We start from the raw sequence: 144,179 nt of genomic DNA, 5'->3' as shown, positions 1-144,179 counted from the left end.
CCTGGTGACCTTAGTTCCATAGGGTTGGTGGAGGATAGGAAGTTTTAAATAAGTGTTAACTAAATAAAATGTGTGATTGGTAATAAAAATTAAGATAATAAAATGTGTGTGTGGGGCCCTCCATTGAGGAGTTGAAACACACGATCCAAGCTTGGGCTTTTTGATGCCAAGCGACTCTCCATGATGTCAGTCCCTACTTAGTAGCCTTTTGAGTGTCTGACCAAGACTTGTACTCCTTGCATTGTCTTAGGTTCTTGGTTGTAGCCATCATACTATCTGGCGTGAGTGTTAGCCTTGGATGTTGTGCTTTATGTGTGTTTGTGGTTGGATATTTATCTCCATCAGCATGAGAGGTGTGGACCTATGAGTTCCACATGGTTGGGAGGTGTAGCTACCTTCACCACTGCTAGGGATCGATGTAAAGAGACAATCTTTGTCCTAGTGCAACTGTTGCTGGATGTTGTTCACTTGGTACTTCGGGTTTTAGAGTATGCTTCCTTGTGATTTATGCTTTCATTGGAATGCTTGGATATCATGTTTAGATGATGTTAGTTTATTTTATGCATTCCCTTATCATGATGTTTAGCATATGATTAGATGATGTGATTTGATTTAGTAGTATATCTGTTGCTTATTGCTGTTTAGCATGTGATAGGTGATGTTATCTACTATAGGATTATCTTATACATTATCACTAGCATGTTAGATTTTCTTATGCTGATATTTTGCATGTTTTAGTAGTGACGTCCCTATTACAACAGTACTGATGATCTGGTCAGTGGCTTGGGATGTTACGCATGGGGGATGGCTAGGACCCACAATGGTCTTATGATGCTATTGACGGTTGGAAGGAATCACCTACTTAGTTAGGTTGTTTTGTTGTTGTGAGGTATTTCTATTTACTGCAATGTTTATTTCAGTATGTTCCTTACTGTTGTGGTTTAGTTGGATAGATGTTCCTCTCTCCTTGCTATTAGTGCTTTTGAGTGTTCATTCCTCAATTTACATAGATCCAGTACTCCCCAGTGTGGAGGTTCTTTGATCTATTTTGGTCTTTTGTGCTTTTGGGAGTGTTTCATGTTCTTTGGGTGATATTTGTTCAGCATGATGCGACATTAAAAATGTATTGCATGCCCTTGCGAACTATCATACGATACTGTAAAAGTATCACACACCTTCTTGAGAAATGTTGTATGACACTAGAAGAGTGTCACATGCCTGCTTGAGAAATGTCATATGAGACTCTAAAGTGTTGGACACCTTCTTGAGAAATGTCGTACAACACTAAAAGAGTGTCGCATACCTTAAGGAGAAGTGTTGCCCTCCCTTAGTAAGAAGTGTCACATGGTTTTTTGTAAAATCTTGCGCAAATGGACAATGGGAACTTTTTGTCATGATCTAAACTTTCTAAGAGTTGTTTTGGATACCCTTTTGGGCATTCTTTGACCCTATGTTGTTGCATTTTGAATTCTATCAATTTCTCTCGAAATCCAATTTTCATGTTTCTATTTTAGTCTCTTAGGGTTTAAAATATATCATTTAAATATAAGTTGACGTATATTTAATTTCTTATAATTAAGATATATTTTAATATATGTGACGAATCTTTTGAGATAGGTTTCAGACCTCTCGAAGATAAGTTATGGATTTTAGGAAATTTTAGGGCTTCAAAAATCCAAACTTAGCCAATTTTCAGGGCTTCAGGATTTCAGGCTTAGCCAAATTTTAGGTTTTTGCATTTTAACCCAGCTTGGTGTTCCATTGATGAGTGGTTATTTCTTATGCCCTCATCATGTGCGTTGTCATTATTGTCTTTGTTTGTGTGTGTCAGTTTGGTATTGGTGTTTGGAGATTTATTGGTTACTGGGATTATGGTGAAGTCCTCCGTTGCAATCTTTGTGATCCCTATATGATGTTGTCATGTGCATTCATACTTGTAAAAAAAAATTATTGGCTTGTTTTTCATCCTTATTTCCAAGGATCTCTAGGTGAGGCATTATAGGCCCACTATGGAAGTAGATGCATATCATTTTGTGAAGAGATGTGTTCCTTTTCAGTAGCATGGTGATTTGATATACACTCCCGCCCAAGACCTCCAACCCACCATCACTCCATGGCCTTTTTCCCACTAGGGATTTGATCTTGTTGATCAAGTATACCCAAATTCCTCAAATGGCCACAAGTATATTATTTTTTCCATTGAGTACTTCATAAAGTGGTTCGAGGCTATTCCATTAACTTACATCACCAGAAAATAGATTTTGAAGTTCATTTTGAACTAAATTATTTATCATTTCGGCATACCTTAAGATATCATGACTGATAATGGAACCCCTTTCAAAAATCAAGAAGTTGCCACATTATGTAAGAGATTTAGAATCACCCAGCATTTTTCCACCAGATACTACCCTCAAGGCAATGGCCAAGCTGAAGCTACCAATAAAACTATTTTGAAAATCCTAAAAAAAATTGTTGATGCAGCTGGCCGTGATTGGCACCTCCATCTTGCTCTTGCCTTTTGGGCCTATTGCACCTCCATCCATACACCCATAGGATCCACCCCATTTTCCCTTGTTTATGGTTTTGAGGTTGTCTTACCCATCAAAATTGAGCTCCCTTCCCTCAGAATGTCTCTCAAGAATTTGATGTCCAAAGAAGAATATAGAGTTGCTCGCTTGCAAGAGCTGCAACTCCTTGATGAGAGATGCCTTAATTCTCTAAACCACCTCCATGTGTATCAAAATTTCCTTCAACTTTAGTATCATAAGAAAGTCAAGCCATGAGAGTTTGAAGTGGGTGACTTAGTTTTGTAGCATAATATGAGAAACCTCTAGAACCGTGAAAAGAAAGGAATTTTTGAGGTAAATTGGCTAGGTCTGTTTATCCTTACAGCCAAATATGGTTTTGGGGCATATTAGATTGCTATTCTAGTGGAAGATTTGCTCCCTGAGCTTATAAATATCTAGCATCTCAAGAGGTTCTATGCTTGAGCCTTTGTAGTTCCTATATAGTGTTTATTGTCCTACAAAAAAAAAAAAAAAAAAAAAAAAAAAGAAAAATCCAAAAAAAATAATTCATAAAATGTTCCTAGAAAAAGCCTAAAAAGAAAAAAATGTTCCTTAAAAAAGTATAGTTGATCCATTGTCTATAAGGCTCATTTTTCTTCGCTCCATCCCACCATTTCATTTCCCTTGTGCAAAGTCTTATCTAGCTTTTTGTTTTCAAGCATCTAATAAAAGACCTCTTATTTGCGAGGCTTCACTTCACCTCCATCCTTTGAAAGACCTATAGTCTGTGAGTCATTTTCCATCGAGTGATTGTCCAATCCCATCACACTGAGCTTTTTCACAACAATGACCACACTTAGACTTTTACAAAATCAGCATTCGAGACTTAATGATTTAAGAAACTTGTTCACTTCACAACCCTTGCCAGAAACACACAATTTTATGATCATTGACATCTGATTTGACACATTTTTATAGGATGAATCCTTCCTATAGGTGACATTGGAACATTCACTTCTAGACCTAAGGTTCTTGGCAGGAACTATGGACTGAATGACTACTTGGTCATGCAGTCTCTTTTTGGTTGATTTCATTTTGTGTGTTAATGGAAGCCTTTTAGGATGCACCTTGATCTTCCATATTATGGTCATACCTAAATGGATCTCATTGACTACACATGTTTTTTGTGGTATGATCTCTTTTTTGAGGCTTTATTTCATATGTGTTAGTTTTAGGTTATGTTCATGCATTGCACAATGGGGGTGATGGGTTAGCACACTTTCCACCAAAGATCCCTAAGAAGACTTTGGGTGTGCCTAGACCTCTCCATGGCATATATGAAATTTGATCCATCATGACTATGAAAATTACATCTATCATCCTAAAGTCTCTATGGTTTTGCATGTCTAGTCCATGCAAAAGAGTCATGTCATTTACGCTTCTATAGCATATAATGCATAAACTCATTTGCAAAATCAAGTTAAGATGTGCTCTCTATATAAACACAATAGAATATCTTGATATCATGTAGTTAGGTTTCATGTAGCTAGGGTTTTCATTCGAGTCCTACTTGAGACAAGGTCCTATTTATTTCCCCCCTCCTATGCTATGCTGCTGGGTTTCTATGAGAGACAGTTTGGATAGATATTCATTTTAGGTTGCACTTTCATTAGGTTGCATTCATCTTAGTTTATGTTTATTAGTGTTTCTTTTTCATTTTATTAGATTTCATTGTGCATCATTCCATTAATTACATACATCCATTTTCGTCATCACATCTAGGGGCATATACATCATAATCACATCTCACATATATATAGTGCATCCATACATGTAAAATAAAACAAGGCATATATCTCATAATCACTAGAAAACTTGCATCATCCACATGTTAGGCATCATATACATATACATTATAGGAAACATCACATAGCATCACATCCTGCACCACAAATGTTAGTATCCACATCATAGATATCATATTCATTACATAAGTCCATACACATATAGAGCCATCGAATCATGTCATGTATATATCAAAAAAATAGTGTCTGTACAATCCATATACAAATCATGTAGAATCATATAGTACAAATGCATCATCGAAAACTCACTGCATCTACACATATCTATCAAAAATTTGATCACTATACAAAATCAAGCCGCTAGCTATGAGGGCCTAGCCACCCCATATCCCCCCCTCGAGGAGGTCTCTACTATCCTACTAACTACTCTAATTTGGCTCTGCCCCTTAAGATCCATGAGCTGGCCCCCATTTCAAAATTTGGCTATCATTGATCAACAAGCATGATCTCAATATAAATTGATCTATAATAGGCTGCCTCTTGTATGGCCCATGCCTTTGCTCAGCTAGCTACGATGGCCTCCTACATGACTATGATGGCTACCCCAAGCTGTAGCATCTATCTTGCTATGTCTCTCTGCCTATAGTATCCATCTAGTTGTGCCTGATGGGTGGCTTTCTTGGCCCATAACAAGGCTACCTCCCCTTAGAGTCTCTCTAGCTCTACCTGCTCCTTTGCCTCTGTATGGATCTCCATCCCTACAAACTCCCCAACATGCACCCATGCCTGTATGACTTGTAAGGACTCTTGTACACTATCTCCTTTGGCCCTCTACACATATAGCTCTGCCTGTATGGCTGCCATGGCCTGCTCTATGCTGTCTGCTTGTGCCTATAACACCCTTGCTACTCCCTATAACTGGGCTACCTCTGCACAGAGGCTATCCCGCTTAGCCCTCATCATATCTAGGTCCTCTGCTGGCCCCTATCTTTTTCCCCCTACTGGCACCTGTACCTATACCTTTGGAACTTGTCCTAGTGCCTGTGCTAGTGCTTGTACTAGTGCTAGCCCTGGCCCTCTCCTCGCTCAGGCTTTGCACCCTCACGGTCCCTCCTGTGCCCCCTATGTCGATGGTGGCATCATAGCTTCCTACCCACCATCTCCTACTCTAACCTGCTCCCCCTATGCCTACTCCATCGGTGGTGGTGCCCCAAGCACTATCAATCTCATGGGTTGATGAGTGGCCCACCACTGTGCATATGCTAGTGTCACACCTACATCCCCCTATCCTATCCATGTACCCATGACACTGCTAGCATAGATACCCATGATATGTGGGCCAACTGAAGGTTGGTCCCATGCCCCCATAGCTGACCATACTCCTAAGAGACAACAGGGTATAGGAATTTTTATGGTACTGCATCTTGTGTCCTCCCAAATTGCCCTCGTACTCAAGAAGGCATGTAATGCATGATCACATGCATGGACTGCCCAATGATCCAGTAATCAGTCTATGTGTATGAGAGGTACATCTGATCCTCTATTTCATCCTCTCCACCTTCTACTAGTGTCCTACTACACTGCTCTACCCCATCATATTGAGTCCACTCGAACATAATGATCTCATCAATACAACAATGCCAAAATCCCACTGACTCTATGGCTATATACTAGATTTGCGGCTAGTATCTACAAGAAAATGGCTTGACAAGCTACCTGTTCTTTTGCTAGGTGATGGATCATGTGACTCCAGTATGCTCTCATCACCACACCATCAGTAGCATCAGTCTCAGTCCCATAGATTGTAGTGTATGATAGGAACACATGTGCAAATTGTGGTATAACTCTGCTAGGATTGTCTGTCCCCAGCAGTAGACCTCTCCGTCCTCCTGTAGAAGGGTGCTCAACACCCACACCTAGCCAATAGGCCAACCATGTCCTGTGTGTTTAGGTAGCATCTACCATATGAGGGAGGCTAGATATACTGCTAGCCATGGTAATCTTTTCTATAGAGCTCCCCTCTAAGATAGCCATGATCGCTAAATCGACAGTCTCTATTGCTGTCTACCAAAGCACTCTCTTAGAAATGGGTCTAACCCCTCTAGTATGTACTTTGGGTATGCCCCTCGAATGGGCACTCATAGGATCTGCTACATGTCCACAAGTATGATTATAGCCTCCCCTGTCGACAGATGGAAGCTCCCCGTGGGCGTGTGCCATTACTCTATCAATGTTGATAGCTGCACTGAGTGCGCCCTTAGATTTGACCACTCATGCACGTGCTCTAGTCTACATAGCTACATGTGTCCCCAATCCATGTTAGTCAATCACTCTTGGATCACCATGGTCAAAGGATAGTGCTCCCTTGACCTGAAAACTATAGTGTTCTCCTGTAGCATAGACATGTAGGGAGTCAATCTTTCTAGCCTATGCCATCCTAAGAATGGTGCATTTTTCCTTATCTTTTGCTAATTTGTCCCAATTGCCAGAGCTGCTAATTGACATAGACATTGATAAGTGAAGATGCTGATCAGTAGAAACATTGATCTGCACAGATGCCAATCAGTGTAGATGACAAACCTTTTGTCATCTGAGAAGATGATGACCTATTCTCTATCATCTCCACTCACCCTATCCCTCCATTTCTATCTACGAAGATGATAGGATGAGACCTGTCATCCCTTTTTCAACATTTGCACAGATGATAGGATTGATCCTATCATCTCTATGGATGCCGTGGCCATTGCTTTGTCATCTGCACAAATGACAGGGTGTAGACTGTCATCTCCACTTTGATAGCATTTTGCCTCATTTATTGTGTAATAAATGACCCTAACCTAGCCTTGTCTACCAAAAATACAAAGAGGATTAGATGACTTACTAGTGGGCCAATCTTGGCTACTCACTGGTACTCTTGAATGTGCTTACCAAGCTACAATCAAAAACTTGGGTTCAAATTTTCTCTGGATGCTCTACTCTCGAGGTGTGACAATGACGCTTTTTGGGCCCCTCAGAGGCTTATATAGGCCTCCCGCAGACCTCGTTTGAGCCCATGTCTTTGCTGAGCCATGTTCATCCCCTGTTGACTCGCAAGTCATGTAAATGTTGTCATTTATTCCCTTTTTTCTCCTTTTCCTTCTTTTCCTAAGACCTTTTCGTGAAAATTGCCCAAAATTTATTTTTTGTACAATTTTTGCGAGGGGGCACCCTCCTCCTCTGTTGTCACCTATAGGATCCTACCTTTTCTGGGGCAAACTATATATTTTTTTCTTTGATATGATGCTGTCTGACATCACATCAAAGAGGGGAAAAATGTAGACCCTTAAAATCATCTCTAAAGACTATATTAATTTATTTAATATTTCCCATGACATTGTAATTAATTATTAATTAATTAATTATATTGGTCACATTCTTCTACTTATTTAATTAAATTAATTAATTAAATAAGTTCATTCTCCTAAATGTTTAAATTTAATTTAAATACTCCTAGTCCTAATGTATTAAATTAATTTAACACATGATCCTCCATGTTTTTCTTTTTTAAATAAATTTTATTTATTTAAATCCCCACATCCCATTAATTCTTCTAAAACTATGATTAAATTAAATTCTATTAAATTTAATCCTAAGAGTAGCCTAAAACCTAGCTTATACCCATCATTTTCATCCTCTTAAGCCTACTTCTTCTTTAATCCCACTTAATCATCCTAATCACTTTCCTAATCCCCCTCATTAGCCTAAGTGTGTGCTCAAACATGTGTGAGAATGCATGCCTACACACTCCCCTTTGCACTCTTGTTTCCCACTCTTCTTCTCATGTTTGCTCACACATGTGTGAGAAAACTTTGAATTTTTGACCACTTGCATGGCTTGCATGTCACCTTATTTGGCACCTACATGGATGCCACCTCACAAAGCCCTCCCTCAAGCCTATAAATAGAGGCCTTGCCTAAAGAATTTGCATCTCTCTTTATTGCATTGTTATCATGTTGGTTTGAGATTTGAGCTTTCATTATAGTTGAGCTTGCATGCTAGTTTGAGATTTCATAGTAGCTTTCATGGTAGTTTTTAAAGTGATTTATAGATGAATACTAACCATTTGGTAGCTAGTTTAGCTTTTCATTTGCATCATTAGTCTAGTTTACTTATGCATTCACATTGCCTTTGCATTTACATGTTAGTGTAGCTTGCATATTTAGTTAGTTTTCTTGGTTGTATTTCATTTTCATCCTTGAATGCCTTCAAGTATGGATTTAACCATAGCCATTTCTTGAGGTGTTCTTCATCTCATGTAGCTTAGGTTCATATTTCATCATCACTCATGTTTGCACATCCACATTCAAGAGATTCACTACATTATTGTGTTTGAGAGAGCACACCAAACATACCTCATATCCTAACACACCAACAAGGCCTCTTATGGGTGCCTTTGTTGAGTTATAGATGTGGCTTGAGAGCTTGATTTGTTGGCTTCTTTGAGTTGGAACACTCAAGCAAGTATTAGTTAAGGTTTCTTTCATTTTGATGAGTACTTGTTGCATGTTTTGATTTGAACTAATGTTTGCTTGTTTATTCATGCTCTCATTTCTTCTAGCACACACAAGTTAATAAGGAACCAAACTTAAATGGGTTATTATTAGAGGTTCTTATTCTTTCCATATTTTTGTTGAACTATTTCAACAATAGCTCGATAAGGTCGAATGACAAGTTGTTCTTTACCACCTTGTATGCCAAGTCTATGGCTTCATATGACACATAGTTTAACCTGTTAGAGCTATAAATCTTATGTGCAATAACATGAATACCAAACTTCAATTCTATATAAAAAAAACTACAGATTTTCCTTCCTCTACCATCCCATTTTGCCAGGGTTTTCTTTTCCAACTCTACCTGACCTAAGGTTTTTGTCATTTTCACCTTGGCTAGCATTGGGAGGCCAGTGATTTGATGAATCATCTTCTTTGTTATCAACACTAGTTGTTCTAACCACAACTAACCATTATGCACCTAGCTTAGGATAAACCTAATCCATTTGACTTGCATGTGAGGGATATGTGTTAATCTTTTGGTTTCTAGGTGTTGGTGCTCGGGTTTCAAAACTTCATTTACACACAGTTGACCTAGGACATCATCCATTTCCAATGTACCAATTTCTTGAATAACAAACTTGAAATGAGTGTGAATATATTTAACTAGAAGTACCTTTGTAGGGATTTGTGATTGAGCTCCACTCGGATCTAGGGTTTTGACAATCATAGGAGTGAGTTTGAAATTAGGTGCTTTCCATTCCACTCCATGAACCAACATGTTATATCCTCACTTAACCTTGCTACTACTAGATGCCATCTTCACTTAGTAGGATTTGATGGAATTCAAAAAATTTTGTTGGAAATTCATTCAAATCATTTGGAAGCTTTGAAGATCGTATTTTCACAGTAGCACTCAAAATTTCATGATAAGAAATGATTTTGATTTCATGTTTTTTGTTAAAATTTTGCAATAAATGCTTAGCATGAAGGTAGATTGATTGAAATCACATTGATAGACTATCATCCACTACGTTTGTATTGAACACTAGATGAAGTCTTCGTGACTTGATAACCATAACCATCTTTAACACTCTCGACCTTGCTCGGTAGAGTCTATCACCCATCCTTACTCGGTAAAGAAGATAACTCAGTAGACACTTGTAATCAGTGATCCCTTAATATCCTAAATACTTATTTGGATCATTTTCCTTTTTCAATCTAGAACTATTCTGGATGTCTTCTTTAATAGCATAGTTCTAGTTTCTCTTATGAGAACTTAAGCATAAATGATAGAGTCACCCAATTCTTGAGTGACTTAATCATCATTACTTGGAATTGTGTCCTTGGTAGACTAAGGAACCCATTGCTATCTCATCTACTTTCGAATGTCATCAATTTTTTCCTTTTCTCATCTTCAATTCTACAAGTATTCATGCAGTTCTTGGCAAGATGACCAAGTTCTATACAATAATGACATCTACACCAGATGTTGTAGTTCCAATCAAATATTACTTTCACAATTTTCTCTGCTAGATTTAATACCTTGGTTTTGCATTCTAATGACTTGTGTCCATATTTCTTACATTTGTGACATTTGCCTTTAAATCTTGGTTTCTCTTTGCCTTCATTAGCCTTATGACCATGTTGATTGTAATTTTAGCACTTTCCATTGAATTTTTCTTTTCCATTGCTCCAACATTTGTTTGATGTATGACCTATCTTACCATAGTGATTGCAAGTAGGTCTTTGATTCTTTTGAGATCCTTACTTGGATGATTCACCTTCTTCTATATATCCAATTCCTACTTTTCCTTTTTTCGTATAGAGATTTTTATCATTCAATTGATTCATGTCTTGTTGTGATTTCATCATTCTTTCATTGATTTTATTCTCAAAGTTTAGATCATTCTATAATCTTTTATTGAATTTCCTTTTAGAATTCAGATCATTCCTCATTCTTTCATTGATTTTCTTTTTAGAATTTAGATCATTCCTCATTCTTTCATTTTTAAATCTTAGACTCATGATTTCCTCATTTGCATTGGAGAGCTGATCAATAAGGTCTGCTTATTGATAAATTTCATTGTTCCTTCCATCTATCTTTTCTTTTATCTTGTTTTTTTGTTCCATAACTTCACATAACCTTACTACCTAAATTTATTGCTCTCTTTTAAGTTTTCTTACTTCTTCTTGTAGGGATCTATTATTTTATGGGAGTTCTTGGATTGCTTCATTGGCTTCTTCTAAATTTCTTGAATGAAGGTCTCCAATTCTTTCTTCAATGTAGAGATGATCATTCATTTGAATTGCAAGTTCTTTTCTTCTTTTTAGGGATTCAAAGAGTTGCTCCTTTGCTTTCTTGAGTTGGGCAATGGCAATTTCTAAATCTAGCTTCTCATTATCAATAGCTTTTTCAAGTCTGAATATCTCCATAGCCTCGATCTTTGCTCAAGCTATTAAGCTTTCTCTTGAGAACCACAATGCTTTGATACCAATTGTTAGAAATATTCAAGACTATGCTAAGTTACTAAGAAGGGGAGGGATGAATCAATAAATTCTAAACTTCAACAGTTTCAACTCTTAATTGGACAATCCAATTAGTATTTAATTCATCACATATAATCTGATCTAATTGCATGCATAAGAAACTAAAAAAAATGAAAGCATTGATAACACTGTGGCACAAAGATTTGGTGACCCAAAAACCTTGCAAATAGAAAGTAAAACTTGGGTGAGGATGATACACACAACTTTAATGTTGTAGTATAAAGTTAGCCTATTAAAGCTTATATTCATCACTTCTAATGATCTTCCCTTTTAGGAGCAATGAAGACTGCTAGGTTCACCTTGTGAAAGGATTTACAAACATATAATTAAGTATGCACTCGGTAAAGAGATTTACAAAAGACTGTTAGGTCTACCTTGTGAAAGGATTTGACTGATCCACCTATTAGGATGAAACAGTAGATGATCTCTAATCTGTAACTTGGTTTTCTGAATGAGATTCTTTTAAGTACTGATCACCTTGCTATAATAGATATGTCTTTGCTATTCCTTATACTACTGTGACCTTTTTCAATTTGCACTTTCTACTCTTCTATGATGATTACATTGATTTCATGGTCATTCTTATGCATTTTGGATATTACACAATACATTACATAAATACCAATCCAATTATACAAATTACAAAGTTGGCAATAATACAAGTTACCACAAATATTACAAAGTCAGCCCACATGAAGATATTCTAGTTTTGAAGACTGACTTAGTGAGGTTCTAATACTCAGCATCCACTGTTAATGCTTGACATTATCATGAAATTGGTAGAAATAGAAGCTCAGTCTATAATGATCATGTCCAAGTAGTCTTGAACTCAGTCTACACTGATGACTCAATAGATACTATGAAACTCATCATATATACTGAGTCTTTTGATTTACATTGCATGACTTGGTAAACATTGTCACTTTGAGCTTAGTATAAACTAAGTCTCTTGGTTAACACTGGACTTGCATGACATACACTATGAACTTGATGAACACTACATAGGTTGGCATGCACTGATAAATTTACATACACTAAGATGCATGATTTACATTGTTGATCTTCACTGTAACTATGACTGCTTGGTAACCATTGAGATTTTTCCAAAGGACTTGGTAGCAACTGTAAAACTCAGTGACAACTAAAATACTTGGTAAACATTGATAGCTATACAATAACCTTGGTAGTTATATACAATCTAAATAAGTGTGTTTCACTAAAAATAGACTTGATTGATATGCCAACAGGTTGAAGTGTAAGATTTGGAAACAATGAACCATGTTCCATAAAAGGAAAAGCTTGTATTTCTCTAACCAATCAACTAGGATGTGATAATGCTTATTGGATTGAAGGACTAAAACATAATCTACTAAGTGTGGCATAGTTGAATAATATTAGATTCAAGGTAGAATTCATGAATGTGAAGGCCAAGCTACTAGATAGAAAAGGAAATCTAGTTGTGTTCAGTAATTAAACAAAAGATAACTCATTCTACCTAGATCTTAGTGAAAGATCTTGTTTCATTACTCAAGTAGAAGAAAGTTGGTTATGGAATAAAATATTATATCATGTGAAATTTGATAACCTGATCAAGATAAGAAAAAAAATGAGTAAGAGGCATTCCTAGTCTGAGGAAACCTGACATGGGCATGTGCAAAAATTGTCAAAGTGGTAAGATGGGAAAGACAAGTTTCAAGAGAAAGAACTATCATTCTAAAGATGTCTTGAAGCTGGTTCATACAGACCTTTGTGGAACTATTGGAATAGAGAGGTATAATGGAGATAAATATTTTATTTTATTTGTCGATGATAATTCTAGGATGATGATAGTGTTGATCTCAGATTGGTTCTGACAATTGAGTGTTAGCACACTTAAGACATTTACTTAGTTTATGCTAAACTAGTAATGCATGTTGGATATAATATGTAAATACAAGACCATGTTGAGCTACAATAAGTGCTGAGTAGATAGACCATGCCATGTGATTCAAGTGTCGAGTGAACAGTAGATGCTAAAGTAGTTTACGTGCCGAGTTAGAAACATAATTACAGTATGTGTTGAGCATCAGTAACTTCAAGTGCCGAGTAACATAGATTGGACATATTTGTTTGTTATGGCACAAACAACTAGGTAAACCATTTTTCAGCTGACATAAGGTTAGATTTTGATTCTTTGGAGGTACAGATGAATGTATTTGTAGAATCCCTATGTATTTGCAATTAGCCAATCAGAAAATAGGAAGGATTAAGCAAAAAAAAGGATGAATCTTAGTTATAGATTCATACCTAACCCTAAGCCACCTAAGTCTTTATAAGGAAGATGAACCCCCAAAGATTTTAGTGTGAGTGTGAGAGAGATCAAGTTATAGGAAGGTAACAAGGGATGAATAATTAAATTTGTTTACAGAGCATTCAAGGTGACTTAGCAATGCGAGTGAATTACAAAATCAGTTAGAGGAGAACAAATGATAGATAAAGATATAACATTGATACTGTAGATGCTTAAAATCATCCCAAAAAGACTATATTAATTTATTTAATATTTCCCTTGAAATTATAATTAATTAATTATTAATTAATTAAATGTGTCACATTCTTCTACCTATTTAATTAAATACCTCCAGCCTTAATGTGTTAAATTTATTTAATACATAATCCTCCATAAACCCCCCTTTTAAATAAATTTTATTTATTTAAATCCCTCCATCTCATTATTCCTCTAAACCTATGATTAAATTAAATCTTGTTTAATTTAATCTTAAACCTAGTCTAAGACCTAGTTTACAACCATCACTTTCATCCTCCTATGCCTACCCATCATTTAATCCCACTTAATTACCTTAATCATCTTGCTAAACCCTTCTTAAGCCTAAGTGTGTACTCACACATGTGAGACCACTCCCACTTCTCACTCCTCTTGCAAGGTTTGTCCCCCACTCCTCTCTCCAAGTTTTCTCACACATGTGTGAGCATGTGAGCAAACTTTGAATGTTGACCACTTGCATGGCTCTCCTACATGTCTCCTTGTGGCACTATGTGGATGCCACATAGATGCCACCTCACCTAGGGTCTCTCTAGAGCCTATAAATAGAGCCCTTGTCTCATGCATTTTTATCTCCTCCACATGCATTGTTATCATGTTAGTTTGAGTTTTGAGCTTTTGTAGAAATTTCATGCAAGTTTGAGTTTAGAGCTTTCATAGTGATTTTCATGTTGAATACTAACCCTTGGTAGCTGATTTTAGATTGCATTTCCATTGTTATATTTAGCTTATTTAGACATTTAGATCTTCATTTCACTTGCATACTAGCTTAGTTTTCACATTAGCTTAGTTTTCTTTATTGCATTCCATCTCCACATCCTTGAATGCTTTCAAACATGGCTTCCTCCATAGCCTTTGTTTGAGGTGTTCTTCATCTAATATAGTATAGTTTAATAGTTTCATCAATCAAACTTACACCTTCCCATCAAGAATAAAATATAGTTTTGTTTGGGAGAGAATACCAAACATCACTCCAATATAAACACACCAACAAGGCCTCTCATGGGTGCCTTTGTTGAGCTATTTGAGGTTGCTTGAGGACTTGAGTTGTTGGTTGCTTTGAGTTGCAAAACTTAAGAAAATGTCAGTTAGTTTTCTTTCATTGTTGAATATTTAATGCATCCACATCAACTAATGTTTGTTTGTTAACTCTTGCTTTCAACAGGTCTAGTTTTCTAACATATAGATACATCTGATCATAAAGGATCAAGAACGATATTGTGCAGATTTGATCTTTAATCAGGCAATCTAGAGCCAATCAAAAGATCTATGCTGAGACATTTTGATAGATGATTTTAGTTAAATCTCCTAAGCAGAGTGGTCCTAACAGGTCTTATCAAATCCTTTAACAAGGTGACATTCCAAGTGAGTGATCAAAAGTCCTTTAACTAGGCACAATTCTAATATGGTGTTGAAATCCTCTAACAAGGTGGGACTTACTAGTCTTTGTAAGCCTTTAATAGGGTAGATCATGATTTATGATCAAACCATTGTAACCTTAATTGGCTACACTTTATTGCTGTAGTAGTGAATATTTATGGGTGTCATCCCCACCCCAGTTTTACCTTCTCATTTGGAAGGTTTTTGGGTAATCATATTTGGTGTCAAAGCATGTGTGTTTAATTGATTACATGTTTTAGATGCATTTTCTTTACTTTTTATTTCAGTATGTTAATGCATGTGATGTATGAATGTTGGAAATTTTTATGGGTGCAAGTTTAAACTTCTCACTTGTAATTCCAATAGATAGTAATGTATCTAAAAGATAAGTCTGAAGCTTTTCAAAAATTCAAGTGGTATATGGTTAGAGCTAAGAAGGAAACAAGAAAGAAGTTGAAATTTTTGAGCTCAGATAGAGGAGGAGAATTCATTTCTATTGAATTAGATGAATTCTACACTGAAGGAGGAATCAAAAGACAAGTGTTAGCCCTTGGTACACCTCAACATAATGGTATAGAAGAAAGAAAAAACACATCAATAATGGATTGTGCAACAACCCTAATGACAAAAAAGAATGTTGTAATCAAATAATGGAAGTAATTAGTACACCAATTCATACTTTAAATAGAGTTCAACTAAAGGAGACTCAAATCAGACTCTTTATAAACTATGGTATGAGTACAAACCTATTGTAAGTTACTTGAAAGTATTTGGTAACAAATGTTATATTTTGAAGGAGACTAGGAAAGGTAGATTTGATGTCAAAAGTGATGAAGAAATATTCCTTGTATGCTCTAATAGAAGTAAAGCATATAAATGTTCAAATCTAACTACTCATAAGATCATAGAAAGTGCACATGTGAAGATTGATGAGTTTGCAGAAAAGAGTGAAGAAGAGAGAAAGAAGAACCTGAAGATTACATAAAGTTTATTTACTTTGAACCTGATACATTGCCTAATCTAATTAGAAGTCACTAAAATTCACCTCTTGAGTCCCCAAAATCTCCAAAAGCACCCAAGTTTTAGCCTATGCAACCCAAGTCACAGATTGAAGGACCCAAGTCGTAGTCAAAAGCTACCGAGTTGTAGCCAATGCAACTTGAGTTTGAGTTTAAAGGACCGAAGTCATAGATAGTAGGACTCGAGCATGATGCAAAAGATCATGGTAAGGAAAGTAGAAAAAGATTTAAATCCAAAGTACATCTACCTTCGATATATGTCAGAAGGCACCATTCACTTGAGAAAATTATTGGAGACAAATCAAATGGTACAATGACAAGGAACAAATTTAAAGGTACATGTTTACTTACTAAAATTGAACCTAGAATAGTTATTGATGCTTTGGATAATGAAAGTTGGATTGAAGCAATGAATGAAGAGATATAACAGATAGAAAGGAATAAGACCTAGAATCTTGTTCCTACACCCAATGATAAGAATGTAATTGGCTCTAAGTGGGTGTTTAGACATAAGCTGAATGAAGATGGAAAAGTTTTAAGAAACAAAGCAAGGTTAGTATGCAAAGGTTATTCTCAAGAGGAATGTATTGATTATGGTGAATTTTCTTCTCCTATTGTAATATTAGGTGTTAGGACTTTACTTGCTTATCCTGCACATAAAGGTTTTAAAGTGTATCAGATGGATGTGAAATTTGCATTCTTGAAGAAAAAATCTACAAAGAATTACATGAAGGTTTTGTAGATCCTAGCAAAAATGATATGGTTTTTAAACTACAAAAAGTATTATATGGTCTCAAACAAGCTCTTAGAGCTTGGTATGAAAGACTTCATAATTATTTGATGAAGATTGGTTTTCAAAGGAAAAATGATAACAACCTTTGCATCAAAGAAGGACTAGATAAGAAGATTGTGTTGGCATAAATCTTTGTGAATGATACATTGTTTACTGGAAATAATAACTTGTGCAAATATTTTTCAGAGAAAATGATCAAAGAATTTGAGATGTCAATGTTTGGAGAAATCAAATTCTTTGTTGGCATGCCAATTCAAAGAAAGATGGTATCTACATTACTCAATCTAAGTATATCAAGGAGATATTGGAGAAGTTTGGAATGGAGGATTCAAGACCAGTTGGAACACCTATGTCTACTAGACATAAGATTTTCAAAAATTATGATTCCAAGGAGGTAGATCGGATCACATATAGATCAATGATTGACAAATTTCAGTTTTTAGTATATATTAGGTCTAATATTGCTCTTGTAGTTGGTATGGTGGAAAGATTCTTAGCTAATCATAAAGAAAATCATATGATGACAATAAAAAGAATCATGAGGTATCTAAAGGTTACTAAAGATTATGGATTATGGTACAAGAAATCAGGAAACTTAGATTTGAAATCCTTCATTGATGCAAATTGAGTAGGGAGTGTCGATGATAGGAAGAGCACCAGTGGTGGGGCATTCTTTATTGGTAAGAGACTAGTGTTATTATAGGGATCTAGTATCAAATAACTCACTAGAATAGTGTTATTATAGGGATCTAGTAACAAACAATATTATAGTGAGTGATTCATACCTCCCCTTTTAGTTAGTTTTCTTATATTTCCAAGAAGGCTATACTTTATTCAATCTTCTTATCTTCATTAGATCTAGTTCTACTATTGCTAGCAAAATCTCCATGTGTGCTCGCATTTCTAGATAAATTTGGCCAAATACTTAAGGCATTGAAAACTATTTCAACTCTTTTCAATTGTCCAAACTATCTTAGTCCTACTTCTGCTACTTTTTCTACTTCCAATCTTCTAATCAAAGTTTCCCTGGTGAATTTCTTAGTACAGGGTATTAAAAGTTTAATCATTTGTGCTACTTGCTTGAATGGTGATGTCAATATTTTCAAGATCTTCCACACAACCTCATCTTCTTCCTTGGTTCCACAATATGACTTTATTCTTGCAAAAATATCAAATATCCTACCAATATAGCTTCTTATAGATTCATCTTCCACCATTTTAGCATCTTGAAATGCACATATCCAATTCTGCAATCTTATTCTTTTTTTATGTGTGTCTCCAAAAATAGATTCTAATGCTTTCTAAATTAGATTAGATATTTTAATTGGCTTTACTTGATTGTATTCATTCTTAGGAAGAGCTTCTAATAGTGGTTCTCTATCTCTCATATTGCACATGAATAGATCTCTTTCTGCTTCACTGCATTCTTCAATTTTTTCTTCCTCCATAATTTCTTTGTTATCTTTTATCAAAATCCTTATCCTCGACCCATACATAGTAGATGAGTCTTTATATTATCTTTCTAGCTATCATAGTTTACTCCATCAAACATAGAATTATTGTTTCTAAAATGACTTTCCATTGATCTCCCAAAGCTATTAAGCTTTCTCTTCAAGGACCTAATGCTCTAATACCAATTGTTAGAATATATAGTCTACCAATATAGATGATAGGGGTGGGGGTGAATCAATTATCCAACTATTATCAAAATTATCAACCTTATTAAATCTTAACCATATGACCAATATTACTATTGGGTTTTCATTTTGCATGAGGCCAATGATAAGAATCCGTTGCGTGATATCCTCTTTTGGAAAGCTAATCCTTTTAGGGATCAACTCCAAGGTTCTGTATTTGTCTTGCCACACACTAGAATTTTCTTAGTTGAAGATGAATTTGATTATTCACAAGGAGGCCTTTGCTGGTACTAATCACTTTCTTTTGTTCTGGAATTTAAGTAGATCTACTTGCTGTCTCAGAATCACATAGAAAAGAACAATATTTTGTATTTTTTTTTTTCGAATGAATGAAAACTAGTAATGTAACTAAAATTCATTCCTATTCTAACAAAGGGGGTTAGTAAAGAAAATAACAAAACTGAAAGTAAATAACTTGAAATTGAAAATCCTAATTGGACATAAGATATAGAACACAACACATTGCGAGTTAAGCTTTTGAATAAATTGATGGAAAACCAATGAAAATAGGAGAAGTGCTTCCTAGAATCCACTAATGCAATTATCAATGAGAAACTTTAATGACTGAATGATGGTTCACCTTCCATGAAATTGCAAGGCCACATGAAGTGCACTCATGCAAGATGAAAAGCTATGTAGACACAATTTTGTTGATCTCTTCCCAAGCTCATTACGTCAGTAGAATTCGTATACTTGTAGCAAACAATAGAACTATAGAATCACACAACCAAAAATAATGCAACAAATTTTTGGCTCAATAACAATTTCATGAATAAAATCCACAAAACAATAACACATTCAGGCAAGAATGACTACACTCCAAATGCGAGCACAAAAAGCATAATTTTATTGCATAATAAAAATGACCCTTGTTACATTTTACAATGGAATATTTATAAGAAATCATCTCCTCAATTTTTGTTGAGAGTGAGAGATATCTTCATGCAATAAAATGCTTTTAAAACATTAAAACAAACTAAATATATACAAACTAACAATCTAACTGGTGCTTAGAGGGAGTCCATCCATATTTTATTCATTAATTAGATGCATGAACCCTTTACATGTCCAAAACAATGAAAGCATGAGAGAGAAAGTAAGAGGAAGCCATCAGTCAAAGTGGAGGTGCATGGAGACACCAAAAATAGAAGCTAGTCCTTCACTAGGTGTGTGCCGAAGTTAAACTGTCATCAGAATGTGCTCTTGATGCATGGAAAGTGCTATTTTTAGAACTAGCAGTCAATTTTTGGTGCACCTCTAAATGAGGAGCTATGGACCTACATACCTATAGAGCTGCACACTTGCAGAGCTGTGTGTCAATGTGGAGTTGTGGACCTGTGCACCTCAGAAGCTCAATTTGCCAAAAAATCAAAATTCTCAATTTTGAAAACAGTTTTTGGGTTTTGCTCAAATGGGGTTTTAGATCATTGTTTGTGTACATTCTTTACCTCCTTTTGATGATTTATACCCTCTTAATAGCCAATCACTTTCATAAACCTGAACTCTCGCTTCTTCAATCTAAAATCCCAAGGCACCTGCATTGAATCTTGTCATTAATAGCTGCATAAGATGAGGAACCTATTCCACTTCATGTGTCCAACCTTTGTATATTCGACCTTTGTCTTTTCTCCAACTACCCTATCCTTCTCAATAAGAAACCCAGTGATCTAGATGATCAAATATTTGAAACATTTTCATATTTTTTCACAAATTTTTCTAAGAATTTTTAAAAGGCTTTTTCGAAGGTCTTCTGCTCAAAATTTCAATTCAAAACCTTCGTTGGTCCCTAAAATTGGGCAACTAAAGACTCACTATTTTAGGGACTAAAATTAGATCTTTAGTTCTTCTTTCTAACAGTGTAAACGGTTTTGAATTCTGAGCTTTGAGTCAAAAGTTATGATCATGACAAGTTAAAGACCTTTTTTACCTACACAAAGAAGCACAGATTAGTTCGAAGAGATAAAAATGCTTAATTTAGACACACCCTAATGACACCAGAAAAAATATCCAAAAAACTAGTTACTCAAATAAAACTACAGGTGAATGGGAGGCGTGGCACTCGTGCGGAGTGAGCTTGGTGGTGTGCATGCGATAAAGTGCGCCATGATAAGGTGCGTGACATGTGCCCGCAAGGAGCAGTGGAGGTTGTGCAAGCGACATGTATGGTGGCGCACACATGCAATGCCAATGGTGGCTCACACATGACACAAATTCACATGCATGACGCAAATTGGTGTACATGACACAAATTGGCATGCATGGCACCCATGATCATGTGGGCTGCAGTGCAAATTGGCACGCGTGCGGCGGTGCCAATTGGTGTGCACACGATGCAAAGTGGCGTGCATAGTGCTAATGATGGCATGCATGGTGCCAATAGTGGCACGTGCATGATGCCAATGGTGGCATGCACACAACACCAATGGTGGTGTGTGCACGTGGCGCACATTTTTTTTAATTTAATTTATTTTTTTAAATATATATATAATTTTTTTGAGGTTTTTTTTTTTTTTTTGAAACTTGCATTTCAAAATTTTTGACTTTTCTAATATTTTTGTGATTTTGACTTTTCTATTTTTTGTGATTTTTTAATTTTTAAATTTTTTTTTTGACTCTATGACTCAAACTTTCAAACGAATTTTCTTCTCCTAACTCTTGAACTTGTGAGTCTGGGAGTTGAAAAAAGTAGGGGGTCCCCATTCCTAGTAAGGAATGGGGTGTGTTTTTTGGACACCACAACAATAACAAGAAACCACAACAAGATACTCATGCACAAGAATACTAGATATGTTAACTAGGGGAACCCTTGATTAGAGGAAAAACCCTAGTGGAGATGATACACACAAGATGATGTACTAATATAAATATTTCTTATTAGAGGATGGAATCTGTTAGAAGTCTATAAAAAAATTTAGTACATATTAGTCCCTATTAGGAGATTCTATTAGGAGTTGTGGAAGGTAGATAGACCCATTGTCTAAACAACTATAGGGGCAAGACTAATGAACCCATTGTCTAAATGATATTTGTATTATTCCTTGTAGAATAATAAAATTGTACTAGACTACTCCTTCCTCTTCCTCTATCTTGTCAACCAGATCTCTTCTCCTTCTAATATTGTTACCATATCAAAAGCCTTGCATCTAATAGTCACTTGGATCACTTACTTACATTCACTAAATACTCTGCTCCTTTTCACACTTCCTTGATTACTTCACATTTAATACTTTATCACACACTCTTACAAACAAGGAAACATATTTCCTTTATACTATATCTTCAAAATAATTATTTGAGTTGGCTTTGAGGCTTTCCTAATTAATTACATCTTATAAACACTTGTTTGAGATGACCAAAATGCTCTACTACATCTTTTGAATATACTATGATATCATCAAGGTAGACTAGCACAAACCTTTCAATTATTATTTTTGAAGGCAATCTCTATAGCCTTTTGAAATGTGACACCTACATTTGTTAGCCCAAAAGCCATTTTTCTATAGGCATAGGTGCCCCATTTAATGGTGAAAGTAGTCTTATATATGTCAGCCTCTTTGACTAACACCTCATTATAACCTGAGAATCCATCCAAGAAAGAGAATCTCTTAGAACCATTAACTTTGGAGAATATATGTACTAACACTAAGTCAAATTTTATTATTAGGGACAACACTTATTTAGATTATGTATGGTTACCAAGCTCATTGAATAGTCTATAGTGTTTTCCATGTAATTCAGTAGCCACCAAGCTTTATAGTTCCTACTGAGCATTCTAGTGGTTACTAAGTGAAATTAGGCAGTGTGAAGTTCTACAGTTCCTACTAAGCAGTTCAATGGTTACCAAGCTTCGCATTTTATATCAAGCCATCACTTCATGTGAAGTGAAGTTAGTGTTAACTAAGCAATGTGATGATTAGTGTTTATTGAGTACAGTCATGGTAAATGAGTAAATGAGTAATTCAATTTCTACCAAGTTACATAGTATCTACTGAGTCACTAGTGCAGACTGAGTTTGAGACTACTCTGAGATGCTTAGTATGGATCAAGCTTCTACTTCTACTAAATACATGATGATGCCAAGTAATGACAGTAGATGCTATGTATCAAAACTTCACCAAGTCAATCTTCAGAACCTGAGTGTCTTCATTTGAGCCGACTTTGTAATATTGGTGTTAACTTGTATATTGGCTAATTTTGTAATTTTGTAAATTGGATTGATATATATATATATATATATATATATATATATATATATATATATATATATATATATATATATATATATATATATATATATATATATATATATATATATATATATATATATATATATATATATATATATATATAATGTATTGTATCATATCCATATAGATGTATGTATACATGAATAAAAAGTGAGAGTGAAGAATATGTAAGAAGTATGGAAATGTGAATCAGCAACAAAGTGTATTGTAAGGCCATATCAGCAAAGAAGCAATAGAGTCATATCTATCATGTATAAAGGTGATCAATACTTCAAAGAATCTCTATCAAAAAATTAGTTTTAAGTCATAGATCTACTATTTCATTTTAACATGTGAACCAATCCAAAATCCTCTAACAAGGTAGTTAACAGTCTTTTGTCAAATCTCTTTACTAAGTACATACTTCATTGTATGTTTGTAAAACCTCTAACTGTAATACCCCAAAATTGGCTCATTGCCATTATACCAATTCTGGTCTATTTCTGATCAATCCTAAAGACCTATTCTAATAGGCAATTCTCATTTTTGCTATTCGCTATTTGACTTAATTGTTAGATGCAAAAAACCCTAATCCGCATTCATTATATTTCTTATTTAATTCCTATAGTATGTACTCATATTAGTCGCATTAAACCTACTTGATTTAATTATAATTTAATTATTAAGTATTTATACTTTAATTAAATTAAATTATATCCTAATGCTAATGTACTATGGAATTAAATTTATTTAATTTAATAAATATGCCTATCTTGATTAATTAAATGTAATTATTTAATTAAATAGGAAAGGTATTTCTAATTAATTAAACAAAATTATTTAATTAAATGAAGTACTTACTTCTAATTAATTAAGCAAAGTTATTTAATTAAATGGGAAGCCATTCCTAATTAATTAAATGAAGTTATTTAATTAAATAAGAAAAGTAACTCTAATTAATTAAAGATTATTTAATTAAATAGAAAAAGTAATTATGAGAGCATATCTCATTTTATTAAATTAAATATCTCAACAAAATCTCTTTTCAGTTTAAAAAGGGAAATTTCCAGTTCACTATTGATCAAAAATGAGTTAAATCAGTTAACTCCTTTTTCTACTCAAATTAAAATAGTTAACTCCTTATTTTACTCAGATTAAATCTATTAGCTCCCTTTAATTTGGGAATCTCCCTTTATGACTGAACCTCATCTTCAATCCTGACCGTTGATGGATTCCAGGAAGGTCTATTTAAGAGACCCTCATCTCTTCATTTTGGAGGATGAATTTAGAGAATTTGCATCGAATCGCTGCTGAAATTCATGCTCACATTTACTTACATTTCTTACATACATTCTCATTCTTAGTTTAATCTCATTTTAGTTTAATCATGCATATGTTTAATCTAGCTTGCTTTATTTGTTCTTAGATTACATTGCATCTTTCATTGTAGATTAATTTTCATACTCATTCTTAGCTTAATTTCATTGTCAAATCCTTCATTCTTAGAGGGTCTGGTTGCCTACACCTTGATTCAGAAGATATTAATAGGCAAAATCCCTTTAGTTAGAAGGCAATAGGTCACTTTGCAGGTTGATTTTCAGATGAACAATCCAATGTTCATTCTGAGATGAATCCGCACACAATGACTATGTTGAATTGTGTGTGGTAGCAGAGGCCGCATTTTCACGCATACATTTCTGGCGCCCACCGTGGGGCCTGAAAATTAGTTTTTTTGGCCTCTTTCTGTATTTTTTAAATCATTTTTTTGTTCTTTTTCTGTACTATTCCATACAAATTCGAGAATCTTCGTGCGAGACTGTTCATTTTCTTGTGAAGATCCAAATCTTCACACGAGAAAGTTTTTGGCACACGAAACTTCACGCGAAACCTATTATTTCGTGCGAGCTGAATTTGATTTTGTGTGGGCCATAAAACTTCTTCCCACGGACTATCAGATTTCACGCAAAACTCTGCTGACAGAGACAATTTTTTTGCATTGATTTTTGTGTTTTCTGATTTTTCTGCTGACTGTTCGTAGTTTCTAGTGTTTTGATGTTTTTTGATTTTTTTGGAACAACATAGCAGCAATTTGTGGGACAATGGGAAAAGCATGCTAAAGTTGCCATAAATGGGTAAACATCTACTAAGTGCATTGCGAGGACTACCAGGTAATTCTTTTTGACTGATAACACTTCGTTTGGAGATAAAACGAACATCTCTTGTGTCAAGATTGTGTGTGTATTTTTTTTCATGTTCTCATTTTACAACACATGCGTAATTTGATACTAGGTTGTGATCTCTATTAGTTTCATTTAGCAGGCTTAGTCTTTAGTGATAGATCTAATTAGCTATCTTGGGTTATTGGAATCGCTAATCCACTAGCCCCTCGTTCCACCCTGTGGTTGCAAGCTCAACACCACGTTAAATAAGGGAGGGGTCTACAAGACATAAGCATTAAAGGCTCCATAAGGCAACCCTTTTGTGCTTTCTAGAACTCACTAATTTTTGAGTTGTGGACTCATTTTGGCTTGTGTGAGAGGTTAAATGTTCCACATCTTTGGACTCACCTCACATTAGTTAAAGTGTTAAGTGTACCACCTTGTGCTTTTTGATTACTTTTAGATAGATTTGTTTTTAGGAATTAACATCTGTACAGACATAGTAATTAAGCCCCCATGAACACTATTCGTGGATCTTGAGGGAGTGGGTTCCTAGTGAAACTCCTCTCTAAGACAGATTCCTTATAGGTGGGGAGGATACTTTGAGCATCTCATAGATAGATGATTTTTTGACTTGTTGATTAAGGCATGCTTTCTCTGGAGAGGTTGATAGATCACGGGGAGATGATATCATAGATCTTTAAGAGATAATCTTAGTTTAGCATGTCAGATTAATCTATCTATTTTGATTGGGCTAAAGGTGAAAAGGTGTCAAAACCTTGAATCTGGAAGCTAAGTCCCCTCGTGGTATACTATTGTGAGTCTATCACCTTTAAAGAGGGTTAACCATAGTAGACAATCCCTCTATAGGGAAAACTGCGTTGACAGAACCTCAAGCGATAATAGCCATTTTTTCCATGGTAGTGACAACCGCTATATAAATGTCCTTGTGGAAGAAATCTCCATGGGTGCGGTTCATTGTGGGTTTTCAGATCTCCCTAGCAGCTCTTTAAGATTAAGTTCTCAGACTGTGTCAAAACCTCGGTGCGTCGAGATTGGAGGTTACCCCTGTGAGTCATAAAAGTTGCAGAGTCAAACCATTACTAAATACCTTAGAGAAGCCAACTTTTATTTTCTAAGAATGTGTGCAATGATTGCAAAAATCTTTGAAAATGTACACAAATAGCTCTCTTAGGGATTAGCACAAACTAAGTCACTTGATTGTTCATGTGCAAGGTTTCTTTTACCCTTGCTCATTGTTTTTAGACATGCTTGAAATCACTTGCTGTTCTACGTGCCTATTTATCTACCTGGTTATTGGAACGATCAAATTTTTTGTCAAAATCAGTCGCTATTATGAAATTGTTCTGTCCTTTTGCACGAAACCATTTGGGTCCCGCGCATAATCATTTTTCTCTTGTGCGAAGCCATTTTGTCCTCACACAAAATTAAATTTTTGTTGTGCATCTTCGCGCGGTCTAGTAAACATTCTCGCACGAAATTAAACCACTGTTATTGATCTTCACTTGAGACATAAACATCTTCGCACAACCCATAAAACTTCTTCGTGCGACCCGTAAAGGTTTTTTGTGCGAGACTTTGTATCAGCATTAACAATCTGGGTCTGTTCTAGCTATCTACAACTTGAACGCTATCCTTTTCTGTGTTTGTTTATCGCTCTTTGTTTGCAAACAGTCCTGAAACAGTGACACTTCGCTTAGCTGAAGACTTGTGTCTTATACCTTGACTATTCTTATCTCATAAGTAATTTTGGTCCTCATCTTAATGCTTGTTATAATTTGTGTTATAGTGGTCATAATCTCTGGCTGTTCTAGCCTTTAAATCAAACCATTTGTGCCTTAGTGAACAATATTCTTGCTATTATCTTGTCCTTTTTGAGACTCAGTCTTAGTGTAGTCCTTGTCTAGGTTCTAGCTTCTTGTCCTTGCCTATGACTGTCACAACCAGAAGCAACAATGTGTTTTATCCTGATAACATTAGACATGGTCATGCTAGGGGTCGTAATCACGGTAGAGGTAGCTTACCTTTCACTATGCAATCTGTATCCAGTTTGGCTAGCGAGGCATCTTCACGATCTCCCTCACCTGCAAGGTCATCTCAAGTTCAATGAACATTCCAATTTGCAACAAATTAGGAATTATTTTTACCAAGAGGATACTGAAACAGGTAGAAGTCCTGCATTCTCAAACACAATGTATGATCCTTTCTCCACAGACCCTTTTGAAACATAACATACAAAAATTGAACAAGTTCCTATAATGACTAATTGTGAACTTGAATGGGGTAGTCATAGTCGATATCAAGAACAACCTAGGGATGATAAGGAGAAAGAGAAAGAAGATGACACTGAGGAAGAACAAGAAGAGGTGGAAATCCTTCCTGAACACATAGCAAAATGTCGAAGAGACAAAAAATTTCAGAAGGTCATGGGAATCCTACTCAATGAAGAGAAAGAAAAGTACTTTCTCAAACTTGCCCAAGAGGAAGCTAAACTGCCCACACATTTCAATGTGGAGACCATTATTACATGTGAAGAAGAAATTGAGACCACTAAACTCCAAAAACAACTAAAAATTATGCAAGACCAATTGGCTCAGATGATGCATGAGAAAGAGAAACCCAAAAAGACATACACATTGGACGCTCTTTGTTCATTTCCATTTGACAAAAGTATAAACATGTCACCTTTCCCAAGAGGTGTAGAACTACCCAAATATGATAAGTACTTTGGTACTACTAATCCCCAAGATCACTTGTGAGAATTTGGTGCTTTGTCTATGGAGTTTATACACAATCAAACATACCTCATGCGTTTATTCCCTAGAAGCCTAGGTGGTCAAGCTTCGGAGTGGTTCTCACATTTACCTCCTGGTATCAAGACATTTGATGAAATTGCTAATTCATTTGTTCAACAATATTCTCATAATGTTCAACATCCTGTAAATATTTGAGATCTATGAAACCTTAAACAGAAGGTTGGTGAGCCTTTTCTCACTTTCCTCCAATGATGGAGACAACTTTACACTAAGTATTCTTGTAAAATCCCAGAAATGGAGAAGCTCGACATTTTCACTGATAACCTCTTACCTGATTTCAAGTATAGAGTCCAACTACAAGGTCCACATACCTTTAAAGACATGATTACACAGGCTATCTGTATCGAAGAATTTATGGTCAAAAAAGGTGAGCTCACTCTTCAAAGAGACACAAAACAAGGTTCCACTTCCAACAGGGATAAAACCAAACATGTCAACAAGAACCGAGAAATTGTACATGATGGGGTTGTTGACAATGTCACACCAAAACTTGCTAAAGCAACATTTAATCTCACAGACTGCTTCAAAGCAGCCAAAAGTGCTAAGAAGCCTCCTCCTGACAATAAGGCTTCTGGGAACAAACTGAGAAACTCATGGGCAACACAACCCAAGTGAGAGTATACTCCTTTGGGAGAACCTTTGGATGTGGTTTACAAAACATTGCTACAACACAAGCTTATCTCACCAATGGATAACCCTCGTCCCTATGATCCACAACCACGTCCACCATGGTGGAATGAGACCTCATTTTGTGAGTATCACCAAAACAAGGGACACAAAACCAACAACTGTATAAACTTACGTCATAAAGTCCAGGACATGATTGATGCTGGTGAACTTGTGGTAGATGGACATAACAAAAACTCAGACCACAAGGCATTCAAAGAGCCTTTCCCAGCTTATGAAAAAGGAGAGACTTCGAAACCAGAACCCTACAATAAGGTCAACTATATGTATTCCAATGATGACAATGTATTTCACATGGTTGAACCTGTAGATTCTGAATACTATGACATTATTACCATAAAAGGCAAGCAAGATAATGATAAACCCAAGACACCATTTGTCTTAAGAGGCCCTACTTCCAATAACATGGATAATGCGTCTTTGCAACATTGTGCTAACGCTGTTACTCGCTCTCATGCAAAGTTGGTGCTCAAAGGCCCTACACCTCCTATTTCAAATACCCAACAACACAAGGAAAAAGCCCTTGTTGTTCCATCCAATAAAGGTGCAAAACACATAACGAACTTGACTGCAACTAGTTATAGTGTTCTAGATCAGTTGAAATGAACCAATGCTCACATTTCCATATTTGAGCTGCTTAAAATCTCGCCTACTCACAGGCAAATTCTGGACAAAGCCCTCACTAAGGAAAACATTCCTCAAGATCTTGATCTTGAGCAATTTCAATCCATGGTAGGTCACTTAACCTCACCTCATCTTATGACCTTCTCTGAGGAGGATGACAACTCACTGAATCACCCACACAATTAGCCTCTACACATTGAGGTTATGATCCACTAGACACGTGTTCGTCGGTTACTCATTGACAATGGCACTGGCCTAAATATTGTTTCTGCTGCTCTGCTTAGACAATTGAATTATTTTGAGGACTTTGTTGATCCTCGATGAAAGATCACTATTAAAGCGTATGATGAAGTAGAACAAAAGTTTCTAGGTCTTGTGAATTTACCAATTCACATCGGTCCTGTCGAAAGGGATGTCACTTGTTAGGTACTTGACATTCCCTTAGCCTACAACATTCTATTGGGACAGCCATGGATACATGAGATGCGCACTGTGCCATCCACATACTACCAATGCATTAAATTCCCATTTCATGGCTCCAAAGTTACTATTCTTGCTACTACTAGCTACACTTGCAATATGCTCAAAGCTGCTGATTCTTTCATCCTTGCTAACCATGAGTCTACTGATTATCACAACAATAAGTTGAAACAAATTGAGTAGTCATTTAAATTGAAAGAAACTGGTATGGGAGAGTACCACATGGAACCAATGCTATCATTAACATCTATTCCAGAGTCCCCTTGACATTTTGGGAGACCCTCAGTAGCAAAGAAGCCATTCGTGTTGACACCTCAGACCAAGTTTAATGGCTCTTTTGTCAAAGCTATAGTTCCCTTAGAAGATGAAAGCAAAAATAGAGCCATTGCTGCATGGATTTACAAAGAAGAGTCTCCAGTAGACCTAATAGAACAAGCTCGAGAAATCACTCCTAAGAAGTATGGACCTAGTCTTAAGCTTATGAAGCATTTTGGCTACAAGAGAACTGGCCCTATTGGGTGCAATAACAATGGTTTAATAGATCCTACCAAAGCAACAGTGACACAACTGGCCTAGGGTTCAAGAAGGCCCCTTTCCATTTAGGATCTAATAAATTCATACCCGTACCTAAGAGTTCATCTAAAAATGAGTTACAATTTGAGTCAGGTACTCGAGAGGAAGAATCTAATGATGAGGATTCTTACCCTCATCCCATTCCTTATAATCTTGCTAAATTCTTTGCTAAGCCAGATGAATTTGTGCCACGTGTTAGCACTGTGGATGATACTAGTGATTCTTCTGAGGACAATGCCGAGCAACTCAAATATCATTCAGAAAAGGGAGAATTTAGTCAGTCATGCCATATTGAGTATTTGTGTAAGAATCCAGAGGCTGAAGGAGAGTATGTCCCTATCACTGTTGGGGAGTTCTATAGTCTCTCACCATGTAGCACCGATTCTCATGAATATGAATTTGACAATCTTTCAGAAGTGACTACTGATAAAGACATTGACCAAGTGCATGTCTATGAAAATCAAATCGAAGTGAATGAAACATCTAGGGATAGGTCACAGGGGTCTGATCCAACTAGTGTCCTAGAGTTATCAATTACTAACATTCGTACTCTGAGGTGTTTGAATACACCTGTGGGTGAGGTCGTCGTAGGTCTCAAATTGCTGGTCCACGCATTTAATGACTATACTATGAACGCAATTGAACCAACCACTACTCTCTCACTCGCGCATCCCGAGCTTATAGAATGGAACCCCAATGCATCTAACGAAGTCCCCACGTTCTAGAATGACTATGCTCTTGCCTGTTACCTAAACGCTATCGAACCTATAACATCTTCCACCAATGAGTAGAGCATCAACATGACTAAGGCTGACATCAAATATCTCAGTCACATAATTAAAAAGAAAAAATGCAAGAGGTCCGATGGTGAAAACCACATTGTAGTAGTGTCAGATCCCAAAAAAGTAAAAACATAAGACATATCCAAGGGTGAAAACCTCTCTGAGGTGCCCGTGGATGAGATATTTGATGTCCTTCCTAGTCACTTTCAGGAGAGATCATCAATGTTAATAGAGCCGACACAGCCAATTAACCTAGGCATAGAAGAACATCCTCATGTGATACATCTGGCATAGTCATTGTCACTTGAAGAGAAGGAACAATTCATTGCCTTTTTCAAGGGAAAGAAAATAAATTTTGCTTGGACATATTCTGACATGCTAGGATTGGATCCTAATCTTATTATACATCTCTTGTCCATAGCACCAGGCATCAAACTAGTTAAATAGAAGCTTTGGAAAATGCATCCTCATGTTGCATTGTTAGTCAAAGTCGAATTAGAGAAACTTCTGAAGGCTAGTTTCATTCGTGCAATTGATTATGCTGAATGGATATCCAATATTGTCCCTGTGTCCAAGCACGATAAGTCTATCAGAGTTTGTACAGATTTCCATGATCTTAACTTGGCATGTCCTAAAGATGACTTTTCGCTCCCTAATATTGATATGATTGTGGACATGACGACTAGCTATGAGATGTACTCAGTTATGGATGGTTTTTCTGGATACAATCAGATAAAAATTGTGCCAAAAGATCAAGAGAAAATAGCTTTCACATGTGCATGGGGAACCTTTTGTTGGAATGTGATGCCATTTGGTTTAAAGAATGCTGGAGCTACATATCAGCGGGCTGTTACTACAATTTTCCATGACATGATGCATAGAACCATGGAGGACTATGTTGATGATACCTTGGTCAAAAGAACTAAACGCAATACTCATTTGCACGATTTGGGTCCCATCCTAGATCGTATGGAAAAGTTTAGTCTTTGGCTCAATCCTAAGAAATGCACATTTGGTGTCACATTAGGAAAACTGTTAGGGTATATTATTTCTGCAAAGGGAATTGAAGTAGATCCAAAAAAAGTACAAGTAATAATGAACATGCCACCACCTTGAAACATCAGTCAGATGAGAGGACTATAGGGAAGGCTTCAATCTATTCGCAGGTTCATTTCACAATTGGCAGATAAATCACAACCCTTCACAAAGACCTTACATAAGGGTGTGAAATTCAATTGGAGCCAGGATTGTGAGTAAATCTTAACACAAATTAAATAATATCTTGTCAATCCACCAATCTTGATGCCTCCTATGCATGGGAAGCCTTTGCTTTTATACATTTTAGCCACTGAAACATCTTTGGGAATCTTGTTGGCTCAGGAAGACAATGATAACAAAGAAAGAGCTATTTATTACTTGAGCCGAACATTGGTCTCTTATGAGAAAAACTACAACATTATTGACAAAGCTTGCTTGGCAGTTGTCTTTGCTTCCCAAAAGTTGAGACACTACATGCTTGCCCACAATACATGACTTGTGGCTAAAATAGATCCATTAAAGTACTTGCTCAGTAAGGCAGCTCTCATAGGAAGATTGGCTAAATGGGTCATGATACTAAGTGAGTTTGACATCCAATATGTTGAACACAAAGCTATAAAGGGACAAACAATTATAGACCATTTGGCTGAGGCACCCATATAGAGTCTTCTACCAATAAACATTGATTTTTCAGATGAGTCAATTCTAACACTCACTCACCATACATAGGTTATGTTCTTCGATGGATCCTTCACACAACAAGGATCAGGTGTTGGATTACTTTTCATCACACCACAGAGATACTCATTGCCCAAAGTGTACAAGATTTTGTTTCCTTGTACAAATAACATTGTTGAATATGAAGCTTTGATCAATGGTATGAAAATTGTAGCTGAATGGAGAGTAGATCAGTTGGATATCTTCGATGACTCTTAGCTTGTCATCAACCAAGTAAATGATGTGTATCAAACAAAGGATAAAAAACTAATTCCTTACAAACGCATGGTTGATGACTTGATGAAATATTTTGCACACATCACCTTCCAACAAGTTCCACGTGTAGATAATAAAGTGGCTAACGACATGGCCACTCTGGCCTCCCTTCTACAAATGCCAGAAAATGATCTACGACACGAGTTTTTGGTGGAAGTGTTACACTACCCAGCCTATGAAACACTTGATTCCAGGATGATCTTTTCTATTATAGGACAAGAATCATCCCACTACCATCACATCTATTCCTACCTTCATAATCAAACCATTCCAGAAGGTCTGACCCGTAATGAGAAATGTTACCTAATCTGTAACGCTTCACATTATGTCATTATTGCTGACGATCTGTATAGGAGAGGTCTCGATGGAACACTCCTTAGGTGTTTAGAACCTAACGAGTCCAAACATGCACTAATTGACGTTCACTAAGGCATTTGTGAATCTCATTCCAATGGCCTAACACTAGCTCGCAAACTCCTTTGTGCTTGTTACTACTAGCCTAAAATGGAGCAAGAAGCTGTTAAATATGCTAGATCCTGCAAACGATGTCAGCTACACGAGAATCTCATTCACTCTCTAGCTAGAGAGTTGATTCCCTCTACTAAAACATGGCTATTTCAACAATGGGCCTTTGACTTGGTGGGGCAAATTCACCCAACCTCTTCTAATGGACATAAGTTCATTATCACCACTATAGATTATTTCACGAAATGGGTAGAGGCAGTCCCTCTCATAATTGCTGATGGCAAAACTGTAGCACTTTTTATCACAAACTACATCATCTGTAGATATGGTATACCATCCTCAATCATTACTGATAATGGAGGAAAGTTCAAAAATAAGGACCTCAAGGAACTGTGCAAGAAATTCAATATTACACAACATTGGTCTTCCATTTATTACCCTCAGAGTAATGGCCAAGCTGAGGCATCCAATAAGGTGATCCTCAAAATTCTTCATCGCACAGTCAGTAAGTCAGGGAGAGACTGGCATCTCCAGATCAATCCAGCCCTGTGGGCATATAGAACAAGCATTAGAACTCCAACGGGCATGATTCCTTTTGCATTGGTATATGGGGCGGATGCTGTGCTTCTAATAGAGGTCGAGATTCCTACCTTGAGAATCTCTATGAAAGGTCTTATCACTGATGATGACTATAGGATAGCTCAGCTTCAAGAGCTTGTGTTGCTGGATGAACGATGACAAGTGGCCTGTGATCATCTACGAGCATATCAACAAAGAATGACATGAACCTACAATAGGAGAATTAGGCCACGTGACTTCCAGCTAGGTGATCTCATCCTGAGAGAGAACCCTAAGAATCAACAACAACGAATGCAAAAGGGAAAGTTTGAACCAAACTAGCTAGGTCCTTACATCATTACTGCAGTATATGGATCTGGCGCCTACCAGCTTTCCACAACCGAAGGAGAAGTGCTTAAAGAGCCCATGAACACTCTCCACCTGAAGCATTTTTACAGTTGACTCAATCTCAGCAAGCTCTCTTTACATATCTAAATGTCCTGAAAAAAAATCTAAAAATTAGAAAAAGTCCTGAAAAAGAAAAAAAAAAAAACAGAGAGAATCCTGCCAAGAAGGTGAAAACCTAGTAAATAGGCGCCTCTTGTTCCAAATGCTCCATCTTGCAGCGCATCTTCTGGCTACTCTGTATAGTCACTTTCATGCTTTCACTTTCCTGCTTTTCCTACTCATGTATCCATGGATTGAGTCTTGTCATAGCTCGGGGGCATCCTCCCCTTAGTGTCACTATTTTTGAGATTCTCCTCATAGAATCTCCTTCGTCACAGTCACCAGTGGTTCTCACTATGTCTGCCTACTGTCACAAGTGTCACTCTTTTCAAGATTCTCCTCATAGAATCTCCTTTGTGATGGTCACTAGTTGTTTTAGCTGTGTCTACCTACCGTTGCTCGGGTCATGTCTCAAGATTCCTTTATGGAAGATCTCTTTTGCATCAGTCACTAGTCATCCTAGCTGTGTCTGTCTACTGTTGCTTAGTCCTTCTTAGGTTCTTCATTGTGAAGATTCCTCTTTGACCTCAATCACTAGTCGTTCTGACTACGTCTGCCTACTATTGTCACCCTATTGAAGAGATTTCTTTAGAACATGTTCTGTACATTAGCACTTGACATCAATCCCAAAAACATTGAACTCAAAAAAAATGATATACTTGTTTGGATATGCTGAGCATTTTCTTTGTTTGCTTTTTTTTTCTTTATCATATCTCCTCAAGCAACTTGATGATGTCATCTTTGACTAGAGAAGTAATGACTGGGGGTATGATATTTTTCTTTGCTTTTTGTTTGTGGTTTAGTTCCAATAAGTTGATCTATTCCTATAAGAGGGGTGTCCACTATAAGAGCCTCCATCTCATATTGGATGGCCGTGTGTACCTCAACTCCTTTTATACAGATACCTCAATGACATTGGTTCTTCTCCTTGTTTGTTGGAGTGAACTCTTCATGCTATAGTATATACTGATACTCGTCCTATTAAGTGAACGTACAGGTCACTGTGAGTATATCTAGCACACTTCTGTCTCAAGTTACGAATGCAAGGGTCGTTTCCACTGAAAACTTAGCATAAGAGGAATCTCCTGTGTGTTTGGTGTGCCTGTTATGCAAACAACACTCAGGTCATCCTAGCGTCTATGCTTTGATGCTTATGTTAACTTGTTACATTAAAAGGGACAAATGTTCTGGTCATTCTGGCTTCTTGTGCCTTGAATGATTACATTTAATCTTGACATCCCAATAACATATGTTATATTCATATTTTCATGATTGAAATGTCAGTGGGAGTTGTATAACATACAAGCTTTATTTTATATCTAGTGATGATAAATCGTCGAGGCTTGGTAACCAGACCTAGGGTTGCATTTAACATAGTCTTACATTACATCATTTGCATTAGCATGCAATTCGATGGTAATTCTATTCATACTCCACATACATCAGATTCCTCCATGGCTGCACAAGCATTTGGTTTGTCAATTCTCGCTCCTCAATGAAATACCTGTGACTGTTAAACAAAAACACTCAACACTACATAAGATGTTAGTTCATACATATGCATTCTATCTAAGTACAACATACATCTCATGTACATCCAAAAAAAAAAAAATAGACAATGACATGTACACAGGAATACTCGGCTCAAAATCTCATATATATATATATATATATATATATATATATATCAAAGAATGGGTCAGTAAAAAAATGGGCGCTACTTGAGCGCAATCGATCAAAAATGATACATGTAGTGCTAACACACCAATCAATACATAGCCAGAGATCAAAATAAAAAATCAGGCACAGAGCATCTAACTCTAGCCCAAACTCTCACCTCTAGGAGGAGCAAGAGGTATAGGGGTAGCAGGTGGCAGAGGCAGTGGTGGTATATCCGGCCTGACAGGAGGTCATGTGCCTCCAAACTCTCGCATGTACTAAGAAAATTGCTACACCTACAATGTCTCATCTGGCACAACACTGGTGTATGTAGCATAATAATATGCAGCCCAAGCAAACTGGAAGTGGATCTCATCCTATGCTAGCTCCAGCTTCCGCTCTGCAGTCTTTGTGTGCTCTCTCTGATGATCTGTTTCTCGCTGTTGCTCTACCAGCTGTGCATCCTTGACTGCCAATGCAATCTGCAACTCTCCCAACTATCGAGAGGCTACATGAACCCACTCTCGGTACCGCCGTATTGCATCCTGTACCCCACCTACCGGCTGATCCAAAATATCCTCATCAACCATCTTAGGTGTCTGCTGTGGTGGAGCTACCTATGGCTAAGGCACTTATTGCTGTGGGACCTCCTATTGAGGGGCCTGCTCCTCTGTCCTTTGCCTCCTCTGCCGACTGTGTCCTCCCCCACTACCCCCAACACCTAGGTTTGATCCCATCTAATGTGGGGGAATAGGTATTTTTTGTACCCAGTGTTGGACTTGTGGTGGCATCTATGGCTGTGCCTGCTGCTGCTGAGGCACCTGTCCCTATCCTTGTACCTGCCCTGCCATCCCTAGTGGATCTGTGAAGTATGGGAATGGATGGTTCATCAAAAAGGCTTGATATGCAAGCGTCATCCCTGCATCTACTACCTCTGGAAGGTAGTCCCACTGAACTGTAGCTAGGCTGCGGATGTCTATCATGGATCGTCTTGGATCAATCTGTGGAGGCCATCCCCACTCAATATCCCTCTGCACCCTGGCATAGGCATAGTACTCAGCTGAAATGTCCTATGGTCGGCCATACTGCCACCACACTCGTGAGATCACAAATCTCTCTATGACTGATGTTGTCTTGCTTGCCAATGGTTGAGAACTAAATATCCAAGGTAGCTCTCTCAGGGCATCATCCCAGTCCTCTGTCTCTCTCCAAGGTCACCATATAATAGACACCAGGTCATCGAGATGTGTCTGCCAATGCTCAGTCTTACCTATGTGGGCCTGGGTAATATGCCCTCGATATCTATAGATGTAGGGCTCCGTGGGCTCCCAAGAATCCTTAAAAATTGGCCTACATATAGGGAGATGCTCCCAGGCCCAGATCTGTAGAACATAAACACCCGCTGCCATGGTCTTCTTCTCGTGGAAGGCAACCTCATGCATCTCGTAAAAAAGATGGGCCAGCATGCACTGACCCCACCCAAAGATCTCGGGTGCCTCAACCATCCTACGAAGCATGACACCCCATCCACACTCCAACCCATGCTGTCCCCTGTCAGGACATAAGAAGCAGCTCAAGAAAATACCCAGCATGGATGCCAACCTGTGTGTGGGTCCATAGGTATGCATCAACTCATCCCAGCTGATGGCTCTACCTCTCGGTAGCTCTCTCCCGAATACAATAGAAAGTGCCTCTGTCCCTAATCGAGGCATTGTATCATAAACGACCTGGGTGCCATGAAATGGAATCCTCAGTATCCTCCATATATCCTCTGAGGTAATCATCATCTCACCCATCAGCAAATGAAATGTGTTCATCTCTGAATGGAAACACTCTACCAAAGCAGTCAGTAAGCTGTGATTCACCATCATGGCTGGAATCTAGCATAGTGAAGACAAACCCAATTGGGCAATGTGTGCCCAATCTACATCATCCAAACTTCACAATAAATCTCCATATGGTGGATAATGAGATCTAAATGAAATGTCTCCGAAGACCTCCTGCACGCACAAAAAAAAAAATGACAAACAAACGATCAGTATCAAGTTAAATCGAAGCGTCAAAATGAAATAAAATGCAATTTCTAAGTGCGAAATCACAAAATTGTCATGAGATTTCGTGCGAGATTCATGAAATCTTGCATGAAGATGTACAATTTTGCACGAAATAATTATTTCTTCTTGCAAAGAATCTCACCCTCGTGTAAAAAAAGATCTCCTCGCACGAAGATAGAGCTATCCACCTGAGAAAAGAGATTCTCACGCGAAACACGAATCACCTCGTGCAAAGAATCTCCATCCTCATGCGAAACTAAATTTGCCTTGCACAAAGATTCTTCAGCCGCGCGCGAAGAAATAGTGCATCTTATTTCTTTGTGCGAAGAAAGAAGATCTTCGAGCGAGAAGAGATCGGTCTCGTGCGAAGAATGACAATCCTAAAACATGCTAAAATGTGTAATAAATGACTTAGAAATGCGTGAAAACAAAAGTACAAAGATGGGAAATTGATGACTCACTAGTGGTCTGTAGTCTGCTGGTTGATTGTGTTGTCTAGAGTGCTCAAAATGATGATATCTCACATTCACTACCATGTCTCTATCAGAGCTCAAAATCACTACAAGACAAAAGCACAAATGAATTGAAAATGACCCTTCAAGCCCTTATATAGGTGTTGACCAAATTTTTCAAAGTGCTTAGATTTGCGCAAAAATTGCACCCATGGCTAATTGGACCATTCTGGAACCATTTTCAAATCAAATTCAAAATTTGACACACCTGAGAGCCTTAAAAATGCATTTTAAAATTTTGTGGACCGACGTGATCGAACGCTTGTGCAGCCCAAATCTTTCTGATACTTTATGATTCTTGGAATTCTTTCAACTTTACATTCTCCATATTTTCAAAATTCATTTTGAAAATAGTCAACTTAAGTCAACTATGGCTGAATCTGGTCAACTTTTAGTCAAACTTGGTTTTTTGCGACTTCTTAATCATTTCAAATCAACCCAATCTTTAGATCGTTCTGATCTCTTCTAGATTCTACTGACATGATATACTCCTTCAAATCATCTATTTCTAGTGTTTCACCTTTTGATTTTGCTCCCGAGGGGGCAGGATGATTACATCATTAAATACCTATTTCTTGGGGCATCTGGTTCCCATCTTATGTACTTATCACTTGGGGCATCTCATCACTTGGGGCATCTTGTTTCCTTCTATCTGGCATCTTTGCTATCTATCTTATCTTTTCATCAATTGATCAACCTTATAACAACTCTTCTCAGAGTTCGATAGATAGGTATTGGGATAGTCTAAACCCCACTCCTGATGATTAAGCCTCATTCTGGGGATGATTCTATGACTCATGATTGACCCTTGTTATCTTTTATCAATCTCAGGTATCTAGGTGTTCTATCTAGATCCTTGAAGGTTAAGCTCCATTTTGGAGATAGTCTTCTAAATGCTATTATTCTCGGGTATCTAGGTGTTCTATTTGGATCCTTGAAGGTTAAGCTCCATTTTGGAGATAGTCTTCTAAATGCTATTATTTTTGGGTATCTAGGTTTTCTATCTGGATCCTTGAAGGTTAAGCTCTGTTCTGGAGATAATCTTCTAAATGCTATCAATTTCAGGTATCTAGATGTTCTGTCTGGATCCTTAAAGATTACGCTTCATTCTGGAGATAGTCTTTTAAATGCTATCAATCTTAGGTATCTAGGTGCTCCACTTGGATTCCTTGGGATTAAGCTCCGTTCTAGAGATAATCCTTAAAAGCTTATCAATTGGTCTCCGTGTCATCAACTTCGGAACCAATCTCATCTTTGCATCATGCTTTCTGATTTTCTTTGAATTGAACGTGCTACTCACACATTCATTCAAAGAGGGCAAAATGTAATACCCCAAAATTGGCTCATTGCCATTATACCAATTCTGGTCTATTTTTGATCAATCCTAAAGACCTATTCTAATAGGCAATTCTCATTTTTGCTATTCGCTATTTGACTTAATTATCAGATGCAAAAAACCCTAATTTGCATTCATTATATTTCTTATTTAATTCCTATAGTACATACTCATATTAGTCACATTAAACCTACTTGATTTAATTATAATTTAATTATTAAGTATTTATACTTTAATTAAATTAAATTATATCCTAAGGCTAATGTACTATGGAATTAAATTTATTTAATTTAATAAATATGCCTGTCTTGATTAATTAAATGTAATTATTTAATTAAATAGGAAAGTTATTTCTAATTAATTAAACAAAATTATTTAATTAAATGGAGTACTTACTTCTAATAAATTAAACAAAGTTATTTAATTAAATGGGAAGCCATTCCTAATTAATTAAATGAAGTTATTTAATTAAATAAGAAAAGTATCTCTAATTAATTAAAGATTATTTGGTTAAATAGAAAAAGTAATTATGAGAGCATATCTCATTTTATTAAATTAAATATCTCAACAAAATCTCTCTTCAGTTCAAAAAGGGAATTTCCAGTTCACTATTGATCAAAAATGAGTCAAATGAGTTAACTCCTTTTTCTACTCAAATTAAAATAGTTAACTCCTTATTTTACTCAGATTAAATCTGTTAACTCCCTTTAATTTGGGAATCTCCCTTTATGACTAAACCTCATCTTCAATCCTGACCATTGATCCGAATCACTCTCAACCATTGATGGATTCCAGGAAGGTCTATTTAAGAGACCCTCATCTCTTCATTTTGGAGGATAAATTTGGAGATTTTGCATCGAATCACTGCTGAAATTCATGCTCACATTTACTTACATTTCTTGCATACATTCTCATTCTTAGTTTAATCATGCATATGTTTAATCTAGCTTGCTTTATTTGTTATTAGATTAAATTGTATCTTTCATTCTAGATTAATCTACATACTCATTCTTAGCTTAATTTCATTGTCAAATCCTTCGTTCTTAGAGGGTCTGGTTGCCTGCACCTTGATTCTGAGGATATTAACAAGCAAAATTCCTTTAGATAGAAGGCAATAGGTCACTTTGCAGGTTGATTTTTGGATGAACAATCCAATGTTCATTCCAAGATGAATCCGCATGCAATGACCGTGTTGAAGTGTCTGTGGTAGCAGAGGCCACATTTTCATGCATACACTAACAAGGTGGATCTAGCAGTCCTAATTGTTCCTAGTAGGGAAAATCATCAAAAGTGATTATTATAAACCTTAACAGGCCAACTTTATGCTACAGTATTGAAGTTTTGTGGGTATCATCCCCACCCCAGTTTTACTTTCTATTTGGAAGGTTTCTAGGTCACCAAATTATTGTGTTCATGTGCCATGAATGTTTATGTTTTCAGTTTCTCATGCATGTAGTTAGATCTGATTTAATAAATTAAATGATTATTAGATTATTCCAATTAAGATCTAAATTTGATAAAATTTTAAGGTTACTAGTTTACCCCTCCCCTCTTAGTAACCTAGCACAGTCTTGAATATTTCCAATAATTGGTATCAGAGCTTTGTGGTTCTCAAGGTAAAGCTTGACAACTTGAGCAAAGATCAAGGAAAATGGAGATATTCAAACTTGATAAAGCAATTGACAATGAAAAGCACTTATGGAAAACACTTAGGGCAAGCACTTATGGAAAACACAAGTTCTTCTTTGGAATGGATACTTGACTCAAGTGCCTTTCTTGTTGACAACATAGGAATTCACACCTCATTTATGCACATGGTGTCTACAATACAAGAGTTAGCACACTAATTAAGCACATGTTGTCTACAACATCTCTACTTGAGATACACCTTGTCATCCTTATCCTCTCATCTAGAATGTTGAGTAAGGCATGTCCTTAGTTGTCATGATGCTTATCTTATCTCTTGGTTCTTTCTAGAGACATTCTAGGTGCTTCCTAAAAGGCCTTTATATATAGGCACTCCTAGTGTGTGCATTCATCACATACTATATAGAGCAATGTATTAGGACATACTCTGATTAATTGATCATATCCATTTTTAGTCTATAGTTGTGCTTGTGTTTGAGTTCTATGATCTTGGGTGAATCTTGCCCTAAGAAAAATTCTTACATGGTATTAGAGCTATACCAAATTCTTACATGGTATTGGAGCTCTTGGAGATTTTCTCTTCACATAGTCATTCGAGACCATTGTTGCTTTAGCACCTCAACCCGAATCTAGAGTACTACAAAAATTAGGAGTGTCTAGAGCTAGATCTAACCTCACCATTGCATCTAGAACATTGATTCGGTGAAAATTAGCTATAAAGTTGCCTACCTTAGGCCAAAGTCTGTTGGAAAATGAAGATGGGGTAATTGAGAGGGGAGGGGTGAATCAATTACCACAAAAAAAAATTCAACAGTCCCAAAGATGCCTTAAACTTAGTTGCTGCTGCTACTCGGTAAACACATAAATTACTGCTTAAAACTTGATAGATGTTTAGTTAATTTATTAAGCATTTACTGAAATAAGCGACCATGCAAAAGAAAGTAATCATGAACACAGTAGACACCAGATTTACGTGGAAACCCAATATGGGAAAAACCACCAGCAACTAGTCACCAATTTTCACTCTTCTGAAGTGAGCCCTGTTAGGAGCCAACCTTGTTAAAGGTTACAAAACACACTGTTAGGTGTGACCCTATTAGAGGATTTAATCACCCTGTTAGGAGTGGCCTTGTAAGAGGTCTTTAGAACAATTCAACTGAATTGCCACCTTGTTAAAGGATTTATGGAATGGCTGTTAAACCAACTCTGTTAGGAGATTTTGGAATCACTATTACAATGGTTAGAAAGCAACAATGAATGATCTAAAAATACATGCAACTTATCTTGCTGAATACAGATCTCAGTTTAGCTCCACAAGATCCTTACTGATTAAATATATCTTTGCAGCTCCAAGATTTCCCTCTGCTCAACTCTGCTTAGGCACACATAAGTCTCTTCCTTGCACTTCCTTGCACTATCCATATACACTCTCTATTCCACACTTTTTCGCATCTTGAGCACCTCTTTATATACTATACATAATACCAGGTCGGCCCAACCAACTTGACAAAACATATTCCAAAGTCGGCTTGAACTAATAATCAAAACAAAATTCTTCACTGGCCGACGCTGCTCGGTCAATACAGAACAAAAAAATTGCTTCCTGTGTTAACCGGCAGAACTCGATAAAAACTACAATTACCGGGGAATTTGGTAAACCTGCCACTTCCTTTGAAAATAGACTAGACTCGATAAAAGTTGTCTTCGACTACCGAGTGAGCTCGGTGAAAACTAAGCTTTCCTTAGCTTACTGTGCGAACTCGGTTAACACTAACCGTCCGCTACAAAATCCTTTGATACCCGAGTGATCTTGGTAAGAACTAAACTTTCCTTAGCTTACCGTGTGACATACAGGAACGCTCGGTATACACTGCAAAAGGCTTTACTGACCGACTGAGCTCGGTAGACTCTGTAAACTGTTTTCTTGACTGACAGAACTCGGTAGACTCTGTCTGATAACTGATATGGCATTTGTGTAACATCAAAGACAATACACAATTACTTAATTGTATCCAACAATCTCCCTGTTTGGCATTGATGGCAATACAACATGTCATAGCAGAAATGAAATTTGAAAGCAAGTCTACAACAACACAACACAATTAACAATTCTCCCTCTAAGATAGAGAACTCTTCCTCTTATAGTAATCTCCCTCTGTGAAGGAATTACATAATTAAATTTTGGAAAGATATGACAGTAAAACTCTCCCTCTTTGACAACACATGCCAAAGACAATCCAATTTCAATGAATTTCATTGTACCTTTAGTACTGATTCATATGCAATATTTCCTTGATTTGCTGCATCAACTGATGATTGTTCAATTTTGTAAGAGCTGATGCATCACTAAAACTTATTTTTAGTGAACTTCAGATAAGGGAATGACCCCTAACTTAGCTCTGAGATACAAAAATGCATCCCTAGGTAAAGGCTTTGTGAATATGTCAGCAATCTGTTCCTTTGTATGGACATATTCCAATCTGATTTCCTTGTCCTGCACCAATTCTCTAACAAAGTGATACTTGATTGCAATGTGCTTAGTCTTAGAATGCATTACTGGATTCTTAGATATGTTGATTGCACTTGTATTATCACAAAACATGACAACTGGTTCCTTGATTTCCATCTTCATGCCTTGTAGCAATTGCTTGAACCAAACAATATTAGAACAGTTTATTGCTGCAGCAACATACTCTGCCTCTGCTGTTGATTGAGATGTACAATTTTGCTTTTTGCTTGTCCAAGAAACCAACCTCTTTCCAAGAAAGAATGCACCTCCACTTGTGCTTTTTCTGTCGTCAAAGTTTCCTGCCGAATCAGCATCAGTAAACACTTTTAAGTCTAGGTTTCCTCCAAATTTATACCATAATCCATAATCTTCAGTTCCTTTCAGATATCTCATTATCCTCTTGATTGCCATCATGTGATTTTCTCTTGGTTTGGCTGAAAATATTGCCACAATTCCAACTGCAAGAGCAATATCTGGCCTAGTATGAACTACATATTGCAACTTTCCAATCATAGATCTGTACAATGTCTAATCTATTTCCTTTGAATCATCTTCTTTGGTAAGTTTTAGTCCAGTACACATGGGAGTTCCAACTGGTTTACAGTCCTCCATACCAAACTTTTTCAATATCTCTTTGATGTATTTTGCTTGAGTGATGTAGATGCCATTCTTGTTCTGCTAAATTTGAAGTCCAACAAAGAATTTGATTTCACTGAACATTGACATTTCAAATTCCTTGCTCATTTGTTCTAAAAATTCTTTGCAAAGATCATCATTCCCTGTGAAAATAGTATCATGTACAAATATTTCTTCCAAGACAATCTTATTTTCTGGTCCTTCCTTGATATACAAACTACTGTTATCATTATTTCTTTGAAATCCAATTTGAATAAGATAGCTATGCAATCTTTCATACCATGCTCTAGGGGCTTGTTTCAGACCATATAGTGCCTTGTGCAATTTGCAATTTTATCTGGATCTATAAAACCTTCAGGTTGTTCAATGTAGACCTCTTCATCCAGTATACCATTTAGAAATGCTGACTTGACATCCATCTGATAAACTTTAAATCCTTTGTAAGAAGCATATGCTAATAAGGTTCTAACACCTTACAATCTAGCAATGGGAGCAAAAGTTTCTCCATAATCTATGCCTTCCTCTTGAGAATATCCTTTGCACACTAATCTAGCTTTGTTTCTTGATACTTTACCATTTTCATCCAACTTATTTCTGAAAACCCACTTTGTACCGATTACATTTTTGTCTTTAGGCCTGGGTACAAGAGTCCATGTCTTATTTTTTTCTATCTGCTCTATTTCTTCATTCATTGCTTCAATCCAATTATCATTTTCTAATGCATCTTTGATAGTTCTAGGTTCAAAATCAGCAAGTAAACAAGTACCTTTCAACTTACTTCTTGTGATGGTTCCTTCAAATTTATTTCCAATGATCTGATCTGCTGAATGATGTCTCCTGACATACTTGGCTAGAACAGGTTCTTTTCCTTTTGGATGAATCTTGTCGTTATCTTCTTGCATTTCTCCTTCATGCTCGATTTGGTCTGGCTCAGTATCAACTGGCTCGGTATGCACATGCTCGGTTACCTCTGGCTTGGTAATCTCTAACTCGGTATTCTCTGACTCGGTAGACGTTGGATCGGTAGATGTTGGCTCGGTAGATGTTTCCTGCAACTTGGTTAGTGATGACTCGGTAGAAGAAGGTTTTTGATTCTCAGATGCAGTTGATATTATATCTGGTTCACTGAAGACGAATCTTTTGTAATCTTCTGGTTCTCTTCTACTTTCTTCTTCAGTCTTTTCTACAAACTCATCAACTTTCACACGTATACTTTCTATGACTTTGTGAGTAGATAAGTTCAAGCATCTATATGCTTTACTCTTGCATGAGTATCCAAGAAATATACCTTCATCACCTTTTACATCAAATTTACCTTTTCTAGATTCTTTCAAGATATAACATTTGCTTCCAAATACTTTCAGATAACTTACATTGGGTTTATAGCCATACCATAATTCATAGGAAGTTTTGAATGAGTCTTTTTTTAACTGTACTCGGTTTAAGGTATGAACTGTTGTATTGATAGCCTCCTTCCAGTATTTGATAGCAACATTCTTTTCTATCATCAAGGTTCTTGCACAATTCATGATGGATCTGTTCCTTCTTTCAGCTATGCCATTTTGTTCAGGAGTACCTGGTGCTGAAACCTGTCTTTTGATTCCTCTTTCAATACAAAAGTTATTGAATTCATGTGAAATAAATTCACCACCTCTGTCTGACCTTAGGCATTTCAATCTTTTCCCTGTTTCTTTTTCTACTCTTGCCAAATACCATTTGAACTTTTCAAATGCTTCTGATTTGTTCCTTAGGTACATGACGGTCATCATTCTTGAATAATCATCAACAAAAAGAATAAAATATTTTTCACCAGTATAGCTTTCAGTTCCAATAGGTCCACATAAGTCAGTATGCACAATTTCTAATAAATCTTCAGACTGATAATTTTTTCTTTTGAAACTAGACTTACCCATCTTTCCAATTTGACAATTCTTGCATAAACCGACCTCTGGTTTCTTTAAATCAGGAATGCCTCTCACTTTCTTGAATTTGCTTATCTTTACCAAATTGTCAAAATTCACATGACATAACCTTTTATGCCATAACCAACTCTCTTCTACTTGAGCAATAAAACATGAATGTTCATCAAGTTCAAGATAGAACAAGTTACCTTTAGTTTGAGTACCAGATCCAATCAGCTTTCTTTTACCGTTCAACAGTCTTGCTTTGCCTTGGATGAATTCTACTTTGAGTCCATTGTTGAGTAACTGTGCCACACTCAACAAATTGTGCTTTAGGCCTTCTACCCAATAAGCATTATCACATACAAGTTCCTGAGTTAGAGTGATTCTTCCTTTTCCTTTGATGCAACAAGGTTCATTGTTTCCAAATCTTACACTGCCACCATTATACTCTTCAAATTGATCAAACTTTGTTTTATCTCCAGTCATATGATGTGAGCAGCCACTATCAATGATCCATGTATCATTCTTACTTATGTGAGAGATGAGTGCCATTTTTTCATTGTCAAATTCATCTTTTATAGCAATGTAAACAATCTCATCCTCTTCTTCATCATTAGAATCATTAGAATCTTTAGCCATAAAACATGATTTCTTACTTTTATCCTTAAATGATTTGAGATCTTTCTTACTGTTCCATTTATTATCTTTCTTTTCATCTTTATCTTTCTTGTTTGGACACCTTGCAGCAATATGACCGACTTCTTCACATGAAAAGCAGATTAGGGGTACTTTACCTTTGTATTTACCTCTTCCTCTTGAATATTTCCTTGCAAGTAGAGCTTCAATTACTTCAAGGTCACTATCAAAACTTTGATCTGATTGATCTTCACTCTCTGACTGAGATTCCTTCTTCTTCTTGCCTTTGTCCTTGAGTGAAAGCTTGGCTTCAAATGCAGACTCAATGTTCTTTGTAGCTGGAACATAATTATCAAAATTATCTAGTTCAAATGCTGTCAATCTTCCAACTATGGCCTCTAGGTTTATCTTGTGATTGGCCTCACACCTTCTTTCTTGAATGGCTGATACCCTGATGGCATAAACTAGAAGTAGAGTTCTAAGAACTTTACTTATGACTGTCTCTTCACTGATACTTCCTCCAGAAGCTTTGATAGCACTGACACATGCTTTAATTCTTTCAACATATTTGGCAATGTTTTCATCTTCTTTCATTTTCATCTGATCGAACTGTCCTCTCAGACTTTCAGCTTTGGCTCTTCTGACATTGTCATCTCCACCATAGATCTCTTTCAGTCTTTCCCACATTTCATAGGCAGTAGTGCAGTCCTTGACATCATCAAACTCTTCATAACTCAAGGTAGATGCAATATCAATCATCATAATGTTATGAGTCTTCTTTATAGCAATGTCATTGACTGATAATGTACCTGATGGTTCTACATATTTCTCATCAAGATATTTCAGACCAGTGTCACCAATGGAAGCTAGATGAAGTCTCATTAATCCCTGCCATGCTGAGAAGTTGTTTTGGTTAAGCCTTGGGATTTCCCTCTTGTAAGACATCTTGATCTTTGGCTTAGATCTTTGAAATCTCCTCCTGCAAGCACCAAAAGCTTTGATACCAATTGTTGGAAAATGAAGATGGGGTAACTGAGAGGGGAGGGGTGAATCAGTTACTACAAAAACAAATTCAACAGTCCCAAAGATGCCTTAAACTTAGTTGCTGCTGCTACTCGGTAAACACATAAATTACTGCTTAAAATTTGATAGATGTTTAGTTAATTTATTAAGCATTTACTGAAATAAGCGACCATGCAAAAGAAAGTAATCATGAACACAGTAGACACCAAATTTACGTGGAAACCCAATATGGGAAAAACCACCAGCAACTAGTCACCAATTTTCACTCTTCTGAAGTGAGCCCTATTAGGAGCCAACCCTGTTAAAGGTTACAAAACACACTGTTAGGTGTGACCCTGTTAGAGGATTTAATCACCCTGTTAGGAGTGGCCTTGTAAGAGGTCTTTAGAAAAATTCAACTGAATTGCCACCCTGTTAAAGGATTTATGGAATGGCTATTAAACCAACTCTGTTAGGAGATTTTGGAATCACTGTTACAATGGTTAGAAAGCAACAATGAATGATCTGAAAATACATGCAACTTATCTTGCTGAATACAGATCTCAGTTTAGCTCCACAAGATCCTTACTGATTAAATATATCTTTGCAGCTCCAAGATTTCCCTCTACTCAACTCTGCTTAGGCACACATAAGTCTCTTCCTTGCACTTCCTTGCACTATCTGTATACACTCTCTATTCCACACTTTTCCGCATCTTGAGCACCTCTTTATATACTATACATAATACCAGATCGGCCCAACCAACTTGACAAAACATATTCCAAAGTCGGCTTGAACTAATAATCAAAACAAAATTCTTCACTGGCCGACGCTGCTCGGTCAATACAGAACAAAAAAATTGCTTCCTGTGTTAACCGGCAGAACTCAGTAAAAACTGCAATTACCGGGGAATTCGGTAAACCTGCCACTTCCTTTGGAAACCGACTAGACTCGGTAAAAGCTGTCTTCGACTACCGAGTGAGCTCAGTGAAAACTAAGCTTTCCTTAGCTTACCGTGTGAACTCAGTTAACACTAACCGTCCGCTACAAAATCCTTTGATACTCGAGTGATCTCGGTAAGAACTAAACTTCCCTTAGCTTACCGTGTGACATACAGGAACGCTCAGTATACACTGCAAAAGGCTTTACTGACCGACTGAGCTCGGTAGACTCTGTAAACTATTTTCTTGACCGACAGAACTCGGTAGACTCTGTTTGATAACTGATATGGCATTTGTGTAACATCAAAGACAATACATAATTACTTAATTGTATCCAACAAAGTCAATTGTGAGGCAATTCTTTTTGCAAACTGACACTTGGAAGACCAATTTGCAGAATTGGTATGATCATTTTAGATCTATACATTTAATTTTCAGATACACATTTTTTTTCATCTGCATCTCTACATTTTTTTTGGATCTGCATTATTTTCTAGAAATATTTTGGCCATAGGGCCATAGGAGAGATTTTTTGTAGGTGAAGATTGAAGCTTGCTGGTGCAAATCAAATATTTGCATCACATTCAGAAGGTCCAAAAACCCCCAAATCAAATATTGTTTCATCCAAATTAGACATCTGAGGCAAAATCTATAGCCATTTAATTTTTAGAAGGTGCGGTAGTAGCAATTCAAAAAAAAAAATAGTAGCAGCTATTTTCAAACAGTGATATCTCCCTCGTATAGACTCCTTTTTGTGAGCAATTTTTTTTGTTTTGTTTTGGGGTAGAATTTCATGATCTACAAATTGGTCAAGTGGTTTGAGATATTTATTCCTAAATTTTTCTACAACTCACAAATCTTGATTTTTGCCACTTAAAATGCTTAGTATGAGCTCATTTGGACTTCAAATTAGGTTCCATTTTTTTTGAAAGTGCATATTTTTTTTCTACTTTCTAGATCTATAATCAGATTATAGGTTTTGTGGATAGAAATACTACTTTTAGAAATAGGCCCTAAATTGGCAAGTGTCTATCAAGTGCCTAAATCATACATTGGGGGAGTTCTTTGATTCATTATTCTTTGATTCTTTGGAGGTTCATTGATTGATCTCATGGATGAGTATTGTTTCACATGTTGGCATGGCATTAGACCTAGATTGAAAAAAAGAAACTATCACACATGGAGTGATACACTCCTTGATCATCTTAGAAGAGAGCATAAGGAAGTATTTCCTTATTTATGTTCCAATGAATTGATCTCTGACACTGAAGAACAACCACCTATTGGCAGACTAATTGTTATCATTCTTACCAGTCTCTCTTCTTTTGATTATTATAAGCTAGTTGCCCAAATATGGAATCCATATGATCTTTGGATATATCTTTGGAAGAAGTATGGAGATTCAAACATTCCTCCATTCCCAAAAGATCTTTTACCTCCAATTGCAGTTGACTCCTCTTCAGATAAGATCACATCTCCAACTCCTATTGCTCCTACTGATCCTGTTCTAGCCGTAGATGCTTCAGATTTAGTGCAGTAGGACCCTTTATGTCTTCCTACTCTACCTTCATGTGATGACTTCCTTTCCACCATTACAAGCTTGTTCATGGAGTCTCACATTGAAGATGTGGGAGACATTATTGATGATATTCTTCTCTTTAAGGAAAATAATTCATTCATTGCTGCAATGAAAGATTCATGTACTTCAACACAGTAGGGTAAACATGGTCTTCTAGCCTCACATGATGACTTCTTTCTAGACATTTTAGCTCTATTCTTGGAGTCACACACAATTGATTTTGATGACTACTTAGTGATGTGATGATTAGTGTTTACTAAGTACAATCATGGTAAATGAGTAATTTAGTTTCTACCAAGTTACACAGTATCTACCAAGTCACTAGTCTAGAGAGAGTTTAAGACTACTCTGAGATAATTAGTATGGACCAAGCTTCTACTTCTACCAAATGCATGATGATGCCAAGTAATGATAGTGGACACTGTGTATCAGAACTTCACCAAGTCAATCTTCAGAACCCAAGTGTCTTCATTTGATATGACTTTGTAATATTGGTGTTAACTTGTATATTGGTCAACTTTGTAATTTTGTAAATTAGATTGATATATATATATATAGTGTATTGTATCATATCAATATAGATGTATCTATGCATGAATGAAAAGTGAGAGTGAAGAATATGTAAGAAGAAAGAAAATGTGAATCAGTAACAAAGTGTATTGTAAGGCCATATTAGTAAAGGAGCAGTAGAGCTATATCTATAACATAAAGGTGGTTAGTACTTCAAAGAGTCTCTATCAATAAATTAGTTGTAAGTCAAAGATCTATTGTTTCATTCTAATAGGTGAACCAGTCCAAAATCTTCTAACAAGGTAGACTTAATAGTCTTTTGTCAAATCTCTTTACCAAGTACATACTTCATTGTATGTTTGTAAAACCTCTAACAAGGTGGACCTAGCAATCCTAATTGCTCCTAATAGGCAAAATCATCAGAAGTGATCATTATAACCCTTAATAGGCCAACTTTATGATACAATATTGAAGTTTTGTGCCAGTTTTACTTTCTATTTGGAAGGTTTCTAGGTCACCAAATTATTGTGTTCATGTGCCATGAATGTTTATGTTTTCAGTTTCTCATGCATGTAGTCAGATCTGATTTAATGAATTAAATGATTATTGGATTATTGCAATTAAGATCTAAATTTGATGAAGTTTTAAGGTTACTAATTCACCCCTCCCCTCTTAGTAACCTAGCATAGTCTTGAATATTTTCAACAATATGTTCCATGGAAGGATGGGGATGATGATATTTAAGGGAGACTTGGTTAAGATCCCTAAAATCTATGCATAGTCTAGTTTTTTCATTCTTTTTCCTAACAAAGAAAAGTTTGCCACCCAAGAGGGGTGCTTAATAGGGAAAATGATATCAGCCTCTACTAATTTGGGTAGCTCATTTCTCATTAGTGGCTCAATCTTGAGATTTACTAGTCTTTGATTTTGCCTAACAAGGTTGAAATTATCAACTAGATCTATAGTATGTTGAAATAGAATAGGGTCAAAACCCTTTAAATCATCATATGTCCAAGAAAATACATCATTAAATTCTTGACATAGATGAACCAAAATTTCTTTCTTGGTTTCAAAACATACCTTCCCCATGTTTAGCATCCTTCCATCAACAACTGCAATTGACATATGATCTCCTTTGTTTGCAATAAGATTTGTGCCTCCATCCCTTGCTTGGTCATAAGGATTGAAGAAACTATTGGAAATAATAAATACTAGCTAGGTTATTGAGAGGGGAGGGGTGAATCAATAACTTCAAAACTTTTGACAAAATTCAACACTTAACAACATAATTCATTCAACATTAATTGATCTAATCTACTACATGTATGAGAAATTGAAAGATAAACATTCATAGAACATTAACACAATATTTGGTGACCTTGAAACCTTCCAAATAGAAAGTAAAACTGGGGTGGGGATGATACCCACAAAACTTCAATACTGTAGCATAAAGTTGGCCTGTTAAAGCTTACAATGATCACTTATGATGATCTGCCCTATTAGGAGCAATTAGGACTGCTAGGTCCACCTTGTTAGAGGTTTTACAAACATATAATGAAGTATGCACTTTGTTAAGAGATTCAATGAAAAGACTATTAAGTCTACCCTATTAAAGGATTTAGAAACCAATTCACCTGTTAGGATGAAACAGTAGATTTGACTTACAACTTAATTGTTGATTAGATCTTTGAAATGCTAATCACTTCTTGTGATAGATAAAACTTTACTGCACCTAATTTGACCTTACTGTCTGCCTTTCTCTGCTACTAATTCACATTCACATTCACTCTTCTTAAAAAATTACTTCATTCTTATACCCTTGAGTATGATACAATACATTACATCTATACCATCCCAATTCTCATAATTACAAGGTTGGCTAAAACACAAGTTAACACAAATATTACTGAGTTAGCCTAAATGTAGAAACTCAGGTTCTGAAAGCTGGCTTGGTGACCTTCTGATACTCAACATTGTCATGCATTCGGTAGAAGTAGAGGCTCAGTCCATACTAATCACTTAATTTAGCTTTAAACTCGGTGAACATTAGAAACTCATTAGATATAGCATAACTCGGTAGAAACTAAATACTATGTTTACCTTACACTTAGTAAACACTGATCATCCCATCACTGGGTAGACACTGGCTTCACATCATAGAAACTAATGACTCGGTAGACATTGTGAAGCTTGATGATAACTACTGGACTTCACACTAATTATTTTCACTTGATAAACTCTGGAATGCTTGGTAACCATACATAATTATGAATAAGTGTTTTCACTAATGAAAAACATAACTTAATGCCAACAATGTCCCCCTTTGGCATTTGTGACAAAAACACTTATTAGCCAAAACTTATGTATAGTGTCATGCTGATTTTGACTTTTCAAAATTTGTCTTTGTAATATTGCTATATATACATATATACATATCTCCCCCATTTAATGTACATATCATACTAAGTGTATATACAAACATTTCTTCTTCTTAATTTTGCATTGTACATATGTTTCTCCACAAATATCTCTTTCTCCCCCTTTTTGACAGTAATGCTAAATAATTATGCACAACATACTTTATATAGAGACACTAAAATGTGAGAGAAACTTAGAGTGTACCTTGAGAATAAGAGCTAATGTCTTATCCCAGTTCTCTTGCAAAATTTTGTAGGTTTGAAGTGCCACTTGAACTTTTCCTGAGAGTTCAATCATATCATCTGCAATTGAAAAATTGCTATCATGGATCAATGTTTTTGAATAGGTAATGTGCTTTTGCATTGAGTCCATGATTGGAAGCATCATGTTTTGGATGTCTATAAGTGTAGATCTGATCCTTGCTTCCTCTCTCAACAATTCAGCCTACATGTCATATAGGAATCTGACCCTTATGTGATGTACTGAGCTTGAGCTAGGGTTAAGCTACAACCTTTGAGCACTGGCCTTCAAATCCCCATCTATCTTATTCAGTTTACCTTTATTTCCTTAGTGTACTCTATAAAATCACATAGCTTGGCAAAAAGAGATGTTACATTTGTAAAAGAAATTTCAAGATTAGCCAAAATTGAGGAAAGCTCTAACTAATGAATATCAATGTGCTCAAGCACCTTATTATTAAACTTTTTCTCTGCCTTTTCTATCAACTTTTCTTGACCAACAAAGTCCTCATTAAACTTATTTACTACTTCTTGTAATTGTAACAAAATATGTTGAGATGAATCAATATCCACACCTATGGCTTTTGTCAAGATATTATTTGCACTTTCTATAATCTAGTATTCACTGTCCCTTTCTTCTCTTAATTGCTTCTGTCTTGCCTCCTATTCCAGAAGTTGGCTGACCAATCTCATTTGTTCCATAGTGCATTGTCAAAATCCAACTTAGGAATTTCAATATCTTTGTCCAAATCTATATTATCATCAATTTCTTTTCTAGTAATTAGAAGTTTAAGTGGTGTTCTTGGTTCAACTTTTGATATTACTGGTTTGGACTTCAAAATAGAAACAATGGTAGAAATAGTAGGGCTTGTTGTGAAAACTAGTATAGGGCCTATTGAAGGAATACTAATTGGAGTGCTAAGAGAATCCAAAATTGAAGTGCTACCCAAAATTAAAGTAATTACAGGTGGAACACCGATTGAAGTACATACAATAGGAGCACTGATAGAAGTAATTACAAATGAAGTACCTATAGGAGCATGCAACATTGAAGTAGAAAAAATTGTAGAACTGGATATTGTACATATTGCTAATGTCCCAGGCTTGGGAGTTGAAGAAGAGGAAGGTTGCAGCTCGATGGATGAAGTGGTAGACACTTCCATTAGAGATACCTAGAGATGAGAGGGTGTAAAGAGTGATTGTGTAGATGATGTATCTATTGAGGTTACAATCACACTTGCTGAAGTTGTCTCCATGCTAGATGATGTATCAATTTTTGGAGGAGAGTGAGGAAGGGAGGCTATAGCTTGTGTAGCTAGCATTATTGGATCATTATCTTCTTCTTCTCCTTCCTTATCTTCCTCATCAACTTCTTCCTCTTTCTCTTTTTCACCATCCTTCAATGCCTGATAATCCTCAACATCAATAGTGAGACAAGGTGTATTATCTTCTTCATTGTCACTATCATCATCATCATAATTTATTTCCACTGGATCCTTCTAGGTTTGTGCAAATGATAAACATTTTTTCACATAGATGTAGCATCCTTGACTATATGCTCCATATCTTTCACCAAAATGAAACAAGTATGTAATCTCATGTAATGGGCACCCACCGGTTATAACTTTATGAAAGACTTTGCAAGGAAGCTCTGATACCACTGTAATGGGCACCCCTGAATGTCCCAAAAACTAAACCAAATTGCTGAAAGGAATTATGTCAAATGGTTTGCATGCAACCTCTTAAAACCCCTTATAACTCTGGAAATCAAACGTCTATTTGTTTGTTGTGTTTCGTGCATGGAATTGGTATCATACAACATAAACAAGAGAGAAACTACAACAATATGCAAAGTGGAAATGAACTGCTGCTAATAAAATGTTATTTTCAGAATTCATAAAACCAAATACATGGCAGATTTATCAACTCACTAATTACTTCAGCAATATTGTCATAATACTCCAGTGTAATGTCCCCTGTTTAACCAGTTTGGATATATGTTGTCGTTAGCCTACTTCTATGTGGTCCCGGGGGCTAACAAGGACATGGACGGGATCTTGTGGTGTTTTGGCCTAGTCGATTTTGTTCTGGGGCCAACTAAGTTCGTTTGGAGGCATTTACAATGTGACTTACTATTTTTAGTAAGTCAGCCAGGCTAGCCGGATGATAATTTTGATGATGGGGTTGGATGTGTTTTTCTTAGCTCTTTCTAACGAGCTATCATTTGTGGTGTTTCGAGATCATTTGCTATGGAATTTTAATGCCGGAAGTTATTTAATAAAGTAACTTCAATTAAATTAATATTATAAGGTTACTTTATTATATTTTGTATTTTAAAGTGATAAATGGAAACAATATATTAAAATGCAAATATGAGATTTAATCCCACATTGCTTGTGGAGTGGGGGTCGACCCTCTAAGAGGACTTTATATACAGCCATGAATGGGGTGTGGAGATATGAAGAGATTGATGAATTCAAGCTTAGTTTGGTTGGTTTGGTTGCTGGCTTTTGGAGACGAAATCCTCCATTGGTGACAATCCTTTCGCTCTTGGAAGACAGAGTCAAGGGATTTAAGATCTATTAGCTTCATACTGTGTGCATTCAGCTTCAATTTTTCAGCTACAGGTAAGATTGAAATTGTTCCATTTCCAAAGGCATATCATTGCAAACATTGAACAGCATGGACAGCAGATTTGGAGGTGAGATTTGGAGCAGGTTTGTGGGTAAACAGTGCTGCTACAGTGCGCGTGAACAGTGCATGTGAATAGTGCGCATGAACAATCCTCATTCTATGTACTTGGAGGTCATATTTCATACCCTAACCGAGCAGCTGTTAGATGGGTTGCTAAACTGGACATCCATCCTCAAATTTCGAACAGCAACGATCATATTATTTCCAGGTTCTTCTACACCCGATTATAATAGTTCAATGAATGTATAGGTGTCATAATTATAAAGAGTTTTGCATATTCAGTCACTGTGTAACAGTCTTTGCACTACAAACTCAGTCACTTTTGTACACAGCTATATGAAGTTTGTATATCTTGAATAGAGGAATAAGTGTACGGAACATTTAGGATCAGTCCATAAGAACTCTTTACATTGCATATTTGTAGTAGTGTTCAAGTGCCAAGATATTTGTCCTTGCTATTCTTCAGATCATATGGTCATTGTTTGGCAGAGAAGTATTATAACATCTGAACAAGAACTCAGAAATTATAAATCAGACTTTGCACACCAACTGTTTGACAAAATGTTGTTGAATCAAAACTAAAAAATTCAAGGTAGAATTAGTAGGGTATGTTACAGTGGTATCAGAGCTATAAGTCCTGCCATCCTGTGGAGGTCTTATAGGAAATTTGGAACTGGCGGATAGAGGGGAAAGTGTTTTTGTCAAAACACTAAAATCAGAGCATTTATGTTTGAGCATGCGACAGGGGCCTTATAATTTCCGCAATACCAGAGCAAGACAAAGTAGGAGTTCAGACCTGCAAAGCAAACAGTCTAGTTCATCCGTACAGGGGGGTATAGAATCCAGTCATACAGACACAGCGGAGGTATCTTTTTATCAAGACAGCAATATGGGTGACCGAGATGACAGGAATACAAGATTAGGTGGAGGCGGGAATGCCGGTCCAGAGCCTGGAGAGGAAAGATTTTTACAATTATTAGAGACCTTGGCACAGGGACAGCGATTAGCAGAACAAAGGGCACAGGAACAGAATCAGAGATTGGAGCTTATGATGCAGATGATGGCTCGTCAAATGGGGTTGAATGCTAACATGGGTGGAGGTAATAATCATAATGGTAACAATCAGAATGGGAATAATCAGGATGGGACACATAATGAAGGTGAACAAGTTGGGAACAATTTCGGTCATGCACCCCAGCAAGCTAGGACCGTGAGTTCGAGGCCCATGATTCCCACATTCCCTCCTAGAGCTCCAGAGCAGCCCGTACCAGAACCCCAGATCATTGATATACAGGACCAGTTGAGGAGAGATTGGGAAGCCGGAGGTCCAGATTTTACTGCTGCAATTACCTTTAGGGAGTATATGGATGTGCGGATGAAACATATGCCACGTGGACATGACAGGAACCAGAACTATGAGCTACGGAAGAAAGTAGGGAAACTTCAGTTACCATATTATGATGGCTCGGGGAAGTCTTCAGCAAGAGCTTGGGTTCAAAAGCTTGACACATACTTTCAATTGAACCCTATGCCTGAGGAAGAAGCTATTAAGTACGCAGCAATTCATTTGGAGGGGTTAGCACACGAGTGGTGGCATCATGGTATGGTCACTATGGGTCATGCACACATTACCTCATATGTGGAGTTCACGGAAAGACTGATTGAACATTTTGATAGGAAGGATCCAGAACTCCATTTCAAGGAGTTAGCTCAGCTTAAACAATGGGGATCATTGGAGACATACATTTCAGAGTTTCAAAAACTTGCAGTGTTAGTAACAGATGTATCTGAACGGAGGATACTGGTTCTATTTATGGATGGGTTAGCTGATCCGTTGAGAGGGTGGATTAAAGCTCTCAACCCTCCCACTTTGCAGGAAGCCATTAAGAAAGCTCGTGACATGGATTCCTCTTCAGCTTCTAAAAATAAATTCCTCGCAAAGAGTTTCCCTTCAAGGAAAGATAAGGACAGGAAACCTTTTCATAGAGAGCCTCCGCCACCTAAGGAGGAAAGTAAGAGGTTGGACAATGAAACACTTAATGATCTCAGGAAGAAGAAGCTTTGTTTTCATTGCAGGGAGCCTTGGGATTTGTCACATAAGTGTCCATTGAAAGCAAAAGCTAAGCAGATGGAGTACTTTTCAGCTGAAGAGTCAGTGGATGGAGATTCAGAGCAGTCATCAGAATCAGATGGAGATGATGATAATTCTTCACATGAGGAAGCACGTAGTGATGGCACGATAGCTCAGTTGTCTAGTATACAGGAGGCCGTCACTTTCAGAGTTAGGGGAACTTTGGATGGACAGAGATTTGTGGCACTCATTGATACAGGGGCAACACATAACTTCATTGATGAGAAGTTTGTGACACGCCGAGGGCTACATACAGAGGAGCATAGGGGATTTAAGGTGATGGTTGCCGATGGCTTCAAAATTGACTGTACCAAGAAAATCTCCAACTTGCAGCTTCGTTTGGGAGATTATGACATGACAGGAGATTTCTTTGTGGTCAACATTGGTGATCAGGATATGGTGCTTGGAATGAACTGGATGAAGTCTCTGGAAGAGTTTACATTTAACCTCCAGAAAATGGAAATGAGGTTTGAGGCAAATGGTAAGAAGATAGTGCTCAGAGGTTTGTCAAATGGGAGACTTCGAGTGGTCTCACTCAAACGAATGCAGAGTTTCTTTAGACATGATCAGGTGCAGTGGGCAACAGAGTTCAAAGTAATGCCTGAGGTGACAGAGCAGCATAAACAGGAGTATCCACCTGATGTACAAAAAATAATAACCAAACATACTAAGGTGTTTGATGAGATACCTCCAGGAAGACCCCTAGATAGGGGAATCGAGCATGTTATTGAGTTAGAGGAAGGGGCTAAGCCAGTTATCATCACACCTTACTGCCACCCCAAGAGATATAAGGATGAAATAGAAAAGGCAATCAAGGAGTTGATTGACATGGGGCACATACGGCCAAGCAAGAGTCCTTTTGCTTCTTCAGTAGTATTGGTGAAGAAGAAGGATGGTACAATGAGGATGTGCATTGATTATAGGGAGCTAAACAAGAAGACAATCAAGAACCGATACCCTATCCCGCGCATCGATGAGCTTATTGATGAATTGCACGGTGCATGCTACTTCTCTAAGATTGATTTGAGATCTGGCTACCACCAGATACGGGTTAGAGAGGGGGATGTGGAGAAGACAGCTTTTAGATGCCACTACGGACATTTTGAGTTCTTAGTCATGCCTTTCGGGTTGACTAATGCTCCCGCCACTTTCCAGTCCTGTATGAATAGAGTGTTCAGAGATCAGCTGAGGAATTTTGTGTTGATATTCTTTGATGATATACTGATATACAGCCACACTTGGGAGGAACATTTGAAGCATATTGATACAGTGCTCAGTATTCTAGAGAGGGAGTCATTATATGCCAAGATGAGTAAATGCGAGTTCGGGATGATAGAGTTGCTCTATCTAGGGCATATTATTAGTGCAGGAAGTGTTCGGGTTGACCCAGACAAGATCAGGGCCATTCTGGATTGGCCACCATCGAGGAACACTTCACAACTCAAGGGATTTCTTGGGCTTTGTGGGTTCTACCGCAGATTTGTGAAGGGATTTTCACAGATAGCAGCACCACTTACAGATTTGACACGGAGAGACAGTTTCAAGTGGTCAGAGAGGGCTCAGGATTGTTTTGACAGGTTCAAGGAGCTGATGAGTACGTGTCCTATTTTAGCCATTCCAGATTTCACCAGGCCTTTTGAGCTGCAGTGTGATGCCTCGGGAGAGGGCGTAGGAGCTGTCCTCATGCAGGACAAACATCCCATCGCATATGAGAGCAGGAAATTACGAGGTGTTGAGAGAACTTACAGCATCTATGACAAAGAAATGCTAGCAATCATGCACGTGCTAGCTAAGTTCAGGCAATATTTAGCAGGGAGCCGATTCACAGTAAAAACAGATCATAACAGCTTGAAACACTTCCTTGGGCAGAAGGATCTTAATGACAGGCAATAGAAATGGGTGAGTAAGTTACAAGCTTATGATTTTGACATAGTCTACGTCAAAGGGAAGAAAAATATTGTCGCAGATGCTTTATCCAGAAGGCCTCATTTGCTTGCTGTTGGGATAGTCATGGATGATTGGAGAGAGTTGATCTTGGCAGAGTATGCCAAGGATAGTTGGGCATCTAGTATTATTGAAGGAACTATTCAGGATAGCCGATACACTGTTGTAAATGATCTGATCATCTACAAGGAAAGGATTTATTTAGTACCTGGGTCTGCTATGAAGCAGAAGATTTTGAGGGCGTTTCATGATTCACCATTGGCAGGACATCCTGGATTCTTTAAGACATATCGGCAGGTGAGAGAGCGCTTCACTTGGAAAGGACTCAAAACAGAGGTGCTTCAATTTGTTAGAGAGTGCCAAGTATGTTAGCAGAACAAATAGGAACATTCCTTTCCAGGTGGTTTACTACAGCCCCTACCCATACCAGAGAAGAAGTGGGATAGCATTTCCATGGATTTCATCACAGGCCTCCCCAAGGCACAGGGTCGGGATTGTATCTTTGTTGTGGTAGACAGATTGACGAAATTTGCACATTTCTTTGCAATTTCGTCTACGTATTCAGCAACACAAACAGCAGAACTATTTTTTCGAGAGGTATTCAGACTACATGGGATACCAAGAAGCATAGTCAGTGACAGAGACAGCAGATTTATGAGCCACTTTTGGCAGGAGTTGTTCAAGTTATGTGGAACAGAGCTCACTCCGAGTACCAGTTACCACCCCCAAACTGATGGGCAAACAGAGATAGTGAACAAGTGGGTTGAGGGATATCTCCGAAACTATATTGCAGGGCAGCAGAGGGCTTGGGTGAAGTGGCTACATCTAGGGGAGTACTGCTATAATACCTCTTACCATATGTCTATTCAAATGTCCCCTTTTATGGCACTATACGGGTATGATGCTCCTAATTTCTTGGATTTGTTATTTGGGGACAGTAGGGTGCCTAAGGCCAAGGATCTTTTGCAAGAGTGTCAGGACATTATGTGATCCTTGAAGGAAAACTTGCAAAAGGCACAAAATCAGCAGAAGCAATATGCTGATCAGCACAGGGTTGAGAGGTCTTTTGAGGTGGGAGACATGGTGTACCTCATGTTACAGCCGTATAGGCAGTCCTCTCTCAAGAGGAGTGGAACAGAGAAATTGAAACCGCGCTACTATGGACCATTCAGAGTAATCAGGAGAGTGGGCGAGGTAGCTTATGAGTTGGAACTGCCTGCAGACAGTAAAGTGCATAATGTGTTCCATGTGTCACGCCTTAAAAAGGCATTGGGGCACAATGTGGTGCCTTCAGTAGTATTGCCACCTCTCGATGATGAGGGAAAGCTTATCTTGGTTCCTGAAGCTATACTTGACACCCGGGAGAGGGTGCTTCGCAGGAGGACTATCAGGGAGTACCTAGTGAAGTGGAGGAACCTACCTATTGAGGATGCAACATGGGAGGCAGAGCAGGTTCTTCAACATCCAGAGTTGAGATTGCTTGGGGACAAGCAATTTCAAGAGGGGCGGACTGTAATGTCCCCTGTTTAACCAATTTGGATATATGTTGTCGTTAGCCTACTTCTATGTGGTCCCGGGGGCTAACAAGGACATGGACGGGATCTTGTGGTGTTTTGGCCTAGTCGATTTTGTTCTGGGGCCAACTAAGTTCGTTTGGAGGCATTTACAATGTGACTTACTATTTTTAGTAAGTCAGCCAGGCTAGCCGGATGATAATTTTGATGATGGGGTTGGATGTGTTTTTCTTAGCTCTTTCTAACGAGCTATCATTTGTGGTGTTTCGAGATCATTTGCTATGGAATTTTAATGCCGGAAGTTATTTAATAAAGTAACTTCAATTAAATTAATATTATAAGGTTACTTTATTATATTTTGTATTTTAAAGTGATAAATGGAAACAATATATTAAAATGCAAATATGAGATTTAATCCCACATTGCTTGTGGAGTGGGGGTCGACCCTCTAAGAGGACTTTATATACAGCCATGAATGGGGTGTGGAGATATGAAGAGATTGATGAATTCAAGCTTAGTTTGGTTGGTTTGGTTGCTGGCTTTTGGAGACGAAATCCTCCATTGGTGACAATCCTTTCGCTCTTGGAAGACAGAGTCAAGGGATTTAAGATCTATTAGCTTCATACTGTGTGCATTCAGCTTCAATTTTTCAGCTACAGGTAAGATTGAAATTGTTCCATTTCCAAAGGCATATCATTGCAAACATTGAACAGCATGGACAGCAGATTTGGAGGTGAGATTTGGAGCAGGTTTGTGGGTAAACAGTGCTGCTACAGTGCGCGTGAACAGTGCATGTGAATAGTGCGCATGAACAATCCTCATTCTGTGTACTTGGAGGTCATATTTCATACCCTAACCGAGCAGCTGTTAGATGGGTTGCTAAACTGGACATCCATCCTCAAATTTCGAACAGCAACGATCATATTATTTCCAGGTTCTTCTACACCCGATTATAATAGTTCAATGAATGTATAGGTGTCATAATTATAAAGAGTTTTGCATATTCAGTCACTGTGTAACAGTCTTTGCACTACAAACTCAGTCACTTTTGTACACAGCTATATGAAGTTTGTATATCTTGAATAGAGGAATAAGTGTACGGAACATTTAGGATCAGTCCATAAGAACTCTTTACATTGCATATTTGTAGTAGTGTTCAAGTGCCAAGATATTTGTCCTTGCTATTCTTCAGATCATATGGTCATTGTTTGGCAGAGAAGTATTATAACATCTGAACAAGAACTCAGAAATTATAAATCAGACTTTGCACACCAACTGTTTGACAAAATGTTATTGAATCAAAACTAAAAAATTCAAGGTAGAATTAGTAGGGTATGTTACATCCAGCCCATGCTTACAAACTTGCTGCTACAATACTTTGTCCTCCAATCAGTCCACTACCTTCATAATACCATTCCCTCCAAGCGGCATAAGCGTCGGACAAGTAGTGAAGAAGATATGAGCAAAATATCAAATCTGCCTGTAGCCAGAAATGCAACTAAACTGCCTGATACTAAAGCCAATAAGAAAGAATTCCAAAGGCCAAACCCCAAGGGAATGACATCTAGAATGTTACAAGAGAGGATAGACATCCTCAAATGCCAAGAACAAAGCTGCAACTCACACAACAATTTCTTCTCATATTCAACCTGCCTAATGAAGCCACAGATGCTTCCTTTTATTCTATTCCCACGGGTCCGCTCAACTCATATGGGCAATGTGGGATAAAAGATGTGTAATATAAAACATATATTAAAATACCCCTTATGTCTCCCTTGGGTACACATCACCATAAAATAAATATTAAAGTAACACTTTAATATTTTACAGTTAAATTAGACGTTACTTTAATAAAACTTCAGGCATTAAAATGTATTAGCAATCGAACTCTGAATAATGCGAGTGATAGCTCATCGAAAAGCTCTCACCGAGGAGTATAGAATCCAATCACCAAAATTGACCTGCACTGTGTCCTACTGACTTACTAAAAATTGTAAGTATGCCTAAAACTGAGTAAATCAACTTCGTTTTGGCCCAAACTGGAAATGACTAGGCCAAAACACTCCAAGATCCCATTAAACCCTTCGTTAGCCCTCGAGACCATGTAGAACAAGGCTAACGCACACACACTTGGTCAATTGCTAAAATGGGGACATTACAGTCCACCCCCCTTGAAATTGCTTGTCCTCAAGCAATCTCAGTCCAGCCTGCTGAATAACCTGCTCACTCTCCCATGTAGAATCTTCCTCTGGCAGGTCTTTCCATCTGACCAAATACTCCTTCACTATCCTGCTTCTAAGCTTCCTCTCTCTGGTATCCAAAATAGCCTCAGGTACTAACAGAAGCTTCCACTACTCATCCAAAGGGGGTAAATCTGCAGAAGGCACTACACTCTGACCAATGGCTTTCTCAAGCCTAGACACATGAAACACATTGTGCACTCGATTGCCTTCTGGAAGCTCAAGCTCATAGGCGACTTTGCCCACTTTGCGAATCACCTTGTATGGACCATAAAATCTAGGTTTCAACTTTTCAGCTCCGCTCTTCTTGAGCGATGACTGTCTATATGGTTGTAGCCTCAAGTAAACCATATCCCCTACCTCGAAGCTACGCTCTATTCGGTGCTGATCAGCATACAATTTTTGTTGATTCTGGGCCTGTTGTATATTCTCTTTGAGCACTTTCAGGATGTCCTGACTATCCTGCAATAAGTTTTTGGCTTTGGGCACTCTACTGTCCCCCAAAACTAAATCCATGAAGCTAGGTGCTTCATAACCATAGAGTGCGATGAAAGGAGTCATCTTGATGGACATATGATAAGTGGTGTTATAACAATACTCTCCCATATGCAACCATCTGATCCAAGCCTTTTGTTGTGTAGTTACATAGTTCCTCAAATATCCTTCCGCCCATTTATTCACAATCTCTGTTTGCCCATCTGTTTGCGGGTGATAACTAGTGCTAGGTGTAAGATCTGTACCACACAACCTAAAAAACTCTTGCCAAAAAACACTCATAAACTTACTATCCCGGTCGCTGACAATGAATCTGGGCAACCCATGTAACCTGAATATCTCTTTAAAGAAAAGCTCTGCCACCTGTGCTGCTGTGTAAGTGGACGGAATAGCAATGAAATGAGCAAACTTCGTCAAGCGGTCCACCACCACATAGATGCAATCCCTTCCTTGTACTCGTGGTAAACCAGTGATGAAGTCCATCAAAATACTTTCCCATTTCCTATCAGGAATGGGCAAGGGCTGTAATAAACCTACAGGAAATGTGTGTTCTCCCTTATTCTGTTGACAAACCAAACACTCCCTGACATACCTCTGAACATCATCCTTGAGCCCTTTCCATGAAAACTGCTCTCGGATCTGCCTGTAGGTCTTGAAGACCCCCAGATGTCCAGCTGTGGGTGCATCATGAAATGCCTTCAGTATCGCCTCTCTCAAATGTGATGATGGAATCAAATAAACCCTGTCTTGAACTTTGATCAATCCATCTATCACCTCATAGCGATAATCCTGTATGGTACCTAAAATCAATCCAGAAGCCCAAGCATCTCTGACATACTCTGCTATAATCCGATCTCTCCAATCTCTTGAAATCTCTACCAGAGCACATAAGTGAGGTCTCCAAGATAAGGCATCAGCCACCACATTTTTCTTACCTTTGACAAACTCTATGTCAAAGTCATAAACCTGCAATTTAGTCACCCATTTTTGTTGCCGGTCATTAAGATCACGCTGGCTCATGAAGTATTTAATACTGTTGTGATCAGTCTTGATCAAAAAATGTCCACCTACCAAATATGATCGAAATTTGGCCAATGCATGCATTATGGCCAACATCTCCCGGTCATAGACAAAATAAATTTTCTCAACTCCTCGGAGCTTCCTACTCTCGAATGCAATGGGATGCTTCTCCTCCATCAATACTGCTCTAATCCCATCACCAGATGCATCACAATGAAGCTCAAAAGGCTTCGTGAAATCCAGTAGAGCTAGAACTGGACATGAAGACATTACCTGCTTGAAATGCTCAAAACACCTCTATGCTGCCCCTGTCCACACGAAGGCTCCTTTCCTGGTAAGATCTGTCAAGGGTGTAGCAATCTGTGAGAATCCCTTAACAAACCTCCTATAAAAACCACATAAACCAAAGAATCCCTTAAGCTGTGTAAGGTTTGTGGGAGTAGGCCATTCTACAATAGCTCTAATCTTTTCGGGATCAACCCGAACACCATCTGCACTAATGATATGCCCCAGGTAAAGGAGCTCAGTCATGCCAAACTCACATTTAGATTCCTTGGCATACAATGACTCTCTCTCTAGAATAGATAACACCTCCTCTAGATGATGTAAGTGCTCCTCCCAGGTCTTACTGAAGACCAAGATTTCATCAAAGAAGATCAAGACAAATCTCCTCAGCTGCTTCCTGAATACCTGGTTCATACAACTTTGAAATGTAGCAGGTGCATTGGTTAGACCAAATGGCATAACCATGAACTCAAAGTGGCCATAGTGACATCAGAAGGCTATTTTCTCAATGTCCTTTGCTCTCATCCTGATATGATGATATCCGGATCGCAAATCAATTTTGGTGAAGAAGCATGCCCCATGCAACTCATCAATCAGTTCATCAATCCTAGGAATGGGATACCTGTTTTAAATTTTTTTCTTATTCACTGCCCTGTAATCGATGCACATGCACATCGTCCCATCCTTCTTCTTTACCAATACTACTGTTGAAGCAAAAGGGCTCTTACTGGGCCTGATATGCCCCATCTCCAACAAATCCTTAATCGCCTTCTCTATCTCATCCTTGTGTTTCTTAGGATGACGATAGGGAGTAATCATAACTGGTTTGGCTCCCTCCTCGAGCTCAATAACATGTTCCATCCCTCTGTCAGGAGGAACCCCATGAGGAATATCGCTAAATACTTTAGCGTGTCTATCGAGTATCTTCTGGACATCTAGTGGATGACTCTTTTCTTGTGGCTCTGGTGAAGTTGGCATAATGTGGCACTCTTCCGCCCACTCTATGTCATCATGACAAAAAAATCTCTGCATTCTCCTCAAGGACACTATTCTGCAACCTCCATCTGAAAGCCCTCTAAGTAATATCATGAGAATTTCTGGAGTTTGATTGTGTTGTGATTTTTAAGATGCTTAAAAATCACAACACAATCAAACTCCAGAAATTCTCATGATATTACTAATGGATTGTGGAAATCAAATGACCTTAAGCCCTCTAAGTACCACAGTTCTCCCCTCATGCTGGAATCTCATCTCCAATTTCGCTAGATTGAGTGTGAACTCAACTAGTGAAGCCATCCATGTCATGCCAAGGATGACATCATAATCTCCCATGTCCACAACATAGAACTCATCCTCCAACTCGTAGCCATCTCCAAACCTGATGCGAAGATTAGATATCTTTCGAGTGCATAATAACTTATCACCGTTAGCCACCATGACTCTAAACCCATCATGCTCCTCTGTCTGTAATCCTCTCCTGGCTACCAACTGTGCATCTATGAAGTTATGTGTAGCCCCAGTGTCAATAAGAGATATCACTTTCTGCCCCTGGATAGTACCCCTGACCTTAAATGTGATTGCCTTTTGGGCCCCTGTCAAGCGTGCCAACGATCTATCATCCTTAGGAATGTTGCTCTCCTCTATAGTGTTACCCTCATCTGAATCGGAGTGCTGATCCTCCCCTTCTAACTCTGACTCTTCTGATGAAAAATACTCCATTTGATTTGCCTTAGCCTTGAGAGAACATTTATGAGATAAGTCCCAAGGCTCTCTACAATGGAAGCACAGCTTCTTCTTTCGAAGTTCATTCAAGGTTTCATTGTCTAGTCCTTTTGATCCTTCTTTGGGTTTGCTATACTCTTTCTGAAATGATTTTTTGTCTTTGTCCTTGCAGTAGGAAGAATCTGTTGAATGGTTTTTTCCTTTGTATACCGAAGGGGCTAAATCTCGTGCCTTTTTAGTTGCTTCAGCTAACGTGAGTGGATCATGTCCCTTCACCCAACCTCGTAATGGATCAGCAAGACCATCACAAAATAACACCACCAATCTCCTAGGAGAGATATCAGTAACAAGTACAGACAAGCGCTGAAACTCGGCAATGTAAGCATCCACAGAACCTGACTGTTTTAACTGTGCTAGCTCCTTGAAATGTAACTCAGGATCCTTAGTGTCAAATCTCCCAATCAATGTTTCAGTGAATTCCTCATAGGATGTAATCTGATTATGCCCCAAAGTCACCATGCCATGATGCCACCATTCATGTGCAATGCCATCCAAGTGCATAGCCGCATACTTGATAGCCTCCTCCTCAGGCATAGGATTTAGCTACAAGTATGTATCTACCTTTTGCACCCAAGCTCGTGCAGTCATCTTCCCTGAAGCATCATAATAAGGTAAAGAAAGTTTTCCAACTTTCTTCCTCAGCTCAAAGTTTTGATTCCTCCCTCCTGCTTTAGGCATGTGTCTCATCCTCAAGTCCATATAATCTCTAAGAGAAATATCCGCCTGAAACTCTGGTCCACTAGCCTCCCAGTCCCTCCTGAACTGATCTTGTAACTCGGTAATCTGCGGTTCGTTTACTGGATGAACCGGATCTCTGGGTGGAAAAGTGGGTAGAAGAGGTCTCGAGCTCACAGTCTGTGCTGGGCGTGCAACGTGTCTAAAGTTATCAGCCTCATTCCCATTATTGCCGTGTCCATTATTACCATTAATGTTATTCTCAGGGCCATTGTTGTTGCCTTGGCCTTCATGGTTATTGTTTCCCCCGTTGTTATTGTTTTCCTCGTTGTTATTGTTTCTGTTGTTGGCATCACCTGGATTAATATTGACACCCATCTGTCTAGCCATGAGCTGCAACATCATGTCCATTCGCCTATTCTGCTCCTGCTGCATACGCTGCCCCTGCTCTAATGTATCCAGTAACTGTCGGAACAGTACCTCCTCCTGATCTGGACCAGCATTTCTGCCTCTGCCTAATCCTGTATTCCTGTCATCTCGATCACCCATATTATTGTCCTGATCACAAAATATCTCCTCTGTGTCTGTATGGTTGAATTCAATGTCCCCCTGCACAGATGTACTAGACTGTTTTCTTTGCAAGTCTGAAATCCTATTTTGTCTTGCTTTGGTATCGCGAAAATTATAAGACCCCTGTCGCATGCTCAAACATAAATTCTTAGCCCGTGTTTTTTACTTACTTTTTCCCTCTATCCGTCTGTTCCAAATTCCCTATAAGACCTCCACAGGATGGCAGGACTTATAGCTCTGATACCACTGTAATGGGCACCCACCGGTTATAACTTTATGAAAGACTTTGCAAGGAAGCTCTGATACCACTGTAATGGGCACCCCTGAATGTTCCAAAAACTAAACCAAATTGCTAAAAGGAATTATGTCAAACAGTTTGCATGCAACCTCTTAAAACCCCTTATAACTCTGGAAATCAAACGTTTATTTGTTTGTTGTGTTTCGTGCATGGAATTGGTATCATAAAACATAAACAAGAGAGAAACTACAACAATATGCAAAGTGGAAATGAACTGCTGCTAATAAAATGTTATTTTCAGAATTCATAAAACCAAATACATGGCAGATTTATCAACTCACTAATTACTTCAGCAATATTGTCATAATACTCCAGCCCATGCTTACGAACTTGCTGCTACAATACTTTGCCCTCCAATCAGTCCACTACCTTCATAATACCATTCCCTCCAAGCGGCATAAGCGTCGAACAAGTAGTGAAGAAGATATGAGCAAAATATCAAATCTGCCTATAGCCGGAAATGCAACTAAATTGCCTGATACTAAAGCCAATAAGAAAGAATTCCAAAGGCCAAACCCCAAGGGAATGACGTCTAGAATGTTACAAGAGAGGATAGATGTCCTCAAATGCCAAGAACAAAGCTGCAACTCACACACCAATTTCTTCTCATATTCAACCTGCCTAATGAAGCCACAGATGCTTCCTTTTATTCTATTCCCACGGGTCCGCTCAACTCATATGGGCAATGTGGGATAAAAGATGTGTAATATAAAACATATATTAAAATACCCCTTATGTCTCCCTTGGGTACACATCACCATAAAATAAATATTAAAGTAACACTTTAATATTTTACAATTAAATTAGACGTTAGTTTAATAAAACTTCAGGCATTAAAATGTATTAGCAATCGAACTCTGAATAATGCGAGTGATAGCTCATCGAAAAGCTCTCACCGAGGAGTATCGAATCCAATCACCAAAATTGACCTGCACTGTGTCCTGCTGACTTACTAAAAATAGTAAGTATGCCTGAAACTGAGTAAATCAACTTCGTTTTGGCCCAAACTGGAAATGACTAGGCCAAAACACTCCAAGATCCCATTAAACCCTTCGTTAGCCCTCGGGACCATGTAGAACAAGGCTAACGCACACACACTTGGTCAACTGCTAAAATGGGGACATTACATCTCATCATCATCTTCTCTCCATTTTTTTCATTGCTTCCTTAACCTTTGCATTAGTAAGATTCGATAGCAACTGTCTCAAAGATTGCTCAAATATATCCTTGGCTATCTACATAGCTGATTCTCATCTAACCTTGACCTTTTCTAACAAAACTACATGGATTTGTGAAGAAAACTGATCATGAGAGAATTTCCATCTTCCTAACTTGTCCATGATCAAATCTTCAACCTCTTTTTGTTCTGCTAGAGTCCTGGTTTGATATTTGAGTGCTTTTAAGTTATTGATTCTAGCACCTACTCTTAATTGGTTGAGTCTTTCTTGAAAAGTGGGTGGAGGCTTATTAAACACAACTTCACTATCTCCTTTCTTCTTAGATCTTCTTGTGAACAGAACTATAGAGGCCTTGGGTGGCTTGGTGATAATCACCTTGCATTTCTTTTTCATAGGCTCTTCCTCCTTTTCTAATTCTTGCTCTTCATTCTCAAATTATTCTTCATCTTCTCCTTTTCCCTCGGTAAGCATAAGAGGAGCATTTTCTATTTTCAACTTTGCTATCTTCCTCTTATCTTTACTTACCACCTGTGGTAGCTTGATCTCAAGCTCTATTTTGGCTTTGGCTTCATCATAAGTTCTAAGGATAGGTAACTTTGGATCTACAGGCTTGCTTACTAGGGATTCAATTATCTCTTTGGTTTTATCAATATTAACCTCATAGGGAAAAGGTTTCACCCATACAATTCTAGGCCTAATTGCCTGAATGTACACTTTGTCACACTCAACCATTAAAGAAACATCATCCTTGTAGTCTTCAACTAGTTTTTGTGGAATCTAGAACCTGTTATTCATCTTCTCTTTAAAGATTTCAAAATAGTTGTCCATTATACTATCAAAATTGTCACCCATTTCTACAATGAACTCATTAATTTGGTACAAAACTGGAGTGTCTTTTCTCCGTACCACTGATCCTTTGCAAGGGAAAAATTTTTGAACATAAAAGAAAAAATAGGTTAACAAGGAACTAGATTTACATGGGTTATTCTTGATGTCCTAATACTTTCCATGTTCTTATTTAACTATTTCAACATTAGATTTGCCAAATCAAATTCTAAATTCTCCTTTACTACCTTATAAGCTAGGTCCACAGCCTCACACAACATACTATTCAATCGACAAGAGATATATATCTTATGTGCAATGACATGAATACCAAACCTAAGTTCCACATCAGATACATTGCTGATCTTTAGTCCTCTGCCATCCCACTTAGCTAGGGTCTTCTTCTGTAGCTCATTCTGACCTAGGGTTTTGGTAACTTTGACCTTGTTAAGCATAGGGAGACCCGTGATTCTGTGAATCATCTTCTTTGTTATCAAGATGGGTTACTCTAACCACAGCTAACCATTATGCACAAAACTCAAAATATACCTAATCCATTTGATTTGGAAGTTTCTTGGTAGGTGTCGAATGTGGGTCAAGCCTTTCTCCTCTAAATGTTTATACTCTGGTTTGAGGGTTCCATCAACACACAATTATCCTAGGGCATTGTCCATTTCTAGGGTTCTAATTTCTTGCACAACACATTTGAAATGAGTATGAATATGGGTAAATGCATAAACCTGTGTCACCTTTTATAAAGAAATGGGATATCAGAGTGTGATAGTTCAACATTAATGACAAAAAAATGGTATTTGTGTTTAAAATATGAAGATGATGTAAACTAATGAAATGTGTAGAATTGGATGAATTTTATGCCTATAATTTTAATTAAAAAAAAAAGAAATTATTCATTTTATTTTATTTTGAAGTCCCTTTTTTAATTGTAAAAAATATAGGGTGTAGTTCCCACCAAAGAAGTATATGTAAATCATCTTTTTTTGTTCTTATTTGAAAATATCTTATAGATGACATGTATATCTAGTGAACAAAAAAAGAAATTATTATTTTTGATGTATGTTTTCTTTGTTATAAGTACTCAAGTTTGACCTTATCAGAATCCAACAGTTTTTCCCTCCCATCAAAACTTCCCTATCAAATCTATACCTTCTTGAAAAAAAATTACATATTCATGAAGAGGATTCTCTCCTCTAGAGATAAATATAATTTTTAAATTTTTTTGATATGATTTACTTTTTTTTTCCTTTTTTGAGGGAGCATCTTCTGAAATGTTGAAATATCAACTTATAATATTTTTTAGATTATAACATATTATAACTAATCAAAACACTCAAAAATTTATGTAATGATGATATTGAATCTAAGATCTATAAAAGGGTATTTTTAGTTTTTGAATTTTTTTAGTTTTGATAGAGAAATGAGATTTGACCAAAATAGGTTTTGATATCATAAACAATGACACAGATATGTTCTTTTACCGATATCATTTATGAGAAGTACCTTTGATGGAATTTTTAACTGAGCTCCATTAGGGTTGAGTGATTTCGCAATTGCTGGTACCAATTTGAAATTCGGGGCCTTCCATTTGATGCCTTACACTAACATCTCCGATCCTTTCTTTGTCTTACTACTGTTGCTAGTGGATGCCATGATTGCTTGGTAGACTAAGAAAAGATTCTTCAAAAATTTCACTATAAATTTTACTCAAGATCACTTGGATGCTCTAAAAATTGCTCTGCTCTAGATATACTAAATTTGCAATGAAAATGAAGTCAAAATTCTGCCCTTTTTGATGAAAATTTTCCATTACTGCTTGGTACAATGGGAGCCATAATGACATAGTGCTTGATAGGCTATCATCCATTATTTTTCCAGATAACTCGATAGAACCTTGTAACTCGATGACCAAACAAAACTTTGTTATTCTCGACCTCGCTCAGTATGACTAGCCTCACTCATTGAATACTGATGTTAAACTTTTGTGATCCCTCTGTATCTAAAATACTAATTTGGATCTTTCCTTCCTTTCATTGGAACTATTTAAGATGTGACCCTAAGAGTATAGCTCCAGTTCTTCCCTAAGAACTTAATTGGAAATCGTGGAGTCACCCACTTCTTGAGTGACATGATCATCATTTGAACTGGCTTGCTTGGTAGATTTAGGAATCCACTACTATCTCATCTACTTCCTGATGTTATCAGCTTTATCTTTCTTTTCATCTTCAACTCTACCTATATTCATGCAATTTTTAGCTATATGACCAAGTTTAGTGCATGTGTAACATCTTATTGTAGCATCCTTTCTTCTCAAGTGATGCCTTGCACAGTTTATGCCAATGTGTCCATATTCTCCATAGTAATGACATCTACACCAAGTATTGTAGTCCCAATCAAATATTGCCTTTACAAATTTTTCAGCTAGATTGAATAGTTTTGATCTACATTCAGATGCCTTGTGACCTTGTTTATTGAATTTGGGACATTTATCTTCAAACTTTGGTTTTTCTTTGCATTCATTTGCTTTATGACCATGCTGATTACAATTGTAGCATTTTCCATTGAATTTTTCCTTTCCATTGCTCCAACATTTTTTAGATGTATGACCTATCTTACCATAGTGATTGCAAGTAGGTCTTTGATTTCGTTGAGCACCTTATTTAGAGGATTCACCTTCTTCTTTGTATCCAAGTCCTACTTTACCCTTTTGCGTATAAAGATTTTGCTCACTTTACTGATTCAATTCATCCATGTTTACTTGGGGTTTCATTATTCTTTCATTGAGTTGCTTCTCAGAATTTAGATCAACTTTCAATCTTTCATTGATTTGTCTTTCAGTGCTTAAATCATTCCTTAACCTTTCATTTTTAGATCTCAAACTCATGATTTCCTTATTTGCATTAGAGAGCTGATTGATAAGACTTTCTTTTTGAAGGGATTAATTTTGAGTTTCATTGTTTTTTGCCTCCAAGTCTTCACTTGCCTTGTTCCTTTATTCCAAAATTTCATACAATCGTATTGACTAAATTTTTTGTCCTCTTTTCAATTTTCTTACCTCTTCTTGTAGGGAACCATTCTTCTCTAGGAGTTCTTTGATTGCCTCATTTGCTTCATCTAAACTGCTTGAAGGGAATAAATCTTCAATCTTTTCTTCAACATACTGGTGTTCATTCATCTATTTTGCAAGTTCCTTCCTTCTTTTTAGGATTTGGGAAAGATGTTCTTTTGCTTCTTTGAGTTGAGCTATGGCCATCTCCAGATCTATCTTCTCATTGTCAATGGATTTGTCAAGTTTGAATATCTCTATTATCCTTGATCTTTTTTTCAAGTTGTCAAACTTTATCTAGAGAATCACAAAGCTCTAATACCAATTGTTGGAAATAATCAAGACTAGCTAGGTTACTGAGAGGGGAGGGGTGAATCAATAACCTCAAAACTTTTGAAAAAATTCAACACTTAACAACATAACCCATTCACCATTAATTGATTTAATTTTTTGCATGCATGAGAAATTGAAAGATAAACATTCATAGCACATGAACACAATATTTGGTGACCTAGAAACCTTTTGAATAGAAAGTAAAACTGGGGTGGGGATGATACCCACAAAACTTCAATACTATAGTATAAAGTTAGCTTGTTAAAGCTTACAATGATCACTTATGATGATTTTTCCTGTTAGGAGCAATTAGGACTACTAGGTCCACCTTGTTAGAGGTTTTACAAACATACAATGAAGTATGCACTTTGTTAAGAGATTCAATGAAAAGATTGTTAAGTCTACCCTGTTAAAGGATTTAGAAACTAATTCACCTATTAGGATGAAATAGTAGATTTGACTTACAACTTAATTGTTGATTAGATCTTTGAAATGCTGAAAACCTCTTGTGATAGATAAAACTTTACTACACTTGATTTGACCTTAGTGTCTACCTTTCTCTACTGCTGATTCACATTTGCATTCACTCTTCTTAAAACATTACTTCATTCTTACACACTTGAGTATGATACAATACATTACATATATACCATCCCAATTCTCATAATTACAAGGTTAGCTAAAACAAAAGTTAACACAAATATTATTGAGTTAGTCCAAATGTAGAAAATCAGGTTCTAAAAGCTGACTTGGTGACCTTTTGATACTTGGCATCCATTGCATTACTCAGAATCATCATGTATTTGGTAGAAGCAAAGACTCAGTCCATACTAATCACTTGACATAGCTTCAAACTCAGTGAACATTGGAAACTCAGTAGATATAGTGTAACTTAGTAGAAATAGAATACTATGCTTACATTGCTTGCACTTGATAAACATTGCTCATCCCATCACTCAATAGAAATTGGCTTCACATCACAAAAATTGATGACTCGATAGACACTGTGAAGCTTAGTGATAAGTGCTAGAATTCACACTTCTTTTTTTCACTTGGTAAACTCTAGAATGCTTGATGTGAACTGCTAAATTGTTGAACTCACTTGGCAACCACTGAATGATCGATAAACATTGGAGACCGAATGATGAAATCAATAACCATACAGAATTATGAATAAGTGTTGTCACTAATGATAAACATAACTTAATGCCAATAGATGTCCTTTGCTTGCAACAAGATTTGTGCATCCATCCCTTGCTTGGTCATTAGGATTGAAGACACTCTCTAAGGTAATGAGACCATTAGGCAACTTATTGGAGTTGAGGTTGATGATTTGATCACCATATTGGTCATACTATCTTGAGTGATTTTTATTTGAGAACTCTACTTTATTCTACAAGAAACTCAAAATTTGTGCATCAAATTCAAAGAGCTACCAATTGATATTATTATCAAAGTTATTAGGTCTAACCACCACATTAATCTTCTTCTTATTCTCATCTTTGAGGCTTCTTGGAACATCATAAGATGCACCCACTTCTACAAGTCTATCAGTATGTCTATTTCCTCTTCTAGGGATGCTTTGAATATTAAATGCATTGGAACTTTCAAGAAAATCCCATACTCTATGTTTATAAGACTTGAGAAAACCATTCTTAGTAACATTTTGATTCCTCACCTAATTAACCACCAACTCACTATCTCCATATACACGTAATGCTTGAATTCCTCTTTTTTGAGCAAGTAAGAGACCTTGAATCAATGCCTCATACTCAACCACATTATTTGTACAACTAAATTGAAGCCTAAATGAGAAGTAGTACCTTTCTAGTGCTAGAGAAACCAACATCACACTAGCCCCTGATCCATTTTGATTTCTTGACCCATCAAAATATATACTCCATATTTCACTTGTATCTTTTTTGATTTTCATTAAGTTGGAAACAAGAGCATCCTTTTTTGATATACAATAGGTGCCAACGCTTATCTCTAAGGTTTTTGATATAGGAACGAACTGATGTACATTAGCCCACTCATCTACGAGAAAATTAGGTATCTCGACTAAAGAAGTGGCATGCTCATTTTCTATGTCATTCTCATCTATCTCTAGGATGGTTTAGTTCATATTTATGAGATTAGGAGTGTAGGAATCAATATAATGGAGGGCTAATGGTTCTACTCTAATTGAAGCTTTGGTTCCATATCTAGTTCTGAAAAACATATATGACCAATCAGAGGATATGTAACCACCTATTTGGGCAGTGAAATCTCTTGAAATACAAATGGAAAAATGTGGCTTAACCTTAGCAATTGATATATCTTTAACTATAGTACAACTGGGGCATGCATGTAAGGCTATTTTAATATTTCTAAGGATTTCAACAATTTTGATAGTACTACCATCTAACTACAATACATCCTTAATAATGTGTTCATATTTCACTTCTAAAATATCAACAACACATTTGGGCATTATTGAACTACTAGTCCTTGAATCAATCATGTAGTTGTGGACTAGCTTATCTCTCATAATAAAAGAAACATAAAATGGAGGAGGCCTAACCTTTTTACTTGTTTCTACCTCCTTTGATGGTTGTACCAAAATCATGACATTCTCCATGCTAGGTAGCTAATCTTTGAGTTCAATGCCTTCCAACTCATATTGTAGTAGTCTCTTTTGTAATGGCATAGTAGCAACAACATCCCGCATAGAAATGTTCACATTGGTCTTCCTCATTTGATATACCACACTAAAAGAGGCATTAGATGTCTTGGTAGAAGCCCTAGATGTAGAAGCTTGAGATATAAAAGCTTGAGGATTATTCACATCTCCTCTGCTTTTATTTTTCCTTTTCCAGTGAGGAGTATTAGTAAGCTGACTAGCATTGCGTTACTAGGAAACTATTTGTACATGCAATAATGCACTTGATGTTGAAGCCTAATTAGGAGGAGGAGGAGTAACCTCTTCCATAGCTATTCTCTTGCTCCTGATATTATAAGCATGAGAATCTTGGTTTACATTACAATGCTTTTCCACTAGATAGTTTATGAAAGAACAACCATCCTGATCAAAAGTATCAACAAGTTAATTAGCATTGTGTTTTTGGGTAACTACTCACTCTGGTACAATTAAAGCTAACTAAGATTCAACCTTCTAACACATGTCATATCCATAGGAGTAGTTACAAGAAGGGTAGAAATCTTGATCTTGGCCAAGATTTTTTTGAGGGACTAAAGCCCTATTTAGGTTGATGTTTAAATTCTAGGGGTGGTCGATAGGTCTATTCTGATTGTGAGGGTGATCAATAGGTCTATTATGATTATAGGGGACATGACTCTAGTTTGGGGGTCTATCATGAATGGGACCTTTACTCTAGAGTTGGAGAGGCATATTATTTTGAGCTTGCTACCTCCTCATAGTTACCAACTCATTTCCCATCTTTTGTACTACTACACTATTTTCCTCCTTCTTCTTTTCTTGGTCTAGCATCCTCCTATCTACATTTTGCATCAATTTCTACATCATGGTCTCAATCCTATCAAGTCCATTAGAGGATGTAGAGGCTGTTAGGACCACAAAAAGAGGCTAGAGGAAGTATCATTAGGGGGTAGAGTATCCTAATGATTGGGCATGTCAGGGAAGAAAGGAAATGGGGGCCTTGAAGCTAACTTCCCTCCCTGTATCAAAATATTTTATGCTCTTATGACAACCTCATAATCATTTGGTAGAGTGTCCCCTCCCATAGATTACAGAGTGGTACCAATATCATTGTTGAAGGCTTTGAGATAATACAAGAATGCATTACTAGGGGAAGGCTTCACCGCAGTAGATATTCTATCCCATGTCTTATGAAATTTATAATTAAAATTAGTCATACATTCATGGGGTGCCCTCTTGATAGTTTTCAACTATTCTAAAAGTGATAGATGATCACTTTTGTCCTCAAAATTCTTGCACAAGGCTATCCCTAACCCATCCCAATCAGCAATAGAGTTATGAGGCAAACCTCTATACCATTATAGCACTTTCTCTTTCAAGGAAGATGCCAAAAGCCCGACTGCTACATCATCTCTAGTGATGCTATGTGTTGGTGTTTGAAAATGCTGGAGGGTTTTTAATTATCCAAATTAGGATAAAGAGATCACTACTGTGATTCACTTTTTACACTTCAATTTCTTATAACAGCATATTGCAAACAACACTTTAAAACTTATCAAGAATTTAAAACTTCCTTTACAAGATCTATTAGCAATTTCAGATCTGTCCATACAACTAAAAATTCTTCAAAATTTTGCAATGAAATCAACTAGGAACAAATTGGTATAGAAATTTGAGAGTCCCCACTCACACTTTGTGAGAAATAAAACATAATTTATCACTTGACAAATCTAACCCAAATCTTCAGTGTAGGAGAAACCTGCAGATCATTATCATCTTGAAAAGAAACTACACTTTATAAATCAATTCTTGACTCTGAACTTTCTCAACATCACTTGCAAACTGAATTGATTGAAGATAGACCTATAACAATCATAGAACACAATTTACATCCAATTTTACAACATGCGGCTATCCATGAATAAAGCTTCACTGGGAACATAAAACATCAACAAAGAAATGGTAAACACCTCAAACAACCCTACTGTTGTAGCATATCCTTCCTATTGTATTGAATCTTCTTCAAATTCTCAAGGTTTGTCTACCATTCAGATTCAATACAACTCCCTAGTAGAGTCGCCACTTTGTTGGTGTTTGAAAATGCTGGAGGATTTTCAATTATCCCAATGAGAATATGACATATCTAGGGGCAGAGAACTCCCATTTTCAACATGCCATTTCAGACATTAGGCCAACTATAAGGCTTGACCCTTCTTCTACTTTAGGTTTTGCAAGACCTAGGCAGGTAGACCTCAGATTCAATTGATATTGTACTAGTACAAAATATATCCCTGAATCTATTTAATGCAGATGAAACCCTTATATCTCCTAATTACTCATGAAATGACACAAATCTATAGTAGCTAAATGCAAATCTATGAATCTCATAAGATGAGTGAGGGTTAAACTGTTCTAGCTCTTCAAAATAAAATGTAAAGATGATTTGAATTTGATTTTGATTTTATGTTGGTGGGGAAAGTGGATAAAGCCAAGTCTAGACAACAAACTAATGATCCTATAGCTGATCAGTGCCTGATCCATTGGGTAATTCATGAATCTCCCTCATGCATTTTGGATATCTGATACTTATTCATATATTCAGATATATGATCTATCCATTCACCTTGTAAATAGACATCAATGTTCAACTTAAATCTCATTCTTACCTAATATCCTCCCCAACAAACCTGCAACCCTATTGAATCTCTAAAGCATTTACATAATTCCTTGAATTATAAGCAACAATGAAACAATATACAACCTTAAGGGGCTACAACTATGACCTAGGATCTTTGTTCAAAGATCATAAAATATTACAACTCACTGAGAATGGACACAAGATTTAACATGAAACTCAACCCTTCCTGTTCTTTGTATTAATTTCCTTGAAATAATACATGAAAATGCATAAAATTGACTCACAAAATATCTAATAAACCAGACTACACAATAACATATGCTATCAAACAAGAGAGAAAATGGTAGGAATGAGAAACTGATGGGATGGAAGGGGGTATCACAACCAAAGCAAAAGCTTCATGGTTTGGAACTAGCACATCCCAGGTCTTCCATTTAGAATTCATCAATTCTAGGGCCAATTCTACTGACTATCTTCATACCAAAGAAACTTTCCAAATTTTCCAACCCCTACAATGAATGGATGAAAGAAAGATATGTCAAGAAGTGAATTCTCGGATCTGATCTCAGAATGACATGTGTCCACTTGGAATTCAATTTCTTGCAACTGGATAACCTCTTTCATCTTTCTACCCCTTTGATCTAATTTTTTTTTCATCATTACTTGTAACTGATCTAAAAATATCCTCTGCTTAATGATGAAAACCTTTCTGCAACCAAAATATTTGATAACTTCATGAAAATGCTAGTGAAATCCTAATTCAACTGACTTGAAAGAGGTTATATTCGACCCCAAATTGCATTTTAACCACCTTTTAACCACATTTAGGTTATTACCATGTCAAAAAAATAGTTCTGAACTTCCTCACCTGAATACAGTTACAAATTGGAAACCTGAGAGAAAACCTCTTGTAGCTTGAACCGGTGACATTTTGTGCAAAAACTAACCTCATAACCAAAAAATTCAGGTTGTTCTAGTTCCAGTGGTATATTGGAGTGCCCATTTTTGATAAAAAATGCATTTACAGGTTTGCACATTATTTTGCAAAAATTTAAACTTTCATTAAAGTTTAAACTATATCAAAGTTTTCAGAGTTTATTTAAATGTCTAACCTGCACATGAAACCAAAAGGAAAATAAAATAAAATTTATATTTGAAACCTTTTGAATTTTCCTGCCTTTTCAATCTGGGTCAAACTTGGTTGACTATCCTTGACACGTGGCACATTTTGATTGGTTTACAACTATACAATTGGGCACCAGATGTCACCATGTTATTTGTCATGCTCATTGCCACGTCAGCATGCCACCTCATACTTGCTATGTCACTATACTAATGAGTGAGCAAGTTCCCTTTGGCGATATAGTGACATCCGTTGGATCTACCATGTGGCACAATCTGGTGCGTTCTTGAGACTTGCCTACCACATCACAACCTACCTCAAATTTTGTGCCACATGGCACCTTGTGATTGGTCCAATTTTTTTGCCATATCATCGCCTAGTCATCCAACCAACTGTGACTTGTCACAATATCAACAACCCTCGCTACGTCGCTATGGTTATCTCGTGAGCATCTTTGCTTGGCAAGATAACGAGGACTATCGGTTGTGCCATGTGTCTTGATCTTGTGCACTAGATTTCACATCAGCACTTTCACATTTTGGTTCAAAATTTTGCTCAGTGACTTGCCAGTTGTTCAATTGGACCCCCTTGCGCATGCTTACCTTCTAAGAGACTCGTGTCTTTGAGACACTAATGATTCGAGTGCTGGAGTATTTAAAAAGCTTATATTGTTATCACCCACTCAATGTGGGATAAAACTTCTCAGAAGTTTTCCCTCCTTTTCTTCTCTCCACGTGATCTTTCTTTATCTTTTTCATTGCATATTTTGTGGTCAAAGGATACTTAAGGACCTCAACTGGCCAAGCTTGTTCTTGATAGGTGCATTGAGACAAGGGTATTTAGGATTTCAGGGTGTTTTAAGTGTCTTTAGGCAGTGAAAGGTTACTGATGCTTGAAATTTTTATGGTTCTTTTCTTCAATGTAATTGCTCCCCTTTTCTATTGCTGACACCCTTTATACTTTTCAAATTGTCTTTGTATGCTATTGATCTCATTCTTTGCTTGCAGTTGCCTTTGAATGCAGGGTCTACCTTTTTGAATGGCTTCTTCCTACCTGTTGTGTGCTTTCCTTCATCAAACTCCCCTATTTTGGAGTATTCTTTGACTATGAACTTTCCTTTGCCCCTGACATGTGATGAATGCCACTTTATAAATGACACACTAGTGTAGCATAATACCTAAGTTTTAATGAGAAATGGCTGTGATCATCAACAATAGTAGAAATAGCTAATCCAACTAGAACATGTTGATCGACATCCCATTTTGTAAGGTAAAGCTCACTTGGATTCATAATAGATTGCAAACCATTTGTTGTCATTTCCAATACTCCAATCTCATCAATTGACTTGAAATGATTTTTGATAGCTCTCAAAAGGTGATTTGATGATAAGCCCTCTCCCTCCATACATAAAACTATATCCATAATATGTTGTAAAAGTGTGGCCCCAACTATATGTCCTGCACATGCTCTGCATTTGGTGTGAATGGCCATTTAGCTCCAAAACATCTTTTAATTTAACATTTTGTATTCATGCCCATAGCCTTAGACATTCAAGGCCTCTGTCTAAGAATTCCATTAGAATGAAAAAGCTTCCATCAATTGCTACTTTAAAACTGGTGTAAAATTGATTGTTCACTTTTGTCTACTTTCTGGGCATCTTCTTTTCAGCGTGCTTTTCTTTGTAATGCGTGGGCTTGTTTTAGTGAAGAACATGGCTTGCTCTATTTTTGGTAGCCAGCTTCTTCTTCATATGGCACCTTGCTTTCTTTTTAAAACTTTGGCCTGCTTTTTAAACTATTGACTTATTCAATGATGCTCTGCCCTCTACAATTTTAATGTGCTCTGGCTTTTCTACAATCAGCATGTAACTCCCTTTACTCTGCTATGTGTGATATGCTCATATACATGCCATTGACTTTAACTACTACATTCACTTCTTTAAGCAGGCCTCTTTCTTGGTCTTAGCCACTGTCTTGAGCTTTCTAGATGTGTGCTTCCAACTCTTTTTTTAAAAATGACTCCTTCCTTCTTTAAGCATGCTTCTTTCCTTTTAACTGAATCAACTTCTTGGTATTATCCTTTAGATAGCTTTCTTTCCTGGCTTTTGTTGTCAATCTCTTTGACATTAGCAGGTTCATTGGAAGGGCTAGAAATTATTTCATTGACAAGCTTTGAAATAAACACTTTATGAACATCTAGTACTTTTGTTTCTAACAAAGCTCCTTGCAAAGCTACTACTTTAAAATGAGCCACCCTCATCTGGTGTCTTAATGGTGAACTTTGAGGATATCATAAAACCATGTAATCATTGGATGTCTCATAAGGACAAGGAATAGGAAAATGGCCAGGAGGGAAAACAAGTTATCCCTTCCTTGAATAATCAAAAGCATCAATTTCTAAAATCTCAACAGATCATACATTGAGAAAAAGTCCCCTTTCAGCAGATAACAACACTCTTATGATCTTGAATCAACCCATCAATCTGGAACAATTAGTCAGACCCCATATTGGGTCCGGCTATAAAAAATATTTCATTTTTGAACAACTGATACTCCAAACTGACCAACTGAAATCTCAAATTGATTAGAATAACATTTGATCACTGACTAATCATTAAAAACTCATTTTATCACTTTCTACAACTTGTCATTTTTGTGCAAGGAGGTTCATTGACTAGCCTTAAAAATTGACTTGAATAGATAATTGAGCTTTGAAAATTGGCATAGTGACTCTTTGTTCTACACACTTTTACTCTGTTAGATCTTGTCTTATGATGAATTCCCAATCAAAAGATATTGATCATCAAAATTTCTTTCTCAGAATCACCTGCATGAAAACACATTAGATAACAACAAATTAGGTTTGGATTTGGCTTTGAAAACTAGGCAAATGGACACTTGAGAAGACGAAAATTGGGACATTGGTTCTCTGTCATGAGGACATTATGGATCTATGATTTGAGCTTATGATGAATAACTAGGCGCAAATGGTGAGTGATCAAAGTAGGCTACTCAAATTTTGTAGATTGAAACAATGGCAGAAAAGCAATTTTTGCAAACAGAATGGACCTGGAAAAGTGTGCAGACGGATTTTTCATGACTTGAAAATTAGCACACTTGGAGTATTTTTAGAGGAAAAAATAGTGGTACAATCCATTTTATCTCACCTATCATGGTTTTCAAGTTATAACATCCCAAACAGGGGTACCAAGCAATCTGCAAATGCTAACACCAGTAAAATGATAGAAATTCCATTTGGAATCACGTTTGAAAACTGATCAAACATATTCGTCAAGAGCTGAAACTTGAAACATAACAAGTCTTTGATGTATAAAATGTAATGCAAAAGGAATTTTAGCATTTTGGTCAACTGAGTCAAAATTATAATACGTCAAATAGGGCTTCCCAGAATTATGTGCAATGTGTATCAACATGAAAACATTAAATGACCAACTTTGAGGGATTCAAAACCTAGTCAAGCAGACTCAAAATGACTCAAAATTTGAAACATAGGCTCTCAGGTATGGACACTAGACACTCCCAAAGTGGTGGGTCATGATGCAATTTTTGGTGTGAGATATTCAATAGCAAACACAACCTCTTGTCATTGTTTGACACACACGTGAAAATGCGTAATTGACACTTGCTCAAAATGAGACTTCACGAAATGGCTCAGAATCTCAATTTAAATTCATTGAACATGTAGGCATACTAAATGAAAGGTGCTAGAAGAATTAAACACCTCTTAGGCCTCAAATTGATAGCTGGGTACATATGCATTTAAAAGCATTTATGGGACTTAACTTTCTCAATGGTGCTCAAAATGAGGGCTACAATTTTGAGCGCCAACACTATGAATATTGTAGATGTTAGACACCTCTTGAATATGCTCAATAGGGGAGATGGATGTTTCACTAGTAAACTTAGGTATACTTTTAAGAGTTGATACTAGTATGTCATGCCTTTGGGCTAATAGAAGGGGGCTTCCTCCATTAAAGGTGGTGAAAGCATGAGCTCTAGCCATGTAAGCAAGTGATATATTGATATGAGTAGATGGTATTCTAGGCTAAGACCTAACAACAAGAGGAGTGGAGATGGATCTTACATGGGTATGTGTTACTGTCACACTCCTAACTGGTGATAGAGATACCCTATCCTTTCTTCTTAGGTTAGAAAAAGAAAGCTCTTGGTATTGGAAATTACCTTTGGAAGATGCCTTTGTGTGTATCTTGGGCATGAGTCACATCAAATTTGGTATGAAACCTGATTGTGCTTGAAGCTTGGAATTGACAAGTACCTTTGAATGAATAAAGCTTCTTAAAGGCTTTATACTGAAGATAGTACTATCTCCTTAGTGTGAACATGGAATCTTCCTTTGATGCTAGTGAACTTTAAATTTTTTTATACAAGGTCCCACTGGGTATGCCATAAATTGTTGTCACAAAAGCTTGTACCCTTGTCTAAAGTTTTTACCTAAGGACAACCTTGTGAAACATGGAAACAACTTGCAAGTTGTGGGACTTGAACTATGAGGTTGAGTCTCTAGAGAAGGCTGACTTCCTCTACTATTAGGATGCACTTAAACTATCCTTAAAGAGTAAAGGGAGAAGGAATGAATGAAAGAAACTACCTAATCTATTCTAAGGAGGCGATGCACCAAAATAGGGTGTTTAGACCAATCTCTACCCATACATGAATAGTATCATTATCATTACAATCCAAATATATATAGATTCAAACTTGCTTTAATCTATTAGCTACATATAGACCAAACAATCAAATGAGTGAAACAAGAAGGAAAAGGCTTCATTTCTTATCATTCATAGGCCAAAAGAGATTAAAAAAAATGTAGTTTATAGATATCCACAGTACTCAAAGAGAGGTAGACAAAGCTTGTATGATACATCAATGACTAAAGGAGATAAGATAGGATGTAATATAATTCAGAGGTGAGGGAATTTACAATATCATGCTAGGGTAATACTAGAGATATAGAGAAGATCTAACCCTAAGAAAGAGTACAACATCTACCTTTATAGTGTCAGCATAACTTATATATTTTCTACCCTAAGATGAAATTCAATCACTATAATCAACTTTATAGAGAATCATTACTACAAAAAAATGGAAAAGATCTGATCACAATAAAAATTTAGATGCAAGGAGATCACTTATCCACCAAATGATCTCTGAGAGGACAAGAATGATGACCATTAACCCTCTGACCAAGTAGATGGATCAACCAGTGGTGGAGTGTTCTTTTGCATTTATTAGGCTTGGGGAATGATAAAAATGGTTGTAAGAGATTGGAAAGATCAGATCTATTATCAAAGAGTTTCTTCCCCTGTCATCAACCTAGCAAATTAGATGGAAAACATAGGTCAACCATGTTCAACTATTGCTCTGTACCTTTCTTGCTACCTGATTGGTTGGGAATTACTCTTTATCTAGCTTGGTAGGTGAGATTCTTTATATGTTTTGGTCAACACTAAACTTATGATCTTATAAGTGTCAACTATGGTCAAAGCCCTTTATATCATCTTTCATTTATACTCATTACTTCTATGATCTTATGATCACCAATACCTTGTAGCATCAAGCCCATCCTTTATTCTCCTTATGGTCATTTGACAACAACAAGAGCCTACGATGTCACAATAGAATAACAAAATTTAACACCCCAAATGTAAGGTCATGGTACCATTATTCTTTCCTTGCAATTTCATGACATAGTTGATTTGACCCTTATGATCTTACAATCATAGTCAATCATGATATTGGCAGCCATGGCAATCACCCTTGAGATCTTACGATTGTGGTTTGACTATCCTTTGTCATGACCTCAGGAGGCATCCTTGCTTGTGCTTGCTACCTTGCAGTTCTAAGATCATATGATCAACCTTCCTTTTCATAGCATCGACAACCTAGGAAGTCAACCCCACAATCCTATAATCGTTGACCCCGGTGGCATCGAAATACATCCTCATGGTACCTATGATCTTACAATCACTTATCATCATAACATGAGGTAAGAACTTTCTTTGTCTTATGATCTCTTGAATATCTATAATGTCATAAAAACCTTACCACTCAACCAATAGGAACCTCATAACATCTTATTACAACTTGATTCACCTGACGATCCTTCGATACATGAGCTATCATAAGATTGGGACAATACCATCTTGTCGTGGCTCCAAATTTAAAGTATAAAATTGAATCTTGTGAACCCCGAGATGGGTTTAAATATTTTTAAATAAATCCTTGGTAGGAAGGCACTTTTGGCCAACATCAACCTCAATACCTTCTTTCTCAATTTGATCTAGCTTGGCAATTCTTGGATTCGGTGTGTGTTTCTTTCATTCGACTTTAATTTCTCTGTATATTGTTGGTTGATTGATTTTGACCTTTTTAAACTTGGGTTTTGGTTGGTCTAACATGGGGTTTCCACTAATTTGGCCCTAGGTTTTATCTCAACTTTGGTTCAAGGTAGTGACTATGCTAAGTATCCCTTTTACTTGGGCTGGAAAACATGAACCTTTGGATAAAAAATGAGTTTAAGTGGGAAAAAAATTATTTACAAGAGATAAAGTGGAGCAAACTAGACTTTAGGTTATTGTGAATGGACCTGCTAAGAACCATTTTTTAAACAACAAGTATAAGACTATTTGGTAAACAAATATTGTGTATTGTGAGAAGACAATATCTCAAAGGAAAAAACAACTTTGAGAGAGATAGACAAGTGATCTCTTTAGAAAAAGGATTTTGATAGTAACCAATGTATATGTTGTACAAATGTTTTTCATGAGGTCATTTCAAAAATAAGACAATTCAAGCACACTTTAGTGCAATATGTTCCTCTCATGAAAGAGGTGAGTTGATACAAGAGTTGATCGACAAATGATACACATCAAAGAATCTTCAAGGCATGGAAAATAGAAGTCCACCTTTTCTGGGGATAATGACTCTTAGGGATGATGTCCAATTAGCCTAATGCCTCTACTAGGGGAGCACAATGGTGAGTAATCTTGAGGGATATTATTTCCCTTGCACTACAAATAAAATACCAAGGATAAAAGGGTAGCTACTATGTTGGTTCATAATTAGGTCTATAGTGTTAGAGAATTGGTTGTTACATATGTGATCCACTTAAGGATCTATTCAGGATATGCTAAAATCATGGGAATTTTTCCCACCTTAGGTTACACCTAGAAGCACACCACCTAAACTTTCTTGATGGAGCAAATTTTTTTTACCCTTCCCCTCATTTATATAACTGGGATTATTTACTAGTTTCAGCTTCTCACCAAAGGGGATGTGCTTTCCAAAGGTGGATGAACTCACTAGAAGTACTCCTAGGTTGTTGTGAATGGTCTTGCTAACAAATTTTAGTACATGCATCACTTATTTAAGGGGTTCTATTTTGAAAAATAATAAAAATAGCTCAAAGATGTGTCAAAAAATACATCTTAAAACACACAAGATACATGATTTATTCCACTTTTGATGCTTTTAGATTCTCTGTCTTATGACTTGAAGACACACATGATTAACATGAAAGGTTCTTTTCAACTTGATGATGATGGGAAATAAAATAAATCAAGTCAAAAAAAGTAAATTGCACGTGAAAGTTTTGAAAAAGAGGGAACAAGAACATTTTCTCTTTAGAGAATTCAAGATTAAGTGAAGTTCTTTTTAAGCCACAAAGTTAAAGTGTGTCGATTTGCAATGTTCTTTAATACCAAAATCAAATGTTTATTGCATTTGTTCTTTTTAATCTTTAGCATTCAAGAGTGTGTGTCAACATGCATTCCATGAAAGATTTTGTTCATTTGATTATGCATTCAAGATTGAATTTTCTTGTTTTAACTTTAGTCATTCAAGAGTTTGTTTGATTTATCCAATAATGTGCAACATGCATTCAAAGACAAGTGTTTAAGCATAAGTTTATTTCTCAAAAGCAATAACACTTTAAGAAAACATGCAAGAAAAAATGGTTAGGTGTTTCTCGAAGGCTCCCACCTATAATGCTACAAAAGGAATCAACTTGATTAGTCACCCAAAAATATCCAAAATGAAAGCTTAACTATGGGAAAAAATAGTTTAACTTTTTTTTGTTATTTTTTATATGCATAAAAATGCTTAGAATAAATCTTATCCTATGGAACCACTAAAATTCAAATTTTAATTTTTACTCTTTTTAATTAAAAATAAAATAAAATAATTCTTTACTGAAAAAATACGTAGATGATAGTTCATAGGCATATGCCAAAACTTGATGATGACCAAACAACAAAGATAATGAAACTCAGACTTGCCAAAAAAAATACAGACACAAAAACTCATAGTTATGGGTAAATCATAGACAACTTCTAGGTAGAGATGACAATTTAGAGAAAATAGTTTAGAGACACCAAAATTTGGAGATGATGATGCAGAGACAACGATGTAGAGATGATAGTGCATCTACATAGACAACACTACACGTAAACAAAACAATAACATGCAAGTTTTTTTTTCCAAAAATGTTGCATTTTTTTGGTATTTAAGGATATGTCTTCTTCTCAAATGTGTCCTTCAACCTACATACATAATCAAAACACCTCACAACACACTCAAACAATGACAAATGTTAGGATTTTAGTGTAGAATAGATGGTAATAGATTAAAATGGATGAATGGATGACCCATTGTGGGGTCCCACCGGGCATGCCAAAATGTAGAACAAGAAGTTAGCATGCAAAGAACATTAACAAAATTGAAAAAATTCACAAACTAAATAATTCTCACATATATGATTAGAAAAAAAGGGGGTGTAAGAGAGTACAAACCAAATGAAGACACTCCAAAAGCCTCCTTGATTATGTTGATGTGTCCTTGGATGGAGATGTGTTCTCAAATGTTGCTCAAGCTTCAGAGGAGGAGATGACTCAAAATGTAAGTGTGGATGGATTTTTCCATTATGATGGTATTTTTGTAGTCTTTAGGCTCTCAAAATAGCATGATAGCTTTAGCATGGAAATGGATGATCCTTTTTGAAGGATGAAGGGTTCAATTTATAGGTGAAGGATGTGAGGATCAAGATAGAAAAATGAGGGATGGATAGTGTTGGTGTAAATAAGTATTTACTTATTACACTTAAGTTTTACTTAGGTTAATGCATTATTTAATTATTTTGCATTATTTTAGTGAGACACTCAGGAGTTTTTGAACTCTCATTGAGTTACACAACTCTAATTATGCACATGGTGTCTACAACAAAGGAGTATGCATCATTCACTGAGTTGTCATGATGACAACACAGTTATCTGCACTCCTTATTTAGCACATGTTGTCTACACCACTGATTTGCATGCTACACCATTGTAGGCTTATCCCCACATCATCACACTTAATCTCGTGCTTAACGGAGGATAATCCATAACTGGTGGACATGTGCCTGGTTGTATGACATATCATGATGCTGACTTCTATGCATTCTAGAAGCTCTCCCGAGGCCTTTATATTCAGGCACTCCTAGTGTACTCTTGAATCAAGTTATTGAATGAATATCGTCATTCTAATCATACTCTATCTATTTTGGTCTACTGTGTGCTTTTGTTGATTTCTTTAGTTCTTGGGTGAATTCTGGCCTAAGCCAAATTCTTACATGGTATCAGAGCTAAGGAGGATTCTCATCATGTAGCCATTTGAGACCATTCATGCTTCAGCACCTTGACACAAATTCAAAAAATTTACATAAATTGGGAGTGTCTAGAGCCAGATCTGACCTCACCATTGCATCCGGAGCATCGATTTGATGAAGATTGACTATAAACTCGCCTATATTTGGTGAAAGTTAATCGTGAACCATTTTTTTTTTCAAATTAGAACTCGGAGGCACTGATTTGCAATTAGGGGTATTTTATTCATATAAAACATGCACCCTCAATAGTTTAGGTCATACTGTACAAAGTACCTTGACAAATTTGTGAAGTCGGCAACACAAATCTAAGACTAATATTTTAAATCCAGTGACACATCCCACTCACAAGCCAGTGAATGCAGACCAAGAGTCCCAAATTTTGGTAGGCTCTTTTCTATGCTCTCTACGAATTTGTGTATATAAAGCATAGATGATTCTGCATCCCGCACAATGTGGGACTAACTCTACAGAACCTGGCAGATTTGTACAAATATTTGACGTCAGCATTCAACATCTAGCTGCAGCATCAGAATCTCAGTGTCACCTGTATTGTGGCCATGTGGCATAGTATCACTAGCTCTACTAACCACTTATCCTGCCAAGTGGACCATCAACAACTAGACATGCAGCATAAATCCAGTGGGTTGCCTGCTGTACACCATACCTACAAATTCAAGACCGTGCCACGTCACATCTCTATGACACATCAGCTCGACAGACCTTGGCAGACATGCAGACAGGACAACAAACATTTGCATTCCAATCGGGCTGTGCCATGTGGACATCTGCCAATGTAGAGCCACATTAGCTAATCATGCAACCTAATTTACTATTGGAGGTCTAGTCAGCGCTCCACATCATCTGATACACCAACTCTTTTGTACCGATCATATAGTATAGACATCTGTACATCGCTAATGTCATCATCCAATGGGGCAAAATTTTTGCTGACATCATCCTGTTTATGAGTCTAAAATTGATGCTCATCTAGACATCATCACAGGCCAAATTTGAACTGCTGCAACGATTGTATGACTATCAAATTTAACCTTGTAATTTGTTGATGTAACCCCTCACTAGATTCATTTTGGTTTTTGTAGTTCGACTTCAAGAGGCTATAAGTCACACATCTGGACTCCAAATTAGGTGTAATTTAATTTTAAATTAGGTAAAATTTTCTAAAGTTTTTAGTGGTGGAGCTATTTTTGGTTTTGATGTATGGATTGTTCAAAAATTGCATTTTTTGGTGACTGTACCTAGATAATCCTGCATTTTGCAACTTCAATTGTTCTGTATAGGCACATCTGGAGTCGAAAATAGGTTCTAATTTTTTTGAAAGTGCATATTTTTTTGTCTACATTTTAGATCTGGCATTAGATTGTAGTGTTATGTGGACAAAATTGTCACTTTTAGCAATAGGGCCTTTCTTTGCTTTGTAATGCTTCAGAATTGTAACACTTTGTAAAGTTTCAGATTTGTACTCTATTAAGTGGTTGTAACAAGAAAAATTAGAAGTCCATGAAGGCAAAAATTGGTAAGTGGCCCATTGTAATTGCACTACTGATAAAGTGCCCAACGCATCTATTTTGGGGGGGTTTCTTGATTTAGTGAAAAAGGGGGGTGCTCTTGGTGTTGTGTTCTCTCTTTTCTACAATTTTCTTTCATTTTTTGCATTATGGGAAACTTTAAGTTTCCTAAATTAACTCCTCATAACTATGCTTTGTTTTCAATCAAAATGTTGTATCACTTAATGCATTATGGAGTTTCACAATATGTAGATGGTACTCTTCCTAAACCAATAGGTGATAATGTATCAACAAGTGAAATTTCTAATTGGGTAGCCATGGATAGGAAAGTCCTAGGTGATATATGTTTGGGGGTAGATGATAAAATCATGTATCAAATCAAGAAATGTACTACATCCAAGGAAGCTTGGGATACCCTTGAAAGCCTTTATGGTAAAGTGTCCGAAGAGGATGTGTTCAAAATTGAAGATGAGCTTGTTTCCTTAGATCCTAAGTCATATGACTCCATACAAGACTTCATCATCAAGGTGAATGAATTAAGGACAAAGCTTAGTGATTGTGGGAATTCTATAAAAGATGATAGACTGATCTATCTCATCCATAACAAGCTACCATCAAAATATTCCACATTTGTATCTTCTTTTAACACCTCAAAGACTACCTTAGCGTCTGCCTACAAGAAAGTCACTTTTGATGAATATGTTAAACTATTGGATGATGAAGAAAAGAAGTTGAAATCAATGGAGATTCTCAAATCACCTTAGTCCAAAGCATTGGTGGCCAATGAGGGTTCTCAACATTTAGCTGGACAATCTTCAAATAAAGGAAAGGGTAAGAAGAAATGGAAGAGTAAATCTGAGGATGTAGAAAAGACAACACCACAATCAAATCAACAAGGCAAGTCCTCAAATTCCAACAAGAAAGGGGACAACAATAAGGAAAATAAGAAGTGTGCTTATTGCAAGAAATTGGGTCATGAAGAGCATGAGTGTTATATCAAAAAGATTGATGAGTTGACTCACATCATGAAGAAACATAATGTTCCATTGCCTAATGCTTACAAGGATAAAGGGTCTTCTTCAGATTCCAATTGCAAAGGGCAAGCATTCATGGAAAATACAAACTCTTCAAAGGAATGGATATTTGACTCAGGTGCCTCATATCATATGGGTTCTTTAAAGGAGGATTTTTCTTCATTGAATCACTCAAAGGTACCACACATCTTCATGGGGAATGCTAGTAAAATGAAAGTTGAAGGAAAAGGAAATGTGGAGATGGAAAATGGAGAGTTTCAAGAGGTTCTCTATGTTCCAAACCTAAGTTCAAATCTCCTATCCATCTACCAAGTCACTCACTTTGGAGATGGACATAGAGTTGAGTTCCTTCCCGACTCAGTAAAAGTGCAAAATCTTAAAGATTATTCCTTGGTTGCAGTGGGGAAGTGAATAATCACAAGAGGTTGTACTCTTGCTCACATTTTGTACCCAAGTCTCCTTCAAAGGGCTTATTATCACAATAAAATTCAAACATGCAATTATGGCATGAGAAGTATGGTCATCTTGACTACCACTATCTTTAGCAACTTTGCACATACCAAATGGTGAAAGGTCTACCTCAAATAAACTTTTCTAAGGGTGAGTATTCAATAGATTCAATGGATATGCATCTAGAGAGGAAGTTACAAAGAGGGAAGTCTTCTAGAGCAATAGGTGTTCTACAAATGGTTCACATGGTATTAGGAGGTCATTTTGCATTCAGCTAGGGTCGCTACATACTTAGTTGATGACTTTTCAAGGTTCACTTGGGTATACTTTCTTCATAGTAAGAATGAAATGTTGGACACATTTCTAGACTTCAAGGCTCATGTAGAATGAAAATCTAGGAAAGCCATCAAAGTACTCTGCAAGGATAATGGAAACATGGATGTGAATAGAAGACTTAAGGACTTTTGTAGACATCAGAGAATTGATCTTCAGATTGCACTAGCATTTAGTCTACATAAGAAAGATGTTGTAGCTTTGAGGATTTTTACTCTTAAGTCTATGACAATTTGCATGATTCATGCCAAGTTTGTTGATCCATCATTAGAAGTTGAAGCAATCTCATGTACCACTCACATACTTAATCGTTCTCCTCATCTAGCCTTAGATGGAAAAACTCCTTTTGAGGCATGGTGTGGTAGAAAACCTATTGTGACACACTTCAAAGTCTTCGGTTGTCTTGCATGGGCAAACAGATCTTCCAGGGGTTGCAAGGCACAATCATCTTGGTCTTATACCTTCATTGGTTATGAAGACAATGTGAAGGCATACAGACTTCTAGATCTTGAGACACATTAGATCTTTGTGGAGAAGGATGTACATTTTGAGGAAAGTTCACCAAGCTTGTCCTCTACTCCTCTTCGCAGATCATACAGTATGGAAATTGATAGTGATTCCAGTGATAGTGCTTCAATAGATTTAGACACGTGGAGATCTATCGATAGATACAGTAAGAGGTCACTTCATCAGTTCAGTCCACATGCATACATCACCACAATGATAGGTCCAAAATAGTAGGGTACATTCAGTCTTCCAGATACAAGTTCAGTGATAGATTTGGGGGACAATATTCATGATCTGCCTCTTCTTCTTAATGTAGAATTATCTTCTTCAGTTGTCACAAAGTTCCACACTCTCTTGTTCATTCTCTACATGATAAATCCTCATATGTTGAAGTGATTGTGGATACTAAAGAACTCAACACAAGCACATAGTAGACAAAATAGATAGAGTATGATCAGAATGACGATATTCATTCAATAACTTGATTCAAGAGTACACTAGGAGTGCCTGACTATAAAGGCCTTAGGAGAGCTTCTAGAATACATAGAAGTCAGCATCATGATATGTCATAGAACTAGGCACATGTCCACTAGTTATGGATGATCCTCCATTAAGCACGGGATTAAGTGTGATGGTGTAGCATGCCAATCAGTGGTGTAGACACATGTGCTAAATGAGGAGTGTGGATAACTGTGTTGTCATCATAACAACTTAGTGAATGATGCATACTCCTATGTTGTAGACACCATGTGCATAATTAGAGTTGTGTAACTCAATGAGAGTTCACAAACTCCTAAGTGTCTCACTAAAATAATAATAAAATAATGCAAAATAATTAAATAATGCATTAACCTAAGTAAAACTTAAGTAAGTGTAATAAGTAAATACTTATTTACACCAATAGATAGGATGCAAGGAGAGGGACAAACATGGATTGTGTTTTCTCAAATGCATAGCCTTGTGACAAATTTCATAAGAGAGAGGATGAGAAAAATAGAGGGAAAGTGGAGGGGCAATGGAATTATGAGGGGGATGGTGTGTGTAAGAAGAATGTAAGAGAATGTAAGGGATGTGTAAGGATCCATTAATTCTCTATAAGAGCATTTAATGCATGTGGGTGGGTGTGTAAGAGGGGTTTGAATTTGGTTTCGTTTAGGAATTATTAATCTAGGATTAGAGTTTTTCACATGATTAGGGTAAGGATTAGGCTTGGATTAGAAGGGGATTAGGATGTAAGTGGGTTAAGTACTCAATTAGGTTTAATTAGTTGGTTAAATAGGATTAGCATGGGCGAATGAGTTAGATTCAGCTAAGGATATGGATTTAGGAATAGTTAGGGGTTAGGGATTGATTTATTAAATTAAATATTTAATAAAAGGGGATATGGGATTAAATTAAATAGACATAGTGCAATTATTTAATTTAATAGGAGAATAGTGATTTAATTGATAATTAAACTTTGGATTGTCATTTAAATTTATCAATTGGATTATAGTCAATTACATGAATTATTTAACTAGGGGATGAAAATAAATTAATTAAATATTAAATAATTAATTAATGATGCCTTAAGAGATGACTAAATAGGATTATTTAAGTGATGTAATCAAATTTAGGTGTCTACAGCTAATACTAGTTCTCTATGTTGGCGAATTGCTAATTATAGGTGATGAACATCTTATAGCAAAAATGTAAACAAGATCTAGCTTCTTAATTCAATATGAAAGTGTTAGAAATAGATAATATGGAGAGCAGTAGGGGAGTGAATCAATATTCTACAAACTTTTCGCATAACTGGATATTGCTAATTAGTTTATAACTTGCATAAGAAAGTAAATCAACAATGCTGAACAATAAATAAAACCATATACATAGAACTCATAAAACCATTATTTATTAACTAGGGAAACCCTAGCCAAGGGAAAACCTTGGTGGGGATGATTCCCACAAGATTATCCACTAAACAAAAGAATCTTGTTAAGGATATTGACCCTATTAGGAGTCTATGAATTACATATAGTGTCTTGAGTCCTTGTTAGAGGATTAGGCCCCGTTAAAAGACACAAACCTATTAGGAGTTTCTTAAACCCTATTAGGATTTGATAGGGAAATTAGAATGAATGCAAGAAGAGCCCACTACCCTAACATGCAATATACAAATAAGTTTCTTCATAAGACTAGATATACATACAATACTTGTCTCACTGTTGTATCTCACACTTTCTCTGATCATACATTATATTTTGTATCACCTAAGGCTCACATATTACTTGCAATTTCTTCACAATAATTTTCATCACATGCATACTTCCCATTTATTGCACAAGATATAATATTTACATATACCTTGCAAATTATCAAAACTATGCTTAGTTGGCCTTTTTTTTACACACTTGACTGATTATAACTTAGGATGTTGACTCATCATGATTAAGTAATTATTTTGTTACCAAAATAATTCCTTAAGCCATAGAATTCAATTTAATGACATGCTCTGTTAATTGCCTATATTGGTGCTTCCTCTATAACTTATGTTGTACAGTTTGTATAGATCTACACACTAAAATAAATCATCACGACACTATTAACTATCAATCCTCAATTACACAAGAGATAACTCAAAGTCTATCATCCATACATATTGTATCTATCTCTGTGCTGTTGCAAATTGTCCAACACATAGACAATTTTCTAACTTTGATTACATAATGAAATATGTTTCCATAAAGACAACACTTATAAATCTATCTAGCCATATTGCCAAAAATATCACCCTTTGGAATTGATGGAAATATTTGGGAAAATTAGGTAAGTTCCAAAATGATGTCATAAAAAATAAATAACTACAAAAAATTGCCCTCAAAACTTGAAAATTTATTCACGTCCTATTGGGTCATTACATTCCTTATCACTCCTTTACAATGATATCTTAAATAAATAGCTAAGCTCCCCCTTACATATAAATGTAAATACTTCTCCCTTACATATACAATTTTCCTTGCATACTTCTCCCCCTCTAACATCAATGATAAAGGTGTAAAAAATCTGTACACATAAAACTGTGTTGACTTCCTTAGTTCAACTTGACATTCTGGATATAAAATCTGCCAAACCAAGTTGTAGTCTTTCAAGATCCTTCTTCTAGGTTTCTTTGACTATATCAAATATACTTATGAGTGTGCAAAGTACACAGGATTCCACTTCAATTGCACTCAAGTTAGTATAGGAAAATTTGTCATAGGATGCCTTCATTGCAAGATACTCCTCCAATTGTCTCTACATAATACTAATTTTAGGTGAAAAATATCCTCTAAAGACTGAGAATCTCCTGATTAACTTCTCCTTATCAAATTCAATTCCTTTGATAGAATTATGAATTTTCTCCATCTTTATTCCAATATCTTCAATACTTTCCTCTAATTTCTGTAATATGATAGAGAGTTTTTAAAAGCTCACTCATTTGGCCTTTGATTTGATTATCAAATTCTAATAGGTAGTTGTATGACAATGTGCATTGTCCATACAATTTCTTGCCTTCACCTATTCTCTTCCTTAGTTTGTTAATTCACACATTCAATGTTTGTAAGTCATTTATGACATTTATGCATACTACATCAAATATTGGTGCATCATGCTTTATTTGTGCTTGTACTAAAGCAATATCAAACAAAGTGGTGAACTTTACATCAAAAGATCTTACCATTTCTTTTGCCTTTATCTACAAGTTTGGTTTTGTAACAATGTTCTATAATGTCCTCTGTAGTCTTTCTAAAACTCCTACTAATGATATCTCCAAATTCTTCACAGACTTATTCTTCTCAAGTAGCTTTATAAAGAAGCTCATAAGACCTTTATGATCATTGTCATCATTAGCTATTATTGCAAATAGTTGAAATGTTTCTGCTAGGGTAGCTATTGTAATAGGTATAATTTCTAGTGCAACATAAGGTATGTCAACTTCATATTGAAAGACTACTTTCCTAGATTCAATTTCCACATGTTTCAGATTGGGAAAGAATGCAGATTCTTGCATCATAGTCTTCCATTTCTACTATATTTCAAAAGTTTCCTTCATTTCTTCTTTCTTCATTTTTTCTCATATTCTTACTTTCTCCTTTTCTACTTCTTTCCTTCTCTCTTCTTCTCATCTTCAATATTCTTAAATTCTTTTTCTTTCCTCCTTTCCTCTTCTTTTCTCTCTTCTCCTAATTTCATCTTCTTATCTTTAACATCCTCTTCATCTAAGCTAGATTAGGTAGTTATATTGCCAATAATGTTTGTCCCATATTCTATAAAAGGGTTCTCTTTAGTATTGATAGTTATACATGTACTACCCACTTGCATAGATTTAGTACCAATAACTATGTGAGGAGGTGAGTTTTCTTGACCCTTTTCTTGGGGGATGGTGTTGGTTCTTGCTTGACCTTCATCAATCCCTTAGTTTTCATCTGTGTAGATGATACTATTACCACATCATCATCAGATTTCCTCTTCTACTGATCAATTTGTATCTTGATAGGTTGAACTTTTGCAAGACTATAACTTGATCACTCTATCCTCTATCTTCTACTGACTGCACAACTTCTAATTCTCTCTCTAACATCAGTTCAATTAACTGACACTCTACCTCTACTAGAAATTCTTAATTCAAATAGGATGAGTCACAAACTATTGATTTCAATATTCCATCAAGTGCATCAAAATATTGCTTTTCTAAAACTATATGAGAACTAAGTTATGGATTACTAGCTTTCACAAATGTTTCCTTGAATTCATTAACACATTATTCAATTACTTCCTTCTGATTGTTATTACTACCACCATCATTGCTTCTATCAATTTTGTTATTTTTCCTTCTATAATTAGGATTCTTGTTGGTGTAAATAAGTATTTACTATTTAAATTTTACTTAGGTTAATGCATTTTCATATTAGTTGTCATGTAGACACCTAGGAGTTTGCAAATTCATATGAGTTTTCATGTTGACAACATAGTAGTTTGCACTCCAATTGAGCACATGTTGTCTACTGCATCCCTTTATGAGATACATCTTTATATTCTTATCCTCTCATTGTTGCACATGCATTCATGCACAATGGAGGATAATCCACTTTTGGTGAACATGTGCTTAGTTATTATGCTTATCTCTTGTATGACTCCTAGACATATCAGTTGCCTTTATATACAAGGCACTTCTATGATGTATTCATCCAATTATCTAATTAATCTATTCTCATTTGATCATATCTTGTATCTCTTGTGCTATTTCTTGATCTTCTAGATCTTGGCATTTCATTCTTTCCTCAAGCAAGCTAATGCTAGTGCAAATTAGAGAGATTTTTTTTGTAGGTCAAGATTGGAGCTTGCTAGTGCAAATTAGATGTTGGCATCACATTTAGAAGGTCAAAAAACCCCTAAATCAACTTTTATTTCATCAAAATTGAACATTTGAGGTGGAATCTAAAGTCATTTGATTTTTAGAGGTGTGACGACGACGATTTAGGAAAAATAATTATAGAGGTGATTTTCAAAAAATGATATCTCCCTCGTATGGACTCCTTTTTTTGAGCAATTATTTTTGTTTTGGGGTAGAATTTTGTGATCTACACTTTGCTATAAGTTGTTTGTAATCTCTCTTCCTAAAGTTTTTTGGAAAATAATTCCCAATTTTTGCATATTCAAAGGCTTTGTTCAGGCTCATATGGACACATATTCAAGTGCTATTTTTTTGAAAATGCATAATTTTTTGTCTACTTTCTAGATTTGGTATCATTTTGGAATAATTTTGAGTAGACATAGTACTTTCAACATTTGGTCATTTTTGGCCTATTTTAGCACTTATAATTAATTAGATTCTTCAAAGGTCTTGTGTCTTGTCTTGTTGAGTCATATATAACTTCATGTTTGTTGTTGTAACCATCAAAATCAGAAGTTCACTTTGGTTCATTTTGACAATGGAAATTATACATGCACTAAGTATAAAGTGCAAAAATCATCATTTTTTTGGGGGAGGGGGAGTGGGGAGGGGGTCCTTTGATTGAGTGATATTGGGGGTGTGTCTTGAGTGTTTGCACTTCTCTTTCTCTTTTGTTCTTTTATTTTGCACAATGGATTCTCCTAGGTTTCCACTTTTAACTCCACATAATCATGCTACATGGAAAATTAGAGCATGAAGTAAAAATGATGGAAAAAGGTTTAATTGATTATGTTTATGGAACCATGGTTGCACCATCTAATTTTGATAAACTAAATGAATGGAATCATAACAATAAGGTTGCTATTGGTACTTTGAGGAAGTATGTACATGAAGATCTTATATTCCATATTGATAATTGTAAAATAGTAAATGAAGCATGGGATAAGTTTGCTAGCTTGTATGCAAAAGTAGACAAAGCTAGGGGTTTTGAACTTGATGAAAATCTCATGTCATTAGATCCAAAGGAGTTTGACAAAATTCAAGACTATATCACCAAGGCACATGAGCTAAGGTCAACGGTCAAGGATTATGGAATTACCATATAGGATGGAAAAATGATGTATATTTTGATGAGAAAAATTACTCTAGAGTATGCATCATTTGTTTCAAGCTTCAACACTTATAATTTGACCTTAGGTTCTTCCTACACCATACCTTTATTTGATTCCTTCACAAAGATGTTGATGGTAGAACAATCAAACTTGATGAGCATGGTGATTCTCAAGTCTTCAAAGTCTAAAGCATTGGTGGCTAGTAAAGGGAATCAAGAAAAATGGTCTAACAAGAAGCATAAATCATGGCAACAAAATTCACAACAAGAGAAAGAACACTCAACTTCCTCACCACAAGAAAACTCCAATAATAAGGGAAAAACATGCAAGAAGGAGTTTCTTACTTGTGCATATTGCAAGAAGAATGGACATGAATAACATCATTGTTATAAGAAGGAGATAAATGAACTCAATAATCTTTTTAAGAAGAATCAAATTGGTCTACCATCAAAAATCACCACTTCATTCTCTTATTTACATTAATATTTTGATAAATTAAAGGATCACATGGGAAAAGGTCAAGCCTTAGTAGCTACTTCAAGTCAAGATTCAAGGAGATGGCTTCTAGATTCAGGGGCTTCTCATCATATGCCATCTTCATACTCTATGTTTTCATCATTTCATCCTTGTCATACTCCACCTATTTTGATGGGAAATCATACGTACATGAATCCGACTAGGAAAGGAACTATTGATAAGGGGGAGGGATACTTCAAAGATGTGTTCTATGTACCTCACCTAAGTCATAATATTCTTTCTATCTATTAGTTCACTCACGGAGTTAGAGGAAGGAGTATGGAATTCACACCTGATTCAATTTTTATATGAGACTTGGATACTAGAGAGATCATTTCTATAGGGGTGGTTGATCATGCATCTAGGCTATACTACTTCTCAAACTTTGGTCATGATGATGACAATGATTTCTCAGTAGATTCTTTAGTAGAATTTGATCACACTTCTACTATTGATTCAAATTTTGAGGAGAGCTTTGGCTACTTGAACTTAGGTATTCTCAAATGTGATCAAGTTCTTGAGCCATTGATTACTTCTCCTCCTTTTGATATTGCATCTACTATTGTTCTTGATGATAGTTGTATTCACATAGCCATGAATTCAAGTGATTTAGTGTAATAGGATATTTATTATCTTCCAGACTTAGTTCCATGGAATGACTACTTGATAGACATTTCCATTTTTTTTGTGGAGTCCTACACGGAAAATTTGGGAGACATTATTGATGACACTCATCTTATCTTAGGTGAAGATGATCTTTCTTTAGTTTTTGTGAGGGAACACTCTGATCCTCATCTTCATTCTCTACTTGATTAGTCTTTTGAGGTTGACATGACGGTAGATCCTTTGATACAAATGTTGGAGGAGGTCACTTTATTTTTAGAGGAGATATTTGAGTCTTCAATACATGCTCTACATTCATCCTCAGTTGATCCTGATTAGTCTTTTTTAGTGTAGTGGCATACTACACATGATTTGGAGGAGGCACCTTTCAGTATTACCATAGTTGTACATTCTACATTAAGGGGGGGTTACTTGGTCTATCTTCCTCTTCTTCTCTCTTATGGGAGGGGTATCTTTTCCTCACATGAGGTATTCTTCTCTCTCATTTTCTTTTATTGTACTTATCCCTCCTTTTGGAGGGGGGTTTTTCCCATGTGATTTTCCCTCTTTTTGCACTTTATGAGAGATTGCATTGTATATCTTTTACACTTGCATCTTGTACATGGGTACCTAACATGGCCTAGTAGCCAAGACCCATCTTGCATTATTATCTAGCTTTGGTGAGCTTAAGTACATTTCCCTAAGTTTCACTTAAGGGGGGGTGTTAGTGCAAATAAGTATTTACTATTTACACTTTAGTTAAGTTTACTTAGATTAATGTATTTTCATATTAGTTTTCATGTAAACACTTAGGAGTTTGCATATTCATATGAGTTGTCATGTTGACAACACAATAGTTTACACTCCAATTCAGCGCATTTTGTCTACTGTATCTATTAATGAGATACACCTTTGTATTCTTATACTCTCATTGTTGCATGTATATTCATGCACAATGAAGGATAATCCACTCTTGGTGGACACGTGCTTAGTTGTTATGCTTATCTCTTGTATTACTCCTAGACATATGAGTTGCCTCTATATACAAGGGACTTCTATGGTGTATTCATCCAATTATCTAATTAATCCATTCTCATTTGATCATATCTTGTCTCTCTTGTGCTATCTCTTGATCTTCTAGATTTTTGTATTTTATTCTTGCCTAAAGAAAATTCTTACATGGTATAAGAGCTATACCAAATTCTTACAATTCCTATTGAAGTTTCTTCTAATTGTTCTACAAAATCCTTTTTGTATGTCCAAAGTTATTGCATAACTAACAGATAGGTGCATTCCTTATTTGATTTGTACCATTTTGACTTTCAGGTGCTTTGTAATTCCTTGCAATATGTCCAAAGTTGTAACATACAACTTGTTTCCTTTCACCATTAGATTTCTCTCTATTATTTGATCTACTTTGTGGTCTTCCTCTCTCATTACCTGCAAGGTTAGTATTCCTAAGCATTCTACTATTTGCATTACTATTATCAAACTTAGGTTTCTTACAATCTACTACTTTATGTCCATAACCATGACAATTATAACAATATAAATTAGTAATAGGTTTAAAAGACTTACCTGTGCAATCTCTCTTCATATAACCAACTTCATTGCATATGAAACATCTACCTCTAAATTCATACCTAACTTAGATAACTCAACTTGCTATGTTTTCTTTGGTTCATCATGTTTCATAGAAAAATTAACTAGTTCAACTTCTTTAGATATTTATGTAGGTATTCTTGATTCAGTATTACTTTGATCACGTTCTTTAGGCTTAGGGTTTTCAACTTTCTTGGCTGATTTTTCTACAATAAGATATCCAAGGCTTGTCTTATCATAAGAAGGTCTTTGATAAAATAGTTGTTCATTAATTTTCTCACTACTATAATAAAGATTCTCTAAACATTGTTTAGCTTGTGTCAATTTTCCTTTCACAATGGTATTGTACTTTTACAATTCTTCCTGCTCTAACTTGCTAGAACCTAGTTTAGATGTCAATTGACTCAACTAGGATCTGAGGTCTGCATTCTTAGATTTTAGATCTAGTTCATTTTTTCTATCATCTTTCTTAAGACTTAAGTTCAACAATTTTCAACTCATGCTTCAAAATCTCATTTTCTTTCTTGAGGTTTCCTACTTCATCATTGACACTATTTTTCCCATTTGATTCCTTTCTAGATCTTTGATCATCAATCTTATCTTTTAGTTTACCAATGTAGACTTTTGAGTCTTCATACCTATCTTTCAAGTTGTCTCTTTCTTCTATAAGAAGATCAATTTTCTCAAGAGCTTCTTCAAGATTTTTCTTCAACTATTCCATATCCATAGCGATCTTACTCAAACTATTAATCCTCTTCTAAGTAACTATTCTCTAATACCAATTATTATAAGTATATAATATTGAGAGGTGGGGGGAGTGAATCAGTATTCTACAAACTTTTGCCCACAATTGGATATTGTTTATTACTTTATAACTTGCATAAGAAAGTAAATCAACAATGATGCTCAATAAATAAAACCACACACATAGATAAATCATAACACCATTATTTGTTAAATAGGAAAATCTTGTCCAAGGGAAAATCCCAATGGGGATGATACCCACAAGATGATCCACTAAACAAAAGAATCTTGTTAAGGATATTGACCCTATTAGAAGTCTATGAATTACATATAGTGTCTGGAGTCCTTGTTAGAAGACTAGGCCCTATTAAAAGCCTCAACCCTATTAGGAGTTTCTTGAACCTTACTAGGAGTTGGTAGAGCAATTACAATGAATGCAAGAAGAGCCCATTGGCCTAACATGCAATATACAAATAAGTTTCTTCACAAGATTAGATATATAAACAATACTTGTCTCATTGCTATATCTCACACTTTCTCTGATCATACATTAGATTTTGTGTTGCATAAGGTTCCAATATCACTTGTACTTTCTTCACAATAATTTTCATCACATGCATACTTCCCATTTATTGCACAAGATATGATCTTTACTTATACCTTGTAGATTATCAAAACTATGCTTAGTTGACCTTTATGTTTCTACATACTTGATTGATTATAACTTAGGATGTTGGCTCAACATGTTTAAGTAATTATTTTGTTACCAAAATAATTCCTTAAGCTATACAATTAAATATACTAACATTCTCTATTATGCTCTATTACTTACATGGTATAGTTTGTACATATATGCACACTAACATATGTCATCATGACACTGTCAACTATTGATCCTCAACTATGAAAGAGATAACTCAAAGTTTGTCATTTGTACATACCATATCTTTCTCTATGCTATTGTACACTATCCAATACTTCAAAAATTTTCTAACTTTGGTTACATAATGAAATATGATGCCATAAATGACAACACTCATACAACTATCTAAGCATATTTCAAATAGAAAGACCTAGGTCATCTATATTTTTTCTTAGGACTAGAAGTATGGAAACATACTAATAGAATTCTTCTAAATCAAGGTAAGTATACATTGGATATGTTAAGAAGATTTGGAATGATGGAAAGAAAACCTATGAAGACACCCATGGAAACAAATCTTCTAAAACTACAACAAAAAACTAAAGACTCTAAAGAGGTTCACCCCACTCTTTACCATCAAATTATTGGATCTTTAAAGTATTTAGTAAATACTATACCTAATATATGTTATGCAGTAAATAATCCAACTTAATTCATTAGTAAACTAAATAAAATTCACTTAGTAGCTACAAAACATATTCTAAGATATCTTCATGGAACTATTGGATATGGTCTACAATATAAGAATGAAGATATCAGGCTTAGAGGATATACAAACTTAGATTGGGTAAGAGATTTTTTAGAAGACAAGAGTACATCAAGATGTTTCATTACTTTAGGATCATGAATGATATCTTGGTTCAATAGGAAGAATTCATCAGTAGGTCAGAGCTCTACTAAAGCTGAATACATTACTATTGCTATGGGAACCAAAGAATCAATTTGGTTAAGAAAGCTTATTTTTTATCTATTCAAGAAACCTTTGGAGCCTACTATAATGTATTGTGATAACAAAAGTTGCATTAAACTCTCTCTAAATCTAGTGTTTCATAATAGGTCTAAACACATTGAGCTACCATATCACTATGTGCTAGATATGGTTGAGAAGAATTTTATTGAGCTTGATCACATCTGTATAGAGTATCAAGTTGCTGATACCCTTACCAAGTCCCTTGCCAAAATAGAAGTGGAAACATTCAAAGAAGGCCTCGATATGATAATGATTCTTGAATAAAAATCTCAATAAGTTGAGATTCATATTATTTGTTATATCCAAAATTGTTGTAATCTTGTGAATCTTATTGAAATAAATGTCTTTGATACAATTTTTGTGAAAGTTTTAATAAGGAGATAATCTTATTTATAACTATATTATTCATTTTCAGTAAGTGTTGTACTTAAATCATGAGAATATGCACCTTGTGAGACTTACAACTAAGTGCCTAGATGTCGTTAACTTGATTACCTTTGAGTTGTCTGCATAGATGCACATTGGGTATGAGGTAAGTGTGCATCTTGTGAAGACTAAAAACCAAGAGGTTAGATATCATCATGTTGATTGTCTTTGGGTTGTTTGTATAAATGCATACTAGGTATTTTAATAACTAAGAGCTTAGATAACACTTTTTGATCATCTTTGGATTATTCAAAATACTAATCGTCCTTTACCTTTGATTATCAAAATATGTTTATCCTTCTCGGCTAAGAGTGAGTGTTAAATTCTTATAGTCATTATGGATATATATATATACATATATATATACATATACATATATACATATATATATACATATACATATATATATACATATATATATACATATATATATATACATATATATATATATGTATATATATATGTATATACACATATATGTATATATATATATGTATATATATAGCGTTGTGTATATATTTTATATATAACTCTTATATAAATAACATTGTTTATATATATTATATAGTCTTATATATATTTATGGTATCCTTATAAATCATTTCTTAATTATTTCATTATGTTTTGGGCTTATCGAGTTTGTGTTGAGTACCTGATGGTACATGACTCTCATACAAGTCATGCCCATCGGGTGGATGTGACTCATAAGAGAGTCACATCCATCAACTCTTTCATGTACTTATATCCTTTGGTGGTCAATCTTAGGATCATCGATTTAATCAAATTTTCATATTACCTTTTAACACTAGTGACACCAGTAGTATATTCAAATTCATATTAAACTTCCTTATCAACGATGATGTCAACAAAATTATAGGTTATACTTTTACATATAGTTTGCTTCATTTACCTTTTAAAGATTAAAAAGTGAAGTACTTAGTATTACATACTAGTTCTATTAGTATTAATACTACTTTCCTATGAAGAATAATATTATATTATATTTGTGAATGTATTAATTATTCTAGAAAATAATATTAGGAAATTGAAACTTAGACTTATCCAATTTTTTTCAAAAACTAGCTCTAGGAATAAGATCCATACAATGACTTATACTTCTTATAGGTGGTAAAACATTAGGTATATCTATTGGAAATATATATGATAGGCTAAGTGATTGAGAGGGGAGCAGTGAATCAAAAACTAATAAAGCCTAATCTTTATTCATTGATTAATCCTTTATGTGAATTCTAATCATGCATAAGAAACTAAAAGTAATTAAACATTCATAACACTTTTGACACACAATATGGTGACCCAAAAACCTTTCAAATAGAAAGTAAAATTGGGGTGGGGATGATATCCACAAGCTTTAGTACTATAGTATAAAGCTGGCTTGTTAAGGCTTATAATGATCACTTTTGATGATCCACCTTGCTAGGAGCAATAGGGACTACTAGGTCCACTTTTCAAAAGGATTTACAAACAAACAATGAAGTATGTACTCAGTAAAGAGATTTACAAAAGACTATTAAGTCTACCTTGTGAAAGGATTTTATTGATTCACCTATAAGGATGAAACATTAGTTGATCTTTGATTTGCAACTTGGTTTTCTAAATGAGATTCCTTTGAGTGTAATGATCACCTTGCTATGATAGATAAATATTTACTACTCCTTATACTATTGTAGCCTTTGAAATTTGCTCTTTTTCTCTTCTCTACTAATTACATTTCATTCATACTTCTTATTGAATGTGATATAATACATTACATACATACCAATCCAAATTACAAATTAAAAAAGTTGACTACAATACAAGTTTACACAAAATACACAAAGTCAACCAAATTGTAGGAACTCAGGTTCAGAAGACTAGCTTGGTGAGGTTCTGGTACTCGACATCCACTATCAATGCTTGGAATCATCATGCATTCAATAGACGTAGAAGCTTAGTCCATACTGATCACTTCCAAGTAGTTTGAACTTGGTCTACATTGATGACTCGGTGAATATTGTGAAACTTGGCATATAAACTAAATCACTTGATTCACATTGCATAGCTTGGTAAATGCTATCACTATGAGATTGGTATAAACTAAATCACTTGGTTAACACTGAGTGGCTCAATCAATACTAGACTCACATCATTGTAACTACAAACTTGGTAAGCATTGCACAACTTGGTTTGCACCGAAGAACTCAATAAACCTTATGAAGCTCAATTTACACTATTGATCACCAACATGGTAGAAACTGCTTTACACAAATTGAATACTTTCTCTTGAACTTGACAGTAACTATAGAACTTGGTAGATTCTGAAATTCTTGATTAACTCTATTAACTATACAATATGCTCGATAGATACTTACAATCTAAATAAGTGTGTGTTAGTAATAACAAACCTGACTCTAATTTCAACAATCTTCCCCTTTGGTATTAGTGACAAAAACACTTATTAGTCAAAAGTAAATACAAGAAAAAAGTTCAAGAACACCTTTTATTTATCATCTTGTGTCTCTAACTTGATAGAGTACTCTGTTTTTGAGATTTTTTAAAATTACTTTTAAAAGATGTTTCTGTGCATATATGATATGATAATGCTCACCCATACATATATATACAGTATACTTTACATATTTATACATCTTCACATATGATATATATATTTTCTTCTCCTTATATTATATCTTCTCCCCCTTTATGTATACTACATCTTCTCCCCCTTTTTGAAATTAATGCCAAAGATGTGTTATATACTATATAGTAATGCCAAAATGTGACAAGATATTTGAATGTACCTTTATAATAAATGCCATTGTCTTGTCCCAATTTTCTTGCAACACCTTGCATGTGTGCAATGCAACTTAAACTTCTGCTGAAAGTTCTATCATGTGATTTGCAATTGAGAAGTTGTTATCATGGATGAGTGATTTAGCATGTGCAATGTGTTTTTGCACTGCATCCGTGTTTGGGAAAATCATGCCCTATATGTCTATCAATGTAGCTCTTATTTTGGCTTCTTCTCTTAGCAATTCTACTTTGCATATCAGTTAAGAATCTAATCTTTTTGTAGTGGGAAGAGCTGCAACTCGGGTGAAGTTGCAACTATTGTGCACTTGCCTCCAAATCTTCATCAATCTTTGAAAGTTTATCTCTAATTTCCTTGGAGAAAATTGAAGTATTGTGCAGAGTTTACTGAATAATGAAATCACATTGTTGCAGGAGGTTTCCAATGAGTCTAGAATAGTAGACAATTCTACTTGATGAATAGCAATCTTTTGTGCAATAAGCTCCAAACCTTTATTCTCAAATTTCTTCTCAACTCTCTACAACAACTTCTCCTATCCATTCAAATCTTCATTGAATTCCTAAACTACCTCTACTAATTGAGTCAAAATTGGTTGAGAAGTGTCAACCTCTATGATGAATGCCTCTACTAGAATATTCTTTGCTTCTTCAAGCACTTGAAATTCTTGATTTCTTTCATCTCTAAGCCTCTGCTGCTTAGCTTTCTTTTGTAGAAGTTCTCCAAATATATGCATTTGATTAGGATTAAGATTGGAGATATCCCATTTTGGAATAACAATCTCCTCATCAAGATCAATTTCTTCTTCCTTCTCTTTGCCTTTACACAAAATTTTTGTACTTGGTTGAGGCTTGGTCTTAACTATCCTTGCACTTATTATTTGCATGTTAGGAATAGAAATAATACTAGAAATAGTAGGACTAGCTGAAAAAGTAGATACTACACTTATTAAAGGAATACCTTGTGTAACTAAAACTAATGGAGGAGGAAGTGCTAACTACTCAGTAGATGAAGTGATTATCACTTTTGTCAATGAAGTACTAAGCTAAACAGGTGCAAAAATTGATTGAGTGCTTATATTTACAATGTTTGACATGATCAATCCTGCAGTAGCTTTTGCTGGGCTTGATGTTTTCAATGTTTCTCTCATAGAATGAGGAAGTGAGGCTATGACCACTACTACAATATTCTCTAGGTTGGTCTCCTCAATGTTCTAAACTTTAGGTAAATCTTCCTTAGTAGCTTCCTATTCCTATTATTGTTCCTCATCATCTATGTTGTCAAAATGTGTTACTTCTTCATTAATTTCCTCATCTTTTTCATGTTCACCATCATCTTCATCCTTGTCACTAAAATTAACAACAAAATCACTCAGCTTGTGAAGAGCATAAATGTTCTTGCATGTGTTGGTGGCATTTCTTACCACATGTTCAATGTCATTCATCAATATAAGACAAGTGTTGAATCTCAAGGTAAGGTTTTCTTCATTCTTCTTTAAGGATTCTTTTACTTCCTTGTCATTCAAGTTTTGCATGAGTTGCCTCATGGTTTTCTCATATATGTATTTAGCAGTTTCATAATATTCTACCATCTTGGCTTGACCTTCTCCATTGGACCACTTAGAATCTGTTGAGCAAGTTGGTCTTGGAAATACTTCCACTTACCCATCTTAGACATTATCATGTCTTTTATTTTCTTTTACTCCTTTGTAGTCCTAGTCTCATACTTTAGTGATCTAAAGTTTGTTGTGCCGGCTCTTGAATCTATTTCTTTGAATCTTTCCTAAAAGGTGGGTGGAGGTTGATTAAAGATCACATCTCCTCCTTCTTTATCAAGTTTCTTCCTAGATGTCCTTCTTGTGAAAATGACAGTAGATGGTTTGGTTATAATAACCTTAGCTTTCTTCTTTACAAGTTCTTCTTCTTCCAACTTCTCTTCATCTTCTGCTTCATCATCCTCAATATCATCACCTTTGCCTTTAGTCAACAAAAGAGTGGCATTAGTTTTTGATTTTGCAATTCTCTTCTTCCCTTTGTTGATTGCCTGAGGTAGTTTTATTTCAAGTTCAATTCTTGCATTTTCTTCATCATAGGTACCAAAGTATGCAACTTTTGGGTCAACAGGCTCATTAATCAGTGCTTCAATGATGTCCTTGGTTTCATCAATGTTAACCTCATAACCTGGAGGCTTAACCCATGCAATTCTTTGTCTTATTGCTTGTATATATACTTTATCACTATCAACCATGAAACAAATATCATCTTTGTAATCATCAACTAGTTTCTTGGGTATCCTTAATCTTTTATTCATCTTGTCCTTAAATGCATCAAAGTAGTTATCCATAATACTCACATGGTTTTCTCCCATTCAACAATATATTCATTAATTTGATAAAGAATAGATACATCCTTCCTCCATATGACTGTACCTTTAGATGGGAAAAACTTTTTAGCATAGAAAAATAAACAAGTTAAGAGTGAACCAAACTTACAAGGATTTTTCTTTGAATTTCTTATACTCTCCATATTCTTGTTGAAATCATTTAGCATTAACTTGGCCAGGTCAAGTGATAGGTTATTCTTGACCACTTTGTATGTGAGATCCACTGTTTTGCATGATACACTATTGAGCCTATTGGAGCTATATATTTTGTGCATAATGACATGTATCCTAAACTTCAATTTGATGTCTACAACACAAGTGATCTTCATTCTCCTTCCATCCCACTCAACTAGGGTTTTCTTTTCTAGGTTGACCTGACTTAGGATTTTAGTCATTTTTTCTTTTTCCAACATTGGAAGACTAGTGATCCTATGGATAATCTTTTTGGTTATCAAAATGGGTTGCTCCAACCACAACTAACCATTATGTACATGACTAAGGATAAATCTTATCCATTTGATTTGAAAATCTTGTGGCATGTGCATAATGTGAGTCAAACCTTTTGCTTCAAGGTGTTGATGCTCTAGTTTTAACACAACATTCACACACAATTCTCTCAACAACTCATCCATTCCCAAAGTTCCAATATCTTGAATAGAACACTAAAAATGTGAATTAATGTCATTAACTAATAGTACCTTTGATGGAATTTGAGATTGAGCTCCACTAAGATCTAGCGTTTCTATAAATAGCCAGACTCAACTTGAGGTTTGGTGCCTTTGATTCCTAACTCAAACTAACATGTCAGATCCTTTCTTTGATTTGCTACTAGTGGATGCCATTTCACTTGGTAGGGGTTGAGAGAACATGAAAATATTTGATAGCAATTCACACAGATTGCTTGGATGTACTAAGAATGTTTTGCACAAATAGCTCTCTAAAATCCATGGTGAAAAATGACTTTGATTTTTCCCTTTTATCAAATTTTTCCTTTTGATCACCATAAATGCTTAGTATGATTTTTATCTCAAATGAAAGACTGTCATCCACTTCACTTGCATTAAATTCTTGATAGACTCATCCATGACTCAATGTCCACACAATCATTTTAGTATCTCTCAACCTTTCTTGGAAAGGTCTTGCAACTTGAACTCACTCAGTAAGGTTTGCAACCCGACCTCATTTGGTAATGACTGGCATCTTCTTGAATTCTTGGTGATCCCTTTGCATCTTGAATGTTGATATGTATCTTTCATTTTTCTGATTGGAACTGATGTGAGATGTCTTCTTTAGAATCCTAGCTCTAGTTCTCCTTGTGAGAGATCAAGTGGAAATGCTTGAGTCACCCAATTCTTGAGTGACATGTGTTTCAATGCAAAAGATTTTGGAATCCATTGTTGTGTCATCTGCTTTCTAATGTTATCAACCTTTTATTTCTTTTCATCTTCAATTCTTCTAGTACTCATATAGTTCTTGGCAAGATGACCAAGTTCTGTACAAATAAAATATCTTCTGGGAGTGTCTCTTGTTTTCATGTGATGTTTTACACAATTAATTCCAATGTGTCCAAATTCTCCACAGTAATGACATCTGCACCAATCATTGTAGTCCTAACGAAATATAGCTTTTATAATATGTTCTTCTAGGCTCAATGTCTTAGTTTTGCATTTTTAAGATTTGTGCCCATGCTTCTTACATTTGTGACATTTGCCTTCAAATTTAGGTTTCTCTTTGCATTCATTAGCTCTATGACCATGCTGACTGCAATTGTAGCATTTTTCATTGAATTTAGCTTTTGCATTGCTCCAATATTTTTTTGATGTATGATCTATCTTACCATAATGTTTGCAAGTAGGTCTTTGATTTCTTTAAGCTCCTTGCTTAGATGATTCACTTTCTTCTGTATATCCAATTCTTGCTTTTCCTGTCTATAGTGGCTTTTCTCATTCAATTGATTCATGTCTGCTTGAGATTTCATGATCCTTTCATTGATTTGATTTTCAATGTTTGGACCATTCTGTAATATTTCATTTTCGTATCTTAGATTCATGATTTCTTCATTTGCATTGGTGAGTTGATCAATGAAGTCTTCTTGCTGAAGGGATAAATGCTGAATCTCATTGTTCTTTCCTTCTATCTCTTCTCTTATCTTTTTTTTCTCTTTCATGACTTTACATAATCTTACCGACTTAATTTCTTGTTCTCTTTTTAGTTTCCCAACTTCTTCTTGAAGTGAACCATTCTTTTCTAATAGTTCTTTGATTGCTTCATTAGCTTCATTTGAATTGCTTTCTAAATGAATGCCTTCAATTCTTTCTTCAATGTAGAGTTGGTCATTCATCTAGATTGCAAAATATTTTCTTCTTTTCAAGGATTGAGAGAGTTGCTCCTTTGCTTTCTTGAGTTGTCCAATAGCCAATTCCAAATCTAGCTTCTCATTGTCAATAGCCTTGTCAAGTGTGAATACCTCCGTAGCCTTTGATCTTTGCTCAAATTGTTGAACTTCTTTCCTGAGAACCACAGAGCTTTGATACCAATTGTTGAAATATATATATATATGATGGGCTAAGTTACTAAGAGGGAGGGGTGAATAAGTAACTAATAAAACTTAATCTTTATTTACCAATTAATCTTTCATGTGAATTCTGATCATGCATAAGAAACTAAAAGTAATAAAATAGTCATAACACTTTTAACACACAATATGGTGACCTAGAAACCTTCTAAATAGAAAGTAGAACTGGGGTGGTGATGATACCCAAAAAATTTAGTACTATACTATAAAGTTGGCCTATTAAGACTTACAATGATCACTTTTGATGATTTTCCCTATTAGGAGCAATAAGGACTGTTAGGTCCACCTTGCAAAAGGATTTAGAAACATATAATAAAGTATGCACTTGGTAAAGAGATTTACAAAAGATTGTTAAGTCCACCTTGTGAAAGGATTTAACTGATCCACATATTAGGATGAAACAATAGCTAATCTCTGATCTACAATTTGGTTTGCTGAATGAGATTTCTTTGAGTGTAATGATCACCTTGCTGTGATAGATAAATATTTTTTGCTCCTTATAATGTTGTAGCCTTTGTAATTTTCTCTTCTTCTCTCTCTGCTAATTACATTTCATTCATGATTCTTATTGAATGTGATATAATACATTACATATATACCAATCCAAATTAAAAATTAATAAAGTCGACTACAATAGAAGTTTACAAAAAATACACAAAGTTGGCCAAACTTTAGGAACTTGGGTTCTAAAGACTAGCTCGGTGAGGTTTTGATACTTGGAATCAACTATCAATGCTCAACATAATCATGCATTTGGTAGATGTAGAAGCTTGGTCCATACTGATCACTTCCAAGTAATCTAAACTCTATCTGCACTGGTGACTTGGTGAATACTGCAAAACTTAGCATATAAACTGAATCACTTGATTCATTATGATATTTCTATCAAGATTTAACTTTGTGATTTGAGTCAAACTCATTGACCCATGCTTCATGAGTAGTGATTGAACATGTTCAAGCTGGAGTAGTACTAAGATGGGTGACCTCTTAGCAAGTCTTGGTGCTTTGCCCCTGTGAGCATCACCTAGATCTAATGAGTGCTAAGTGTTCCATTTATTCTCTTGAGAGATGGATTCATGTTGAATCACTACTCATGAAGCATGGGTCAATGATTTTGACTCAAATCACATAGTTAAATTTTGATAGTAATATCGCAATTTGACTTACTATGGAAATTATCTCCTACTTATCACTTGATTCATACTACATAGCTTGATAAATGCTATCACTACGAGCTTAGTATAAACTGAGTCACTTCATTAACATTGAGTGGCTTAGTTAACATTGGATTCACATCATTATAATTGTGAACTGGGTAACCACTACACAATTTGGTTTGCAATGAGGAACTTGATAAACCTTATGAAGCTCAGTTTACAATGTTGATCACCATCATGGTAGAAATTGATTGGTACAAACTAAATAATATCTATTGAACTCGGTACCAACTGTAGAACTTGGTAGAATCTAAAATGCTTGGTTAACTCTGTTAACTATACAATACACTTGGTAGATACTTACAATCTAAATAATTGTGTGTCAATAATAAAAAACTTGACTGTAATTTCAACAATATCTTTATACACATTCAACAATCTTTCAATTTCTACTTGAACTCAACTTACACTATCATTTTCCGTTGTCACTCAACCTCTACTTTCTTCTAGCATTCAATTTCTATTTGTCACTTAGTCATTACTGCACTCTATAACTCTTCTATTACTACCACAACTTGACCCTTTAAGAATTGTATCAAAACATTACTATTTATTTTTCATCTCCTTTTCAAATTTCTTTCCACTAACCATGCAAATTCTTACAATAGTACAATTGATCTCATCAGGAGGCTCAATCAATGGGATCAATGTATCCATAAATCCATTCATCCAAATAGTATATTGATTCAATCTTCTATGATACACAACATGTTTATCATATTTTTAAAGTCTACCCAACAAAATGTAACAACAATCCATAGGCATAATATCAAATAAAACTTTAATAAAGTAATATTCAATCTTTAGTTTCACAACACAGTCTTCACTTTCCAATATCTTATATTCATTCTTGATCCATGAAATGTGATAGGGTTTAGAATGCTCTAGCCTCTATAACTAAAACTTTGTAACTAGCTCCTGTACTGTCAAACTTTACAAACTTCCACTATCAATTATCACTTTGCATCATTTCCCAACTATCTTACATTTGGCCTTCAAAAGACTTCTCCTATGAATAAGTTATTTATACTCAATTTTCTCACTAAAGAGAGTTCTTCACACCATTTAAATTTCACCAACATTAGGATCACTCTAAGGGTACACAAATACATCCAGTATCACAACATTTTTGCTACCACTTTCATTTTTATAAAAGTATCTACGTTCAAAGGATCAATGCCTTTCTTTAAAATATCTTAAACAATTACCATGAAATGCTCCTCTAGAATAAGAATTTTCTCTTCCTTGATAAGAACTAGTACCTCTTTGGTAAAAATTACCACCTTTCCATTCAGTCTTTCCTTTGTCATCACTTTTCCACTCACTTTTTCCCTTATCTTGCATAGAATTCTCAGATGTTCTATTTTCTCCATAAGATCTACCTCTGCTTCTATAGAATCTACCACCTCTTTCTCTTTCTCTTTGTTCATGATTCTTTGTCAAGATCTTCTTATCCCTCAAGGAATATTGATATGCTTCTTTGACACTTTTCAATTTCACAAATCTTATCTCATCTTTAATTCTAGGTCTTAATCCATTTAGATACCATGCAAATTTCTAAACCTCATCATCTACACATCTAGATCTAATGTCTAATCTATAGAATTCCTCAATATACTCCTTCATAGTCATGTCCATTTTTCTCAAATTTTGCATCTTTCTTAACAAGATAACTTGTTAATCAATATGAAAGAACTTTCTCTTTACTTTGTTCACCATTTTCAGCCAGGTTCTCATCTTCTCTTTTCCTCTTCTCTTTCTACCATTTTGCAAATGCTCCCCCCATGGTGAGGCATGACCTTTCAACTTAGTGACTGCAATTTTCACCTTCCTATTATTAGGAGTGCCTTGAAACTCAATGAAATTCTCCATATTAAAGATTCAATCCAACACAACATTGGTGACCAATTTTCCATCTTAAGGATCAACTTCCATAAAATACTTTGAATGTGCTTTAGAAAATACTCTCAATAATCTTTCCTCAAGTTCTAGATTAGGGTTTGATGCCATTGCTTCATCATCACTCACATCATCAAGATGCACTCCTCTCCTTTGGGTATACATGCCCAACTGTAGGGCCTTCTAGGTTATGGCCAATAAGATTTTACAAAATCCAAGACTTAAAAATTTCCTTAATTTAGGCTTCCAACTCTTTTATTTTAGTTTCTCATCCAGATTATCTAAGTTGATAATTAACCTAAACCTAAACACTCTATTTACACTTTCCAAAATGGCTTACAAAATATTCTAGATCATTACATAATAGAAAGGTTGGTCTTAAAACAATTTGCACACATCCCAAGACAACATCCTAACATTAAAGTTATGATCCAAATTAAATATATAAGTTGGCTCAAACTAATACTAATCATAGAAAAAATCAGTCAAATAAGAAACTAAACATCAACAAACATTAGGTTCACTCAACACATGAAGGAATGCTCGGCCAACACTAGACAACTTGACACATACATGAACTCAACAATGAATCCAACTCAATAACCACTAGAACTTGACATTAACTAGCAGAATGAACAAAATGAGAAGAATTGCAAAGCAACCTAGGATGCTCCTACATCAATCCTACCTCAAGTATTGTGGTATGAAATAGGAATACTAAGGAGGATTTATTAATCCTTTCGCTTCTTTTTCCTAGGAGAAATGCAAAGAAATGAGAAGAAAGGGGAGAAGCATAAATTAAATGCAACTCTAACATTAAATATCACTAAATTGGTGCTAAATCATCATTAAATTTAAGTGCTTCCAATTTAAGATGGTATATTTAGCCCTTACTTTAGAAAGAGTATGGAATCAATTCAAACTCTTGGTAAAGTAGAGAACATGACATGAGTTGAACTTATCACAATCAAGGAGACAAATAATCCATCAAGTCCCCAAGGGATTGAGTCTTTTCTAACTCCAAGATTATAATAAGAGAGAAATCACTAACTAAGAGAAGTAGAGAAAGAAGGGGTATGATTAATTTGTCAATGAGAAATGTACATCACATTATGAATCACACAAAAAAATAAAAAATGTGTTACCTGTGTATGTGATTTAGCATGTTGAATATGGATTTTTTGCTCATATATGAGATTTAAAATAAATCCATGTGTACAAAAGAAAGAGAGATTCCATCTCAAGGATACTCACTTCCTAAATTAAAGGTGTGTATTGAGAATCTATTCTCTATGATTGTACATAATCTATGAAGGGACTCACAAGATGTTTGTGAAAATAGGTGATGAAGAAAAAAATCATAGTTTTAAAAGGATAACCATGAAATCATACCAATCACCCAAGGCTAAAGTACTCTAATACATAATTAGAATTTGTATTGCTACTCCATCATTATAAGAAAAAAGAAGAGAAGAGCATATGCCCTAGTGTTAAAGTCATTGCTAACACTTTAATAGGAGTAATTGATTTTAAAAAGTATATGTATGTCCACTTAGAGATATTTTTTTCCACTATGAAATAAGCCCAAGAGAAGATAAATCAAGGGAAATAATCACATAACATATCAAGAGCATAAGAGGGATATATTAACTTCAAGGTTAGTATGATCATATGATAATATGTAAATATTATATCAATTATGAAATATCATCATTCCCCAATGGAAGTAGAACTACAAAAAAATGGACAAAAATATGTAAGAGTTATGAAGAATAACTTATTTAAACTACCATCATGGAGATGAAAAATAATTTGTGCTACCATCTCATGAATCCAAGTGGACAAAGAAAAGGATACATTTACAAACATTGCTACATGTAGAACAAAAAGAATAAAAATATACATAATAAGTGAGATAAAAATAGAAGATTTATATGGCCATTTTATTCCTTAATCACCATGTGCCAAAAGAGAAGAAAGGACCACATAAAAAAAATATAAACAAATATATAGAAAGAACAATATAGGGAATCACATAAAAATAGAAAAACACAAAAAGATACTATGCTAAAGAACTTACTCAAGTGCATTTCCCCCTTACACAATCACAATATATCTAGTATTTAGATAAGTTATATAACTCTCAAGAGAAGAAATATCCAACACAACATGAATAATTACTAAGTCTGAATAGGGATCCCCTTGAGAGTCACTATTCTTGAGACTAGGTGCAAATGAAGGAGAAGAAGAATGAGGAGAATGAATGTGGCCCTTACCTTGAGCACAAGAACTTGTCCTAAAGGATGATAAATAGTATGATTGATTGTCTTAATCTCATTGTCATGATGTGATTTAATGCACTGATGGATAGGAGAAGAAACGACTTGCATGGAAGTCAACCAAGGTAAACCAAGATTCACTTTGAAATGATCTGAAGTAGGAGTGATTAAAAAGGTACTAATCACCACTTTATCATAGAGATCAATAGTCAAGAAAATAGAACCATTAGGTGGATAAAAGAAAGCGTTAAAAGTATGAATCCAAGTATTAGTTGAATCATAAATATCATAGTACAAATTATTTAGCAAACAAAATTTCCCCAATGACAACATCAATCATGAAAGTAGGATCAATAAGACAACCATAATAAGGATACTTATCAACCATAGTAGAAATATAAAGAGGACCATTGGGAGCATGAACAATGTTATTATCATAAAATCAAATAGTAAGGTCTTTGACATGCTTAAGAGAAGGTTTAGGCTTAGGTTGATCATGAGATTTAGATGGAATCTTATATTTAGGTTGAGGTACATGTTCTATAGAGTTAATAATATGGTTATTCTCCTCCATCTATTTATCATGAGCGATGTTCATATCAAAGGAAAAATAAGGTTGAGAAATCATATTAGTAGTGTGTTGAAGTAAAGGGTTTGTGTAGATTTGAAGATTTTGATTAGGAGATGCGACATGTTTGTTTCTACTATCATGATTATCAACATATAGCACATTGGAATCAATCAAGTCTTGAATCTTATGTTTCAAAGTATAAAAATGCTTAGTATCATGGATAGGCTAATGCTGATATTTCCAAAAGGCTTTAGAATCAAAGTGAAAACTTGATGTGGTAGAAGGAAGAAGTGGTCTAACATGCAGAAGTATAATAATATTAGATCTTAATGACCTTCCCATAATTGAATGCAAAGACTCAAATAGAGGAGTGAACTTACAATTCATCCAAAAAATAGAGGAAGAAGAAATGCACTTTTGGATGTAGCAGCTACTTGTTCATCTATTATATTCATGGATTTGTTGATCTTGATATAATTGTTAGGTTTCTAGAATTTTTTGTTGCTAGGTGCAACATTACTCTTATTGATGGGTACAAGAGCCATTGGAGTGGCATTCTCAAACTAGCTCACTTGTAATTGATAATGATGGAGTACTATACAAAATTTTGAAAAGGAGGTATAATCTTATCTCTTATGTATTTTTGTAAATTAGAAAAAAAAAACTTACGCTAAATATTAATATTAGGCACAATATAAGAAATATGAGCATGAAAATAATTAAATCTATCAATAAATTTAGTCACTTTTTCATTACGACCTTGTTTAGAATGCATCAACTTAGTTAAAGACACTTGAGGACCAATATTATTTTGAAATTATTGGAGAAAATAATTAGAAAATTAGTGAAATATATCAATAGAATAAATTGTAAAAGAACAATACCATTGCAGGCCTTGTCACAATAAGTATGAGAAAAAATGCTTTGCTAAAATCTTATAATCATGAGCATAGTCACTACATAAAACCTAAAAAGTTTTAAGATGAGTAATATGATCAACTTTTCCATTATAAGTATCAAGGTGAGGCATATCAAAATTTTGAAGGGTAATGGTAAAGATAATATCTTAGGACAAAGGATTTCCCATATTATATGTAGGCACATTGAATCTATATCGAGTTAATGACGCAAGTTGTTATTGTAAGATATAAAAAATTTGAGAAAGTCTAATAATAGTAGAATCATTAGAGTCTAAGCTATATAGAGATAAGTTTAGGTAGATCAACACCAAGATCAATAACCTTATTCTAATATTATCATCTAAAGTATCTTCTATATCTAAATTAATAGCAATAGAATCCAAAGAAGGAATATGCATATCATTAAATTCCTCAAAAGACATGGGTTAGTGAGAAACATTCATACAAGATTTAGCATGAGCTCAATGGTTATTTTGACATTTGTGAGCATGCTGGTTACACTTAGTTTTATTATAAATTTATTGAGAAGATGAAGGAGGGTCAAAAATTATAGGTTCCTTACCTTTTGATGAAACAAGAGGAATAAGAGAAGGATAAGATGTAAAAGGAGAAACCACACTAAGATGAACCATATTAGGAGAAGGGTATATACTAGCAGAAGGAACCACACTAGGAGGATCCATACTATGAGAAGGGTCTATACTAGTAGGAGGAACCACACTAGGAGGATAGGGAGATGCAAGAGGTGTTTGACCATTAGAAATAGAATAATTCAAAGAGATAAGTGTAGAAGGTGTAGGGAAAAGACCATGTGACATACTTAACTCAACAATATTTTAACATTTATAATCTTGATAAGAGAAAAACATATAATATGGATGAGTAGGAGGATTAGTAGGAATGGAATGCCAAGATAATTCAAGAGTAGCATAATGTCAAGGTCTATAAGGATGATAAAGACAATAACTAATTATCTTAATCTCAACATTATAAGGAAATTAAATACATTTATGAATAAGAGAAGAAATAGCTTGCATGGTAGTCAACCATGGTAGGCCAAGCTTCAATTGGAATTGATCACAAGTAGGAATGAAAACAAAGTTACTATTCACCACTTTACCACATATCTGAACAAGAAAAGAGATGGAACCTTGCAAAAGATTTACAAGATGTTAGGAATAAGGTGTCTCAACCTTGTATAATTCCTATCCTTATTATTTATTTTGTAAAATGTATTTCTTGTAAATAATGTTGATGTGTCGACATCTTGAATTGTGTGTAAGGAGATCATGACTAAAACGGTTATGACAGATTCCTATGACACGTAAGAGCTATGTTAGGAAGATTCAATGACAGTTGAAGACATGTAGCAACTAAGATATTTGAGTACTGTACACTCTACCTCAATAGTGGGGTTCAGGGATAAATTTTTTTGGGGTTCATATTTTCTTGGAGAATGGTAAAACCCTAATATGATTTACCTTTTGGGAGTAGCCCTAAAGTGAAGTGCATGTTATAAGCATTTTTAGGGTTATGAAGAGATGCGATGCGAAAAGGGTGTATTATTGTTACTATGAGTAGCTACTGGAGTCTTCTGTTGTTGATGTTGAACTTGCATTGCAAGTGTATTGTAACCTCGTGTTGAAGATAATACATTGTGCAGTATCTGAAGGGGTGGGGTTGTTTTATCGAAAGGTTTTTCCCCACCAGAAAATCCTTGTGTTATGTGTTCCTTTCTCTGTCTATTTTTTGTATGCATGGTTGGCTGCAATATTGTTATTTACATGATATTGAATCTGTAAGTGTAGAAGATTTTAATAGGATTTGCATCATACTTTCCTTATGAGATTAGTGTAGGAAGCTATTTTCGCACCTGAGTTTCCTTACAAGTGGTATCAGAGCTTGATCAACTTTTGATCCTAGTTGTTGGGTAGGGTTTTTTGAGATAATCTCAAGTTGAGTGGGAGTCTTGTGTAGAGCATCCTGAATCTTATTTGCAGATTGAGATGGTGAGTTCATCATATGGAAGAATGGAGGTGGAGAAATTTAATGGCACTAATTTTGAGTTGTGGAAACTCAAGATGGAAGACATTTTGGAAGATCGTGACCTATGGGAAGTGACTACAAGTGCTACAAGACCAGCAACTATAGCTCAAGAAGATTGGGATATCAAAGACCGTAAAGCTAAGGGTCTCATAAGACTCTGTTTAACCAATGCAGTCCTTCTGAATGTTCTAGATGAGAAAATCGCATATAGTTTGTAGGAGAGACTTGGGGCCGTGTATCAGGCCAAATCTTTGGTGAACAAGTTTTTCCTAAGGAAGAATTTTTATTCTCTGTGAATGGAGGAAGGTGGATCCTTAACAGATCATTTAAATGCATTTAATCTGCTGGCTGCACAGTTGACATCAGCTGGTGTCAAGTTAGAGGAGGAGGATCGTTTCTACACACTTTTGTGTTCTTTACCAGATTCATGGGACCATCTTGTCATGGCTCTTGGAAGCACATTAGTCACCTTCAAAATGGATGATGCAGTGTCTTCATTGCTATCAGAGGAGATGCGGAGAAAGGCTTCTATTTTGAAAAAAGAAGCCCTTGCTATTTGTGGGAGATCCACAGAAAGAGGAAAGAAAAATGACAATAAGTCTGACAATAAGGGTAGATCCAAATCTTGTGGGAAGTCAAAGACTTCCAATAAGTCCAAGGTAAAATGTTGGAACTGTGATAAGACTAGGCACTTTCGTAAAGACTAAAAAGAGCCTAAGAAGAAGAAGAAAGTCCCAGATTCTAGTTTTTAAAAATCTCAAGAAGATGGTGATGCATTCATCGTAGCTTTGGTAGCCCATGCATCTGATGATGTGTGGTTGGTTGACTCAGGTGCATCTTTTCACATGACCTCTCATCAAAATTGGTTCTCAAGATATGAAGAGTTCGATGGTGGAAAGATGTACTTGGGTGATGATTCTCACCTAAAGATAGTTGGACATGGAAGGGTCACTATCAAATTTCCTGATGGACAAGTAAAGGGAATCAATGGAGTTATGCACATTCCAGGTTTGGCACAAAACCTATTATTTGTAAGTATGCTAAATGATGTAGGTGTGCAAGTTGTTTTTTCTAAAGATGGATGTAAGATGATGAGAGGAGCTATGGTGCTTGATAAGGGTACTAGGAGAGGTACTTTGTTTCAGCTTGATGCACACATTTCTCAGTGTAATAGTTCTTCTATTTCAAAGAAGAGAGCAGCTATCACTTCATCCCCACCATCTAAACAAGCAATAAAGAAGATTGTGGTTAGTGGTTTTGATGGTAGTGCAACAAGTGTACCTAAGGGTGCAAACACTTTGGAAGGTAAGCTTCCTGCAGAAAAGACAATGTTGTGACATTTGAGATTTGGTCACATTGGTGAGAAGGGTCTTAGAACCTTGAAAAATAAAAATCTCATTGAGGGGTTAAATGATTGCAATCTCGAGTTTGAATTCTATGAACACTGTGTATATGGTAAAAAAAATCGTGTTTAATTTTACTCTAGTTCTCACAAATCTTCTGATGTTTTGGATCTTATTCATTTTGATGTATTTGGTCCTATAAAAGTTCCTTCAATCTCCAAGTTTGTATTTTTTGTATCTTTCATAGATGATTACAGTAGAAGGACATGGATTTATTTCCTTAAAAGTAAGACACGAGTCTTTAGTCGATTCAAGGAATTTAAAGCCCTTGTAGAGAATCAAACTAGTAAGAAGATTAAGTGTGTGAGAACTGACAATGGTGGTGAGTTTTGCTCAGCAAAGTTTGAACAGTTCTGTAAAGAACAAGGTATTGAGAGGCATAAGACAACTCCATATACCCCAGAGAAAAATGGAGTTGTAGAGAGAATGAATAGGACACTGATGGAGAAGGCTAGGAGTATGCTTAGTGGAGCTAGTTTAGAACAAAGGTTTTGGGCCAAAGCTGTGGCCACTACTTGCTATCTGGTTAATAGATCTCCTACATCAGCCCTTGTTGGTAAGACACCCATGGAGGTGTGGTTTGGTAAGAAGCCTTCAATTAGACATCTTCATGTTTTTGGTTGTGAAGCTTATGCACATGTTCCAATGGAGAAAAGATCTAAGTTGGAAAACAAAGCTGTTAAATGTATTTTCATCAAGTACAGTGCTAGTGTGAAAGGATACAAGCTTTGGGATCCTGTGACTAGTAAGGTGTTGTATAGTAGAAATGTTATTTTTAGAGAGCTAACATCTTCTCCTATTGTGCTACAACTAGATGAAAAAGGAAAGGAAAAAGATGTTGTTCAATTGCCTCCTACCCTTGAGAAGACTGAATAGAGAGACCATGTTGGGTCTAATGATGAGGAGAGCTGTTGTAGCTCTGATAGTTCATAAGAAGAGGAAGAACAAACTCAACCTTAGCCCTTGAGGAGATCCGCGAGAGAAAGAAAGCAACCAGAAAGGTTTGGTTATTCTATGTTAGATTCCAATTGTGCTTTTGCCTTGATTACTAACATTGATGAGCCTAGATCTATGAAAGAGGCTTTGGGCATGGAAGATGCAAGTTCGTAGATTGAGGCTATGGATGATGAGATGGCTTCATTAGAGAAAAAAAAAACATGGGACCTTTTACCTTTGCCTAAAGGATGAAAATTTGTTGGCTGTAAATGGGTGTTCAAGAAGAAATTTTGTGCAGATGGCAGTGTTGAAAGGTACAAAGCTAGATTGGTTTCAAAGGGGTATTCACAGGTAGAGGGAATAGATTATGGTGAAATATTCTCTCCTGTTGCAAAGTTGACATCCATTAGATTTTTGTTATCTCTTGCTGCATCATAAGATTTAGAGATAGAATAGATGGATGTGAAGACAGCTTTCCTTCATGGTGATTTGGAGAAAGAGATTTATATGTCACAACCTAAGCACTACATTGTTAAAGGTACCTTAAGTTTGATGCCTTTGTGTTGTCAATTGGATTTGTAATATCAAAATTAGATCATTCTGTTTATTTAAGAATTGAAAATGATCGCCTTCTTATTGTTGCATTATATGTTGATGATATGTTGCTGTTTGGGAAGGATAAGGGTATGATTTCTGATTTTAAATCTCAATTGTTAGCACAGTTTGAGATGAAAGATCTTGGGGTAGCTAGGTACATCTTAGGTATGGAAATTAGTAGAGACAGGTCTAATAGAAAACTTTGGTTGAGTTAGAGTAAGTATGTGAAGTCTATGTTGGACAGGTTTAGCATTGCAGATTGTAGACCACTATGTGTTCCTATTCTTGTGGGAACAAAGTTATCTGTAGATGATTGTCCAAAATCTCCTAGTGAGGTGGAGGACATGAGTAGAGTACCTTATGCTAGTGCAGTTGGTAGTCTTATGTATGCTATGGTCTATACTAGACCAAACATTGACCAAGCAGTGGGAGTCCTGAGTCAATTTATGGCTAATCCTGGACAGATACATTGGGATGCAGTTAAGCAAGTATTCAGATATTTGAGGGGTACATCAGATTACTCCATATGTTATCATGGTAATTCTTTTGGATCTCTGCATTCAGTTTGTATTCATGGGTTTGTGGAATCAGATTGGGTAGGTGGTATTGACCGCAGGAGATCCACCAGTGCTTATGTGTTCACTATGTTTGGTGGTTCCATTAGTTGGATGAGAAAGCAACAACCTGTGGTTGCTTTGACCACTACAGAAGCTGAGTACATGGCTACTACTCATGCTTGTAAGGAAGCCATTTGGCTTAAGAGATTGTGTTTTGATGTTTGTGTTGATGCAGAATAGATTACTATTTGGTGTGATAGTCAGAGTGCTATTTTCCTTGCAAAGAATCCAACTTTCCATGCCAGAACGAAGCACATTGATGTGCAGTATCACTTTGTGAGAGATATGGTGGAAGATGGAAATGTAAATTTTGAAAAGGTAGGTACTGTGAAGAATGTTGCAGATGCATTAACGAAACTAGTGGGCACTGAGAAGTTTAGATGGTGTTCGGAGTCTATGGGCCTTTTGGCCTATAGCGGTTAGTTTTTGTTATGTTCTTGTTGCTCTTACAAGTTATTCGACAAGTGGGAGAATGTTAGGAATAAGGTGTCTCAACCTTGTATAATTCCTATCCTTATTATTTGTTTTTTAAAATGTATTTTTTGCAAATAATGTTAATGTGTCGACATCTTGAATTGTGTGTAAGGAGATCATGACTAAAACAGTTATGACGGATTCTTATGACATGCAAGAGCTATGTTAGGAAGATTCAATGATAGGTGAAGACATGTGGCAACTAAGATATTTGAGTACTGTACACTCTACCCCAATAGTGGGGTTCGGGGATAAATTTTTTTGGGGTTCCTATTTTCTCGAAGAATGGTAAAACCCTAATATGGTTTACCTTTTGGGAGTAGCCCTAAAGTGAAGTGCATGATATAAGAATTTTTAGGGTTGCAAAGAGATGCGATGCAAAAAGGGTGTATTGTTGGTACTATGAGTAGCTATTGGAGTCTTTTGTTGTTGATGTTGAACTTGCATTGCAAGTGTATTGTAACCTCATGTTGAAGATAATACATTGTGCAGGTTCTGAAGGGGTGCGGTTGTTTTACCGAAAGGTTTTTCCCCATCGAAAAATCCTTGTGTTATGTGTTCTTTTCTCTGTCTATTTTTTGTATGCATGGTTGGCTGCAATATTGTTATTTACATGATATTGAATCTGTAAGTGTAGAAGATTTTAATAGGATTTGCATCATACTTTCCTTATGAGATTAGTGTAGGAAGCTGTTTTCGCACCTGAGTTTCCTTACAAAAGAAACCATTACAAGTATGAATCCAAGTGTCAGTTGAGTCGTATAAATCATGATATTTTTTCTTAGTATAGATATGTTACCTAGTGATGAAATCAACCATATAAGTAGGATCAACAAGACACACATAAGGAGAATATTTAGAAATATGAGTAGTAATATAGAGAGCACCATTTGGATCCTTGATCATGAGTATAGTCACTATATAGAACCTATTTATTTTAAAGATGAGTAACATGATCACCTTTTCCATTATAAGTATCAAGGTGAAGCATATTGGCTTATTGAGGGGTAATGGTACAATTAATGTCTAAGGAAAATGGATTTCCCATATTACATGTAGGTACACTGAACCTGGATTGAATTAGAGATGCAAGTTGTTGTTGTAAGGAATAAATAATTTGAGAAAGGTTAATAATAGTATAATCATTAGAGCATAATATCCATAGAAATAATGTTACATAAATTTGAATCAAGTTCAATAATATTATTCTCATCATCATCTAGAGTATCTTCTATATCTAAATTAATAGAAATATAATCAAAAGTAGGAATATGTAGATCATTAGCTTCCTCAACAAATATGAGTTAGTGAGAAGAATTTATGTAAGCTTTAGCATAAGCTTAATGGTTCATTTGACATTCATGAGTATTTTGGTTACACTTAGTTTTATTGTAAATTTATTGAGAAGATGAAGGAGGTGTTGAAGAAATGTTCAATGCCCCCCTTGGGATTTGCGACAAGGGATTAAACACCTCCTATGTACTATAAATTGAGTGGTTCGATTAGGCACTAATAGATTGGTATTTTGGTGCAATGACAACCCCACTCTAACAACTGAAATCAGAGTTTGGTCATAGGTTCAAATCCTCAGACCCTTGAGTAACACTAAGGGGGATATTATTGGAAAAGTTTTCAATGCTCCCCTTGGGATTCATGTCAAGGGCTTAACCACCTCCTATGTACTATAAAATGAGTGGTTATATTGGGCACTAATAGAAGGTAAAAGCATAGATCTGTGTCATCATTATATAAATTTTTGAGTGTTTTGATTAGTTATAATATGTTATAATCTCAAAGTATTATAAGTCAATATTTCAACATTTCAGAAGATTCTCCCTCAAAAAAGGAAAAAATAGTAAACCATATCCAAAAAATTAAAAAATTATATTTATGTCCAGAGGAGAGAATCCTCTTCATGAATATGTAATTTTTTTCTAGAAGGTATAGATTTCATAGGAAAACTTTGACAGGAGGAAAAAACTATTGGATTTTGATAAGGTCAAACTTGAGTACTTATAACAAAGAAAATATAAATCAAAAATAATTATTCCTTTTTTTGTACACTAGCTATACATGTCATCTATAAGATATTTTCAAACCAAAACAAAAAAAGATGATTTGTATGTACTTGTTTGATGGGAACTACACCCTATATTTTTTACAGTTAAAAAAGGGACTTCAAAATAAAATAAAATGAATAAATTCTTACTCAAAAAAATTATAAAAATTATAGGCATAAAATTCATCCAATTCTACACATTTCATCAGTTTACATCATCTTCATATTTTAAACACAAACATCATTTTTTTTTGTCACTAATGTTGAACTATCACATTCTGATATCACATTTCTTTATAAAAAGTGACACAGGTTTGTGCTTTTACCCTAGATTGGTCTTTTGGTGCAACAATAACCCCACTCTAATAGGAGGATCAAAAGTCATATCTTCCTTACCTTTTGATGACACAAGAGGAGGAACAAGAGAGGGATAAGATGTAAAAGGAGGAACCACACTAGGAGGAGCCATACTAGGAGAAGGGTCTATACTACCAAGAGGAACCATACTAGAAGGATCCTGAGATGAAAGAGGTGGTTTATAGAAATAAAAGAATTAGGAGAGATAAGAGTAGAAAGTGTAAGGGAAATACCATGAGGCATACTTAACAATCTTTTAAAATTTATCATCTTGATAAGAGCAGAACATATAATCTAGATGAGTAGAAGGAGTAGAAGGAATAGAAGGCCAAAATAATTTAAGAGTAGCACAATGTCAAGGTCTAGATGGATTAAAAGGACTATTATTAATAATATTAATCTCACCATCATAAGGAAATTTAATACACTAATTAATAGGAGAATATCTTGCATTGTCATCAACCAAGGTAGACAAAGCTTCACTTTGAATTGATGGGAAGTAGGAATGCCCACAAAGGTACTATTCACTACTTTACCACATAGCTCAATAAGAAAAGAGATGGAACCTTGTGGAAGATAGAAGAAACCATTACAAGCCTGAATCAAGGTGTCATAGAAATCATAATGTTTTTCTTATAATAGATATGTTAGAAATAAATAATACTGGGGGGGTGGGGGGGGTGAATCAATATCCTACAAAATTTTGCCCATCACTAGATATTATAAATTACTTTACAACATGCATAAGAAAGTAAATCAATAATGATGAAAAATCAATATAATCATACAAAAAGAGAACTCGTAACACCATTATTTGTTAACTAGGGAAACCCTTGCCAAGGGAAAACCCTGGTGGGGAAGGCATCCACTGAATGATCTACTAAACAAAAGAATCTGGTTAAGGATATTGACTGGGTTAGTGTTAGAAACAATAGTCCACCAAGATAACTTGGCAGGGGAAGGGGCGGGGGGGTGAATAAGTTATCCAATAATAAAAATATTTATCAACCTTAAACAATCTCATCCATTCAACAAAAGTAAACATCAACCATAACAAGATGCACATAGACAATTATATAGAATATGTTTACAGAAATCCTTGATGAGATGGAAAACCCTAGTGGGAATGATGCCCACAAGATGATGTACTAATATGAATATTCCTTGTTAGAGGATGGACCCTATTAGGAGTCTATTACAACATTTAGTACAGATGAGTCCTTGTTAGGAGATTTTGAATCCTTCTTAGAAGATTTCAACCCTGTTAGGAGTTGTAGAAGATAGAAGGACCCACTATCCAAATATCTTCTAGGGAAAGATCACTAAACTCACTATCCAACTGATCTCTCAACTATTGCTTGCAGAATTATTGTATGTACTATACTTTAACTTCTTTATTCTATCCTATCAACTAGACCAATCACTATCAAACCTTGTACACCAAGTCACGAATCTTAGATCCAAGTATCCAACTTTGGATTAGACAATAAAACCTTAGCAACAAAGCTTCCTTCACCTTCACTCTTCTTTTCTTATCTTTACATTTTTCTCTTTGTGTTGCTTACAATTATTCTCATTTTTCTATACATGATAAAGGACAATATCCTTCCTTTATATCAAATCCACAAAATAATTCCCTAAGTCAATTGTTACTCCTCAATTAATTATCATAGGACCACATTAAGAACACATTACAGTTAGTAATAACATTAATCTTTCACCTTGCAACTTGAATAAATTTCCATACAAGTAACATTATGACAAGTGATCTTAGCTATGTCATCACCAACATGTCTTCTTCATATCTTTAACTTTGGCTTCTTAGAATAACAATTCTACTAAGAGGTATAACAAGATTACCAAAACATACCTCTATAAACTCTATCTTAGAACAATCTTCACCAAAACTTGCATAACTTCTTCTAGATTTAATCTCTTATGCTTCTAAGGTTTGCTACATCTACTACACACATAGTATAATCTCCCTTTAACCTTGCTACTAAAAGTACTCAATGATCTATCTATACCAACTTGATCTTTACCACTATTCTTTTGTTAGATATCACAGAAAATTGCTATGTTGATATCAATGACAAAATACAGTCATGAATGTAACATATCATCATGATAATGATCTAATCATGTTTCTACAATACCCTCCATAGGAATATCATTAGTATTCATGCTTCCAAAAATCTCCACCTTTGGCATTGATGGCAACATAGATGAAAAACATTTGGTTCCAAGAATACCAACTGCAGAAAAATGTTAACCATTCTTTTCAAATCCTCTTCATCAATCATTCTCCCCATTGACATATCTCAATGTGCTTTACATAAAAATATTTTTCCATGTTGTACTTCTCTTATTGTACTTCTTTCCAACTAATTTTATAAACATGTTGTACTTTTTTTCCATGCTTTCTAAACTATTTGTCCATGCTGTATTTTTTTTCATGTTATACTTCTCCCCCATTGAAATCAATGTCAAAGGTTTCAGCAACCATCAAACTCTACAACATCTATTTCTGACTAGCTGAAGTGTCCAAAGACACTATTCAAAAACAACATCCAACAAGAGTCCTTGATGAATCTATCCATCATAGATACTCCCCCATATAGGAAGGATCAACATTCAATCTAGACAAATAATAGTGCTCTATTACACTAGACTGAACTAATGTAGGAAGGGGCATAACCCATAACATACATCACAAATACTCAAAAGTCTCTTTGGGAAGATGCTTAGTGAAAAAATCTGCAATCTGCTCTTTGGTGTTTACATAGTCAAATCTAATTTCCTTTTTTGCAACTTTCTCTCTCAACATGTGATACTTGATAGAAATGTGCTTGGTCTTAGAATGAAACACTAGATTGTTAGACATATTTTTTGTGCTTGTGTTGTCAAAATGTATGACAATAGGTTCACTGAATTCTATCCTTATATCCTTTGACATCGGCTTCATCCAAACAACTTGATTATAATTGTTTGCTATTGTAACATATTTTTCTTTTGCTATACTCTATGAGGTACAATCCTACTTATTTCTTAGCCAAGAAACTAATCTTCCTCCAAGAAAGAAGGCTCCACCATTGGTTCTCTTTCTGTGATCCATACTGCCTACCCAATCAATATTAGTATAAGCATATAGAAGTAAACCTTTAGATCTATCGTATGAAAATTTTAACTCTCATATTTCTTTTAGGTATCTAAATATCCTTTTGACTACTACATAATATGCTTCTCTGGGATCATCTTGGAATCTTTCAACAATTCCAACTGCATTTTCTATATCTGGCCTTGTGTGAGTCAAATATTGCAATCCTTTGATCATAGATCTATACTTCTTCTACTCAATATTAGGTGTCTTATCATTTTTAGATAACTTGTATCTAGTTACCATAGATGTTCCAATGGGTTTACATGTTTCCAAACCAAATCTTTTCAGTAAATATTTCAAATACTTAGTTTGAGAAATAAAGATCCCTTCTTTGTCTTGTACGATTTGTAATCCTAGAAATTATTCATTTCTCCTCTCATGCTCATTTCAAATTCCTTCTTCATTTCTTCTGCAAACTTGTCACTTTCATCATCATTTCCTCCAAATATAATAACATCAAAAAATATTATCAAAATCATTAATCCATCATCAATTTCTTTCCAATAGATTACTATCTGCCATACCTTTTCTATATCCAAGCTTTGTCAAATGCTTTTCCAACTTTGCATACCAAGTTCTAGGTGCTTGCTTCAAGCCATACAATTCTTTCTTCGATCTGCATACTATATCCTTGTCATCTATTATAGGACAACCTTTCCATTCTGAAATCTTGACTTGACATCCATCTAATATACTTTGAATTTCTAATATGTTGCATATGCTAAGAATAACCTTAATTCTTCTATTCTTTCCATAGGAGCATAGGTTTCATCATAGTCTATTCATTCTTACTGTGAGTAACCTTTACATACCAATATTGCCTTATTCCTTACTACTTCACCTTGTTCATTTATCTTTTTTCTAAATACCCATTTTGTTCCTATCACATTCTTGTCTTCTAGTCTGGGGACCAATTTCTATGTCTCATTCTTTACTATTTGATTCAATTCTTCTTTCATATCTTGCTTCCAATAGTCATATTTACATGCTTCATCTACATTCTTAGGTTTAGCTTGAGATATCAAACATAGTTCTTCATTGATTCTTCTTCTTTTCATCACACCTTAATTCTGCTTCTGATGATCTACTTGGGTGGATGATTCTTTATCATATTCTTACCCAAAGTAGGAGTTGTTATTAAAATTGTTCATGTCTTAGCTCTCCTTCATTCTACAAATCATTGTTAGTCTCAAGGAATACTTCATCATTCCTTAGTTTAGTAACATCATCATCATCTAAATTGTAATCAACCACTCTTTCTTGTATCCTGAATTTCTCATCAACTCTTACATTTTCACTTTCCATAATAGTCACCAAAGCTATCTCTTCTATTAATTCCTCTTTATTAACCAATCTAGGCTCATTATCATAGTCATTCTAGAATCTTTCCATACTTGCTTTAAATTCTTCAACTTCATCAAAAGTAAATTCTTTCTAGTTTTTCTTATTCTCTTAGGAAATCTAATCAAAAAATGACCAAATCCTTTACATGTCCAAAAAACAAAATTTTTCATACCTTCTAGCTCTCTTTTCATAGGTAGACCAATACCTTCCTTTATCTTTATGTCTTCTTTGGATCTAGACTTATCTTTGCTTGTACTTCTATTCTTTTGTATACAACAAAAGGATTTTGGATCTAAAAACTCAATGCTTTGTTCTTTACACAAATCTGATAACTCACCAAGAATTTCCACCATTCGGGTGCCAAAATTTCCTCTCCTAGACTTGGGACTATCTTTTCTAAATATGTTTGCCATGGATCTCCCAAAGTTCTTAAACTTTATCTTCAAGGACTTGATGCTCTGATACCAATTGTTAGAAATAATAGTCCACCAAGATAATTAGGGGGATGAATCAATTATCCAATAATTAAAAAAAATATCAACCTTAAACAACCTTATCTATTCAACCAACATAAAAAACAACCATAACAAGATGCACATAGACAATTACACTAGATATGTTAACTAGGGAAACCCTTGATCAGAGGGAAAACCTTGGTGGGAATGATGCCCAAAAGATGATGTACTAATATAAATATTCTTTGTTAGAGGATGGACCCTGTTAGTAGTCTATTACAACATTTAGTACATGTGAGTCCTTGTTAGAAGTTGTAGAATATAGAAGGACTTATTTCCTAAAAAGCTTTTGGGTCAAGACCACTGAACTCATTGTCCAACTAATCTCTCAACTATTCCTTACAGAATAATTGTATGTATTATTTCTTCTATCTTGTCAACTAGACCAATCACTATTAGACCTTAAAGACTAGGTCATGAACCTCAGATCAAAGTATCCAACTTTGGATCACACAATAAAACCTTGATAATGAAATTTGCTTCACCTTTCCTCTGTAGACACCTAAAAACCTTTAGAAAATAAAGTATTTTTATTTTCTGAAAAAGTCCTGATGACATCATCATTAATTAATTAATTAATTAATTTTTATGCCATTAAATCCTTTTATCTTAATTAAAAATATTTAATTAAGGAATCCCTCCCAAAAATGTTTAAATCTTATTTAAACATTATTTTCTTATTTATTAATTATTTAATTAATAAATTGACCAAAAATCCTAAAATAAATAAAAAAATTATTTTTTGCCCAAAACTTGGCCAATTTCCTTATGACCAATAACCTCTTCCAAAATCTTCTAATCCTTTTTTAATTTCGATTAAAGGCTAATCTCATCAGTTCCTACCCCTAACCCCAACTCAAAATATTTAATTAAAATTAAATATTAATCCTCATGTTTATTAAAAAAGTTTTAATAAATATCTCCTCAACCCAAACCCTTGAAATAAATAAAACTTTATTTATTTCCTAAAAATTTAATTTATCCTCATCCTAGGAAATTCTAGACTATTCTAGAAAGTCTTTATCCTCATCCAAAATCTAGACTCTTCTAGAAGATGTCTTTAAACCTAATCCTAATCCCCTCCTAACCTTGTCACATTCCCTAAACATGGGTTAAAACTTACTAACCCAAGCCAAAGTTAACAAATATCTCCTCCTTCACCCACCCTCATTAAATGTCATCCACTTGCCTATCCCTAAGCTAATCCTAAACCATCCTAATCCATCCTCTAGTCATTTGCACAAGCCTAAGCAAGCTTAAAACCCTCCTAATCAAGCCCAAATTGAAATTTCTCTCATCACCCTCAAAATATCTCAACCATAAAACTTTATAAAGTCCACTAGGTCATAAATGACTCTTACAAGCCCTTTTATTGCTCTTACAAGCCATTATGAGGGTCTTTATGAAGATTTTATCCCTTGAGCCTCCTTTGTTGACTCATCCTTCCCCTTTCCTCCATCCTCTCACCATGTGACATGTGTCACTCCTTGATTGGCTATAAGGAAGCACAATCCATGTGCTCTCCTCTCATGCAATCTGAGCCCTCCATGAGCTTTTTCCCATCCTTGCATCTTAGCCCTCAATCCCTCAAGCCTCTTGCCTATAAATTGGATCTTTCCCCTTTGTAAAATAACACAATCCATGAAGTAAAGTCATAATGCCATTTTGAGAAGCCATTTTACATCAAAACCATACACTCACACCCAAATTCCAACTCCATTTGAAGCCCTTTTTGAAGCATAAGCTTGAGCATACATCCTATCTATTTAGACAAAGCTACTCAACAAGAGAGCTTCTCATTGAGAGAGCCCATTAATGGCTCATATTCTCAATTGAGAGTTCATCTTAGTCTATCTTAAAGTTTATGAATTTTGTTTAGTTTGTAGAAGCTTTATTTAAATTTGGTTTCTATTAGCATACTAACATTGCTCATATACATTTTGGCACGCCCGGTGGGACCCCGAATGGGTCATCTTCATTAGCTTTTTTAGTCAAGTTTTGTATGTTATTTGCTGATTTTGGCTAATTTTTCTTGTTTTTGTGATTGGTAGGATTGTATAAATTGGTTTTGTAGGTCCACATGAGCATGAAGAAGACAAAGGAACTCATAATCTATCTCATAGTGTTTGCAGATTTTTCAAGCTTACAGGTGGACAAAGAACTTGAAATTCTTCTTCCTCTTCTTGTCTATATTCTTCTTATTCCATCTATTTCTTCTTCTTCTTCTTGTGGGAGATCTTGGCCATTTTTTTTTAAGGAATCAAAATCATACACACTTCTTTTTAGTGCTTAAAATGAACCCCCAAATCATACTTAAATCCATTGAAAAATTAAAAATTTGCAAGAAAGAAAAAATCTTTTAACAAGTGAAACCAAACCAATCTAATCATTTGCATCCTTGCAACATCAAGGTTTTAGATGCATTCATGCAAAATTAGGAATAGTTCATTTTTGGGAATTTAAAAAGAACTTCAAGTTTCCATTTCAAAAGGTTCAAAATCAACACTAAGTGCACACTAAAGTTCTTTTAAAAAATTTCATGAAAACTAAGAGTCCTAAATGGTTGCCAAAAATTGTCCTAAAAGCTTTGTTATTTGTTCCAAAAAAATGTCTTATTGCAAAATCTTGAATGTTTCTTAGGATTTTCATGCATCAAAACAATCTAGGAATATCATTTTTGGGCTTAAAATATGCAAACTAGAACACAAAATCTTGAATGAAAACCAAATTCCAAAGAGTCATTTTCACTTTTTGAGTCCAAAAAAATCTTGAATGATCTAAGGTTAAAACAAAGCACTTCAAAGTTCTTAAAACAACACACAAAATCTCAATGTTGAATGCTCAAAAGAAAACACTTGAATGTTTAACCACTTTTCTTTGAATGCATGTTGCTAAAATCACTCTTGAATGCCATGGATTAAAATCAAATTTTCCTTGAATGCATGATTAAAACAACAAATCCAATCTTGAATTCTAAGGATCAATTAACCATTGCAATATCAAACACTTCATTTGGAGCTTCTAAAAATTGAACAAAACAAATCTCTTTTCCACATGCAATCTAGGTAAAGTTTGATTTTTGGACATTTAAGAAACCTTGTTAAGTTAAAATACAAATTTGCAAAAATCAATTTGAGTAGTTCCTTGGACTCACCTCTTTTCTAATCACCCATCAAATATTAACCATTGGTTGCAATCTCAGCGCCATTTATGGGGATGGGTCTAATTGAAAAAGGTGTTAAATGTTCCACAATCTAACTCACTCACTTGGTCTTTGAATGTTTGCTTTAACTTTATCAAAATTCTTAAATGATCAAAACTCTAGATTAAATCGATCACACTTCAAGTTTGGGCACTAAAATTGAACAACAACTGACGTGGAGAGCCTCTGGGTGCGCGCTTGAAATCAAATCTCACACACCTTTTTTGTGGGCTTAAAAAAAACTCACACTCAATCTTGAATGCCTAACAATCAATGAACATTGCATGGTTTGGATGCAGTTCCAATGACGCTCGCATTTCTTATGTTGACGATCTCTCAACTTTAATTCTGCTGATGATGCCGTCAAATTGGAATGAATATTGTATGCCATAATCACAAGTGTCTTCAATCATAGCTTACAAAATCTAAATCATCAATTGGAATAAACGCGTGTCTTTTAAAGCCCAAGATCATGTATGTGGTCTTGTTTTACACTTTTTAGGAGGCCTGCTTGGGGATTTCATCACCCCTTGGGATGACCTCAACTCCAGCGTTCCGGCGGAGTATAAAAATTGGGAGGTGAATCCAAAGACACCTCTCTTGGGATCAAGATTTTGTCACTCGGGCTAAGCCTCAAGGAACTTTATACCCTTGAGAAGTGAAAGAGGAGAAGTGGGTTACCGCTCCTCTTGGCTGTGTGACATATTTTTGTTTTCATCTATGGATTTAGGCCTCATGTACCTTGCATATATCGAGGACTCCCTAGCTAAACCAAATTTCATCCTTGTAGAAAGCTTCCTAGGATGTTGGTGTGTTTGACGTGCTTGCTCCAAACTTTTGTCTGCTTGTTTGTTCATAGCTTTTGAATGAATGTTTGCCAACTTTGGTCAAAATCCCAAAAAAGCAGAAATCTCCTAGCTCAAGGCATACTTAGCATAGTCACTGCCTCATCAGAAAATCATCCAAGCTCCCCCGCTACAACCGTATCTATCTAGTTCTTTGCCTTAGAACAATCTCAAATCCAAAGTCCATCCAAATCATCCCCCCAGCCAGCTAGCAACCCAATCCAAAATCACCCAAGCCTTTAAAGAGTTGTTGTTACTCTGCTAGAATTTGCTATCCAATCAATCCGACCAATCCACCAGCCTCACCAAGGTTATCCCTTTGATAGAGCTTTGTCTAGGGTAATCTAGCTTTGTCACTTGTTATCCCTCATCGCTTTGAGCTAAAGGTTGGGATCCACAAGTGGTCAATCTCATGTCATGCCCATAGGATCATTAGTCTATCCTTAAGTTGACACAATCTCCACCAATCCAGTGCATAGGAAAGAAAAACTCTCACTTTTTGACAGCATGCCCTTGAAGTCTTCCATCCATAGGAAAGCCAAAAATCTCCAGCCAATCCTCCTTAGGTCTGTCATGCAACTTTGACTCTCCCTAGAAAATCTTTCATCAGCCAATCCAAAATCTGTGCTTAACCCAAATCCAACCATGAGCTTCCGTGTTCATCCATACACAAGACCCCATCCCCATCAAACTCATCATCAAAGCATGAAGTACTAATCCTATCATGATGTGTTTGGTCGCATTGTCCTTGCTCCCGCCACCTCCTATTCCAATGATGATGAAAATCTTGTTGACTATAACGGGTATATTGAAAGCCTTAGAAACATTCCCCCAAGCATCCCCCAAAATCCAAGAGTTATTCCAAACTATCTAGTCATGCCATCTGATATTCTAGCTTCCCCTCCATCACCCCATCAACCAAGCTTCCAATCTTCCACCCCCATCACACTAGCTATTCCTGTCAATCCACCTCCACCTCTGACACACGAGTCTCCAAGGAATCTCCTAGAGGAAATACAAGAAAAGTTGCCTCCAACAGTCGATAAGCCATGTCATCTAATCCAACCATGTGAAGTAGTCAGTGATGAAGCTTCCCCATCTATAATATCACCTCCATCTCCCATAGCTATCATCCCCATACCATCCATAAAATTGCTTAAAATCCTTCCACTTCCCGCAAGCATCAAAATCCCACCACCTATCAAATCCCTCCAAATCCTATCCACATCGCCTCCAAGCATTTCCCAAATCTCTCGTAATGACCCTTATGCATCCATCTTTTACTCACCCATCTCCACTACTGAATCTCCCATCTCTCCATCCACTGCCTTTGAAGAATCCATCCCTTCACCTCTTATCGCACCATCCAGTCCAAACCAATCCTATCAAGATCCTGCCCAAAAGCATGTTGACATCCCCCAAAGCATAAATGAAGATATCATCGTACCATGTCTTCCATCCATAGTGCAGTCACCATCTCCTCCATCTGCAAAACCTCAAGCCATATCTCCTCCACTACAAGATATCTTGTCATCCCACCAGCTACATCAAGATCCTATCCTTCCATCTCCCCCGCTCCATGCTTCCATCTTACCACCTATCCAAGCTATTCCACCATCTATAATCTACCCTCTTGGTTCACTTACATTCATCCATGGTGGCCCTCTTTCAGCAGAAGAATTAAGAACAGTATCTCCCCATTGCAATACACCTAATAAATCACTTCTACCATTTTTTGCAAGAAAAAAGTTTCCTTAGCTTGTTCAAATGCTCAATCGATGGCATTATCAAGGTCAAGGTTTAGGACCACAAGAGCAAGGAATCAAAGAGCCTATTATTGCACAAAAAAATCTAGGATTTCATGGTCTTGGATATGTATCCAAAGGCTCACCATCTAAAGGTGTTGGTACACCACACCCCCAAACCAAGCCTATCTCCAAGCCCACCATGCCAGCCTCCCATCACTCCTTCAAGAAATCTTATGTCATCCCCCCTCCACCATCTTTGCAACCCAAAACAACCTACCATATCCCCCCTTCATCCGCTAAATCCATTTTGGGTCCCTATGTCCCAAAATCTACCATCCTCCATCCTCCTATTAGCCATCATAAAAATCCTATTCCATCCATTCCTATGCAAGATCAACAAAGGCACATATTAGGGCACATCATCCATCATCATCCCCCTACATGCTCTTTCATATCCTCTCCATCTCACAAAGCTTCTCCTAACCATCTTCCCAAAGCTTACCACAACAATGTAAATGCCAACTTCAAAATGCATAAAGCTAAAAATCCACATCCTAGGCAATCATATGTCTATTCTAAAAGACATACTCCAAAAAGGCAAAATCCAATCAAAGAATGCAAAACAATGCAAAAGCCTATGAAAAGAAAATCCAAAACCATGTGGATCCCCAAGAAAAAAGTTGAAACCCAATGCATAATGGCATCCACCATTGCTAATCCCCCAGCTAGTGACTCATGTCCCCCATCTCCTAACTCCATCTTGGGTGCCTATATCCCCAAGCACGCTTCCACAAATCCTCCATCATGCCCGCATCTACCATCTATCCCCTATATGCTCTTTTCACACCCGTCCCAACATGTGCCAATGTTGCTCTTGCAAGCATCCCCATATCATGCTCCTTTCCAACCTTTTCATCCCTCCATCTCCTACCATCAATCCCATCTAATCCAATCTATTGCATAAATCACACATCCAGTGTACCAACAACTAGCAAAAAAATTGAACATTCCAACAGCCAGTGAAAAATCCCAAAAAAGCCAAAATAGCTGAAGAAAGCCAAAACCATTCCAGCTAAGTCCAAAAGTCAAAAAAAAAAAGGAAAAAAAAGAAAAAAAGAAGAAGAAGCTTCCACTAGTGAAAACTTGGCAATTCAAGCACCTTGGACAAGTACCATGATGAAAACTTGGCAAACAAGCATCATGCGTAATCTAGCCATCCCCAGCTTAGCCTATCATCCTCATGCTTTTTGGTCACATCTTGCCATCCAGCTCCATCTTCCAATTTATCCACCTATCTTTCATCCTCCAGCTTTTATCTATCACTATCCACCTATCTTTCATCCTCCAGCTTTTATCTATCACTATCCACTTATCTTCTACAACCTCACCCCATCATCCTAGTTATCATCCATCTCCCTAGCGCCTTCAGCTTTTCCATCCTAGCTTCAATCCTATCACATCCATCGTAAGACCTCCTTCCGCATGTCATCTTCTAACTAGGGGCACTGTATTCCTTGGAGATCTTGTCTTGTCCATCCTCCCTTGTCATTGGTACCTCGCTCTAGGCTATCCTCATGCAAATCCAATGTCATCCTCTCATTAGCCATTCACTCTAGCACTATCTATCAGCTCAGCTACCACCAACCTTAGCATTGTCCCCATCCTTGGTCGCACATCTATCATCATCAGTGGATGCATCCTTCCAAATCCATATCTTACGCTATCACCTCATCCTTAGTTTCTGCATCTTACACAAAATTGAGCTATCCTGCTATCCTCTCATCCTGAGCTTTTATCCATCTATATCATACATATCATTGGTCTGTTAGCTTGTACCATATCTTGATTAGCTCACTTGTAAATATCTTGGTCTGTTAGCTTGTACATCCTCTTTAGCTTAGTACCATTGCATCTATCCAGTGTTCATGTCAGTTCGTCCTTGATCAACATCTTGCACCCATCGCACATCTTGGTTAGCTATTCCAATGCATCCTTTAGCTAGATTTCCTATCACCAAAGTTTTATCTTTCTTAGTTCAGCTTGCCAGACGCATCACTCATCCAAATCCACCAGCTTTGGTGCTCTCCGATAGGTCCTTGCAGGATATAGCTTTCCTCATGTCTGATCTTGGTTCGTTAGTACCTTGTCCTACCCATCTCGTTGGCAAACGACTCTCTTTTAGATTTTCACTTTCTTTTAATTTGGGATCCTCCCTTTTGGGTCTTGAAGTATCTTTTCCAAGCAATCTCCTTGTTCCCTCCTCAAGGTTGCCACGATCTTCCATATCATGGTATGCTATGAATGGGGCAATTAGAGTGTAAGGTCTTGATCAAGTCTTTCGTTTGTTTTTCTTTTCTGCTTGTGGGTTCTCCAGTGTCGTTTTCACGCTGCTTCCTCTAGGATTCATGTGTGATGCTGGGACAATCCTTGTGTGTTTGTTTTGAGTTAGTTTGTCAGTCCTTTGGACAGTTGGTGAAAAGGCCTTGATGTTCTTGGTAACCTTGGCAATTAACCAATAGTCCTATAGCAAATATAGTGCTCAACTACATGGTGGTACTTCTCTTTGAAGTATCCCCCCGCTCAAAAAGCTTCAATGGTTTTCCTTCATCTCCATTATCCCCCATCAATATCCAGCATCCGTCTCTCCTACCCCAGCTTATGCATCAATATCTCTTTGAATCACTCCTCACCTTTAGCTTTAGGGATCCACAATCTTAGTCTTAGGGATCCACCAATCCAAATCAATCCACCAAGCCTCATCTTTCGAGATCCACAATCCTAGTCCTAGGGATCTCCGAAA

Source organism: Cupressus sempervirens, chromosome 5, assembly GCF_028749045.1.
Source record: "Cupressus sempervirens isolate cs-2001-9-10 chromosome 5, ASM2874904v1, whole genome shotgun sequence".
Lineage (NCBI taxonomy): Eukaryota > Viridiplantae > Streptophyta > Pinopsida > Cupressales > Cupressaceae > Cupressus > Cupressus sempervirens.
Note: the sequence above shows the minus strand (reverse complement) of the source record.